This window comes from Carcharhinus amblyrhynchos, chromosome 10 (genome assembly GCF_965287045.1).
Source record: "Carcharhinus amblyrhynchos chromosome 10, sCarAmb.v2.hapA, whole genome shotgun sequence".
In the NCBI taxonomy this organism is placed as follows: domain Eukaryota; kingdom Metazoa; phylum Chordata; class Chondrichthyes; order Carcharhiniformes; family Carcharhinidae; genus Carcharhinus; species Carcharhinus amblyrhynchos.
This window is the reverse complement of record NC_137333.1, coordinates 105,089,035-105,210,930: the sequence shown is the minus strand read 5'-3', so window position 1 is coordinate 105,210,930 and position 121,896 is coordinate 105,089,035. Positions and strand designations below refer to the sequence as shown.

General features: G+C 50.6%; 1 protein-coding gene across 1 annotated transcript; it reads left to right on the top strand.

The window, feature by feature from the left end:
- Positions 1–16,455: 16,455 nt before the first annotated feature.
- stard10 (StAR related lipid transfer domain containing 10) lies at positions 16,456–77,729 on the top strand. Its single transcript, XM_080198002.1, has 6 exons — positions 16,456–16,929; positions 50,992–51,139; positions 62,765–62,868; positions 67,268–67,385; positions 71,377–71,429; positions 77,440–77,729. The coding sequence occupies exons 1-6, from the start codon at positions 16,771–16,773 to the stop codon at positions 77,665–77,667; spliced, it is 810 nt and encodes a 269-aa protein (XP_080054128.1). The 5' UTR covers positions 16,456–16,770; the 3' UTR covers positions 77,668–77,729.
- The last annotated feature ends 44,167 nt before the right edge of the window (positions 77,730–121,896 follow it).

Sequence of the window (121,896 nt, the reverse complement as noted above, 5' to 3'; positions counted from 1 at the left end):
AAGGATGTTGCCTGGATTGGGAGGCATGCCTTATGAAGATAGGTTGAGGGAGCTCAGTCTCTTCTCCCTGGACAGACGAAAGTTGAGAGGCAACCTGATAGAGGTTTATAAAATGTTGAGAGGTATAGATAGGGTGGATTCTCGGAGACTATTTCCCAGGGCTGAAATGGTCACTACGAGAGGACACAGGTTTAAGGTGCTGGGGAGTAGGTACAGAGGGGATGTCAGGGGTAAGTTTTTCACTCAGAGGGTGGTCAGTGAGTGGAATCAGCTGCCGTCGGTGGTGGTGGAGGTGAACTCGTTGGGGTCTTTTAAGAGACTTCTGGATGAGTACATGGGATTTAATGGGATTGAGGGTTATAGATAGGCCTGGTAGGTAGGGATATGATCAGCGCAACTTGTGGGCCGAAGGGCCTGCTTGTGCTGTAGTGTTCTATGTTCTATTCTCTATTACACCCTCAGCCAGAGGAGACTGGAAAATGACAGTCACTGTCCTGGACAGGTGTTCTCTTTCCTCCCTTATTAACCGAGGATGTTTGTCCGGCCCGCGTTTATCCACTTTGATGCTAAAGCTCTGAATGGAATTGGACTCCATTGAACCCTTCAAGAAGCAGTTGGACCTGCACCTTGAGGACTCATCTACAGGGTTTAGTGAAAAGCTGCCGTGTGATACTGAACGTGTGAAGGTTCAAGGCCAACTCTAGGCACATATTCTAGGCTGACACTCCTAGTGCAGTGCTGAGGGAGTGCCGCACTGTCAGAGGGTCAGTACTGAGGGAGCGCTGCACTGTCAGAGGGTCAGTGCAGAGGGAGTGCCTCACTGTCAGAGGGTCAGTGCTGAGGGAGTGCCTCACTGTCAGAGGGTCAGTGCAGAGGGAGTGCCGCACTGTCAGAGGGTCAGTGCTGAGGGAGTGCCGCACTGTCAGAGGGTCAGTGCTGAGGGAGTGCCTCACTGTCAGAGGGTCAGTGCTGAGGGAGTACCGCACTGTCAGAGGGTCAGTGCTGAGGGAGTACCGCACTGTCAGAGGGTCAGTGCTGAGGGAGCGCCGCACTGTCAGAGGGTCAGTGCAGAGGGAGTGCCGCACTGTCAGAGGGTCAGTGCTGAGGGAGTGCCTCACTGTCAGAGGGTCAGTGCAGAGGGAGTGCCGCACTGTCAGAGGGTCGGTGCTGAGGGAGTGCCTTACTGTCAGAGGGTCAGTGCAGAGGGAGTGCCGCACTGTCAGAGGGTCAGTGCTGAGGGAGTGCCTCACTGTCAGAGGGTCAGTGCTGAGGGCGGGCTGCACTGTCAGAGGGTCAGTGCCGAGGGAGCGCCGCACTGTCAGAGGGTCAGTGTTGAGGGAGCGCCGCACTGTCAGAGGGTCAGTGCAGAGGGAGTGCCGCACTGTCAGAGGGTCAGTGCTGAGGGAGCGCCGCACTGTCAGAGGGTCAGTGCTGAGGGAGTGCCGCACTGTCAGAGGGTCAGTGCTGAGGGAGTGCCGCACTGTTAGAGGGTTAGTACTGTGGGAGTGCTATACTGTCAGATAGTTGGAACTGAGGGATTTGATAGAATTTGATTTATTATTGTCACATGTATTGGGATATAGTGAAAAGTATTGTTTTTTGCGCAATAGGAACGTTGATGGGGACAGTGTAGAGGGAGCTTTACTCTGTATCTAACCCCGTGCTGTACCTGTCCTGGGAGTGTTTGATGGGGGGGACAGTGTAGAGGGAGCTTTACTCTGTATCTAACCCCGTGCTGTACCTGTCCTGGGAGTGTTTGATGGGGACAGTGTAGAGGGAGCTTTACTCTGTATCTAACCCCGTGCTGTACCTGTCCTGGGAGTGTTTGATGGGGGGACAGTGTAGAGGGAGCTTTACTCTGTATCTAACCCCATGCTGTACCTGTCCTGGGAGTGTTTGATGGGGGGACAGTGCAGAGGGAGTTTTACTCTGTATCAAACCCCGTGCTGTTCCATCCTGGGAGTGTTTGATGGGGGGACAGTGCAGAGGGAGTTTTATTCTCTATCTATTCCGTCCTGCACTGACATCCTTCACTTTGATGAACAGGAATATCCAGGGTGATGCTTACCTGAAGATGGTGCACACATTGGCAGCTCCTTTGCAATTGCTGAGTCACTGTTTTGAATATCCTGCTGGAACAGGACACTGTTTGAATAATAACTGCTTTGCTCGTCAGTCAAGAAAATGAGATGAAAAGCTCAGGCAAATGTTTCACCATTGTACCTGCGGCTTTATCAATCCTTCAGAATTTCCATATCTCTGCCGTTTGAACCCAGGCTCTGAACACTGCCTGAGGAATATCTTTCTCTCCTCCCTGTTCCTCGTGTGCCTGATCCGTCGCCCTGCTATTCCAGAATCGTTCACCTCTCATTCTGTCTGCGTTTTGCACGTGGAAGGTCACCTGTGGGCACCAGGGAGAAAGGGCAAATGTGCATTTATGTAGCACCTTTCACAACAGGGGCACCACAGTGGTTAGCACTGCTGTCTCACAGCGCTAGAGTTCGATTCCCGGCTTGGGTCACTGTCTGTGCGGAGTCTGCACGTTCTCCCCGTGTCTGCGTGGGTTTCCTCCGGGTGCTCTGGTTTCCTCCCACAGCCTGAAAGACGTGCTGGTTAGGGTGCATTGGCCATGCAAAATTCTCCCTCAGTGTAACCCGAACAGGCGCTGGAGTGGGGCAACTAGGGGATTTTCACAGTAACTTCACTGCAGTGTTAATGTCAGCCTACTGGTGACAGTAGTAAATAAACTTTAAAAACTTTGAAACAAATGTGCATTTATATAGCACTTTTCACAACCTCAGGACTTCCCAAAGCTGATGAGGTGCTTTTTGAAGTGCTGTCACTGTTAGAAGCACATCAGCCAGCGGGTGCACAGCAACATCCCACAGTTACTCCGTTTCCCGGTGATGTTCTCCAGGACTCCGAGAAGATCGCCCCCATCTTTTCTGTCCATCCACACGAGAGAGAGGGGAGGGCAGCTGGGGCTTCCGCTTAACGTCTCATCCAAAAACCAACAAAGGGCAGTGCAGTACCCCCCCACCCCCCCCCCCCCCCCCCCCTCCCAGCCCTGGAACCGGAACGTCAGCCTGGAGTCCTGGGAAGAGGCAGTGGCTGAGTGGGAATCCATGTCCTGGACACAGACTCAATGTTACTGTTATAATTCGATGAATGAACTCTGGGAGATGAAATACATGGACCTTCCCGTTGAGGTTCCTGAAGAGGATTAGGGAATGGGATTGTCGCTGCTGGTTCCAACCTGCCCCAAACTTGCTGAGGCTGATCGCTTTCGCCCAATTTCCACGACAAGCTCCCTCGGCACAAACCAGAACTAAAACCTTATATCAAACGTACAGCACTGGTCCAAGCCATTTGACTCAACTGGTCCATTCAGGTAATAATGCCCTGTACTACCCTCCCCCCACTTCACCTCCATAGAACCATAGAACCCTACAGTGCAGAAAGAGGCCCTTTGGCCCATCGAGTCTGCACCGAACACAATCCCACCCAGGCCCTACCCCCATATCCCTACATATTATACCCACTAAACCCCCTGAGCTATGCATCTCTGGACACCAAGGGGCAATTTCTTAGTGTGGCCAATCAACCCAACCCGCACATCTTTGGACCTCAAACCTTTAACTGCTCCTTCTATTCCTTCCTTCCTCACTGTCTATCCAGCTTCCCGTTCAAAGACTTGGCCAACCTGTGCCAGGCTGGGGAATAGACGGAATGGTTTCCTGTCTAAGACATATCCTTGGTGTCTCTTGGCAGGACATGTTCAGTAAGTCAGAGTTCCTGGAGTGTGCTATCTCCATCTACACCCACTCAGTACTCAACGAACCTCACCGCTGCTGGCTGATCATTGGACGGATGACATAAAGTCATGCAAGGCCATCGGGTCGCGATTGGCTGCCATCCGATCCTCTGATACAAGTTAACCTGTAAGCAAATCATTCATCGCCACGAGTTCCAGGGTGTTTTAGAAACTTCCCTCTACCAAAGTAAAGTTTTAACGTTTATTTATTGGGCAGAAGTAAGGCTTACATTAACGCTGCAATTAAGTTACTGTGAAATTCCCCTAGTCCGGCACCTGATCAGGTCAATGCACCCTAACCATCACGTCTTTTGGACTGTGGGAGGAAACCGGACCATCCAGAGGAAACCCACGCAGACACGGGGAGAACGTGCAAACGCCACACAGACCAAGCTGGGAATCGAACCCAGTGCTGTGAGGCAGCAGTGCTCATCACCGTGCCGCCCCTATCCTTTATTATCTTTCTGGATTGGAATATTGTGTTTTTCAAAGGCGTTTGGAAGAAATTGAAAAGCCCCTTCCTCTCCTCGCTCCCTACTTAAATAATCCCTTCATCCCAGGAATCATCCTAGGAAATCTTCCTGGATCTGCCCCCAGTGTAAGTGAATCTCTCAAATAATACGACCAAAACTGTATGGAGTGTTCTGGGCAGGGTCTCACTGACGTCCTACACATGGACGTGGAGCAAGGGTGGAATCTTTTTTTATTCATTCATGGGACGTGTGTGTAACTGGCTGGGGCAGCAATTATTGCCCATCCCTCGGAGGGCAGTTGAGAGAAAACCACATTGCTGTGGCTCTGGAGTCACATGTAGGCCAGACCAGGTAAGGACGGCAGATTTCCTTCCCTAAGAGACATTAGTGAACCAGTTGGGTTTTTTCCGACAATTAACAATGGTTTCCCGGTCATCAGTACATTCTTAATTCCAGATATTTTTATTGAATTCAAATTCCACCATCTGCCGTGGTGGGATTCGAACCCGGGTCCCCAGAACATTGGTTAAGTTTCTGGATTAATAGTCTAGTGATAATATCACTGGGCCATCGCCTCTCCTTGGTGCCTTATGAAGCCCCCACTTCCCCGACCCTCACAATTCTGCTTCCACCTTGTATCTCAAACACATCCCAAATAAATCCAGCGTGGAGTTCAGGATGGGGAGGATTGGGCATACAGATGGGCAGGGCAAGGGACAAGCAGACTGTGACGCACCCCATGTCCAAATAGCTCAGACGGTGAGCCCAGATACAACAAGTTGCATCATAGTGCCTGTGGTGTATGTCCAAAGCTGCATCTCACCTGAGTGATTACCAAACCCAGTTTGAGTCACGGAAGGAGCTGTGAGGACAGGTGACAGAAGCCTAATCAAAAGTAGGTTTTAAGGTGAGACAGGGGGGTGGTGAGGTTTAGGGAGGGAATTCCAGAGTTCAGGGCCCAGCAGGGCCGCCAATGATGGAGAGATTCAAATCGGGAATGCTCGAGAGACGGGAATTGGAGGAACGCTGAGATTGTGTTTAGCTGCGGGGCTGGAGGACATTCCAGAGAAATGGACAGATTTGAAAATGAGAATGGGAAATTTAAGATCCATGTGTTGCCCAGTGATTCAGCACAGTGGCACAGTGGTTAGCACTGCTGCCTCACAGTGCCAGGGACCCGGGTTCGATTCCTGGTGACACAGTGGTTAGCACTGCTGCCTCACAGTGCCAGGGACCCGGGTTCGATTCCCAGTGGCACAGTGGTTAGCACTGCTGCCACACAGCGCCAGGGACCCGGGTTCGATTCCCAGTGGCACAGTGGTTAGCACTGCTGCCTCACAGCGTCAGGGACCCGGGTTCGATTCCCAGTGGCACAGTGGTTAGCATTGCTGCCTCACAGCGTCAGGGATCTGGGTTCGATTCCCAGTGGCACAGTGGTTAGCACTGCTGCCTCACAGCGTCAGGGATCCGGGTTCGATTCCCAGTGGCACAGTGGTTAGCACTGCTGCCACACAGCGCCAGGGACCCGGGTTCGATTCCCAGTGGCACAGTGGTTAGCACTGCTGCCTCACAGCGCCAGGGACCCGGGTTCGATTCCCAGTTACACAGTGGTTAGCACTGCTGCCTCACAGCGCCAGGGACCCGAGTTCAATTCTTGGTGACACAGTGGGTTAGCACTGCTGCCTCACAGTGCCAGGGACCCGGGTTCCATTCCCGGTGACACAGTGGGTTAGCGCTGCTGCCTCACAGCGTCAGGGACCCAGGTTCGATTCCCGGGGGCACAGTGGTTAGCACTGCTGCCTCACAGTGCCAGGGACCCAGGTTCGATTCCCGGGGGCACAGTGGTTAGCACTGCTCCTCACAGTGCCTGCGATCTGGGTTCGATTCCCGGTGACACAGTGGTTAGCACTGCTGCCTCACAGCGCCAGGGACCCGGGTTCGATTCCTGGTGACACAGTGGTTAGCACTGCTGCCTCACAGCGCCAGGGACCCGGGTTCGATTCCTGGTGACACAGTGGTTAGCACTGCTGCCTCACAGCGCCTGGGGACGTGGGTTCAATTCCCGTCTTGGGTTACTGTCTGTGTGGAGTTTGCACATTCTCCCCGTGTCTGTGTGGGTTTCCTCCGGGTGCTCCGGTTCCCTCCCACAGTCAGAAAGATGGGCTGGTTAGGACGCATTGGTCGTGCTAAATTCTCCCTCGGTGTAACCCAAACAGGCACCAGAGTGTGGCGACTAGGGGATTTTCACAGAAACTTCATCACAGGCTTAACTCAAACCCTACTTGCGACACTAATCAATAAACTTAATCATAAACTTGAGGACTGTTCGACCACAGAGAGCATCACAGCGGGATTTGAACCTGTCCTGATTTGATGTGCACTTTCCAATGGGAGGGGTGGGGGGGGTTTGTGGTTAGGGAGCTGTTGTGAATTGGGGAACTTGTAGCATTTCCCACCTGTGCACCCTCCCTAGTTAAAGGGTCCCTGTTTTACCTGGGCCAGTGGATTGTAAGAGTATATCTTTATGGAAATGAGCTATGAAGGAAGCAGTGTGTTTTTTTTTGGTAATGTCCTTGGCAGCTGGTGGATTGCAGATGAGAGAACAGTCAGTGGGTCACTGGAGGATACGTGTACCAGCCCGTAACCTCTTCCTGCTGCCTGGGTGTGGCATCCTCTGCATCTCCCAGGTCCTAGTGCCTATCGCCGTGCTCACTCACGTTACTCAGCAGGGAACTCAGTTGTCGGGGGGGTGGGGGGGGGCAGAGATTTAAAACTGATTGACTGAAGGAGTTGGGTTGAGAAGCCTCCCCACCCAGAGGGTCGTAGAATCCCTACAGTGCAGAAGGAGGCCATTCAGCCCATCAAGCCTGCACCAACAACAATCCCACCCTGTGGCACCCCCCCCCCACCCACATATTTGTAAAAAGTCCTCAGGGACAGAAGTCCCTTCACCAAAATCCTTTATTTGCCAGTCAGACAGCAGCGTACAGACCGCAGCCTACACTCGGTGTCCCAGAGGAACTGACACGCCTGGTTAAATACAAAGCAAGAGCCTCCCTGATTGGCCCATAATCAGGATATTTATATTCTAACAGGCCCACCTCAACTGCCTGGTTAAAGTTGCTGCAGTATTTACCCTGCTAATTCCCCTGACACCAAGGGGAAATTTATCCTGGCCAATCAACCTAACCCGCACATCTTTGGACCGTGGGTGGAAACCCACGCAGAAATGGGGAGAACATGCAAACTCCACACAGACAGTGACCCAAGGCAGGAATCGAACCTGGCACCCTGGCGCTGTGAGGTAGCAGTGCTAACCCACTGTGACACTGTGGGAATCTGGAACTAGCTGCCTGAAAAGACAGTAGATCAGGAAACAGTCATCGCATTTAAATACATTTGCATATGTATTTATAGAGTCATAGAGGTTTACAGCATGGAAACAGGCCCTTCGGCCCAACTTGCCCACGCCGCCCATTTTTTACCATTAAGCCTCCAATTGTTCCAATTGTTCACGGTCGGTTTATGTCCCTCGAAACCAAATTTGAGGTGCTGTAACCTATGGGCTAGAACCGGCAAGTGAGATTAGACCGGATAGCTCTTTACAAGAACACTAAAAACAATAGGAATAGGAGCAGGAGAAGGCCATTCAGCCCATCCAGTCTGCTCTGTCATCCAGTACGAAATCTGTTTGACCGACCATCAACAATGATCCAATTGGATGACAAAAAGTCTATTGCTCTCTGATTGGCTACGGAAAGGCATGGCTCCATGAGGATACGTGCATCAAATGGCCAATGGCGTGAGTGTGAAGCTTGGACAATTCAAAGATGCAACAGAACAACATCAGCAACACCCTGTCGTGTGGGATTTATAGATTTATAGAATTTATAGAACAGTACAGCACAGCACAGGCCCTTCGGCCCTCAATGTTGTGCCGAGCTATGTCTGAACCCAAGATCAAGCTATCCCACTCCCTATCATTCTGGAGTGCTCCATGTGCCTATCCCAATAACCACTTGAAAGTTCCTAAAGTATCCGACTCCACTATCACAGCAGGCAGTGCATTCCACACCCCAACCACTCTCTGAGTAAAGAATCTACCACGGACATCCCTCCGATATCTCCCACCATAAACCTTATAGTTATGCCCCCAGTAACAGCTACATCCACCCGAGGAAATAGTCTCTACACGTCCACTCTATTTGTCCCCCTCGTCACCTTATAAACCTCTATTAAGTCGCCTCTCATAAGAACATAAGAAATAGGAGCAGGAGTAGGCCATCTAGCCCTTCGAGCCTGCCCCGCCATTCAATAAGATCATGGCTGATCTGAAATGGATCAGTTCCACTTTCCCGCTTTCTCCCCATAACCCTTAATTCCCCTGTCTATCAGAAACCTATCTACCCGTGACTTCAATATATTTAGCGAGGTAGCCTCCACCACTTCAACGGGCAGAGAATTCCAGAGATTCACCACCCTTTGAGTGAAGAAGTTCCTCCTCAACTCCGTTCTAAACTGCCCCCCCCTTATCTTGAGGCTGTGCCCTCTAGTCCTACTGTCCTTTCTAAGCGGGAAGAATCTCTCTACCTCTACCCTATCCATCCCTTTCATTATCTTATACGTCTCTATACGATGCCCCGTCATCCTTCTAAACTCCAACGAGTACAGACCCAGTCTATTCAATCCCTTCTCATAGTCCAACCCCCTCAACTCTGGTATCAGCCTAGTGAACCTCCTCTGCACTCCCTCCAAGGCCAAAATATCCTTGCGCAAGTGTGGAGGCCAAAACTGCACACAGTACTCCAGCTGCAGCCTCACCAGTGCCCTGTACAGTCGCAGCAAGACCTCCCTACTTTGATATTCTATCCCCCTTGCTCATCCTCCTTCGCTCAAAAGAGAAAAGCCCCAGCTCCCTCAACCTTTCCTCATAAGATCTCGTGGGAGAACAAAACATCACCTCTATTTGATCTTATCGGGGCGAATAAGATCATGAGAGGCATGGAGAGGGTGAATGCGCTCAGTTTTTTCCCCAGGGTTGGGGAATCGAGAACTAGAGAGCAGAGGTTTAAGCTCAGAGGGGAAAGAATTAATGGGAGCCCGAGGAGAAAGGAACTCAGAGGGTGGTCCGTCTGGAATGGGTTGCTGGAGGAAGTGGTTGAGGCAGGGACATGGACAACATTTAAAAGGCATTTGGGCAGATACAGGAATAGGAAAGGCTTAGAGGGATTTGGGCCAAATGCAGGTAAATGGGGTTAGCTTAGATGGGCATTTTGGTCAGCATGGGCCAGTTTGGGCTGAAGGGCCTGTCTCTGTGCCGTACCCACCACGACGCAGACACACCGAGTATCGAGACCGTGATAATCTCACATCAGCCGAGATGGGCCGTGCTTGTCACTGGGACGCCCGACACCAGACTCCCCAGACAGGGGCTCTCCTCAGAGTTACGGCAGTGAACCCATTCACTCGGGGGCTAAAGGAAACATTTCAAACACAATCACAAACTCTTCCATCAGAGTCTGCTCATCAACACACGGCAAGCAAACCTCCAATCGCAATCAAGGTGGCGATCTGTCGTAAAAATGGCGTCAAGATCTTCCAATCAACAAGAGCAGTCACTGAGAGAGAGAGAGGACATCTCCTCAGGCTGTGAGGCAGCAGTGCCACTGTCCTGACCCGGGTCCCTGGCGCTGTGAGGCAGCAGTGCCACTGTCCTGACCCGGGTCCCTGGCGCTGTGAGGCAGCAGTGCCACTGTCCTGACCCGGGTCCCTGGCGCTGTGAGGCAGCAGTGCCACTGTCCTGACCCGGGTCCCTGGCGCTGTGAGGCAGCAGTGCCACTGTCCTGACCCGGGTCCCTGGCGCTGTGAGGCAGCAGTGCCACTGTCCTGACCCGGGTCCCTGGCGCTGTGAGGCAGCAGTGCCACTGTCCTGACCCGGGTCCCTGGCGCTGTGAGGCCTCAGTACAAACCATCTCTTCTCTCCTTCTGGATTCTTTTGTCAACTGATCTTTTCCAGTGTCCCTCTGGCTCCTGACCCTCCACTTCACAGTAACTTCATCGCAGTGTGAATGAATCATACTTGTGACTAATAAATAAACTTTAACTTTACTTCCCCCTGACTGACTCTATCAACACCCCCCCATTAAATCTCCCCTTCCCTTCCTCTGCTGTAAGGAGATCAGTGATTAATAAAGGAGATCGATGGAATCTGGTTTGAGCCCAGACCACACAGCTGAGATAACTGATGCAATAAAATCATGTCAGAGACTCAGAGAGGAAGAGAAGGAGGCCATTCAACCCAACAAGTCCATGCTGTCTCACTGTAGACTAATCCAGTCAGTCCCATTCCCAGCTCTATCCCTGTAACTCTGCCTCTTTATTTCCCTCAAGATCCTATCCAATTTCCTTTTGAAATCATTCATCGTCTCCGCTTTCACCCCTCTTATGGGCAGTGAGTTCCAGCTCATTCCCACTTGCTGTGTAAAAACATTCTCCCTCATATTCCTCCCCGGTATCTCTCCCTCAAAACCCGAAACCTGCCTCCCCCTGAGCCCCTGGGAACGGTTTGTCTTTGTCTCCCTCACCCAATCCTGTCATTATCTTGTCCACCTCGATCAAATCTCCCCTCTCTCTCCATCGCTCCAAGGAGAATAACCCCAACCTCTCCAACCCCGAACCTTGTAACTAAAATCCCCTCTGTTCCTGGAACCATTCTGGTAAATCTCCCTCCACACCTCTCAAAAATCCTCACATCCTTCCTAAAGTGTCGTCACCTAGAACTGGATCAATATTCCCACTGGGGCCTAAGCAGAGCTTTGGAAAGGCTCAGCACAACATCCTGCTTTTCTACTCAATCTCTCTATTTATGCAGGATCCCAGATGCTTTGCATAACAATCCTTTCGCTATGTTCTGCCACTTTTATAGACAGAGTCACACACACCCCCAGCTCCCTCTGTCCCGGCACACTCTTTAGAACTGCGCCATTAAATCTATATTTCCTCTCCCTATCCTTCTGACAGAATGCATCGCTTCACATTTCTCTATATTAAATTCCATCTGTCACTTGCCTGCCCATTCTGCTAACCCATCTGCCTCTCCACTATCTGTCTGTCTCTCTGTCTGTTCATCCATCTATCCATCTATCCATCTATCTATCTATCTAGCTAGCTATCCGCTATTTTAAATGTTTTAGCTAATTCGCTTCAAAGGGCAGTACCACCCTGACTTGCTGAGAAACTCCATGGACACACACACCCGATTGGAGAAACATTAAACCAACCCTGCTCAGTTCAGTATCTGGAAACACCAGCTCCCTATCCACAAGCACAATCACTTTTCACCCACTCAAACTAAACCCCCCCGCTGCATTTACCCCCCCCCATGGGCTGAAGGAAATGGAGGCATCTTATACCAGCAAGGGGTGAGGGAGGGACACTCACAACTTGTTATCACCCAGGGCCCTGACACCAGCTTAATGTGAAATAATGTTTAGCATCTGAAAGATTGAACAGGCTACTTTTCTCTGGAAAGGGTGGGGGGGGGGGGAGGTGGTGAGGGGCGATAGAGGCCTCGATTATATCGAATGGTTTGATGGGTAGATGATGTCCATTTGCAGTGTATCCCAGGGACCAGACATTAGGCTCCTGCTGGTGTCACACTTCGTGTGGAGATGCCGGTGTTGGACTGGGGTAAACACAGCAAGAAATCTCACCACACCAGGTTAAAGTCCAACCAATTCATTTGATAGTAAACTCACAAGCTTTCAGGGTTTGCCCCTTCACCAGGTGAATTCACCTGGTGAAGGGGCAAACCCTGAAAGCTTGTGAGTGTCACAGTGTCACATTTCACACAGGGAGCCCAGGTCATTGTGTACATGTTACAGGTATGTGGTAGTCTGGAGCTGTGAATGTTGATGGAGGAGGTTCCAACATTCTTTCCTTCGCATAGCTGACCAGGGGCCTGTTGCACTCCTACTGCCAGTCATTAGTGTGTGTTGGAAGGATTCGCAGGCCGATAATAACCCTGTTTAGCTCACATGTGAAAGAACGTTCCTTGGCCGTGAAGTCCTGGGGGATGGAAGTCTTGAACCCAGAGCTTCTGGTTCAGCACAGGGACAAGATCCACAGCACCACAAAGCCATCCAATAAAAATCAGTCACCAATAAATCCAGTCGGGAATTCAGGAGCAATCGCTTTATACAGAGAATGGGAGAATGTGGGACTCGCTCACATGGGGAGTGGGGAGAATGTGGGACTCGCTCACATGGGGGGTGGGGAGAATGTGGGACTCGCTCACATGGGGGGTGGGGAGAATGTGGGACTCGCTCCCACGGGGAGTGGGGGAGAATGTGGGACTCGCTCCCACGGGGAGTGGGGAGAATGTGGGACTCGCTCCCACGGGGAGTGGGGAGAATGTGGGACTCGCTCCCACGGGGAGTGGGGAGAATGTGGGACTCACTCCCACGGGGAGTGGGGAGAATGTGGGACTCGCTCCCACGGGGAGTGGGGGAGAATGTGGGACTCGCTCCCATGGGGAGTGGGGGAGAATGTGGGACTTGCTCCCACGGGGAGTGGGGAGAATGTGGGACTCGCTCCCACGGGGAGTGGGGAGAATGTGGGACTCGCTCCCGCGGGGAGTGGGGGAGAATGTGGGACTCGCTCCCACGGGGAGTGGGGGAGAATGTGGGACTCACTCCCACGGGGAGTGGGGAGAATGTGGGACTCACTCCCACGGGGAGTGGGGGAGAATGTGGGACTCACTCCCACGGGGAGTGGGGGAGAATGTGGGACTCGCTCCCACGGGGAGTGGGGAGAATGTGGGACTCGCTCCCACGGGGAGTGGGGAGAATGTGGGACTCGCTCCCACGGGGAGTGGGGAGAATGTGGGACTCGCTCCCACAGGGAGTGATTGAGGTGAATAGTGTTAATGCATTTAAGGGAATTTGGATAAACAAATGCTGGAGAAAGGAATAGAATGATGTGGTGATGAGTTTTTGAGGAGGAAGGGGGTTGAGTGGGGCGTAAACATCAGCTTTGATCTGGTAAGCCAATGGGCGGTTTCTGTGTTGTAAATACTGTTTAGTTCTATGGTCAGAATTTTACTATTCCTCCCCAATGGATTCTGAGGCAGGGGAGGTGTGTGGGGTGGGGGTTTATGGGGGGGGTGCGGGTGTGATCATGTCACCCTGCAGACTGAGGGCACTCTCTCCTCATGGTCTGGAGATCCCTGGTTCTCCCACCTGGTCCCCAATCAATGCTCACCAGATGGTCTGCCAGGGGTTGGGCTGGAGTGCGTTCCCCGCCAACTCTCTGGGTGAGGGTTCGCCATCCTGAAACTTCAGGCCTGTGTCTCATTTTGTAGTGGGACCCCCCCACCCCCCCCACCCCCCCACTCCCTGCCTTCCTCGTCCTCCTAGAAACTGAGAGTAGCTCACAGCACAGACTGGGAAGGGTTAACAGCTGGAACCTTCTCTGTATGACTGAATCCCCTGCCATGTATTTACCCAGGGAGCATCAAGCGAGCTGAAGAACCTTCTGGAAGGAGCAGGACACTTTAATATCATTGCTGCCTCCTCATCACGGATAAGGCAGGGTTTCTGGAACAGAGATAGGTTTTGGACTATTGTGATAGAACAGTGGGTACAGTTCCCGTCACCACAGAGTTATTGCAACTATAAAGAGGATACAGAAGAGAGAAACTAGCCATGATTCAGGGCTTATGGTGAGAAGCAGTGATGTGAAAGTGGGCCAGTGATCCCTGGGAAAGGGATGTTGGAGAAGTGATACGAGGTGATATGGTTTCTGTTTTTAGGACGCCAAAGGACGAGATATTCTAGAGTGTAGCAAGCTTTGTCTAGAACAACGGAAACAGACGCTATGTCTTGTGCCCAGAGTGAGAGGCAAATTCAGAATCAGTCCATGGAAGCAGATCACAGAATCATAACAATGCAGAGGGAGGCCCTTTGATCCATCAAGTCTATCCCGGCTCTCTGACAGAGCATTCTACCCAATCCCACTCCCCTGCCTTATAAGAACTTAAGAAATAGGAGCAGGAGTCGGCCATCTAGCCCTTCGAGCCTGCCCCACCATTCAATAAGATCATGGCTGATCTGTCGTGGCTCAGTTCCACATTCCCGCCCTCTCCCCATAACCCTTAATCCCCTCTCTCATCAAAAACCCATCAACCCGCGACTTAAAAATATTTAGCGAGGCAGCCTCCACCACTTCAACGGGCAGAGAATTCCAGAGATTCACCACCCTTTGAGTGAAGAAGTTCCTCCTCAACTCTGTTCTAAACCGCCCCCCCTTTATCTTGAGGCTGTGTCCCCTAGTCCTACTGTCCTTTCTGAGCGGGAAGAGTCTCTCCACCTCTATCCTATCCATCCCATTCATCATCTTATACGTCTCAATGAGATCTCCCCTCATTCTTCTAAACTCTAACGAGTACAAGCCTAATCTATTCAGCCTCTCCTCATAGCTCAACCCTCTCAACTCCGGCATCAGCCTAGTAAACCTCCTCTGCACTCCCTCCAAGGCTAAAATATCCTTGCGTAAGTACAGCGCCCAAAACTGCACACAGTACTCCAGCTGCGGCCTCACCAATGCCCTATACAGCCGCAGCAAGACCTCCCTACTTTTATATTCAATCCCCCTCGCGATGAAGGCCAGCATCCCATTCGCCTTCCTGACCACCTGCTGCACCTGCAAGCTGGGTTTTTGCGACTCATGCCCAAGGACCCCGAGGTCCCTCTGCACCGTCGCCTGCTGCAGTTTTTCTCCACGTAAGTAATAATCCTTCCTACCATTATTCCTACCAAAGTGGACCACCTCGCACTTGCCAACATTAAATTCCATTTGCCATTTCCTGGCCCATTCGCCCAGCCTATCTAGATCCTTCTGTAGACTCTCCACACCCTCCGCACAATTTGCCTTTCCACCAATTTTGGTGTCATCAGCAAATTTCGACACCCTACACTCGGTTCCCTCCTCCAGATCATCTATATAAATGGTAAATAGCTGAGGCCCCAGCACCGACCCCTGGGGCACCCCACTAGTCACCAACCGCCAATCCGAATAGCACCCATTGACCCCCACTCTCTGCCTCCTATTTGACAACCAGTCCTCTATCCACGCTAACACCCTACCCCCAACTCCATGCCCCCTGACCTTCTGTAATAACCTCTTGTGAGGTACCTTGTCAAACGCCTTCTGAAAATCCAGAAAGACCACATCCACCGGCTCTCCTCTATCCACCGCCCTAGACACATCCTCATAGAACTCCAGTAAATTTGTCAGACACGACTTCCCTTTAATGAAACCGTGCTGCGTCCGCTCTATCAAGCAGTTCCCCTCAAGATGCCTCGCTATTTCCTCCATCTAGCCCTTCGAGCCTGCCCCGCCATTCAATAAGATCATGGCTGATCTGAAGTGGATCAGTTCCACTTTCCCGCTTCCTCCCCATAACCCTTAATTCCCCTGTCTGTCAGAAATCTATCTACCCGTGACTTAAATATATTTAGCGAGGCAGCCTCCACCACTTCAACGGGCAGAGAATTCCAGAGATTCACCACCCTTTGAGTGAAGAAGTTCCTCCTCAACTCCAATCCAAACTGCCCCCCCTCCTTATCTTGAGGCTGTGCCCTCTAGTCCTGCTGTCCTTTCTGAGCGGGAAGAACCTCTCTACCTCTTATCCCTCTTATCTTGCACATTCAAATACTGCAATCAAACCTGTCGCCCCACCCCCCCACTCTCTCAGGAAGCTCATTCCAGACTTATGGGGTGGCACAGTGGTCAGCACTGCTGCCTCACAGCGCCAGGGACCTGGGTTCAATTCCTGGCGCGGGTCACACTCTCTGTGTGAAACCTGCACATTCTCCCCATGTCTGTGCGGGTTTTCTCCGGTTTCCTCCCACAGTCCGAAAGACGTGCTGTTTAGGCGAATTGGCCGTGCTAAGTTCTCCCTCGGTGCACCCGAACAGGCGCCGGAGTGCAGCCATAGGGGATTTTCACAGTAACTTCACTGCAGTGTTAATGTCAGCCTACTAATTAATAAAGAGATGAGGTTACTGCCCTTGCCAGGGTGACTGGGGAAGCAGACTGGGGGTGGGTGGGGAGGGTTTAGCAATAGGGAAGGCGATGCTGGGAGGAGTCTGAGAGACACAGCCACATTCCCAGCTCCTCTGTGAGGCGCTCCGGGGACTGAGAGGTTAACTCTGAGAAAGCGATGCGTCCTTTTAAAAAGCTGGAAGAGAGAGAGAGAGAGAGGGGCACCGAAATCTCTAGCCATTCCAGCCAGCTCTGTGATCCAGGCTGGGGATAAGGGACAACCGGTGAGGAATTCCCCAGCTTGTGGCTGCTGCTGGAGGAGGAGGGCAGAGAGGGGAGAAGGAGCTGGGAAAGCCACTGGGGGAAGCCGCTGGGGGATCCAGTCTGGCAGCCACAGCAGCAGCAACTCCCCAGGTACAGCAGGGACCGAGGGGAGGAATGGCCAAGGATTCGGTGCAGATCCCGGACGATTTGGATTTCAGGTCATTTCGGGAGGAATGTCGCTCCGAGAGCGGCTGGACCATGAAATATAACAAGCCCGGAATCACCGTGTGGATTCAGATGATGGAGGAGGATAAAAGCTCCCATAAAATAAAGGTAAAAATAACATCCGTGTGGGTGATGCGGCGCTGCCTCTCCTCAATGTGGCAGCTAGTAGTATCCCTGACAGAGAGAGACACACACACACACACACACACACAGACCCAGAGAGAGAGTTAGTGAGAGACACACACACACACACACACACAACACACAGGGACAGTGAGGGACACACACAGAGACACTGAGAGACACACAGAGACACACACAGGGACAGTGAGAGACACACACAGAGACACACACAGGGACAGTGAGAGACACACACAGAGACACACACAGGGACAGTGAGAGACACACACAGAGACACACACAGGGACAGTGAGAGACACACACAGAGACACACACAGGGACAGTGAGAGACACAGACAGGGACACACACAGGGACAGTGAGAGACACACACACAGAGACACACACAGAAACACACACAGGGACAGTGAGAGACACAGACAGGGACACACACAGGGACAGTGAGAGACACACACACAGAGACACACACAGAAACACACACAGGGACAGTGAGAGACACAGACAGGGACACACACAGGGACAGTGAGAGACACACACACAGAGACACACACACACAGACAGTGAGTGTTGGTGTTATTGTGGCTGGGTAGTTTACACTGTGATGGGGGTTTAGTCACTGACACTCACTGCTCCCCACTGCCAGAAACCTGGGGAGATCAGCGGTGACTTTTACACTTACTGATCCGGGAGGAGGAACCTGTTTGCTGGGGACCTGTTCCCATTCCTCCCCTCATCTCTCCGCAGGCCCCCCACCCCCCGGCATCTCTATTCCCCCCCCCCCCCCGGCATCTCTACCCCCCTGCCGGCATCTCTATCCCCCCCCCCCCCCGCCGGCATCTCTACACCCCCCCCCCAGCATCTCTATTCCCCCCCGCAGCATCTCTATCCCCACCCCCTGCATCTCTATCCCCACCCCCTGCATCTCTATCCCCCCCCCGCATCTCTATCCTCCCCCCGCATCTCTATCCTCCCATTCACTCCATCTCTCCCCCCATCTCTATTCCCATTCCCCCATCTCTCCCAATCTCTATCCTCAATTTCCCCCATCTCTACCCCCCATTCCCCCATCTCTACCCCCCATTCCCCCATCTCTACCCCCCATTCCCCCAAATCTACCCTATTTCCCCCATCTCTACCCCCATTCCCCCGTCTCTGCCCCCATTTCCCTATCCCTGCCCCATTCCCCCATCTCTACCCCCATTCCCTCCAGCTCTACACCCATTCCCCCCATGTCTACCCCCCACATCTACCCCCCACTTTCCCCATCTCTACCCCCGTTCCCCATCTCTACCCCCCAGTTTCCCCATCTCCCCCCATCCCTACCCCCCACCTCCCTCTATCTCTACCCCCCATTTCCCCCCGTCTCTACCCTACCCCCCCATTCCCACCATCTTTACCCCCTACTCCTCCCCGGGACACCATCTCCTTCACCAACTCCCTCTCACTTTCAGCACCCACCCCATTCCATTTGGACACACGAACCCCCCGCCCCCCCGTTGCCATACATTGATGATACTTTTCTGGGGTTAACCCTTCCTTGGCAGTAACAGAAGTGAAGGCCATTCGGCCCCTCTCTTTAGCTTGTGTTGGCTCTTTTGAATTCAGAACCATCCAAGTGAAGACGCAGCTTTATCCTCCTCTGTCTCTGCCAATGCATCCTTGTCAGCACCAAGTTCCAATTGCTTTTTGAACGTTCCTGTTTAATCTGGCCCCCACCAGCTGTTCAGTCTATCTTTTCCAGATCTTAACTACCCTCCGTCGGAATATCTGTACCTTCATCGCCCATCCCCTCTGGTTCTTTTCCCAATTCTCTTCAACCTGTGTCTGTCTGGTTACCAACACTCCTGTCACTGCTTTCTCCTTATTTACTCCATCAAAACCATACAACGATTTTTGAATGCCTCACTTAAGCCTCCCCTAAACCTTGGGCATGTACTTGGGAACAGTGATGAGTAAGTCTAATGGTGAAAGAGAGAGACTGACTGCTCAGGAAGCAATAACGTAGGAGATTAGACAACAGCACTGAGACGTTGGCCATTATCAAGGAAGGTTAAAAGCTGGAGAACCATGATCAGGGATACTGTAAAACATTACACTGGAAGGAGGAAGCTCTCAGCTGTGAAAACCAGCTGATAAACCCCCTGCACTTTCTCCATGGCCTTGACTTCCCTCCAAATGCCTGGTTCCCAGAATTGATCAGCTCGGGTCTGAACCGGAGATTGATAAGGGTTTTGAGAAACTTCCTTGTTTCTCTCTGTTCAGTGGCTCTTTGCCACAGATCCTCGCCCGCTCTCTCAATCGCCTTTGCAGCTGTTCTGCCATCTTCAATCATTTGTGAAAATGCAAAGACACAGCTGTGTGGTTTTTTTTGCACTGTTTTGATCGCACTGTCCCGTCTGTGCGTCACCTCAAACCCACCAACATTCAACGGCAATCAGCCTGGCTCCATTATCCAGCCTGACTCGGTTCCCACACAGTCTATACTGCCCTGCTCACTAGGCTGACAAGTTTTGTCCATCCACAGACTTCAAAATTAACATGTTTGTGTGTGTGTGTGTTTGTGTCTGTGTGTCTCTGCTGATTGTGTGTGTATCTCTGTCACTGTGTGATGTTTGTGTGTCTCTGGTGATTGCGTGTGTGTGTATATGACATAAGAAAAAGAGCAGGAGTCAGTCATTCAGTTCCATGCGTGTCTCTCTGTCACCGTGTGTCTCTGTCACTGTGTGTCTCTGCTGATTGTGTGTGTCTCTGTCACTGTGTCTCTGCTGATTGTGTGTGTGTCTGTGTCACTGTGTCTCTGTCACTGTGTGTCTCTGCTGATTGTGTGTGTCTCTGTCACTGTGTCTCTGCTGATTGTGTGTGTGTCTCTGCTGATTGTGTGTGTGTGTGTCTCTGTCACTGTGTCTCTGTCACTGTGTCTCTGCTGATTGTGTGTGTGTCTCTGTCACTGTGTGTCTCTCTCACTGTGTCTCTGCTGATTGTGTGTGTGTCTCTGTCACTGTGTGTCTCTCTCACTGTGTCTCTGCTGATTGTGTGTGTGTCTCTGTCACTGTGTGTCTCTCTCACTGTGTCTCTGCTGATTGTGTGTGTGTCTCTGTCACTGTGTGTCTCTCTCACTGTGTCTCTGCTGATTGTGTGTGTGTGTGTGTGTGTGTGTGTGTGTCTCTATCACTGTGTGTCTCTCTCACTGTGTCTCTGCTGATTGTGTGTGTGTCTCTGTCACTGTGTGTCTCTGTCACTGTGTCTCTGCTGATTGTGTGTGTGTGTGTGTGTGTGTGTGTGTGTGTGTGTGTCTCTGTCACTGTGTGTCTCTCTCACTGTGTCTCTGCTGATTGTGTGTGTCTCTGTCACTGTGTCTCTCTCACTGTGTCTCTGCTGATTGTGTGTGTGTCTCTGTCACTGTGTGTCTCTGTCACTGTGTCTCTGTCACTGTGTCTCTGTCACTGTGTCTCTGCTGATTGTGTGTGTGTGTGTGTGTCTCTGTCACTGTGTGTCTCTGTCACTGTGTCTCTGCTGATTGTGTGTGTGTCTCTGTCACTGTGTGTCTCTGTCACTGTGTCTCTGCTGATTGTGTGTGTCTCTGTCACTGTGTCTCTCTCACTGTGTCTCTGCTGATTGTGTGTGTGTGTGTGTGTGTGTGTGTGTGTGTCTCTGTCACTGTGTGTCTCTCTCACTGTGTCTCTGCTGATTGTGTGTGTCTCTGTCACTGTGTGTCTCTCTCACTGTGTCTCTGCTGATTGTGTGTGTGTGTGTGTGTGTGTGTCTCTGTCACTGTGTGTCTCTCTCACTGTGTCTCTGCTGATTGTGTGTGTCTCTGTCACTGTGTCTCTCTCACTGTGTCTCTGCTGATTGTGTGTGTCTCTGTCACTGTGTCTCTGTCACTGTGTGTCTCTGTCACTGTGTGTCTCTGTCACTGTGTCTCTGCTGATTGTGTGTGTGTGTGTGTCTCTGTCACTGTGTGTCTCTCTCACTGTGTCTCTGCTGATTGTGTGTGTGTCTCTGTCACTGTGTGTCTCTGTCACTGTGTCTCTGCTGATTGTGTGTGTCTCTGTCACTGTGTCTCTGCTGATTGTGTGTGTGTGTGTGTGTGTGTGTGTGTGTGTGTCTCTGTCACTGTGTGTCTCTCTCACTGTGTCTCTGCTGATTGTGTGTGTCTCTGTCACTGTGTGTCTCTCTCACTGTGTCTCTGCTGATTGTGTGTGTGTGTGTGTGTGTGTGTGTGTGTCTCTGTCACTGTGTGTCTCTCTCACTGTGTCTCTGCTGATTGTGTGTGTGTCTCTGTCACTGTGTGTCTCTCTCACTGTGTCTCTGCTGATTGTGTGTGTGTGTGTGTGTGTGTGTGTGTGTGTCTCTGTCACTGTGTGTCTCTCTCACTGTGTCTCTGCTGATTGTGTGTGTGTCTCTGTCACTGTGTCTTTGTCACTGTGTCTCTGCTGATTGTGTGTGTGTGTCTCTGTCACTGTGTGTCTCTCTCACTGTGTCTCTGCTGATTGTGTGTGTGTGTGTGTGTGTGTGTGTGTCTCTGTCACTGTGTGTCTCTCTCACTGTGTCTCTGCTGATTGTGTGTGTGTCTCTGTCACTGTGTCTCTGTCACTGTGTCTCTGCTGATTGTGTGTGTGTGTCTCTGTCACTGTGTGTCTCTGTCACTGTGTCTCTGCTGATTGTGTGTGTGTGTGTGTGTGTGTGTGTCTCTGTCACTGTGTGTCTCTGTCACTGTGTCTCTGCTGATTGTGTGTGTGTGTGTGTGTGTGTGTGTCTCTGTCACTGTGTCTCTGTCACTGTGTCTCTGCTGATTGTGTGTGTGTGTCTCTGTCACTGTGTGTCTCTGCTGATTGTGTGTGTCTCTGTCACTGTGTCTCTGTGACTGTGTGTCTCTGCTGATTGTGTGTGTCTCTGTCACTGTGTCTCTGTCACTGTGTCTCTGCTGATTGTGTGTGTGTCTCTGTCACTGTGTGTCTCTGCTGATTGTGTGTGTCTCTGTCACTGTGTCTCTGTCACTGTGTGTCTCTGCTGATTGTGTGTGTCTCTGTCACTGTGTCTCTGTCACTGTGTGTCTCTGCTGATTGTGTGTGTCTCTGTCACTGTGTCTCTGTCACTGTGTGTCTCTGCTGATTGTGTGTGTCTCTGTCACTGTGTCTCTGTCACTGTGTCTCTGCTGATTGTGTGTGTGTGTGTCTCTGTCACTGTGTGTCTCTGCTGATTGTGTGTGTCTCTGTCACTGTGTCTCTGTCACTGTGTGTCTCTGCTGATTGTGTGTGTGTGTCTCTGTCACTGTGTCTCTGCTGATTGTGTGTGTCTCTGTCACTGTGTCTCTGTTACTGTGTCTCTGCTGATTGTGTGTGTGTGTCTCTGTCACTGTGTGTCTCTGTGTGTGTGTCTCTGTGTGTGTGTCTCTGTCACTGTGTGTCTCTGTCACTGTGTCTCTGCTGATTGTGTGTGTGTGTGTGTGTCTCTGTGTGTGTGTCTCTGTGTGTGTGTCTCTGTGTGTGTGTCTCTGTCACCGTGTCTCTGCTGATTGTGTGTGTCTCTGTCACTGTGTGTTGTTTGTGTGTCTCCGATGATTGTGTGTGTGTGTGTGTGTGCGTGCGTGTTACCAAGCCTGTTCCCCCTCCCCGCCCAACGCCCCCCCCCCCGCCCCCCCCACCGTGCTCACTGACCTACATTCAACAGTAACTCATTTCAAAATTCCCATCCTTGTTTTCAAATCCCACCCTGCTCTCGCCCTTCCCTATCTCTGTAATTACCTCCCACCCCACAATCCTCTGGGACCTCGACACCCCTCCGGCTCTGGCCTCTGGAGCATCCCTGATTTCTACTCAATTCCCAGATGCTGCCGAGGCTTTTCGCAGCCTGGGCCCCGAGCTCTGGAATTCCCTCCCGGAATATCTCTGCCTCTCTCCCCTCCTTTAACCTGCTGCTTAAAACCGCCGCCCTGACCATCACTTGGCTATCGGTGCTCACGCCTGGTGTGGCTCAGTTTTATTTAGTAATTTACAGCGTTGGGGTGCCTTAGAAATCGATTGGTTCTTGTTACCGCACATCATTCTTTCTGATCTGTCCTGTCTGCCTGTCTTCTCTCCCTCTGGCGGAGACTCGTTGCCAAGCACACTGTTCTGTTTACTATCTGGCTGAACCAGAAAGCTCCCTGTGTCAGCCCAAACAGCAGGTGCCAGACGGCTATCAGACCACAGGAGGCATCACATCCAAGCTTCGTCTTTCTTTAAAATAAGCAATTCACTCTTGGGATGTAGGCAAGTCAGAAATTTATTATCCTGAGAAGGTGAAGGTGGCAACTCCCTTTGAACCACTAGCGACAGGAATAATAAAACTGATTGGCCATTAAAAAGTAGGAGTGGATCAACACTCAAGGACTTGACACCTTCCCCAGGACAAAGCAGCCCCACTCGATTGGCACCCCATCCACAAGCATCCACTCCCTTCACCGCTGACACAGCCGTGTGTACCATCCATAAGGTGCACCCCCCCCAAGGCTCCTTGGACAGCACCTTCCAAACCCATGACCTCCACCCATCTAGAAGGACAAGGGCAGCAGGTATATGGAGACACCACCACCTGGACACTGCCCTCCGAGTCACTCACCTTCCTGACTTGGAAATATATCGGCCGTTCCTTCACTGTCGCTGGGTCAAAATCCTGGGACTCCCTCCCCTAACAGCACTGTGGGTGTACCTGCACCACATGGACTGCAGCGATTCAGGGAGGCAGCTCACCACCACCTTCTCAAGGGGCAATTAGGGATGGGTAATAAATGCTGGTCCAGTCAGCGATGCCCAGGTCCTGAATTTAATTTCTAAAAGTAATATCAGCTTCTGAATCTTGATTCTATTGACCCTGGAACATATTCCCCATCGATTCCCACTTGGAATACTGTGCACAGTTCTGGTCGCCTCACTACAAGAAGGATGTGGAAGCTATTGAGAGGGTGCAGAGGAGATTTACAAGGATGTTGCCTGGATTGGGAGGCATGCCTTATGAGGATAGGTTGAGGGAGCTGGGACTCTTCTCCCTGGAGAGACGAAGGATGAGAGGTGACCTGATAGAGGTTTATAAGATGTTGAGAGGTATAGATTGAATGGATTCTCGGAGGCTATTTCCCAGGGCTGAAATGGTCACTACGAGAGGACAGAGGTTTAATGTGCTGGAAAGCAAGTACAGAGGAGATGTTAGGGGTAAGTTTTTCACTCAGAGGGTGGTGAGTGAGTGGAATCGGCTGCCGTCGGTGGTGGTGGAGGCAAACTCGCTGGGGTCTTTTAAAAGACTTCTGGATGAGTATATGGGATCTAATGGCATTGGGAGTTACAGATAGTTCTATGTCTTGGTAGGTATGAATATGATCGGTGCAACTAGTGGGCCGAAGGGCCTGTTTGTGCTGTAGTGTTCTATGTTCTATGATTCCCCACATGTTGAAGCTCTGTTGATCTGTGTCTTAAATATATTCAACAACTGACCATCCACAGCCCCCCGGGGAGAGAATTCCAAATATTCACAACCCTCTGAGTGGAGAGGGTTCTCAGTCCCAGCTTTCCAGACCCCCAGCATCCACCCTGGAAGAATTTTATATAACTCTAAAAGTACTTAAAGGTTATCCGTGTCGGGGCGGGGACCGGAGCCCCCCCCGTGGCCGTGTCGGGGTGGGGACCGGAGCCCCCCATAGCTCCACACTGGGTAAAGATGGCAGGCTAGTGGCAGCCCAGCTCTCTTCCCACCCCCTCCCAAACTAGGGACCTCGGGGTCCTTGTGCATGAGTCGCAAAAACCCAGCCTGCAGGTGCAGCAGGTGGTCAGGAAGGCGAATGGGATGCTGGCCTTCATAGCGAGGGGGATTGAATATAAAAGTAGGGAGGTCTTGCTGCAGCTGTATAGGGCATTGGTGAGGCCGCAACTGGAGTACTGTGTGCAGTTTTGGGCGCCGCACCTGCGCAAGGATATTTTGGCCCTGGAGGGAGTGCAGAGGAGGTTTACTAGGCTGATACCGGAGTTGAGGGGGTTGAGCTATGAGGAGAGGCTGAATAAACTCGGCTTGTACTCGTTAGAGTTTAGAAGAATGAGGGGAGATCTCATTGAGACGTATAAGATGATGAATGGGATGGATAGGATAGAGGTGGAGAGACTCTTCCCGCTCAGAAAGGACAGTAGGACTAGGGGGCACAGCCTCAAGATAAAGGGGGGGCGGTTTAGAACGGAGTTGAGGAGGAACTTCTTCACTCAAAGGGTGGTGAATCTCTGGAATTCTCTGCCCGTTGAAGTGGTGGAGGCTGCCTCGCTAAATATTTTTAAGACGCGGGTTGATGGGTATTTGATAAGCAAGGGGATTAAGGGTTATGGGGAGAGGGCGGGAAGGTGGAACTGAGCCACGACAGATCAGCCATGATCTTATTGAATGGCGGGGCAGGCTCAAAGGGCTAGATGGCCTACTCCTGCTCCTATTTCTTATGACCTTATTATGACCTTAAACCCTCCCCATCACCACTTCATCCACTGACTGTCCCTCACATCTCGGGTCCTCGACTGAAGGTAAAACCTGCCAGCCCCCCTCCCCACGGCTCCTGGTTCTTTATGGATCTCACAATCCCCGCTCCTATAATCTCTCTCTTTGGCACCCCATCTCTCTCTCTGTCTCTCTCTCTCTCTTTACACATTATGATTTGCCCCAAGTTGAGGCCAAAACGTTGCCTGATTTCAAGAAGAAATTGGATAGAGCTCCTGGGGCCAAAGGGGTATCGAGTAATCAGGATATTGAGTTCGATGATCAGCCATGATTATAATGAATGGTAGAGTCGGCTCGATGGGCTGAATGGCCTACTCCTGCTCCTATAAATGTTGTCTGGGTAACTGGCCTGTGCTCAGGGTGTGTATATTGTTAAACACAATGCCCATATTGGGTATGTATACCCAGGGTGTGGGGCCGGTGCTGCTGATGAAGGGCTGGGTGTGGGGATGGGTTCATGTTCACTTTGGGCCAGGGAGAAAGACCTGTACTCTCTTACCTTTCCCTCTCTTGTTACACCACCCCCCCCGGGCTCTCTGTTTCTCTGTCTCTCTCTGTCTGTTTGTCTCTGTCCCTCTCCCTCCCTCTGTCCCTCTCCCCCTCCCTGCCTCCCCCTTTCTCTCCCTCTCTCTGTGTCTCCAGTTGATCTCGATTACGATGCACTCATTTTTCTCTCCCTTTTCTTCTTTCTCTGAGCTGTTATTAAATTTCTTCCTGATGTAATGATTCATTTGTTTACTGCAAAACAACAACATACGTTGATGAAGCAGAATCATAGAATTTTTTGGTTTGATTTATTATTTTCGCATGTATTAGCATACAGTGAAAAGTATTGTTTCTTGCGCGCTGTACAGACAAAACATACCATTCATAGAGAAGGAAACAAGTGCAGGATGTGGTGTTACAGTCACAGCGAGGGTGTAGAGAAAGATCAACTTAGTGCGAGGTAGGTCCATTCAAAAGTCTAACAGCAGCAGGGAAGAAGCTGTTCTTGAGTCGGTCGGTACGTGACCTCAGACTTTTGTATCTTTTTCCCGGTGGAAGAGAGAATGTCCGGGGTGCCTGGGGTCCTCGGTTACGCTGGCCGCTTTTCCCCGAGGCAGTGGGAAGTGTGGACAGGATTCTAGAATCTGCTAATGCTTTTCACAAGAGCATCATGAACAGAACCTGAAACTGAGCCACAAGGTGACATTTGGGACAGGGACTAAAATCTCGGTCGCAGAGGAGGCCAGGTTCAAGGAACCTTTTGGAGGAGGAGGGAGAGGCGGAGAGGTTCGGGGAGGGAACTCCAGGGCTTTTAAGAACCAAAATATTTTCAGCAATTTCCTGTACAAACAGCTGGAGGTGCGGCCACCAATGGCAGAACGGTTAAAATCGGGGATGCTGAAGGGGCCAGAATTGGAGGAGAGGAGATCTTTTGGGTTTTGGTGATTGGGGTATCTCTGACAGCGGCTCTCACGAGGACAGTTTATCTGGACATTAACACTGCAGGAAATTCTGCTGGAGATGGGAGAGGATTGGCCATTCTGCGTAACTTGGGCTATTCTGGATCTTTGCCGGGTTAGGAAAGTCTCAACGTGAGGGAGAAGTGAATCAATTTTGGGTGCAGTTCCACCCAGGTATCAGCTTGGCCTGGGAGGGATTGAATGAAACAGCATTGAAAAGCTGCTGAGGTTTGAGTTTGTCGCGGGTTCGTCCAAGTCTCGGTAATAGAACGTAGAAAAACTACAGCACAAACAGGCCCTTTGGCCCACAGGTTGCGCCGATCGTATCCATACCTACCTTAATCTTTCAGTTCAGTTCTCCGTGTTCCAGACTGGCCGAGTATCAGGTATTCATCGCCACAATCACAGGATCGTGGGCAGCTGTGGGTTACCTGCCCGCCCAGCATTACCCACCTGGATCTGCCTTTCACCTTGAAGCTTGACTGAGGTGGAAGCTTTGCCCCCCCCCAGCTGCTGCTGCTGCAGTTATACTTGTTAAATTCCAGCGCGAGTTGACCTAAGTTTAGTTGGTGTGAACGGGACCCGTGCAGCTTCAGTTAATCCAGGACCCACGGTGGCACAGTGGGTTAGCACCGCTGCCTCACAGCATCAGGGACCTGGGTTCGATTCCCGGCTTGGGTCACTGTCTGTCTGGAGTTCGCACATTCTCCCCGTGTCTGTGTGGGTTTCCTCCCCGTGCTCCGGTTTCCTCCCACACTCCAAACGGTGTATAGGTTAGGTGCGTTGGCCATTGCTAAATTCTCCCTCAATGTACCCGAACAGAGATCGGAGTGCGGCGACTAGGAGGTTCTCACAGTAACTTCATTGCAGTGTTAACGTAAGCCGACACGTAACTAATAAATAAACTTCCAGCATTCCTTTCCCCGGGCAGAGGAAAAAACTCAGTTGAAAGAATTGGAACCAAGAGCTGGCAATTGGGGAAGGATTAATTTCCCAGAGGCCCAGTCCTTGGAAAGATGTTTGAGGATGTTGCGGTGTTACGAGCGATCAGTTCGGCTAATCCCCAGGAGGTTTTACAAGTGGGTTTACGGTAATGAGTTTGTGCAGGAACTGGAAAACGTTTACAGCACAAAACAGGCCATTGGCTCAGTGAGTGGTTCAATCCTCAAGAGCTTCTTTCCGCCCCCCCCCCCCTCTCTCCATCACTGTACCCTTCCACTCCCTCCCCTTTAATGTGTTTATTCAGCTTCCCCGAAATGGCATCTGGATTATTCTCCTTAACCACTGCCTGTGGGAGCGAGTTCCATGTTCACAGCGCTCGCTGAACAGGAACAGGCCCTTCGGCCCTCCAAGCCTGTGCTAATCACGTTGTCCTATCTAAACCAACCACCTGTATCCCTCTAACCCCCCCATGTTCATGTGCCTACCCAGAGAAGTCCTAAACGTCACTAACGTTCCTGCCTCATTGGCAGTGCATTCCAGGCCCCCACCACCCTCTGTGTTTAAAAAAACTTTCCCCGCATATCTCCACTGAACCTTTCCCCCCCTTATCTTGAACTTGTACCCCCTGTGTAATTGTCATTTCTGCGCTGGGGAAAAGCTTCCAACTGTTCACCCTATCCATACCTCTCATCATTTTATAAACCTCTATATGAGGACACCCCTCAGTCTTTCCAGGGAAAACAATCCCAGTTTATTCAATCTCTCCGCATGGCTAATACCCTCCATGCCAGGCAACATCCTGGTCAACCTTTGCTGTACTCCCTCCAAAGCCTCCACGTCCTCCTGGTAGTGTGGTGACCAGAACTGGACACAGTATTCCAAATGTGACCTAACCAACATTTTATACAACTGTAACATCATTTGCCAACTTTTATACTCGATGCCCCATCTGATGAAGGCAAGCGTGCCCATACGCTTTCTTCACCACCTTTCCCACCTGTGCTGCCACTTTTAAGGATCTGCGGACCTGTACTCCTGGATCTCTGTGTGTCCATGCTCCTGATGGTTCTGCCATTTGTTTTATAGCTCGCACTTGTATTGGATCTCTCAAAATGCATCACCTCGCATTTGTCCAGATTAAATTCCATCCGCCATTTCTCCGCCCAGTTTTCTGAGTGAAGATGTTTCTCCTGCATTCCCCCTTGGATTTATTGGTGTCTTATTGATGGCCCTTTAGTCCTGGCCTTGTCTTCAAGAGGAAACATCTCCTCACGTGTTTACTCTGCCAATCTCCTGAACAACCTTGAAGAGACCCAGTAGAGTAATGGAATGGTACTGGGCTCCTCACCCAGAGAATGAGAGTTCAGGTCCCAACAAGACAGTTTGAGAATTTGAAATGAGTTTGAAGAATCTGGAAATGAGTTGGTCTCAGATTTTTGAATGACAGGGGAGTTGAAGGTGAAGGGGAACAGGCAGGAAAACGGAGATAAGGTTTTTTCTTTAATTAATGTCACAAGTAGGCTTACATTAACACGGCAATGAAGTTACTGTGAAAATCCTCTATTCGCCACACTCCCGGTGCCTGTTCGGGTATGCTGAGGGAGAATGCAGCACGGCCAATACACCTGACCAGCATGTCTTTCAAACTGTGGGAGGAAACTGGAGCACCTGGAGGAAACCCATGCAGACACGGGGAGAACATGCAGGCTCTGCACAGACAGTGACTCCAGTCAGGAATTGAACTCGGGTCTCTGGCGCTGTGAGGCAGCAGCGCTAACCGCTGTGCCACTGTCCTGCCTGATAAGGCCACAATCCAATCAGCCATCATTTTATTGAATGGTGGAGCAGGCTCGATGGGCTGAATGGCCTACCTCCGCTTGTAATTCTTCTGGTTTTGGTAGAAGTGACTATGTAGCTATCTGATTGGTCTTAAAAACCCAAATCATTGACTGATGCACTCTTGGGAATGAAACCTGTTGTGCATACTGGTCTGGGCCTATAAGTAACTCCCGTCCAATCTCAAAATGGTTGACTCTTAACTACACTCTGAAGCAGTCTAGTCAGTCACTCAATGCGCTGGGAAGAACAGCACTGTCCCTGGGTCAAAATCCAGGGACTCCCTCCCTAACAGCACTGTGGGTGTACCTACACCACATGGACTGCAGCGGCTCAAGAAGGCAGCTCACCGCCACCTTCTCAAGGGGCAATTGGGGAAAGACAATAAATTCTGGCCCAGCCAGCGACACCCGCATCCCATGAGTGAATGGAAAGGTAAAGGAGATGTTTCCAGGCATGGCTGAGAAGACAAGACGTGGAGGTAGGGGACAAATAGCAAAGCAGGCGAAGCAGAGAGGAGGGTTAGAGTGGTGATTGCTATTCACCAATTACAGAAAAAACTGGTCGATGCCACTAAATTGAAGGCTGCAGTTAATATTGTGACAAAATACAGCAAGACAAACTTGCAGAATGGGCCTGTCATTTGTAAATATGGTGGCACATTGATAATGTCACTGGAATAATAATGTCACAGAGCCGGACTAATGTTCCAGGGACATGGAGTCAGAGGCACACAGCACAAAGGCCCTTCAGTCCATTGAGTCTGCACTGACAGTAACTAGAGGTGCGCACAGCACAGTGGGTTAGCACTGCTGCCTCACAGCGCCAAGGACCCAGGTTCGATTCCCGGCCTTGGGTCACTGTCTGTGTGGCGTTTGCACGGTCTCCCCATGTCTGTGTGGGTTTCCTCCGGGTGCTCCAGTTGCCTCCCACAGTCCAAAAATGTGCGGCCATGCTAAATTGTCCCTTAGTGTTAGGGGGATTAATAGGGTAAATATATGGGGTTACAGGGATAGGGCCAGTATAGGATTGTTGTCAGTGCAGACTTGATGGGCTGAATGGTCTCCTTCTGCACTGTAGGTTTTCTATGATTCTAGTCTGAAAGATGTGCTGGTTAGGGTGCACTGGCCGTGCTAAATTCTCCATCAGTGTACCCAAACAGGCGCCGGAGTGTGGCTACTAGGGGATTTTCACAGTAACTTCATTGCAGTGTTAATGTAAGCCTACCTGTGACACTAATAAAAGAGATCTTTTAATCCCATTTCCCTGCATTTGTCACACATCCTTCAATGTTTATGATATTTCAAGTGCTCATCTAAAGCTTGCGCACGGGTTCAATCCCACCACTGCGATTGGTGGAAATGGTCTAGTAAGATGCTAAGTTCGAGGTACATTCAGGATGAGCAGCAGATGCTGGCTTTTCCAGCAGTGCTGCCTTGCCCCCTGGGAGAATCGTTCAAAATGAATTTCAGCGTAGTTTCAAGTGGGAAGAGTAAGGAGGTCACATACTCTTTGGAAAAACTGTTTCTGAATGAGGTAGAGGAGCACAGGATGGGGATGTACAGACACACAAATCATTGATCGTACAATCCCTACAGTGCAGAAGGAGGCCATTTGGCCCATCGAGTCTGCACCGACCACAATCTCACCCTATCCCCATAATCCCATGCATTTGCCCTAGCTAGTCGCCAGTTCCCTGACGCTAAGGGTAATTTAGCACGGCCAATCCACCTAACCCGTGCGTCTTTGGACTGTGGGATGAAACCGGAGCACCCGGAGGAAACCCACGCAGACACGGGGAGAATGTGCAAACCCCACGCAGACAGTGACCCAAACTGGAATCGAACCTGGGTCCCTGGCGCTGAGGCAGCAGTGCTAACCACTGTGCCACCGTGCCCTCCTCTGCAATTGAAGTTTCTAAAATATGTATTCTCTGGACGTGGGCATCGTTGGCTGGGTCAGCATTTGTTGCCCATCCCTAATTGCCCTGGAACTGAGTGTCTCGCTTGGCCATTTCACAGGGCAGTTAAGAGTCAACCACACTGCTGTGACTCTGGAGTCACAGTAGAACAGTACAGCACAATACAGGCCCTTCGGCCCTCTGTCCAAGCCCAAGATCAAGCTATCCTTATCATTCTGGAGTGCTCCAGGTGCCTATCCAATAACTGCTTGAAAGTTCCTAAAGTGTCCGACTCCACTATCACAGCAGGCAGTCTATTCCACACCCCAACCACTCTCCGAGTGAAGAATCTACCTCGGACATCCCTCCTATATCTCCCACCATGAACCTTATAGTTATGCCCCTGAGTAACAGCTACAACCACCCGAGGAAACAGTCTTTACACGTCCAGTCTATCAATCCCCCCCTCATCATCTTATAAACCTCTATTAACTCGCCTCTCATCCTCCTCTGCTCTAAAGAGAAAAGCCCCAACTCCCTCAACCTTTCCTCATTAGACCTACCCTCCAAACCAGGCAGCATCCTGGTAAATCTCCTCTGCACTCTCTCCAGTGCTTCCACATCCCTCTAACAGTGAGGTGACCAGAACTGAACACAATATCCCAAATGTGGTCTCACCAAGGCCCGGTATAGTTGCAGCATAACCCCACAGCTCTTAAACTCAAACCTCCTGTCACATGTAGGCCAGACTGGGTAAGTTTCCTAAAGAGCATTAGTGAACCAGATGGGTTTTAACAACAATCTGACCATCGCTGGACCTGCCATTTTATTCCAGGTTTATTTAGTTGATTGAATTTAAATTCCCCCAGCTGCTGTGGTGGGATTTGAACCTGTGTCCCCAGAGCATTAGCCTTGGGTCTCGGGATTACTGGACCAGTGATACCACCATATTGCTCCCATTCCCAGTGAGTTGCTGTTAAGATTACCCAGAGGGAAGGGACAGCGGGATAGTATTGAGGAGCAGAGACGTTCTCTTCACCTTCTCTCTGACCTGGGTTAGCCCCCCACTGTGCACAGCGCTGGTCTCCACGTTACAAAAGATGCTCCGTGCACACTCATAGAACATAGAACATTCCAACGCAGTACAGGCCCTTTGGCCCTTGATGTTGCGCCGACCAGTGGAACCAATCTAATGACCCTCTAACCTAAACTATTCCAATGTTATCCATATGCCTATCCACTGACCATTTGAATGCCCTTAAAGTTGGCGAGTCCACAACTGCTGCAGGCAGGGCATTCCACACCCTTACTACCCTCTGAGTAAAGAACCTACCTCTGACATCCGTCCTATAATTACCACCCCTCAATTTAAAGCTATGTCCCCTCGTGTTAGCCATCACCATCTGAGGAAAAAGGCTCTCACTGTCCACCCTATCCAATCCTCTGATCATCTTGTATGTCTCAATTAGGTCACCTCGTAACCTCCTTCTCTCTAATGAAAACAACCTCAATTCCCTCAGCCTTTCCTCATAAGACGTTCCCACCATACCAGGCAACACCCTGGTAAACCTCCTCTGCACCCTTTCCAATGCCTCCACATCCTCCTCCTAATGCTCAAACAGGTGCAGAGAGGATTTCCAGGGCAGGGGTCAGAGCTGAGAGATTACCTTTCAGGGAAGGTTGAAGAGACTGGGTCAGATTGCCAACTGTCCTCCAGCCAATCCTTGGGCAACACAGCCCCCTCCTTGTGATTGGGTGCCTTCCTCCACCAATCGGAAAGTGAAAAGACTCATTACCCAATTGGATGATGCTTGGCTGTCAGCCAATCAGCTGTTCTCCCCTCTACTTTCAATATTTTCATATCTTGTAAAGAGAAATGATCAAAGTGAATGACCACAAAACCCTATTTAAATATCCGACACAGTTGCACATGGCACTATCCTTACAGTTTGTTTATTAGTCACAAGTAGGCTGACATTCACACTGCAATGAAGTTACTGTGAGAATTCCACACTCCGGCGCCTGTTTGAGTGCACCGAGGGAGAATTTAGCAGGGCCAATCCAATTAACCAGCACGTCTTTCAGACTGTGGGAGGAGCACCCAGAGGAAACCCACGCAGACACGGGGAGAACATGCAGACATTGACCCAAGCCAGGAATCGAACCCAGGTCCCTGGCGCTGTGAGGCAGCAGTGCTAACCACTGTGCCATCACATTCCCTGTGATTGAACTTCAATTATTGGAGACACCAGGCTGATCCTGGAGTGCTGGTAACCCACTTTTCTCTTCAGTAAGGCTGAAGGGAACCTGAGCTATTTCCCCCCATCAAACTCTTCTGGAATTTTACACCTCAGGGAGATATTTCCATTTTGGGCAGGAACCTGAAGTGGGAGCTGTAAATGTGACAGTCACAAAGAATTCCAGTCGGGAATTCAGGAGAAACGTCTTTACCCAGAGAGCGGGGAGAATGTGGGACTCGCTCCCGCGGGGGGTGGGGAGAATGTGGGACTCGCTCCCACGGGGAGTGGGGGAGAATGTGGGACTCGCTCCCACGGGGGGTGGGGGAGAATGTGGGACTCACTCCCACGGGGAGTGGGGAGAATGTGGGACTCGCTCCCACGGGGGGTGGGGGAGAATGTGGGACTCGCTCCCACGGGGGGTGGGGGAGAATGTGGGACTCGCTCCCACGGGGGGTGGGGGAGAATGTGGGACTCGCTCCCACGGGGAGTGGGGAGAATGTGGGACTCGCTCCCACGGGGAGTGGGGAGAATGTGGGACTCGCTCCCACGGGGAGTGGGGAGAATGTGGGACTCGCTCCCACGGGGAGTGGGGAGAATGTGGGACCCATTTGGTTGCTGGGGGGGAGGCTGGACTCACTGAGGGATGAAGAATTGATGGAATGATGGGATGAAGGATTGAAGAAGGGATGGATTTGGTGATGGGGATGGGAGAAAGCTCGTGTGGAACAGCAACAGCGGTGAAAGCAAAACTGGCAGAATCCGAGGTGACCAGAGACTGCTTTTCCCATCGGGGGGGTGGGGGGGGGGGGGGGGGGGGGGGTGGGGTGGGGTGGGGGGTGGGGTGGGGGGTGGGGGGTGAGGTGACTGATGGTGATTTAATCTGAGGGTCACCACACCCCAGGTTAGGGGCAGGTTTGTGAAGGTGAGGCCGGTAGGGGAATTGAACTGGCGCTGTTGGTGTTGTTCTGCCGTCCAGCCCAGCAGACGGGCGATTGGTCCGTGTCTGTGCTGTAAACCCTTTGCTCCTGTTCCGCTGTCCTGGTGGGTGTCAGTGTTTATGTAGCAGGACGGACCGGCACAAACACACCGTCAGCAGCAATGGGCTGGAAATACTCAGCAGGTCAGGCAGCACCCCTGGAGGGAGAAACAGGAGGGTAATGTTTCAGATCGAAACGATCTCCCCTCAGGACTGACCCTCCAAAGTTCTGATGGAATGTGCTCGTGAGCTGAAACATTTGCCGGAACTCCCCCCATCCCGCCTGCCAGGGGAATCGGAGCGGGCGAGGGGCGGACAATGGGAAGGTCCGTTGACCTCGGGTGGGATTTTCGGGTCTCGGGTCGAGTGAGGCTGTAGCAAAAATTCACCAAAGATCCTTAGACAGCACCTTCCAAACCCACCACCACTTCCATCTAGAAGGACAAGGGCAGCAGACACATGGGGAACGCCACCACCTGGAGGTTCTCCTCCAAGCCACTCACCATCCTGACTTGGAAATATATCACCGTTCCTTCAGCCGCTGGGTCAAAATCCTGGAATTCTCTCCCTGACGGCATTGAGGGTCAACCCTCAGCACATGGATTGTAAGAGTTCGAGAAGACAGCTCATCACCACCTCCTCAAGGACAACCAGGGATGGGTAGTAAATGCTGGCCCAGCCAGCGACACCCATGTCCCATGAATGAATAAAAAAGAATCCCACCCGTTATCTCTGTTCCCCTCTCCACAGATGCTGCCTGAGCTGCAGAGTGTTTCCGGCACATTCTGTGTGCTTTATTATTGCAGTTACACATCACCGTGTGACACGTCCCTCACTGTGAGAAGCTGCTGTGTTGTAATATCACTCAGTTAAAGACTTCAGTTGTATCTTGCGTCACAGCTGTGTGCCTGCCTGCTTTCTGCTTCTTTCACATCCTGAGAATGGTGACTAGTGGGGTGCCCCAGGGGTCGGTGCTGGGGCCTCAGCTATTTACCATTTATATAGATGATCTGGAGGAGGGAACCGAGTGCAGGGTGTCGAAATTTGCTGATGACACCAAGATTGGGGGAACGGCAAATTGTGCGGAGGGTGTGGAGAGTCTGCAGAAGGATCTAGATAGGCTGGGCGAATGGGCCAGGAAATGGCAAATGGAATTTAATGTTGGCAAGTGTGAGGTGGTCCACTTTGGTAGGAATAATGGTAGGAAGGATTATTACTTACGTGGAGAAAAACTGCAGCAGGCGACGGTGCAGAGGGACCTCGGGGTCCTTGTGCATGAGTCGCAAAAACCCAGCTTGCAGGTGCAGCAGGTGGTCAGGAAGGCGAATGGGATGCTGGCCTTCATAGCGAGGGGGATTGAATATAAAAGTAGGGAGGTCTTGCTGCGGCTATATAGAGCATTGGTGAGGCTGCAGCTGGAGTACTGTGTGCAGTTTTGGTCGCCGTACTTACGCAAGGATATTTTGGCCTTGGAGGGAGTGCAGAGGAGGTTTACTAGGCTGATACCGGAGTTGAGGGGGTTGAGCTAAGAGGAGAGGCTGAATAAACTGGGCTTGTACTCGTTAGAGTTTAGAAGAATGAGGGGAGATCTCATTGAGACATATAAGATGATGAATGGGATGGATAGGATAGAGGTGGAGAGACTTTTCCTGCTCAGAAAGGACAGTAGGACTAGGGGGCACAGCCTCAAGATAAAGGGGGGGCGGTTTAGAACGGAGTTGAGGAGGAACTTATTCACTCAAAGGGTGGTGAATCTCTGGAATTCTCTGCCCGTTGAAGTGGTGGAGGCTGCCTCGCTAAATATTTTTAAGAAGCGGGTTGATGGGTTTTTGATAAGCGAGGGGATTAAGGGTTATGGGGAGAGGGCGGGAAAGTGGAACTGAGCCACGACAGATCAGCCATGATCTTATTGAATGGCGGGGCAGGCTCGAAGGGCTAGATGGCCAACTCCTGCTCCTATTTCTTATGTTCTTATGTTCTTATAATGAGAAAGTTGGTCGCAACCCATTGGATTCTCGGTTTCATAAATCATGGAATCCCTACAGTACAGAAGGAGGCCATTCAGCCCATTGAGCCTGCACTGACAACAATCCCACCCAGGCCCTATACCCGTAACCCCACATTTACCCCAATAACCCCCCACCCCACCCCCCCCCCAAAAACTTGGGTCAATTTAATATTGCTAAAGCTCTGGTGCGGTCCCAACTAAGTTTAGGTTTTAAGTTTATTTATCAGTGTCACATGGAGGCTGACATTAACACTGCAATGAAGTTACTGTGAAAATCCCCTAGTTGCCACAATCCGGCGCCTGCTCGGATACACTGAAGGAGAATTTAGCACAGCCAATGCTCCCTAACTAGCACATCTTTCGGACTGTGGGAGGAAACCAAAGCACTCGGAAGAAACCCACACAGACGCGGGGAGAACATACAAACTCCACACAGGCAGTGACCCGAGCCGGGAATCGAATCCGGGTCCCTGGCGCTGTGAGGCAGCAGTGCTAACCACTGTGACCTGGAGTACTGTGTCCAATTCTGGTCACCACACTTTAGGAAGGATCTAAGGATCATGAGGGGGTGCGGAGGAGATTTACCAGAATGGTTCCAGGGATTGGGGAATTTTAGTTACAAGGTTCGGGGTTGGAGAGGTTTGGGGTTGTTCTCCTTGGAGCGATGGAGAGTCAGGGGAGATTTGATTGAGGCGGACAAGATAATGACAGGATTGGGTAAGGTAGACAGAGACAAGTTGTTCCCATTGACCGATGGGTACAGGGGCTCAGGGGGAGACAGGTTTAATGTTTTGAGGGAGAGATACAGGGGAATGTGAGGGAGAGTGTTTGTACACAGCGAGCGGGAATGAGCTGGAACTCGCTGCCCATGAGGGGGGGAGGTGGAAGCAGAGACGATGAATGATTTCAAAAGGAAATTGGATGGACTCTTGAGGGAAATAACGCGGCAGAGTTACAGGAATAGAGAGGGGGGAATGGGACTGACCGGATTACTCAGCAGGGAGCTAGCTTGGTTTTAATGAGCCAGATAGTCTCTTTCTGGGCTGCGAATGGCTGTATGGAAGATGTAGTCAACAGTGTAGTGACATTGGTTGGGAGTGAGTGGGTGATAATCCAATGGTGTGCTGCCCTCTCACATACAATACTGCACACAGAGTTCAGAGGATCAAAGAATCCAACAATGCAGAAGGAGGCCATTCGGCCCATCAAGCCTGTACCAACCACAATCCCATCCAGGCCCTATCCCCCTAACCCCATGCTAGTAACCTTATATCCCCATAACCTTAGCTAGTCCCCTTGATACTAAGGGGCAATTTAACATGGCAAACACAATCCCATCCAGGCCCTATCCCCATAACCCATGCATTTATCCAAGCTATTAGCATGGCCAATCCACCTAACTCACACATCTTTCACACTGTGGGAGGAAACCGGAGCACCCGGAGGAAGCCCACGCAGACACGGGGAGAACGTACAGACTCCACGCAGACAGTGAGCCGAGGCCGGGATTGAACCCGGGTCCCTGGCGCTGTGAGGCAGCAGTGCTAATCACTGTGCTGCTGTGTTTCGGTCACTGTAACAGATCTCTTGTTGGAGGAGATTTGGGTGGTGGAAGTTTTGCCCCTTTTGCCTGTCCAAAGTCCATCCCTCAACCAATATCAGTCAACCAGTGCCTCCTCATGTTACAGCTTGTGGGATCTTCCTGTGCATAATGTGGAAGCTATGTTCTGCCTGTAGGCGGTTAGTTGCTGATTGATGTGTGAAGCACGTGAACTTTTATTAACCTCTCTTGCTGGATTACTCCTCCTGTCACCGTGCCAACCTTCTGAACATGGACTGGGTTTTGTTGCAGACATCCTGTTGGGTGTGTGATGGGTTGCTGCCGTTGCGCAGTCACTGGGCAAACAGTGCCACGTGTTTTAGCTTCCCCACTCCTCCCTGGAACAGCAGCTGTGAGGCAGCGGTTGACTTAAGGAAGATTTCATTCTGACTTTTAAATCAATGAATGATGGTGGCACAGTGGGTTAGCACTGTTACCTCACAGTGCCAGGGACCTGGGTTCAATTCCCGGCTTGGGTCACTGTCTGTGTGGACATTCTCCTCATGTCTGCGTGGGTTTCCTCTGCCTGCTCTGGTTTCCTCCCCACAGTCCGTAGATATGTGGGCTAGATGGATTAGCCGTGCTAAATTGCCCTTGGTTCAGGGAGACTAGCTAGGGTAAATAAGAACATAAGAAATAGGAGCAGGAGTCGGCCATCTAGCCCTTCGAGCCTGCCCCGCCATTCAATAAGATCATGGCTGATCTGTCGCTGCTCAGTTCCACTTTCCCGCTTTCTCCCCATAACCCTTAATCCCCTCTCTTATCAAAAACCCATCAACCCGCGTCTTAAAAATATTTAGCGAGGCAGCCTCCACCACTTCAACGGGCAGAGAATTCCAGAGATTCACCACCCTTTGAGTGAAGAAGTTCCTCCTCAACTCCGTTCTAAACCACCCCCCCTTTATCTTGAGGCTGTGCCCTCTAGTCCTACTGTCCTTTCTGAGCGGGAAGAGTCTCTCCACCTCTATCCTATCCATCCCATTCATCATCTTATACGTCTCAATGAGATCTCCCCTCATTCTTCTAAACTCTAACAAGTACAAGCCTAGTTTATTCAGCCTCTGCTCATAGCTCAACCCCCTCAACTCCGGCATCAGCCTAGTAAACCTCCTCTGCACTCCCTCCAAGGCCAAAATATCCTTGCGTAAGTACGGCGCCCAAAACTGCACACAGTACTCCAGCTGCGGCCTCACCAATGCCCTATACAGCCGCAGCAAGACCTCCCTACTTTTATATTCAATCCCCCTCGCTATGAAGGCCAGCATCCCATTTGCCTTCCTGACCACCTGCCGCACCTGCAAGCTGGGTTTTTGCGACTCATGCACAAGGACCCCAAGGTCCCTCTGCACCGTCGCCTGCTGCAGTTTTTCTCCACGTAAGTAATAATCCTTCCTACCATTCTTCCTACCAAAGTGGACCACCTCACACTTGCCAACATTAAATTCCATTTGCCATTTCCTGGCCCATTCGTCCAGCCTATCTAGATCCTTCTGTAGACTGTAAATGCATGGGCTATGGGGATATGGCCTGGATGGGATTGTGTTTGGTATAGACTCGATGGGCCGAATGGTTTGATTCTATGAATGTGAGCAGGAACTTTGAATTCACAAACATCTTTCGCAGCATAGAGAGTCCCAGAGTGCATTACAGCTAGCTGTGGTCACTGTCGCAATGCAGGACATGTAGCAATTTACACAGAGCAAGCTCACACAAGCAAGATAGCTCCAAGAAAATTAGTGTGGTAATAGTTGGAGATTTTAATTTTCCCAACATTGACTGGGACAGCCATGGTATTGGAGGGTTGGATGGAGAGAAATTTGTTGAGTGTATTCAGGAGGAATTTCTCATTCAGTATGTGGATGGCCCGACTAGAGAGGGGGCAAAACTTGACCTCCCCTTGGGAAATAAGGAAGGGCAGGTGACAGAAGTGTTCGTGAGGAATCAGTTTGGGACCAGTGACCATAATTCTATTAGTTTTAAGATAGGTGTGGAGAATGATAGGTCTGGGCCAAAAGTTAAAATTCTAAATTGGAGCAAGGCCAATTTTGATGGTTTCAGGCAGGAACTTTCAAATGTTAATTGGGGGAGTCTGTGGGAAGGCAAAGGGACTTCTGGTAAGTGGCACGCTTTCAAACGCATGTTAACCAGGGTTCAGGGTAAACACATTCCTCTTAGAGTGAAGGGCAAGGTTGGCAGAAGTCAAGAACCCTGGATAACTCAGGATATTGAGGCCCTGGTCAAGAAGAAGAAAGAGACACATGATGTGCTTAGCAGCTGGATCAAGTGAATCCCTTGAAGGGTACAGGGGGTGTAGGAGTAGTGTTATGAGAGAAATCAGGAGGGCAAAAAGGGGACGTGTGATTGTTTTGGCAGATAAGGCAAAGGAGAATCCAAAGAGCTTCTACAAATACATAAAGGGCACAAGAGTAACAAGGGAGAGAGTAGGGCCTCTTAAGGATCAACAAGGTCATCCGTGTGCGGATCCACAAGAGATTGGTGAGATCCTAAATGAATATTTCTCATCAGAATTTACTGTTGAGAAAAGCTTGGATGTTCGGGAACTTGGGGAAATAAATAATGATGTCTTGAGGAGTGTACATATTATGAAGAAGGTGGTGCTGGAAGTCTTAAAGCACATCAAGGTAGATAAATCCCCAGGACCTGATGAAGTTTATCCCAGGATGTTGTAGGAGGCTAGGGAGGAACTTGCGGATCCCCTAGCCGAGATATTTGAATCATCGATAGTCACGGGTGAGGTGCCTGAAGATTGGAGATTGACAAATGTTGTGCCTTTGTTTAAAAAGGGCTGCAGGGAAAAGCCTGGGAACTACAGGCCAGTGAGCCTCACATCTGTGGTAGGCAAATTGTTGGAAGGTATTTTGAGAGACAGAATCTACAGGCATTTAGAGAAGCAAGGACTTATTAGGGACAGTCAGCATGGCTTTGTGAGTGAAAAATCATGTCTCACAAATTTTATTGAGTATTTTGAAGGCGTAACCAAGAAGATAGATGAGGGCAGTGCAGTTGATGTTTACGTGGGCTTTAGCAAGGCCTTTCACAAGGTACCACATGGTAGGTTGTTGCGTAAGGTTAAATCCCACAGGATCCAGGGTGAGATATCTAATTGGATTCAAAATTGGCTTCTTGACAGAAGCCAGAGGTGGTTGTAGAGAGTTGTTTTTCAAACTGGAGGCCTGTGACCAGCAGTGTGCCTCAGGGATCAGTGCTGGGCCCATTGTTATTTGTCATTTATATTAATGATTTGGATGAGAATATAGCGAGCATGGTTAGTAAGTTTACAGATGACACCAAGATTGGTGGCATAGTGGACAGTGAATAAGGTTATCTCCAGCTGCAGTGAGATCTTGATCAATTGGGCCAGTGGGCTGACGAATAGCAGATGGAGTTTAATTTAGACAAATGCGAGGTGATGCATTTTGGTAGATTGAACCAAGGTAGGACTTATTCAGTTAATGGGAGGGCGTTGGGGAGAGTTACAGAACAAAGAGATCTCGGGGTCCATGTTCATAGCTCCTTGAAAGTGGAGTCACAGGTGGACAGAGTGTTGAAGAAGGTGTTCGGCAAGCTTGATTTCATTGGTCAGAACATTGAATACAGGAGTTGGAACGTCTTGTTGAAGTTGTATAAGACATTGGTAAGGCCACACTTGGAATACTGTGTGCAATTCTGGTCACCCTATTATAGAAAGGATATTATTAAACTAGAAAGATTGCAGAAAAGATTTACTAGGATGCTACTGGGACTTGATGGATTAAGTTATAAGGAGAGGTTGGATAGACTGGGACCTATTTCTCTGGAGTGTAGGAGGCTGAGGGGTGACCTTATAGAGGTCAATAGAATAATGAGGGGCATAGACAAGGTAGACAGTCAATATCTTTTCCCAAAGGTAGGGGAGTCTAAAACTAGAGGGCATAGGTTTAAGGTGAGAGGGGAGAGATACAAAAGGGTCCAGAGGGGCAATTTTTTTCGCACAGAAGGTGTCTGGAACAAGCTGCCAAAGGTAGTAGGCGGGTACAATTTTATATTTTAAAAAGCATTTAGATAGTTACATGGGTAAGATGGGTATAGAGGGATATGGGCCAAATGCGGGCAATTGGGATTGGCTTAGGGGTTTAAAAAAAGTACAGCATGAACAAGTTTGGCTGAAAAGCTTGTTTCCATGCTGTAAACCTCTGTGACTCTATGCAACAATCTGATAATCTCCAGTTAATACGTTTCAGTGCTGGTAACCAGAGGATAAGATTTGCTCAGAGACGAGAGAAACTCTTGCTGCAACATAGTGCAGTGAAGTGCTGAGGGAGTGTCGCACTGTCAGAGGGTCAGTGCTGAGGGAGCACCGCACTGTCAGAGGGTCAGTGCTGAGGGAGTGCCGCACTGTCAGAAGGTCAGTGCTGAGGGAGTGCCGCACTGTCAGAGGGTCAGTGCTGAGGGAGTGCTGCACTGTCAGAGGGTTGGTACTGAGGGAGTGCCGCACTGTCAGAGGGTCAGTGCTGAGGGAGTGCCGCACTGTCAGAGGGTCAGTGCTGAGGGAGCGCTGCACTGTCAGAGGGTCAGTACTGAGGGAGTGCTGCACTGTCAGAGGGTCAGTGCTGAGGGAGTGCCGCACTGTCAGAGGGTCAGTGCTGAGGGAGTGCCGCACTGTCAGAGGGTCAGTGCTGAGGGAGTGCCGCACTGTCAGAGGGTCAGTGCTGAGGGAGTGCCGCACTGTCAGAGGGTCAGTGCTGAGGGAGTGCCGCACTGTCAGAGGGTCAGTACTGAGGGAGTGCCGCACTGTCAGAGGGTCAGTGCTGAGGGAGCACCGCACTGTCAGAGGGTCAGTACTGAGGGAGCGCCGCACTGTCAGAGGGTCAGTGCTGAGGGAGCACCGCACTGTCAGAGGGTCAGTACTGAGGGAGCGCCGCACTGTCAGAGGGTCAGTGCTGAGGGAGTGCCGCACTGTCAGAGGGTCAGTACTGAGGGAGCGCCGCACTGTCAGAGGGTCAGTACTGAGGGAGCGCCGCACTGTCAGAGGGTCAGCTCGACACTCCCTCGGCACTGACCCTCTGACAGTGCGGCACTCCCTCAGCACTGACCCTCTGACGGTGCGGCACTCCCTCAGCACCGACCCTCTGACAGTGCGGCACTCCCTCAGCACTGACCCTCTGACAGTGCGGCAATGTATTTCCCACAATACGTTACCACTTGAACAAGAATATCATTGATGTGGAGATGCCGGTGATGGAATGGGATGGGTGCAGTCTCACAACTCCAGGTTAAAGTCTAACAGGTTTATTTGGAATCACGGACTTTCGGAGCGGTGCTCCTTCGTTAGGGTATTACTGGCTGTCCGGGGCTCAAGCATGGCCCAAAGTTTGGAATGGTGCTATAGAAATGCAGCTCTCTCTGTTTGATTCTGGGACACAGCCACATCAGATGGTGTTTAACTGAGTTCCAATCGATAACACTGGGCAATGTGCTGTGTCTCCAGCATAAAGCTCCTTATTATTCACAGCACTGGGTAAACATTGACTGGAGGTTCAGATATTTCTCGCTGGGTTAAAACAATGCTGGCAATGATTGGAGACAGTTACCAATCTGCAGTCAGCAGATCCAGAATCAACAGTTCCCCTCCTTGTGTCATGGTAACAGTGATAATTCCCCGCTACACAATGGCGCCGTGTGCAGGGAACAGCAGAATCCTGACCTTTACCTCAGGCCCCAGCCAACTTCTAATTCACTGAATGTTACTGAACTTCCGGTACAGACAAAGGCCATTTGGCCCCTCTGCTCCATGCTGGTGTTTCTGCTTTGCATGAAGTCCCTCCCACTCCCTCTTCATCTCACCCCATCACCACACCCTTCTAGATTTACCCAACCTCTCTGAAATGTATCTTTGTCACTCCCCATAGGAGTGAGTTCCACATTCTTATCACCCCTGACAGTGCGGCGCTCCCTCAGCACTGACCCTCTGACAGTGCGGCGCTCCCTCAGCACTGACCCTCTGACAGTGCGGCACTCCCTCAGCACTGACCCTCTGACAGTGCGGCACTCCCTCAGCACTGACCCTCTGACCGTGCGGCACTCCCTCAGCACTGACCCTCTGACAGTGCGGCGCTCCCTCAGCACTGACCCTCTGACAGTGCGGCACTCCCTCAGCACTGACCCTCTGACAGTGCGGCACTCCCTCAGCACTGACCCTCTGACAGTGCGGCACTCCCTCAGCACTGACCCTCTGACAGTGCGGCACTCCCTCAGCACCGACCCTCTGACAGTGCGGCACTCCCTCAGCACCGACCCTCTGACAGTGCGGCGCTCCCTCAGTACTGACCCTCTGACAGTGCGGCACTCCCTCAGTACTCCTGCAGATTTCTGCTCAGTTGCCTGAACCGTAACTCAAACCCCTGCGTTTGTGACTCAGCAGCAAGTGTGTTTCCCAGTGAACGGTGACAGTAACTTGTTGAACCCAACAACTAGCAATATTGTGATATCGGTCAAGCGTACAATTGCTCCAGTGTGGAAAGAGTGTTTGGCCCACCGAGTCTTCATTGAGACTCTGATAGAGCATCCCACCCAGGCCTGCCCCTCTGCCCCATCCCCGCTGCCCTGTGTATTACCATGGACAATCCACCTAACCTGCACCCCGTTGTTTTGTGGGAGAAAACAGGAGCACCTGGTGGAAACCCATGCAGACATGGGGAGAATGTGCAGACTCCGCACAGACAGTGACCCAAGCCAGGAAGTGAACCGGGACCCCTGGTGCTGTGAGGCGGCAGTGCTAACCACTGTGCCACCGTACTGCCCGGATAACACTAGTTAACTTCTCCACTGAAAGAAATCTCAGAACACCAGCTTAAAGGTCCAACAAGTTGAGCTGTAAGCTGGTGATGTGAGATTTCTTTCTGTTTTACCCCAGTCCAATGGCGGCATCTCCACATCATAACTTCTCCAGCCCCAGCCCACTGCCGCTTCCCTTCATTTATCAACTTTTTGCCTCCTTTTTGTGGAATGGTCTCAGCTGCCCTGTCTATATGTTCCTCATTGTGTCCCTCAATCCTACCTCCCCCCGTGCACCCTGGACATTCTCTCTTCCACCTTCTTCCATCAGGAATAAGATTCAAGAGTCTGAGGACACACACACCAACCGACTCAAGAATAGCTTCTTCCCTTGTCAGGCTCTTGGGTGGACCCACCTCACACTCAGTTGGTCTTTCTCCACAACAGAAGGACGTGGAAGCTTTGGAGAGAGCGCGAACAAGGCTCAGCAGGATGTGGCCTGGTCTCGAGAGTGTTGGCTATGAGAGAGGTTGAATAAACTAGGATTGTTTTCACTGGAAAACCCAAAGTTGAGGGGAGACCTGATAGGGGTCTACAAAATGATGAGTGTCATAGACAGGGTGGATTGTCAGAGACTTTTCCCCAGGGTGGAAGTATCAACTACAAAGGGGGGACAGGTTCAAGGTGAGAGGGGGAAAGTTTAAGGGGGATGCGCGGGGGGAGGTTTTTCACACAGAGAAGGGTGGGTGCCTGGAACGCGCTGCCAGAGGGGGTGGGGGAAGCAGGAATATTAGCAACATTTCAGAGGCACCTGGATGGGTACGTGAACAGGGAGGGAATAGTGGGCCGAAGGGCCTGTTCCTGTTCTGTACTTTTCTTTGTTCACCCTCGCTATGACTGTAACACTACATTCTGCACTCTTTTCCTTCTCTATGAATGGTATGCTTTATCTGTATACTTTTCTCTGTATCCTGATACATGTGACAATAAATTGAATCAAATCCCCGTGTGCCTCACTCTTTGTTTTGTCTTTTGACTCCATTTTATGCTAATCACTCCCACGATTGCGTTCTCTCCGTGGGATGAGAAACTTTCTCCCACTTGCCTTGTTCTCTTTACTTCTTCACTCATACACTGAATTCACTCAATGCCCCTCTCTCTCTCTCCCTGCCCCTCTGTCTCTGCCTCTCTCTCTCTCTGCCTCTTTATATTTCTCTGTGTGTGTCTCCCTGTCTCTGTCTCTCTCTTTGTATGTCTCCGTCTCCATCTCCCTCTCCCTCTCCCTCTCCCTCTCCCTCTCCCTCTGTCTCTCCCTCTGTCTCTCTATATCTTTCTGTCTCTGTCACTCTCTCTCTCTGTGTCTCTCTCTGTGTCTCTATGTCTGTCTGTCTCTCTCTCTGTCTCTATGTCTCTCTGCCAGTCTCTCTGTGCCTTTGTTTCTCTTTGTGTGTGTGTCTCTCTCTCTCTCTCTCTGTGTGTGTGTGTGTGTCTATGTCTCTCTCTCTCTCCCCGTCTCTCTCTCTCTCTCCGTCTCTCTCTCTCTCTCCGTCCCTCTCTCTCTCTCCGTCTCTCTCTCTCTCCTTCTCTCTCTCTCTCTCTCTGTCTCTCTGTCTCTGGCTCCCGTTTATTGATCTGTGTTTGCTGGGATTTGAACTCTTTTCCGGGGGGATGTTTCATTTTGAGGAGTTAGACTCTGTTACAGACCCTTTCTGTGAGATGTGTGAAGGGCGAGGAAGTCCCTGTGCCCCTGAATGCTGGGAGCTGTGTGAGGGTGATTAGCTGGGAGTTTTGTGGATTGGGAGGTTTGCCCCGTAATCGCAGGGGTTGTTCTTCCAGTTGAACTGGTTCCATCCTGGGGCCATCTGTCACAGTTTGAATAAGTGAGCTCTCTGACTCACCTTGAGCACTGGATCGGGATCTTTGCCAGGTTTCACTCAGTCGGATTCCAGCAGGGCTTAAGCTGCAGTTCAATAGGTTCCAACCCTGGTCCCAGGGCGCCTGAGATCCAACTCTCAAAATCCAGCTGGCAATGAACGGTGCTATCGAATATTAGCTTGCTCTTTCTCTGAACCCTAGCTGTAACACTATATCCTGCACTCTCTCCTTCTCGCCATGTGCTCTATGAATGGTATGCTTTGTCTGTATAGTGCACCAGAAACAATACTTTTCACTCCATGTTAATACATGTGACATTAATAAATCAAATCAATGCTGAGGGAGTGCCGCACTGTCAGAGGGTCAGTGCTGAGGGAGTGCCGCACTGTCAGAGGGTCAGTGCTGAGGGAGTGCCGCACTGTCAGAGGGTCAGTGCTGAGGGAGCGCCGCACTGTCAGAGGGTCAGTGCTGAGGGAGCGCCGCACTGTCAGAGGGTCAGTGCTGAGGGAGTGCCGCACTGTCAGAGGGTCAGTACTGAGGGAGTGCCGCACTGTCAGAGGGTCAGTGCTGAGGGAGTGCCGCACTGTCAGAGGGTCAGTGCTGAGGGAGTGCCGCACTGTCAGAGGGTCAGTACTGAGGGAGTGCCGCACTGTCAGAGGGTCAGTACTGAGGGAGTGCCGCACTGTCAGAGGGTCAGTACTGAGGGAGTGCCGCACTGTCAGAGGGTCAGTACTGAGGGAGTGCCGCACTGTCAGAGGGTCAGTGCTGAGGGAGTGCCGCACTGTCAGAGGGTCAGTGCTGAGGGAGCGCCGCACTGTCAGAGGGTCAGTGCTGAGGGAGTGCCGCACTGTCAGAGGGTCAGTGCTGAGGGAGTGCCGCACTGTCAGAGGGTCAGTACTGAGGGAGTGCCGCACTGTCAGAGGGTCAGTGCTGAGGGAGTGCCGCACTGTCAGAGGGTCAGTGCTGAGGGAGCGCCTCACTGTCAGAGGGTCAGTACTGAGGGAGTGCCGCACTGTCAGAGGGTCAGTGCTGAGGGAGTGCCGCACTGTCAGGGGGTCAGTGCTGAGGGAGTGCCGCACTGTCAGAGGGTCAGTGCTGAGGGAGCGCCGCACTGTCAGAGGGTCAGTGCTGAGGGAGTGCCGCACTGTCAGAGGGTCAGTGCTGAGGGAGTGCCGCACTGTCAAGGGGTCAGTGCTGAGGGAGTGCCGCACTGTCAGAGGGTCAGTGCTGAGGGAGTGCCGCACTGTCAGAGGGTCAGTGCTGAGGGAGTGACGCACTGTCAGAGGGTCGGTGCTGAGGGAGTGCCGCACTGTCAGAGGGTCAGTGCTGAGGGAGTGCCGCACTGTCAGAGGGTCAGTACTGAGGGAGTGCCGCACTGTCAGAGGGTCAGTGCTGAGGGAGTGCCGCACTGTCAGAGGGTCAGTGCTGAGGGAGTGCCGCACTGTCAGAGGGTCAGTGCTGAGGGAGTGCCGCACTGTCAGAGGGTCAGTACTGAGGGAGTGCCGCACTGTCAGAGGGTCAGTACTGAGGGAGTGCCGCACTGTCAGAGGGTCAGTACTGAGGGAGTGCCGCACTGTCAGAGGGTCAGTACTGAGGGAGTGCCGCACTGTCAGAGGGTCAGTACTGAGGGAGCGCCGCACTGTCAGAGGGTCAGTGCTGAGGGAGCGCCGCACTGTCAGAGGGTCGGTGCTGAGGGAGTGCCGCACTGTCAGAGGGTCAGTGCTGAGGGAGCGCCGCACTGTCAGAGGGTCAGTGCTGAGGGAGTGCCGCACTGTCAGAGGGTCAGTGCTGAGGGAGCGCCGCACTGTCAGAGGGTCAGTGCTGAGGGAGTGCCGCACTGTCAGAGGGTCAGTACTGAGGGAGTGCCGCACTGTCTTGACTTTTGGGCTGGTTGATAGCTGCGGGTGCGGAAACAGTAACAATTCCCACTCTCGGCCTCAGGCAGGAGGCTGGAGGGAGGGCGGCCCTTAATCAGGAGGCCCCTTGAGTCCGGGAATGCCCTCCCCCTTCTGAAGGAGGCCATTCAGCCCGTGATGTCTGTGCTGACTCTCCTGAGCGTGCAAGTCACTGAGTGTGATTCCCTGATTCTCTCTGTATCCCTGCTCATTCTGCTAACAACTGTGGAGGGAGAAGCTGAGTTAATGTGAATCCCCTGTTGGCCGTTTGCACCGTCCTCTGCTTTCGATATCCGATTTCCAGCACTCACACTGCTTCACTCTTGAAATGTCATTGTAATGTTCGATTTTAAAGTGTTGTTTTGGCAGGAAGTCAGTCTGGCTGCTGACAGTGACAGTCCCACAGGGGGGCAGCAGTGAGCAGCTCCGGACTCTCTCACACTGGGCCTGATTTTACCATCCTCATTCTCGGTGCTGGGCGGACTTCAAACTGGGACTGTTTCGGATCCGACATTTCGTCCCGTTCTCAGGCGCCTCCATACGCGCTCTGCCCGAAAAAGTAGCAGCGATTCCGGATGGCGCTGCACCAGCCTGTGGGCGGGGCTTAAGACGCCCAAAATCCTGCTGCTCCGATCGGAGCCTCCAATTGCGCACGCGCAGAAAAAATAGCAACAGGAAAACCCTCCCCTACAACCGCCCTCCCGGGCCGGATAATCCCTCCCCCCGCCCACCCCCACACACAACATAACTGACCCCCTTATCCCCCCCACCCCCTCACTACCCAGATTAACTGCAGCCCCCTGCCCCCCTCCCCTCATCGATTGCACACAGAGTGGCAACGGATCCCCCCCCCACCATCCCCCTGTGTGTGTGCACGCGCGCGTGTGTCTGTATCTGTTCTCACACACGCTCTCACATACTCGCACACGCTCACTCACACACTCACATACTTAGTCTCACACTCGTACACACAACACACACAAAGACAAACGCATTCACGCACACACTCATACGCACACTCACACACACACTCATACGCACACACACTCACGCACACACTCATACGCACACACTCACGCACACACTCACACACACACTCATACACACACTCACGCACACACTCATACGCACACACTCACGCACACACTCACACACACACTCATACACACACTCACACACACACTCATACGCGCACACACTCACGCACACACTCATACGCACACACTCACGCACACACTCACACACACACTCATACACACACTCACACACACACTCATACGCGCACACACTCACGCACACACTCATACGCACACACTCACGCACACACTCACACACACACTCATACACACACTCACACACACACTCATACGCGCACACACTCACGCACACACTCATACGCACACACTCACACACACACTCATACACACACATTCACGCACACACACTCATGCGCACTCACGCACACACTCGCGCACACACACTCGCGCACACACACTCGCGCACACACTCGCGCGCACACACTCGCGCGCACACACTCGCGCGCACACACTCGCGCACAAACTTACAGACACTGACACACACTCACACAGACACACACACACATACACACACTCTCTCTCAAGCATACATACACTGATTCTGCTTTTTCACCATCCCAGAGTCAAACACTTTATCATTTAGACTGTACTGTAGCAGGAGGAGGCCATTCGGCCCACTATTCCTCTGCTGGCTGTTTGAAAGAGCTATTCAATTAGCCTTGTTACTGGTTTCTAAAACCCTGTCAGGTTTTGTGGTTGGATGGGAAGTGGGGGGGTGGAGGGGGTGGCGGGGTGGGGGGGGGGGTGGTGGGGGTGGGGGGGGGGTGCGGGGGCGGGGGGGGGCGCGGGGGCGGTGGTGCGCTTCGCAATGAGATTCCGTATCGGGAATGAGATGGGGACTCTGCTTCTGCCTGTAGTTCCAGTCAGGGACACCGCCTCCAGCTGCCTATTTCTAGAACGTTCCTCAGACAGTTATTCCTTGTTCTCTATCGTAGTGCAGGATGGTGTGTAAGGACGTGAGCTCGGAGATCCTGTATGATGTTCTACACGACGCAGAGTACCGCAGGAAATGGGATGAGAACATGGTCGAGACGTTTGACATTGGCAAGCTGACAGTGAATGCTGATGTGGGATACTACGCCTGTAAGTAAAAACAACCCCCCCCACCCACCGCTCCCCCCCCACCCCGTCTGAAACCTTCGCAAAGAGGAGAGATTGGATAGGAACATAGAAACTAGCAACGGGAATAGGCCATCCAGCCCTTCGAGCCTGCTCCGCCATCCATTTTCATCATGGCTCATTGTCAAACTCAGCATGGGGTGTGGCACAGTGGGGTTAGCGCTGCTGCCTCCCAGCGCCAGGGTCCCGGGTTTGATTCCTGCCTCGGGTCACTGTCTGTGTGGAGACTGCACATTCTCCCCGTGTCTGCCTGGGTTTCCTCTGGGTGCTCCTGTTTCCTCCCACAGCCCAGAGACATGCGGGTTGGGTGGATTGGCCGTGCTAAATTGACCCTGGTGCCAGGAGGATTAGCAGGAATAGGGTCTGGGTGGGATTATTGTCAGCGCAGACTTGATGGGTCAAGTGGCCTCCTGCACTGTAGGGATTGTATGAATATTCTGATTCCCCCTTTCCCCCCTTTAGCCCCAAGAGCGATATCTAATTCCTTCTTGAAATCAGACAATGTTTTGGCCTCAACTACTTTCTGTGGGAATGAATCCCACGCATTCCCCACCCTCTGGGTGAAGAAATCTCTCCTCACCTCAGTTCTAAAAGGTTTACCCCTTATCCTCAAACTCTGCCCCCTGGTTCTGGTCTCCCTGGGGAATAGATTGGGGTTGTTTTCCTGAGGACAGAGGAGGTTAAGGGGGTGACGTGATTGAGGTGTGCAGAGTGATGAGGGGCTGGGACAGGGAGGATTAGTTTCCCCGAGCTGTGGACCAATTACCAGGGGCCAGAGACTGGAGGTGATTGGTAGAAGGATTGGAGGGGACATGAGGAAAATCTTTTTCACCCAGAGGGTGGTGGGTGTCTGGAATTCAGTGTCTAAGTTGGTCATTGAGGCCAAAACACTCAACTCATTTGGGTTTTAAGTCTATTTATTAGTGTGACGAGTAGGTTTACATTAACACTGCAGTGAAGTCACTGTGAAAACCCCTTAGTCGCCACACTCCAGCACCTGTTCGGGTACACTGAGGAAGAACTTAGCTCAGACAATGCTCCCTAACCAGCATGTCTTTTGGACTGTGGGAGGAAATTGGAGCACCCGGAGAAAACCCCTGCAGACACGGGGAGAATGTGCAGACTCTGACAGGCAGTGATCCAAGCCAGGAATTGAACCTGGGTCCCTGGCGCTGTGAGGCAGCAATGCTAACCTCTGTGTCACTGTGCTGGTGGTATCTAGATCCGAAACGCTGGAACCTGCAAGGTCGCAGGCCAGTTGCTGGAAAACAGAATTAAAATGAACAGCTGGTTTAAATTGGCCTGGGTGGACATGATGGGCTGAATGGCCTCTTTCTGTACTCTAATCTTTCTATGGTTTTTATGATAAACCCCATTCGCAGCACTGCTCATAAGAACTAGGAGCAGGAGTTGGCCATCTGGCCCCTCGAGCCTGCTCTGCCATTCAATAAGATCAGGGCTGATCCTTTTGTGGACTCAGCTCCACTTACCCTCCCACTCACCATAACCCTTAATTCCTTTACTGTTCAAAAACTTATCTATCCTTCCCTTAAAAACATTCAATGAGGGAGCCTCAACTGGGCAGAGAATTCCACAGATTCACAACCCTTTGTGTGAAGAAGTTCCTCCTCAACTCAGTCCTAAATCTGCTCCCCCTTATTTTGAGGCTATACCCCCTAGTTCTAGTTTCATCCGCCAGTGGAAACAACTTCCCTGCTTCTATCTTATCTATCCCCTTCATAATCTTATATGTTTCTATAAGATCTCCCCTCATTCTTCTGAATTCCAATGAGTATAGACCAGTCTACTCAACCTCTCCTCATAAACCAACCCTCTCAACTCCGGAATCAACCTAGTGAATCTCTCCGTACCTGGTACTGAACAAGGGGGTTCAATGTGGGAGATTCCTGGATGGGAGAGGGGAACTCTGGATTGTGGAAACGCTGGGCCTTCCTGCCCAGAACTCGATCCTGGTGGACATGGGGAGATGGTTGGGTTCAGGAATACAGTAAGAAGTCTCACAACACCAGGTTAAAGTCCAACAGGTTTATTTGATAGCACAAGCCACTAGCTTTTGGAGATCTGCTCCTTCGTCAGGTGAGTGGGAGTTCTGTTCACAAACAGAGCATATAAAGAGACAAACTCAATTTACAAAATAATGGTTGGAATGCGAGTCTTTACAGGTAATCAAGTCTTAAAGGTACAGACAATGTGAGTGGAGAGAGGGTTAAGCACAGGTTAAAGAGATGTGTATTGTCTCCAGGCAGGACAGTTAGTGAGATGCTGCAAGTTCAGGCAAGTCGGAGGGGTTACAGATAGTGTGACATGAACTCAAGATCCCGGTTGAGGCCGTCCTCATGTGTGTGGAACTTGGCTATCAGTCTGTGCTCAGCGACTCTGCGCTGTAATATGTCGTGAAGGCCGCCTTGGAGAATGCTTACCCGAAGATCAGAGACCGCTGAAGTATTCCCCAACAGGAAGAGAACTCTCTAACCTGGTGGTTGTCAAGTGGTGTTCATTCATCACAACACTATAGACTTCCTACAGAAACTCAGCACACATGGAGCAGTTGAACCAGGGACACTCTTCGTCACAATGGATATCTCGGCACTCTACACCAACATCCCCCATGACGATGGCATTGCTGCAACTGCCTCAGCGCTCAACGCGGACAACTGCCAATCTCCAGATGCAATTTTACAATTCATCCACTTCATCCTGGACCACAATGTCTTCACCTTCAACAACCAGTTCTTCATCCAGACACACAGAACAGCCATGGGGACCAAATTCACACCTCAATATGTCAACATCTTCATGCACAGGTTCGAACAAGATTTCTTCACCACACAGGATCTTCAACTGATGCTATACACTAGATACATCGATGACATTTTCTTCCTTTGGATTCATGGTGAACAATCACTGAAACAACTATATGCTGATATCAACAAGTTCCATCCCACCATCAGACCCACCAGGGACACGGATGCCATCATCTCACGTGAGAACACCATCCACCAGGTACACGGTACATACTCTTGCAACTCGGCCAACATTGTCTATCTGATACGCTGCAGGAAAGGATGTCCCGAGGTATGGTACATTGGGGAGACCATGCAGATGTTACAACAATGGATGAATGAACACTGCTCGACAATCACCAGGCAAGAGTGTTCTCTTCCTGTTGGTGAACATTTTAGCGGTCACGGGCATTTGGCCTCTGATCTTCGGGTAAGCGTTCTCCAAGGCGGCCTTCACAACACACAACAGCGCAGAGCCGCTGAGCAGAGACTGATAGCCAAGTTCCGCACACATGAGGATGGCCTCAACCGGGATCTTGGGTTCATGTCACACTATCTGTAACACCCACACGACTTACCTGGGTTTGCAAAATCTCACTAACTGTCCTGGCTGGAACAATACACATCTCTTTAACCTGTGTTTAACCCTCTCTCCACTCACATTGTCTCTACCTTTAAGACTTGATTACCTGTAAAGACTCGCATTCCAACCATTATTTTGTAAATTGAGTTTGTGTTTTTATATGCCCTGTTTGTGAACTGAAATCCCGATAACCTGATGAAGGAGCAGCGCTCTGAAAGCTAGTGGCTTTTGCTACCAAATAAACCTGTTGGATTTTAACCTGGTGTTGTGAGACTTCTTACTGTTCTTACCCCAGTCCAACACCGGCATCTCCACATCATGGGTTCAGGAATGCCATCATTCCCTGGAATTAAAATCCGTTCCTGCCTCCAAGCTCACCACCAGCAAAGGCTCAACATCCGAAGGATAAATGACGAGTATGGTCATGAAATAATTCTACTTGTTCATGGATGTGGAAATCGCTGATTAGGTCAGCAGTTATTACCCACCTCTAATTGCCCCTTGAGAAGGTGGTGGTGAGCTGCCTCCTTCAGCCACTGCAGTCCATGAGATGTAGGTACACCCACAGCGCTGTTAGGGAGGGAGTTCCAGGATTTTGACCCAGCGACAGTGAAGGAACGGCCGATATATTTCCAAGTCAGGATGTTGACTGACTTGGAGAGAACTTCCAGGTGGGTCTGTGCCCAGGTATCTGCTGCCCTTGTCCTTCTAGATGGAAGTGTTAGTGAGTTTGGAAGGTGCTGTTTAAGGAGCCTTGGTGAGTCGCTGCTGTGCATCTTGTAGGTGGTAAACACATAAGAACATAAGAAATAGGAGCAGGAGGAGGCCATCTAGCCCTTTGAGCCTGCCCCACCATTCAATAAGATCATGGCTGATCTGAAGTGGATCAGTTCCACATTCCCGCACTCTCCCCATAACTCTTAATTCCCCTGTCTATCAGAAACCTATCTACCCGTGACTTAAATATATTTAGCGAGGCAGCCTCCACCACTTCAACGGGCAGAGAATTCCAGAGATTCACCACCCTTTGAGTGAAGAAGTTCCTCCTCAACTCCGTTCTAAACCGCCTCCCCTTTATCTTGAGGCTGTGCCCCCCAGTCCTACGATCCTTTCTGAGCGGGTAGAGTCTCTCCACCTCTACCCTATCCGTTCCCTTCATTATCTTATATGTCTCTATAAGATCCCCCCTCATCCTTCTAAACTCCAACGAGTACAGACCCCGTCTATTCAGTCTCTCCTCGTAGTCCTGCTGTCCTTTGAGTGGGAAGAATCTCTCTACCTCTACCCTATCCATCCCTTCATTATCTTATACGTCTCTAAGATCCCCCCTCATCCTTTTAAACTCCGAGTACAGACCCAGTTTATTCAGCCTCTCCTCATAGCTCAACCCCCTCAACTCCGGTATCAGCCTAGTGAACCTCCTCTGCACTCCCTCCAAGGCCAAAATATCCTTGCGCAAGTGCGGCGACCAAAACTGCACACAGTACTCCAGCTGCGGCCTCACCAATGCCCTATACAGCTGCAGCAAGACCTCCCTGCTTTTATATTCTATCCCCCTCGCTATAAAGGCCAGCATCCCATTCGCCTTCCTGACCACCTGCTGCACCAGCAGACTGTGGCTGTGTGCAGGTGGTGGGGGGAGTGGGTGTTTGAGGTGTCGGTGTGGCGAGCTGTTTTGTGTATCAGAAACCCTGAATCCAGAGTTAAAATCCTATTGGGTCCAGTTTATAAAAAAGCTGAGAGAAGGATTGGGATGAAGTGAACATGAAACTTTCAGACTGTTGCAAAGAATGTGATTGGTTCATAAATGTCCTTTCAGGGAAACATTGCTCCCATTCCCGGTCTGTGCCTGGATATAACTTCAATAAGCTCTGACACTTCATAATCTTCCGGTATTATCCAGCTCGCAGTCCCACCCTCGTCTCAGAGCAGCTAGGAGCGAGCAGTAAACTCCACAAGTGCCTCTGACACCCACAGCCTAAAAACTAATTTCAAATACTGAATACATGACAGAGATAACCTGGTTAGTATTAGAGAGCGGGGGCACTGGCAGGGAGGGGGTGGGGAATTAGTATTGGAGAAGGGGTGGGGGGGCACCTGTGTGTGTATGGGGGGGGGGCGGTGAGGGTACAGGGGGAGTCATTATTAGAGAAAGGGGGAGTGGGTGGTCAGCTGGAGGACAATATTGGAGTGGAGACTTGGGAGGGGGGAGTGGGTAGTCTACCGTGGGGTTGTGTGGGAGGGGTCGGTATTGGGAACTGGGGGGAGTGGGTGGTCTTGGGGGGGGGTCAATATTGGAATGGAGACTGTGGGGGGGAGTGGGTAGTCTACCGTGGGGTTGTGTGGGAGGGGTCGGTATTGGGAACTGGGGGGAATGGGTGGTCTGGTGGGGGGGTCAGTATTGGAGACTGGGAGTTGGGAATGGGGCAGGTGGAAAGGCCAGTCGGGGTGTGTGGGGAATGTGGGGGGGGGTTGCGGATGTGGGGGGTTTTTCTGGTCACAGGAAGTGTCAGGCTGTGTGGGAGGATGGTGAATGCAGGTAGGGATGGACATTCCTGATGGAGAGGCTGTGGGAAGAGTGGAGGGATTGAATTGTTTATCTCTGTCGCCTCCTCTGAGACTGAGAGAAGGGGAGATGTTTGAAGCTGCCAGCAGCTGGGTGGACACGGATTCCTGTCCGGTGCCGGTGTTGTACGCGGACGATGAATTTCCGCTGGTGTTTTTGGTGATTTCACATCATGGATTCAGGCCCTTTATCCCGTCACTGCCTCCGCACCCTTTCAAAAACATTTCAAATTCTCTCCCTCCCTCCCTCCCTCCCCCCCCCCAAAGCCCTGCCAGCTTTCTCCCCTTTAGCTGAAGCAGCCCGTGTCCAAATGCAGCCAGATCTGGACAATACCCGGGCTTGGGCTGTGGTGAGTAACATTCACACCACACAAATATCAGGCAATGACCATCCCCAACAAGAGAGGATCTAACCCTCGCCCCTTAAAATCTGATGGCATCGCTGAATCCCCCACTACCAACATCCTGGGGGTCCCATTCACCAGAAACTCAACTGCACTCACCACGTTCACACAGTGGCTACAACAGCAGGTCAGAGGTTAGGAATCCTGCGGCTAGTAACTCACCTCTTGATTCACTAAAGCCTGCCCACCACAGAACATAGAACATAACCGCGTAGTACAGGCCCTTCGGACCTCAATGTTGCACCAACCTGTGAAACCAATCTAAAGCCCATCTAACCTACACTATCCCAATATCATCCATATGTTTATCCAATGACCATTTGAATGCCCTTAAAGTTGGCGAGTCCACTACTGCTGCAGGCAGGGCATTCCACACCCTTACTACTCTCTGAGTAAAGAACCTACCTCTGACATCCATCCAATATCTATCACCCCTCAATTTAAAGCTATGTCCCCTTGTGTTAGCCATCTCCATCCCAGGAAAAATGCTCTCGCTGTCCACCCTATCTAATCCTCTGATCATCTTATATGCATTTATTAAGTCACCTCTTAACCTTCTTCTCTCTAATGAAAATAACCTCAAGTCCCTCAGCCTTTCCTCATAAGACCTTCCCACCATACCAGGCAACATCCTGGTAAATCTCCTCTGCACCCTTTCCAATGCTTCCACATCCTTCCTATAATGCAATGACCAAAATTTTGTACAGCTGCAACATGACCTCATGGCTCCAAAACTCAATCCCTCTACCAATAAAAGCTAACACACCGTACGCCTTCTTAACAACCCTATCAGACTGGGTGCAACTTTCAGGGATCTATGCCCATGGACACGGAGACCTCTCTGCTCATCCACACTACCAAGTATCTTACCATTAGCTCAATGTTCCTGTTACTCCTTCCAAAGTGAATCACTTTACACTTTTCCGCATTAAACTCCATTTGCCACCTCTCAGCCCAGCTCTGCAGCTTATCTATGTCCCTCTGTAACCTGCAACATCCTTCCGCACTGTCCACAACGCCACTGACTTTACTGTCATCCGCAAATTTACTAATCCATCCTTCTACACCCTCATCCAGGTCACTTATAAAAATGACAAACAGCAGTGGCCCTAAAACAGATCCCTGAGGTACACCACTAGTAACTGAACTCCAGGGTGAACATTTCCCATCAACCACCACCCTCTGTCTTCTATCAGCTACCCAATTCCTGATCCAAACTGCTAAATCACCCTCAATCCCATGCCTCTGTATCTTCTGCAATAGCCTACCATGGGGAACCTTATCAAACGCTTTACTGAAATCCATATATACCACATCAACTGCTTTACCCTATCCATCTCTTTGGTCACCTTCTCAAAGAACTCAATAAGGTTTGTGAGGCACTACCTACTCTTCACAAAACCGTGTTGACTATCCCTAATCAAATTATTCCTTTCTAGATGATTATAAATCTTATCCCTTATAATCCTTTCCAAAACTTTGCTCATAACAGAAGTAAGGCTCACCGGTCTATAATTCCCAGGATGGTCTGTACTCCCCTTCCTGAACAAGGGGACAACATTTGCTATCCTCCAGTCTTCCGGCACTACTCCTGTAGACAATGACATCCTAAAGATCAAAGCCAGAGGCTCTGCAATCTCCTCCCTGGCCTCCCAGAGAATCCTAGGGTAAATCCCATCCGGCCCAGGGGACTTATCTATTTTCATACCTCCAGAATTGCTAACACCTCCTCCTTATGTACCTCAATCCCGTCTAGTCTAAAAGCCTGTATCTCAGTATTCTCCTCGATAACACTGACCTTTTCCTGTCTGAATACTGATGAAAAATATTCATTTAGCACCTCGTTTATCTCTTCTGACTCCACGCACAACTTCCCACTACTGTCCCTGATTGGCCCTAATCTTACCCTAGTCATTCTTTTATTCCTGACATACCTATAGAAAGCTTGAGGGTTTTCCTTGATCCTACCTGCCAAAGACTTCTCATGTCCCCTCCTGGCTCTTCTTAACTCTCCCTTTAGTTCCTTCCTGGCTAACTTGTAACTCTCCAGTGCCCTAACGGAACTTTCATGTCTCATCTTTACATAAGTCCCCTTCTTCCTCTTCACCAGAGATTCAACTTCCTTAGTAAACCACGGTTCCCTCGCTCGACCACTTCCTCCCTGCCTGACAGGTACATATTTCTCAAGGACTCGCAGTAGCTGTTCCTTGAACAAGCTCCACGTTTCAATTATGCCCATCCCCTGCAGTTTCCTTCTACACCCTCTGCATCCTAAATCTTGCCTAATTACCTTTCCCCCAGCTATAACTCTTGCCCTGTGGTATATACCTATCCCTTTCCATTGCTAATGTAAACGTAACCGAAATGTGGTCACTATCACCAAAGTGCTCACCTACCTCCAAGTCTAACACCTGGTCTGGTTCATTACCCAGTACCAAATCCAAAGTGGCTTTGCATTTTGTTGGCCTATTTACATACTGTGTCAGGAAACCTTCCTGCACACATTGGACAAAAACTGACCCCTCTAACGTACTCAAATTATAGCTTTTCCAATCAATATTTGTAAAGTTAAAGTCCCCTATAACAACTACCCTGTTACTTTCGCTCCTATCCAGAATCATCTTTGCAAACCTTTCCTCTACATCTCTGGAACTTTTTGGAGGCCTATAAAATACTCCCAGCAGGGTGACCTCCTTTCCTGTTTCTAATCTCAGCCCATACTACCTCAATAGACAGGTCCACATCAAACGTCCTTTCTGCCACCGCAATACTGTCCTTGACTAACAATGCTACGCCTCCCCCTCTTTTACCACCTTCCCTGCTCTAACTGAAACATCTAAACCCCAGAACCTGCAACAACCATTCCTGTCCCTGCTCTATCCATGTCTCCGAAATGGCCACAACATCGAAGTCCCAGGTACCCACACTGCAAGTTCACCCACCTTATTCTGGATGGTCCTGGCTTTGAAGTAGACACACTTCAAACCTCCTTCCTACCTGCCGGTACACTCCTGCGAACTTGAAACCTTACTCTTGACCTCACTACTCTCAACCTCCTGTACACTGGAGCTACAATTCAGGTTCCCATCCCCTTGCTGAATTAGTTTAAACCCTCCCGAAGAGCATTAGCAAATCTCCCCACCACGATATTGGTACCTCTCTGATTTAGGTGTTTATAGAGGTCCCACCTACCCCAGAATGACCCCCAATAATCCAGGTATCTGAATCCCTCCCTTCTGCACCGTCCCTGTAGCCATGTGTTCAACTGCTCTCTCTCCCTGTTCCTCTCCTCGCTAACACGTGGCACGGGTAACAAATCAGAGGTAATAACTCTGTTTGTTCTGGCTCTAAGTTTCCACCCTAACTCCCTGAATTTCTGCCTTCCATCCCCATCCCTTTTCCTGCCTATGTCGTTGGTGCCTTTATGGACCACGACATGGGGCTGGTCCCCTTCTCCCTTAAGGATCCTGAAAACACGATCCGAGACATCACGGACTCTGCCACCTGGGAGGCAACACACCAACCGTGAGTCTCCCTCATTCCCACAGAACCTCCTATCTGTCCCCCTAACTGTGGAGTCCCCAGTGACTAATGCTTTACCCCTCTCCCCCCTTCCCTTCTGAGTAACAGGGGCAGACTCTGTGCCAGAGACCCGTACCCCATGGCTTACCCCTTGTAAGTCCCGTTCCCCCCCCCCACCCCTCCCCCCCTCCAACCCCCCACCACAACAGTATCTAAAACAGTACACTTGTTATTCAGGAGAACAGCCATTGGGGATCACTGCACTGACTGCTCCCGTTACCCCTTCTAAAAGTCACCCAAGTATCCCCATTTCTAGGGGTAACTACCTCCCTGTAGCTTTTATCTATAACCGTCTCTGCCTCCCGAATGATCCTGAGTTCATCCAGTTCCAGCTCCAGTTCCCTAACACAGTCCTCAAGGAGCTGGAACTGGGGGCACTTCCTGCAGGTGTACTCCGCTGGGACACTAATGGTGTCCCTCACCTCAAACATCCCACAGGAGGAACATCGCACAGCCTGCCCTGCCATCCCTGCTAACTTCCCTCACTAAGAAGCGAAAGAGCTTACCTGCTCTCACACCAAGTCTTTTTTTCAGGTTAGAGGAGGGGGGAGGATAGGAGATGTTACACGTGCAGTGTCCCAGGTTTCCTCATCGTTCAAATTTACTGGGCAAAAACAAAAACATAAGAACATAAGAAATAGGAGCAGGAGTCGGCCATCTAGCCCTTCGAGCCTGCCCCGCCATTCAATAAGATCATGGCTGATCTGAAGTGGATCAGTTCCACATTCCCGCTTTCTCCCCATAACCCTTAATTCCCTTGTCTGTCAAAAACCTATCTACCCGTGACTTAAATATATTTAGCGAGGCAGCCTCCACCACTTCAACGGGCAGAGAATTCCAGAGATTCACCACCCTCCTCAACTCTGATCTAAACTGCACCCCCCCCCCCCTTATCTTGAGGCTGTGTCCTCTAGTCCTGCTAGGACTAGATAGGAGATGTTACACATGCAGTGTCCCAGGTTTCCTCATTGTTCAAATTTACTGGGCAAAAACAAAATCCTTCCTGGGTCACTCTACGACCTGCTACCCTCTACAAGGCACAAGTCAGGAGTGTGATGGAATACCCCCTGCTTGTCTGGATGGGGGCAGCTCCAACAACACTCAAGAAGCTCAATACCATCTAGGACAAAGCAGCCCCGCTGGATTGACACCCCATCCACAAACACCCACTCCCTCCACCACCAACACTCAGTAGCAGCCGTGTGTACAAGGTGCGCTGCAGGAACTCAGCATGGATCCTTAGGCAGCACCTCCCAAACCCACAGCCTCTACCATCTAGAAGGACAAGGGCAGCAGATACACGGGGAACACCCCCATCTGGAGGTTCCCCTCCAAGTCACTCATCATCTGGAGTTGGAAATATTTCGGCCGTTCCATCACTGGGTCAAAATCCTGGAACTCCCTCCCTAACAGCACTGTGGGTGTACCTACACAACATGGACTGCAACGGTTCAAGAAGGCAGCTCACCGCCACCTTCTCAAGGGTAATTACAGACGAGCAATAAATGCTGGCCAGCCAGCGATAGCCACATCCAGTGAAAGAATCAAAAATTGTTTCTCCACACTGTCTGTAAACATTTTACTTTCTCTTTGTGTATTTTTCCCTGTATTCCCATTGGCTTTGTGATTATTTTATTTCTTTCTCAATCAGGGAGATGCCCGAAGCCCTTAAAAAACCGGGATGTTGTCACTCTGAGGTCCTGGTTACCCATGGGGAACGATTACATCATCATGAACTACTCTGTCAAACACTCGGTGAGTTCACAATCCCAGGATCTTCACTCTGACCTGGGGGGGGGAGGCTGGTGGGGGTCTGGGGGGTTGAGTTTTGGGAGTACGATGTTTCCTATGCAGCTTGTGACACTTTGCGTTGTCACAAATCTTTCACAGCACCAGGGAACCAGATTCGATTCCCGGCTCGGGTCACTGTCTGTGTGGAGTTTGCACATTCTCCCCATGTCTGTGTGGGTTTGCTCCAGTTTCCTCCCGCAGTCCAAAAATATGCAGGTTAGGTGGATTGGCCATGCCAAATTGCCCCTTAGTGTCCTGGGATGTGTATGTTGGAGCCATTAGCGGGATAAATACATGGGGATATGGGGATAGGATATGGTTGGGATTGCGGTCGGTGCAGGCTCAGTGGGCCGAATGGCCTCTTTCTGCACTGTAGGGATTCTATGATTCTTCTATGATTGTTCTAAGAAAATGTAACAGCTAATCGAACAGTGCAACTTGTGCATTGAGAAGGATTTGGAGAGGGTGCAGAGGAGATTTACTGGAAGGTTCTGAGGGATGAGGGCAGTTGAGTTTTGGGGAGAAGCTGGGATTGTTCTCCTTAGAGAGGTTCAGGAGAGGATGAGAGAGGCTGTGCGAATTCTGAAGGGTTTCGATGGAGTAAATAAGGAGAAAGTGTTTCCCGTAGCAGGAAGGTGGGTAACCAGAGGGACACAGATTGAAGGCAATCCCTACAATAGAGGAGCAGGGAGTAGGGGAGGTGATGGCCTAGTGGTATTATCCCTAGACTATTAACCTGGCTAATGTTCTGGGGACCCGGGTTCGAATCCCGTCCACGGCAGATGGTGGAATTTGAATTCAATAAAAAAAAAATCTGGAATAAAACATCAACTGATGACCATGAAATAGACTGGGTCTGTACTCGTTGGAGTTTAGAAGGATGAGGGGGGATCTTATAGAGACTTACAAGATAATAAAGGGGATGGAAAGGGTAGAGGTAGAGAGATTCTTCCTGCTTAGAAAGGACAGCAGGACTAGAGGACACAGCCTCAAGATAAGTGGGAGGTGCAGTTTAGATCGGAGTTGAGGAGGAACTTCTTCACTCAAAGGGTGGTGAATCTCTGGAATTCTCTGCCCATCGAAGTGGTGGAGGCTGCCTCGCTAAATATATTTAAGTCACGGGTAGATAGATTTCTGATAGACAGGGGAATTAAGGATTACGGGGAGAAAGTGGGAAAGTGGAACTGATCCACTTCAGATCAGCCATGATCTTATTGAATGGCGGGGCAGGCTCAAAGGGCTAGATGGCCTACTCCTGCTCCTATTTCTTATGTTCTTAAACCATTGTCGATTGTTGTAAAAAACCCATCTGGTTCACTAATATCCCTTTATGGAAGGAAATCGTTGTGGGTGGAGATTAGGAACAGCAAAGGGAGGAAGACGCTGGTGGGTGTCGTCTATAGGCCACCGAATAATGATCTGGAGGTGGGGCGGGCTGTTAACGTGCAAATAAGTGCGGCGTGCAGGAATGGGACGGCCGTAGTTATGGGGGATTTCAATCTGCATATTGATTGGTCGACCCATGTTGGACGTGGGGGGCTCGAGGAAGAGTTCTTGGAATGCTGCCGGGATAGTTTCCTCGAACAGTGTGTGTTGGAGCCGACGAGGGAGCGAGCTATCTTGGATCTGGTGTTATGTAATGAAGCGGGTAGAATTAGGGACCTTGTGGTGAAGGATCCTCTTGGGGAGAGTGATCATTGTATGGTGGAGTTTCTGGTGCAGATGGAGGAGGAGAAAGTGGGTTCCCGGACACGCGTCCTTTGTTTAAATAGAGGGGAGTACGGTAAGATGAGAGAAGAATTGGCGAATGTGGACTGGGAGAGCGCGTTGGAGGGAGGGTCTGTTGAGGAGCAGTGGAGGATCTTTAAGGAGATCTTTCTTGGTGCTCAACGGAAATTTATTCCGATGGTCAAAAAAGATAGTAGGAGGAGAGGTAATAAGCCGTGGATAACGAAGGAGGTGAAGGAAAGTGTTAAACTAAAAGCGGAGGAATTTAAAGTAGCTAAGAGTAGTGGGCGAGAAGAGGATTGGGAGAGGTTTAAATGTCAACAAAGATTGACAAAGAAGTTGATAAAGAAGGGTAGGAGAAACTATGAAGCTGGGCTAGCGCTTAATATAAAAAAAGATAGCAAGAGTTTTTATAAATATATAAAAAGGAAGAGGCTGGCTAGGGTGAATGTTGGTCCTTTAGAGGATGAGAAAGGGGACCTAGTGGTAGGGGATGGGGATATGGCTAAGGTATTGAATAACTTTTTTGTTTCTGTCTTCACGGAGGAGGACGTGAATAATTTGCCGGGTGTTAGCGATGGAAAGGTGGTAGGACTGGAGAGTCTTAATGACATTACTGTTACTAGAGAGGCGGTGCTCGACAGACTGGAGGGGCTGATTATGGACAAGTCCCCAGGACCGGATGGAATGCATCCGAGGGTTCTGAAAGAAATGGCGGAGGTGATAGTGGATGCCTTGGTGGTTATTTTCCAAACGTCGCTGGATTCCGGGGAAGTGCCGGAAGATTGGAAAACGGCTAATGTTACGCCGTTGTTTAAGAAGGGTGCCAGGCAAAAGGCGGGGAATTATAGGCCGGTTAGTTTAACGTCCGTGGTAGGTAAAATGTTAGAATCCATCATTAAGGAGGAAATTGCGAGGCATCTTGAAGGGAATTGCTTGATAGATCGGACGCAGCATGGTTTCATTAAAGGGAAGTCGTGTCTGACAAATTTACTGGAGTTCTATGAGGATGTGTCTAGGGCGGTGGATAGAGGAGAGCCGGTGGATGTGGTCTTTCTGGATTTTCAGAAGGCGTTTGACAAAGTACCTCACAAGAGGTTATTGCAGAAGGTCGAGGGACATGGAGTTGGGGGTAGGGTGTTAGCGTGGATAGAGGATTGGTTGTCAAATAGGAGGCAGAGAGTGGGGGTCAACGGGTGCTATTCGGATTGGCGGATGGTGACTAGTGGGGTGCCCCAGGGGTCGGTGCTGGGGCCTCAGCTATTTACCATTTATATAGATGATCTAGAGGAGGGAACCGAGTGTAGAGTGTCGAAATTTGCTGATGACACCAAGATTGGGGGAACGGCAAATTGTGCGGAGGGTGTGGAGAGTCTGCAGAAGGATCTAGATAGGCTGGGCGAATGGGCCAGGAAATGGCAAATGGAATTTAATGTTGGCAAGTGTGAGGTGGTCCACTTTGGTAGGAAGAATGGTAGGAAGGACTATTACTTACGGGGCGAAAAACTGCAGCAGGCGACGGTGCAGAGGGACCTCGGGGTCCTTGTGCATGAGTCGCAAAAACCCAGCTTGCAGGTGCAACAGGTGGTCAGGAAGGCGAATGGGATGCTGGCCTTCATCGCGAGGGGGATTGAATATAAAAGTAGGGAGGTCTTGCTGCAGCTGTATAGGGCATTGGTGAGGCCGCAACTGGAGTACTGTGTGCATTTTTGGGCGCCGCACCTGCGCAAAGATATTTTGGCCTTGGAAGGAGTGCAGAGGAGGTTTACTAGGCTGATACCGGAGTTGAGGGGATTGAGCTATGAGGAGAGGCTGAATAAACTGGGCTTGCACTCGTTAGAGTTTAGAAGAATGAGAGGAGATCTCATTGAGACGTATAAGATGATGAATGGGATGGATAGGATAGAGGTGGAGAGACTCTTCCCGCTCAAAAAAGACAGTAGGACTAGGGGGCACAGCCTCAAGATAAAGGGGGGGGGGCGGTTTAGAACGGAGTTGAGGAGGAACTTCTTCACTCAAAGGGTGGTGAATCTCTGGAATTCTCTGCCCGTTGAAGTGGTGGAGGCTGCCTCACTAAATATATTTAAGAAGCAGGTTGATGGGTTCTTGATAAGAGAGGGGATTAAGGGTTATGGGGAGAGGGCGGGAAAGTGGAACTGAGCCACGACAGATCAGCCATGATCTTATTGAATGGCGGGGCAGGCTCGAAGGGCTAGATGGCCTACTCCTGCTCCTATTTCTTATGTTCTTATGTTCTTAAATCTGCCATCCTTACCTGGCCTGGCCTACATGCGGAGAGCCACAGTGACTCTCAACTGCCTTTGGGTAACTAGGGATGGGAAATAGTTGCTGGCCCAGCCAGTGACACTCGGGTCCCACAAATAAATAAAAAGAGAGATGAGGAATCTGAGGCGGCTGGCTAACTGTGATGTGGGATGTGAGGGTTCGGGGGAAGCAGATGGAAACACAACGGAACTGTAGGGCTGTGGGTAAAGAGGGGGAATGGAACTAATTTAGTAGCAGCCATGGCTCTGTCCAAGAACCAGCACAGTTACAAAGGGCCAAATGGCCTTATCCTGTGCTGTTAGATTCTGAGCGAGTGACACTGGTTTCTTTTCTTGCTCCTTCTCCTCAGAAATATCCTCCCAGGAAGGAGCGGGTTCGGGCTGTATCAATCCAGACGGGATACCTGGTCGAAACTAACGGCGAAAACAGGTGCACCCTCACGTATTTGGCACAGGTGGACCCGAAAGGTAAGCAAGGTCCCCAGGACCAGTCCTCCTTCCCTGGGGAATATTTACATCGCAAATACCGGAGATGAGGGAGTTGGACTGTGAAGAGAGGCTGAATAGACTGGGTCTGTACTCGTTGGAGTTTAGAAGGATGAGGGGGGATCTCATAGAGACGTATAAGATAATGAAGGGGATGGATAGGGTAGAGGTAGAGAGATTCTTCCCGATTAGAAAGGATAGCAGGGCTAGAGGGCACAGCCTCAAGATAAGGGGGGGGGGGGAGCAGTTTAGATCAGAGTTGAGGAGGAACTTCTTCACTCAAAGGGTGGTGAATCTCTGGAATTCTCTGCCCATCGAAGTGGTGGAGGCTACCTCGCTGAATATATTTAAGTCACGGGTAGATAGGTTTCTGATAGACAGGGGAATTAAGGGTTATGGGGAGAAAGCGGGAAAGTGGAACTGATCCACTTCAGATCAGCCACGATTTTATTGAATGGCGGGGCAGGCTCGAAGGGCTAGATGGCCTACTCCTGCTCCTATTTCTTATGTTCTTGTGTAACTTCATCCCCAGGAAATTCAGAAGAATGTTTCTCGAATAGAATTGGCCATCGAGCTACTCATTGGGTCAGGGGACCAAGGGCTCGGTCACAGAGCTGGGGGGTCTTTAAGCAGGGTCTTAGTGAAGGGGAGAGAGATAGAGAATGGGGAGGTTTAGGGAGAGAATCCCAGAGCTCAGGGCCCAGACAGCTGAAGGTACGGCCACCGAGAGCGCTGCAATTTAAATCGGGAATGCTCAAGAGGCTGGAATCGGAGGAGGGCAGAGATTTCAGGGGGCTGTGGGGCTGGAGGAGATTCCCTGAGATTGGGAAAATAAGGATGAGAACTTTAAAATCAAGACGGGGGGTCAGTGTGGGTCAGTGAGCACAGGGGGTGGGGGGGAATGGGGGGGCAGTGTGGGTCAGTGAGCACAGGGGGTGGGGGGGAATGGGGGGGCAGTGTGGGTCAGTGAGCACAGGGGGTGGGGGGGAATGGGGGGGCAGTGTGGGTCAGTGAGCACAGGGGGTGGGGGGGAATGGGGGGGCAGTGTGGGTCAGTGAGCACAGGGGGTGGGGGGGAATGGGGGGGCAGTGTGGGTCAGTGAGCACAGGGGGTGGGGGGGCAGTGTGGGTCAGTGAGCACAGGGGGTGGGGGGAATGGGGGGGCAGTGTGGGTCAGTGAGCACAGGGGGTGGGGGGAATGGGGGGGCAGTGTGGGTCAGTGAGCACAGGGGGTGGGGGGGCAGTGTGGGTCAGTGAGCACAGGGGGTGGGGGGAATGGGGGGGCAGTGTGGGTCAGTGAGCACAGGGGGTGGGGGGGGAATGGGGGGGCAGTGTGGGTCAGTGAGCACAGGGGGTGGGGGGGAGCGGGGGGGCAGTGTGGGTCAGTGAGCACAGGGGGTGGGGGGAGTGGGGGGGCAGTGTGGGTCAGTGAGCACAGGGGGTGGGGGGAGTGGGGGGGCAGTGTGGGTCAGTGAGCACAGGGGGTGGGGGGGAATGGGGGGGCAGTGTGGGTCAGTGAGCACAGGGGGTGGGGGGAATGGGGGGGCAGTGTGGGTCAGTGAGCACAGGGGGTGGGGGGGAATGGGGGGGCAGTGTGGGTCAGTGAGCACAGGGGGTGGGGGGGAATGGGGGGGCAGTGTGGGTCAGTGAGCACAGGGGGTGGGGGGAATGGGGGGGCAGTGTGGGTCAGTGAGCACAGGGGGTGGGGGGGAATGGGGGGGCAGTGTGGGTCAGTGAGCACAGGGGGTGGGGGGGAATGGGGGGGGGCAGTGTGGGTCAGTGAGCACAGGGGGTGGGGGGGAATGGGGGGGCAGTGTGGGTCAGTGAGCACAGGGGGTGGGGGGGGAGTGGGGGGGGCAGTGTGGGTCAGTGAGCACAGTGGGGTCAGGGGAATGGGGGGGCAGTGTGGGTCAGTGAGCACAGTGGGGTCAGGGGAATGGGGGGGCAGTGTGGGGCAGTGAGCACAGGGGGTGGGGGGGAGCGGGGGGCAGTGTGGGTCAGCGAGCACAGGGGGTGGGGGGAATGGGGGGGCAGTGTGGGTCAGTGAGCACAGGGGGTGTGGGGGGGGAGATTAAGGTTTGACCCGGTGGGGGAGTGGAAGGGAGGCAGCTGATTGGATCGTCTGGTTGTTGATAGCAGAGAGATCTGTGAGCCTGCCTCGTTGGCGAGGGTGGCAGGGGCATGGGAAGGTGGTTGAGGAAGGTGGTTTGCAGTAAAGAGGCTTGACTGGGCTGTGGGATATCAAAGAGTTCGGTGCTGACAACTCCTCCTGTTCCACTGGTAAACATAGAAACTCGAAGCAGGAAGAGGCCATTTGGCCCTTCCAGCCTGCCCCACCATTCATTTGGATCATGTCTGATCATCAAATTCAATATCCTGATCCCCCCATGGCCCCCCCCCCATATCCCTCCATCCCTTTAGCCCCAAGAGCGATATTTAATTTCTTCTTGAAATCAGACAATGTTTTGGCCTCAACTACTTTCTGTATAGTTAAGAAAGCCCCACCAATGCCTCTACTTTCTCAGAAGATTAAGGAAATTTGGAATGTCCGCTACGACTCTCACCAACTTTTACAGATGCCCCATAGAAAGCATTCTTTCTGGTTGTATCACAGCTTGGTCTGGGCTCCTGCTCTGCCCAAGACTGCAAGGAACTACAGAATGTCATGAACAAAGCCCAGTCCATCACTCAAACCAGCCTCCCATCCATTGACTCTGTCTACACTTCCCGCTGTCTCGGAAAAGCAGCCAGAATAATTAAGGACCCCCCACACCCCGGACATTCTCTCTTCCACCTTCTTCCTTCGGGAAAAAGATACAAAAGTCTGAGGTCACGTACCGACCGACTCAAGAACAGCTTCTTCCCTGCTGCTGTCAGACTTTTGAATGGACTTTCCTTGCATAAAGTTGATCTTTCTCTACACCCTTGCTGTGACTGTGACACTACCTTCTGTACTCTCTCCTTTTCTTCTCTATGAACAGTATGCTTTGTCTGTACAGTGTGCAAGAAACAATACTTTTCACTGTATGTTAATACATGTGACAATAATAAATCAAATCAAATCAAAACTCTGTCTAATGCGGCCTTGAATATATTCAGTGACCCGCAGTCCCCACTGCTCTCTGGGGGGAGAGAATTCCAAACACTAACCACCCTCTAAGAGAAGAAATTCCTCCCCATATCCATCTTAATGGGAGACCCCTCATTTTTTTAAACAGTGCCCCCTAATTCTAGATTCCCCTACGAGGGGGAAACATCCTCTCAGTATCCACCCTGTGAAGCCCCCTCAGAATCTTATATTTCAATAAGATCCCCTCTCATTCTTCTAAACTCCAACAAGTCTGCACTCAACCTGCTCAACCTTTTCTCAGAAGATAACCCCCTTCGCCCCAGGAATCAGCCTGGGGAACCTTCTCAGAGCTGTGTCCAATGCAGGTTATTGAGAGAGTGGATATTTGTGAATCATTGTTGCAGTGACAGAGTGATCGAGCAGTGGAATGAGCTTTCTCTCTCTTGAGAGAGTGACGCTGGAAGCATTTAGTGTTTATCGATTCAGAAAGAGATTTCCCTGGGGTGCTAACGGTTTGGGAGAGAGCGAATGGGCAGTTTCAGCTGCGGGTCCCTCAGGGGGATAGGGTGAGGGTGCTGATAGTCCATGTCTAGTTGCTCAGAGAGAGCGGTGCAGTATCATCTGTTGTCGCTATGAAAAAATTGAGTTCAGATAAAAACTTTCTAGGCTATTAGTGAATAACTCACCACAGAGTATAACATGCATGGAGAAACCATAGAATCCCTACAATGCAGGAGAAGGCCATTCAGCCCATTGAGCCTGCACCAGCAACAATCCCACCCTGGCTCTATCTCCGCAACCTCATGTATTTACCCTGCTAATCTCCTTGTTGTTTATGGGCTGTGCTGGAAAGGATCTTTGTTGGAATCCAGGTGAATAACTGTCCTTTTCCCCCTGTTTTCAGGTTCGTTACCAAAGTGGGTGGTGAACCAGTCATGGCAGCTCCTGGCTCCCAAGGTGAGGATGATGTTTAATGTCGGCAGAGGGGGAGCGGGGGTGTTGTCCGTCTGGTTAGGGCAGGTCCAGCTAAGGCTGGGAAAGAAACAGTCCCCATTGGCTGATGGTGCGGGGGCTCGGGGGGCTGGGGGGGGGGGCGGGAGTAGATTTAAGGTTTGGGGCGTTAGGTACGAGGGGGAATGTGACGGTGCCGTGTCTCTGTCGTGTGGCGGTTATCACATTCGCTTCAGACATAAAAGGTCCCCTGTTCGAAACTGGGATGAAAAATCCCCAAATGTTTGGGGCGACGCGGTGGTCCCAGGTTCGATTCCTGGCTTGGGTCACCGTCTGTGTGCAGTCTGCACAGTAAGTAATCTGACAACACCATTACTTAACTGCGCCTACCCCAGTCCAACACCAGCAACTCCACATCATGTGTGGCGTTTGCACATTCTCCCCGTGTCTGGGTGGGTTTTCCTCCGGGTGCTCCGGTTTCCTCCCACAGTCCGAGAGAGACGTGCTGGTTAGGGTGCGTTGGCCGTGCTAAATTCCCTCTCAGTGTGGCGACTCATGGATTTTCACAGTAACTTCATTGCAGTGTTAAGGTAAGCCTTACTCGTGGCTAATAAATAAACTTTAGAGTGTTTGTACACAGCGAGTGGGAATGAGCTGGAACTCGCTGCCCACGAGGGGGGGATGAATGATTTCAGAAGGAAATTGGATGGGATCTCGTGGAAAATAAAGCGGCAGAGTGACAGGGATAGAGCGGGGGGGTGTGGGGTGGGGAGGGGGGGGCGTGGGACGGACTGGATTACTGCGAATGGCCTCTGATCGATGAAGGACTCTGTGACCAAATGACTGGATATTTTGGATAAACTTGCACTGGAGGTGGTCCACTGAAACTTCACTCGATTAATAGATAAGGGGGTTGTCCTATGAAAGGCTGAGGGTGGGGGGAGAATGGGGCTGACTGGATTAATCTTCTGACAGGCAGCATGAACTTGATGGGCTGAATGGCCTCCTCTTGTGCCATAATGGTTTCCCTGGAGAGTGTAGGATCTGCCAGATCTGTGGGGACGGCTGGTCTGGACGGATGGATGGACATGCCAGGTGACCGATGACCATAATGTGACTCCAGCTGGAGTGCCACCTAGAGGACTGGCAGAGTAAGTACATGCACAGAACACTGAGTGGCCGCAGACGTGAGACCAATATTCCACTGAATCCCCACAGCGCAGGAAGAGGCTATTCGGCCCATCGAGTCTGCAACTAAATCTCTGAAAGAGCATCTCGCCTAGGCACCTCCCCTCCTCCCTATCCCCGTGTGTTTATCCTGGCTAACCCCCACTAACCTACACATCTCAGGCCACTAAGGGGCAATTTAGCATGGCCAGTCCACCTCACCTACACATCACTGGACTGTGGGAGGAAACCGGAGGACCCGGGGGAAACCCACGCAGACACGGGGAGAACGTGCAGACTCCACACAGACAGTGACCCAAGCTGGGAATCGAACCCGGGTCCATGGTGCTGTGAGACAGCAGTGCTAACCACTGTGCCACCATGGGTAATCTCTCTGCCAATCATATCCGCTGTAATTGAGTGGGATTGGTTTGGCAAACATATTTGTACAGTGTAACGACAAGCAGCATTTATATAGCACCTTTCACATCCCAGTGTTCTTCCCAGGGAAGTTATTAATGAATATTTGACTCTGAGCCACATGTGAAAGAGTGTAAATGAGCAGCAGGTCGGTGGAGTGGGTTCTAAGGAGCATCTTAGTGGGGGGGATGGAAAAGTTAAGAGTTTTAGGGAGAGAATTCCACAGCTGAGGGCCCAGGAGACACGGCTGCCAACGGTAGAGCGATAGAAACCAGGGATGAGAAAAAGGCCGGAATTGGAACGAAGGGTGGAATTTTCCCAAAATTTGCCGGAGTGCCGGAATCTAGCGCCGAAACCAGCATGTTTCTCTCCAGATGCATTGCCGAGGTTTCAGACCACATTTCTGGCACTCAGTTTGCGCTGTCACTCTGGCCAGGCTGGTGGAGCTGGTGAGGCTGGCACCATGGAGACTGGGACGCCAGCTTTGGGCATTCCAATCTGTACCTGAAATATACTTCACCCTGCCCCCCCCCCACATCGATGTGGAGGATCCCACCCCCCATGAGCATTGGTGTGGCCTCCCTACCACGGAACTATCGGGGCAATTCTCCATCTTCCCCCATGTTCTCATCCTGACCATGGCATTAATGCGGGCACCCACCCCCTTCACTTAGAGTCATAGAGGTTTACATCATGGAAACAGGCCCTTCGGCCCAACTTGTCCATGCTGTTCTTTTTCTTTAAAACCCCTAAGCTAGTCCCAATTGCCCGCATTTGGCCCATATCCCTCTATACCCATCTTACCCATGTAACTGTCTAAATGCTTTTTAAAAGACAAAATTGTACCCGCCTCTACTACTGCCTCTGGCAGCTCGTTCCAGACACTCACCACCCTCTGGGTGAAAAACATTGTCCCTCTGGATTCTTTTGTATCTCTCCCCTCTCACCTTAAACCTACGCCCCCTAGTTTTAGACTCCCCTACCTTTGGGAAAAGATATTGACTATCTAGCTGATCTGTGCCCCTCATTATTTTATAGACCTCTATAAGGTCACCCCTCAGCCTCCCACGCTCCAGAGAAAAAAATCCCAGTCTATCCACCTCTCCTTATAACTCAATCCATCAAGTCCCGGTAGCATCTTTTCTGCACACTTTCTAGTTTAATAATATCCTTTCTATAATCGGGCCGGCCCTCCCACCACACATAAGGTGTGGCGTTGGCACAGGGTTCATAGAACCCTACAGTGCAGAAAGAGGCCCTTCGGCCCATCAAGTCTGCACCAAACACAATCCCACCCAGGCCCTACCCCCATATCCCTCCACATTATACCCACTAATCCCACGACACTAAGGGGCAACTTCCTGGCATGGCCAATCAACCTAACCCGCTCATCTTTGGACTGTGGGAGGAAACTGGAGCGCCCGGAGGAAACCCACGCAGACACGAGGAGGTTGGCACTGCCGGGTTGTGCCAAGGAAGGTGGGTTCACGACGAGATCAAACTTGTTGAGCGTCAACCTGCAAGTCCTTCCCACACATGCCAGCGGCAGGTGGTGGACGCGGGAGAGACCCCCTGGGCAGCCAGGTGATGGTAACGTCGAAACATTGAAGGCAGGAGCAGGAGGAGGCCATTTGGCCCTTCGAGCCTGCTCCACCATTCATCACCATCATGGCTGATCATCCAACTCAGCAGCCTAATCCTGCTTCCCCCCCATAACCTTTGATCCCGTTCGCCCCCAAGTGCTGTGTCCTCTTGAACACATTCAGGAAAGATTGTGGGAGCCTCTACCGTCACTATCCACAGCTCCAATGGCAAAACCGCAAGGTGTGATGTGGAGATGCCGGCGTTGGACTGGGGTAAACACAGTAAGAAGTCTGACCACACCAGGTTAAACTCCAAACGATTTATCTGATAGTAAACTCACAAGCTTGCGAGGTTTCCCTCTTCGTCGGGTGAACTCTCCATTCACCTGAGGAAGAGGGGAGCCTGGAAAGCTAGTGGGTTTACTATCAAATAAATCGGTTGGACTTAAACCTGGCGTGGTCAAATCCACAAGGGGCAGTTAGGGATGGGCAATAAATGCTGGTCAAGCCAGCGACACCCACACCCCCGAACGTGTGCAAAAATGCACAAATATTTGGACTGGGCAACGATCTGTAAACACTGTCTGCGTTGTTTAAACAGCCTGTGTTATCTGTTCGTCCCTGTCTCTGACTCACTGGCTGACCCGCAGTTCTCAGTTAACTCTCTCTGGCTGGGATGGGGTGAGTGCCTTTCTTCACCACATCCTTTTCAGTGGGACAGAGGACACGTTCGCTTTGACAATCGCCTGCCCCGTCACATAAGAACATAAGAACATAAGAAATAGGAGCAGGAGTAGGCCATCTGGCCCTTCGAGCCCGAGGTCCCTCTGCACCGTCGCCTGCTGCAGTTTTTCGCCACGTAAGTAATAGTCCTTCCTACCATTCTTCCTACCAAAGTGGACCACCTCACACTTGCCAACATTAAATTCCATTTGCCATTTCCTGGCCCATTCGCCCAGCCTATCTAGATCCTTCTGCAGACTCTCCACACCCTCCGCACAATTTGCCGTTCCTCCAATCTTGGTGTCATCAGCAAATTTCGACACCCTACACTTGGTTCCCTCCTCCAGATCATCTATATAAATGGTAAATACGGGCTGCTCTGAATGGGGGTGGGGGGCCTCACTTCTGACGGCGTTTAATACGTCCTCACCGCTCCGCCAGTGTGGAAGTTAGAGGTGTTTGTTGGCAGGCAGTTAGAAATACTGGAACCATAGCAAAGTGGGCAGCAGGCTGGCACAGTGGGTTAGCGCTGCCGCCTCACAGCGCCAGGGACCCGGCTTCGATTACCGGTGTGGGTCGCTCTCTGTGTGGAGGCTGCACGTTCTCCCCGTGTCTGCGTGGGTTTCCTCCGGGTGATCCGGTTTCCTCCCAGAGTCCAGAGATGTGCTGGTTAGGGGCACTGGCCGTGCTAATTTCTCCCTCAGTGTAACCCGAACAGGAACTGGAGTGTGGCAACCAGGGGAATTTCACAGTAACTTCATTGCAGTGTTAAGTGTAAGCCCCACTGGTGACTAATAAATCAACTCTAAACATCTATAGGGGTCAGGAACAGGTTGAAGTTGGGCAGAAAGTCAGACTGGAATAGTGGGAATGAGTGAGAGAGGAATCTCTACTGGGTTTTAATGGCAAAATAGAGTCAGTGATAGGGGAGAGTGTACATGGGGGTGTGGGAGGGGGAATGGGGGGGTAGAGTCAGTGATAGGGGAGAGTGTACATGGGGGTGTGGGAGGGGGAATGGGGGGTAGAGTCAGTGATAGGAGAGAGTGTACATGGGGATGTGGGAGGGGGAATGGGGGGTAGAGTCAGTGATAGGAGAGAGTGTACATGGGGGTGTGGGAGGGGGAATGGGGGGGAGAGTCAGTGATAGGGGAGAGTGTGCATGGGGGTGTGGGAGGGGGAATGGGGGGGGGTAGAGTCAGTGATAGGGGAGAGTGTACATGGGGGTGTGGGAGGGGGAATGGGGGGTAGAGTCAGTGATAGGGGAGAGTGTACATGGGGGTGTGGGAGGGGGAATGGGGGGGGTAGAGTCAGTGATAGGGGAGAGTGTACATGGGGGTGTGGGAGGGGGAATGGGGGGAGAGTCAGTGATAGGGGAGAGAGTGTACATGGGGGTGTGGGAGGGGGAATGGGGGGAGAGTCAGTGATAGGGGAGAGTGTACATGGGGGTGTGGGAGGGGGAATGGGGGGAGAGTCAGTGATAGGGGAGAGTGTACATGGGGGTGTGGGAGGGGGAATGGGGGGGTAGAGTCAGTGATAGGGAGAGTGTACATGGGGGTGTGGGAGGGGGAAATGGGGGGGGTAGAGTCAGTGATAGGGGAGAGTGTACATGGGGGTGTGGGAGGGGGAATGGGGGGGTAGAGTCAGTGATAGGGGAAAGTGTACATGGGGGTGTGGGAGGGGGAATGGGGGGTAGAGTCAGTGATAGGGGAGAGTGTACATGGGGGTGTGGGAGGGGGAATGGGGGGGGGAGAGTCAGTGATAGGGGAGAGTGTACATGGGGGTGTGGGAGGGGGAATGGGGGGTAGAGTCAGTGATAGGGGAGAGTGTACATGGGGGTGTGGGAGGGGGAATGGGGGGAGAGTCAGTGATAGGGGAGGGTGTACATGGGGGTGTGGGAGGGGGAGTGGGGGGAGAGTCAGTGATAGGGGAGAGTGTACATGGGGGTGTGGGAGGGTGTTAATGATTGTGGATTATTTACTTGGAAGGAGTTTGTTTCTCTATCGCGGTCCCTGGGGCTCTGAGCTTCGTGTTAATGGGCACACTGAGCTATAAACCATCGCCATCTGTCTCCACTCTCTCTCCTTGTCGTAACCCCAGTGAAATGATCTCCTTTCTTTCACAAGGCGATGAAGAAGATGTACAAAGCTTGTCTTAAGTATCCCGAATGGAAACAGAAACACAATCCAGCCTACAAACCCTGGCTTCACCCGGAGCAGAGCACCCTGCTCAACATCCAGCTCTCCGAACTCTCCATACAACACGCTGACTCGCTGGAAAACATCGACGAGAGTGGAATCCTTGAGGCCAAGGATGAGAAAGGAGAAGCTAGTGATGAAGACAGTGTGAACTGAAGGGGCAAGGCCTCCCGTCCCGGCACAGGCCAAATTCCAAATAAATCACAGCTTTATTTCAATGAGATTGTCTATATCCCGTGGGCGGGAGGTGGGGAGGGTGGGGGAGGCAGGATTGTTGGGAGCAGGAGGGAAAGACAGGATCGATACGTCTAAACTCCCATCCTGGCTTTGCTATCCCACTGTGATCCGATTCTTTATGACTTTAGCACTGGGATTGGGAAGAGGCCATTCCCTCCAATCCCCTCCGAGACGCCGTAGTTCCCCAAAGGCTTTGTCCCTTCATCAGTGAGTTGGATTATGTAAATCTTTGCGTGGGGTTATGCAGAGATGGTGGGGGAAAGGGCACTTACTGAATCACCCCTTTGGAGAGTTGGTCCGGACACTGAATGGACGCAGAGAGGATGTTTCCACTAGTAGGAAAAAAGGCCGCAATCTCAGGCTAAAGAGACGACCCTTTAAAACAGAGATGAGGAGGAATTTCTTCAGCCAGAGAGTGGGGAATCTGTGGAACTGTTTGCCGCAGAAGGCTGTGGAGGCCGGGTCATTGAGTGTCTTTAAGACAGAGATAGATAGGTTCCTGATTAATAAGGGGATCAGGGGATATGGGGAAAAGGGCAGGAGAATGGGGATGAGAATAATATAAGAACATAAGAAATAGGAGCAGGAGTAGGCCATCTAGCCCTTCGAGCCTGCCCCGCCATTCAATAAGATCATGGCTGATCTGAAGTGGATCAGTTCCACTTTCCCGCTTTCTCCCCATAACCCTTAATTCCCCCTGTCTATCAGAAAGCTAAATATCAGCCATGATTGAATGGCAGAGCAGACTCGATGGGCCGAGTGGCCTAATTCTGCTCCTATGCCTCGTGGTCTAATGGTCTCCTTCTGCCCCATAACAATTCTGCGAATCTGAGTTTTGTTACATTTTCGATTGTCCCTCCAGCCTCAACTGCTGGGTAGGGGAGGTGGGGATGAGAGACACTTTAGGCTTTCCAGTCCCCCTCCGAGTGAAGATGTAATTCCTGACACCCCCGCCCCCGTCCCCCCCAGCTCCACCCAGCCCCTTCCCCCCTCCACCATCCCGCCTTCACTCTTGGCGTGTGGCACCACACCCTTCCCTACCGGAGGAAATAGTTTCTCTCTCTTGACCCCATCAAATTCCTTCACAATTTTAAATGCCTTAATCAGATCACCCCTCAACATTGTAAACTCAAGGGAATACAATCTTCGACTATAAGGCCAGTCCCCTTGTTTTAACTCTTTTAGCCGCGTATTTTATTTGATTTGATTTATTATTGTTACATGTATTAACATACAGTGAAAAGTATTGTTTCTTGCGCGCATACCGTTCATAGAGAAGGAAAGGAGACTGTGCAGAATGTAGTGTCACAGTCATAGCTAGGGGTGTAGAGAAAGATCAGCTCAATGTGAGGTAGGTCCATTCAAAAGTCTGACAGCAGCAGGGAAGAAGCTGTTCTTGAGTCGGTTGGTACGGGACCTCAGACTTTTGTTTCGTTTTCTCGGTGGAAGAGAGAATGTCCGGGATGTGGGGGGTCCTTAATTATGTTGGCTGCTTTGCTGAGGTGGCAGGAAGTGTAGAGAGAGTCAGTGGATGGGAGGCTGGTTTGTGTGATGGATTGGGCTACATTCACAACATTTTGTAGTTCCTTGCGGTCTTGGGCAGAGCAGGAGCCCAGACCGAGCTGTGATACAACCAGAAAGAATGCTTTCTATGGGGCATCTGTAAAAGTTGGTGAGAGTCGCAGCGGACATGCCAAATTTCCTTAGTGAGTCTCCTTCTCCGAGTTCCGGAGGTCCTGACCCAAACACCATTGCCCCCAGATGGGGTTTAACCAAGGCACCATTGAATTAAGCAGTTCGATCCTTAGTATTCTAGCCCTTTGTAATAAAGGCCCACGTTCCAGCCCATGTTTAGTTACCTGCCCACTAGCATTTGGACAGGAACTCAAAATCTCTTCACCCCTCCAGAGCTCCAGGCCTCTCATTGCCAAGAACATATTCCAAATGGCCTTTCTGTGACCTAAAGTAGATGACCTCACACTTCCCCATTCCCCTGACCCTCACTGCCACAGTTTTACCCACTCATAATCTACCCAAGTCATTTATGACTTCCTGCTTGTAGCTTATATTACTGCCACAGATAGGCAACACTTTATTCACTTCCTTGTAATACGGAACACAAATTTTGTTGATAACTTTCCAACTCGTACCCAGCAGGACAAACACAAGAATTCCAAATTTCAAAGGCGCACGAGGTGATATTTTTGTCTCATCAATTCTTTGGCTGCTTTTTTTTGTTATGAGAGCTTAGGAAATGGGAATTGGGGATTGGGGGAGAAAACAAGCCGTTTCTGCACAGGGGAAATAGATGAAAAAGTGGGATGTTCTCCAGGAATTTGACCAATTTGATTTGGCAACTCTAGATCCAATGTCGATGTTCAGACACCCATCAAGGCTGAGTAAACAGGGAAGAGATCTTCGATGGACTGGGCAGTTGCCTGGAATCCAGCGCACCTCAGGTGTGGACCTCAGTCCTGATGTTGGTGAACTTTGCATCCAGCTGATAGGAGCAGGAGGAGGCCATTCAGCCCCTCGAACATGACTGATCCTCCGACCTCCACTCCATCTTTTCCCACCATCCCTGCATTCCTTGATTTCCTTAGTGCTCATGCACAACAGAGGGTTATAGCTAAGCCTAGAAGGTAGGGATATGTTTGGTGGAACTTGTGGGTCAAAGAGCCTGTTTGTGCTGTAGTTTTTCTACGTTCTATGTTCTAACAATGGAGTATCTCTTTGCCACTGACGCTCAGTAGCGGCAGTGTGTACCATCTACACGATGCACTGCAGCAACTCACCAAAGATCCTTAGACAGCATCTTCCAAATCCACAATCACTTCCATCTAGAGGGATGAGGGCAAAAGGTACTTATGAGTACCACCCCCTGCAAGTTCCCCTCCAAGCCCCTCACCATCCTGATTTGGAAATATATTGGCCGTTCCTTCAAAATCCTGGAATTCCCTCCCTAACAGCATTGTGGGTCAACCGACAGCCTGCAGCGATTCAAGAAGGCAGCTCCCCATCACCTTCTCCAGGGGCAACTAGGGGTGGGCAACTAGGCTGGTCTAACCAGCGACACCCATGTCCCACAAACAAATGTTTAAACAAGCAGCGATGGAACGCCCACCACCCTTCACGGGAGGGAATTCCAAAGATTCTCCTCTGAGCGAAAAAATTTCCACCCATCTCCGTCCCAAACGATCAGTCTCTTATCCTGAGGCAGTGATCCTGGGTTTTAGATTGCCCGACCAGTGGAAACAGTCTCTCTGTGTACTTATCCCGTCAGGTCCTCTGGGAATTTGAGGCCAATTAAAAGGGTGCGACCACACGTTACGTTTAGAATTTGTGGAATTTTCTTCTTGCGGTTATGGGGGGAGGTGGGGCTGGAGAACGCAGCGAGTCTTTCAGCAGGACAGGAAAATCCCGGGACATTCCGCTGCCTATCTGACAACGTGTCGGGACCCGGTCCCCTGATTGGTGAGTCATATCAAATTGTCAGCTGATTCAACGCGGGAACTTTGACACTTCCTCTTGGATGGTGAATGATTATTGGAAAGGTTAGTCCGAGGAATGGGAGGGAGGGGAAGGTCAGTCTCGACACAGCCACCTATCATGACAGAGCTCTAGAGATTCACAAGACCATTAGAGATAGGAGCTGGAGCAGGCCATTCGGCCCCTCGATCCTTCCATTCTTTTTGGCAAATCAAGCAAACTAAATCCAATTAACCGAGGGACAGATTAACAGAGGGCGGTGCCCAAAAAGAAGGGGAGACCCCGAAACAAAAATCAAATCAGAAAGGGAACTTAAAACAACAAACCAAAATCTGACGAAGGGAGTTGAGTGGCACGGTAGCGCAGTGGGTTAGCACTGCTGCTTCACAGCTCCAGGGACCTGGGTTCGATTCTCGGCTCGGGTCACTGTCCGTGTGGAGTTTGCACATTCTCCTCGTGTCTGCGTGGGTTTCTTCCGGGTGCTCCGGTTTCCCCCATAGTCCAAAGATGTGCAGGTTAGGTTGATTGGCCATGCTAAGAAATTGCCCCTTAGTGTCTAGGTTAGAGGGATTAGTGGGTATAATATATAGGGATATGGGGATAGGGCCTGGGTGGGATTGTGTTCGGTGCAGACTCGATGGGCCGAAGGGCCTCTTTCTGCACTGTAGGGTTCTATGATCTATGATCTAATAATACAGCCCAACCCCTGCGGTGCCCAACAAGTACGGGAGGCATCGATGGTGCTCTTGCTCACTGCGTGCCCCCTCTCCAGGGACACCCATGTAGCCATGGGAGAGGGGCAGACAGTTTGGGCCGGATGCCCCCCTCGGTTGCCTCCTGCTCGGAGCTGTTAGTGGCTCATTTGGCCATTCAACGAGAGCTGATTGTGGCCTGGTCTCCACCTTGCTGTCCCCATCCACCCCCTCCCCATAGCCATTGACCACCTTGTCACTCTGTCTCCCTCAGTCTTGAATGAGCCAACCGCCACTGCTCGCTGGGATGGGGAATTCCAATCAATCTCTGAGTGCCCCTGATCCCCTGGTGGGGGGGTGGAATCCACCCGGTGAAGCCCCCCCCCCCCCCCCCTCAGAATCGTACCTTTGAACAAGATCACCTCTCATTCTTCTAAGAGCGATGTGTTTCAACGATTACCCCCTCCAGCTCCAAACCGCCTCCTCCTGAGACCAGGAGCTGCAGTGAGGTGGGTGGGTAAACTTCCCCGCGCCCGCTGGGTGAGCTGGTGTGCCAGTGTGGTTCCCCCTGAGCCGTTTTCCCCTTGGCAGATTGCCACTATCGGTAACTGGGGCCTCGCGCTTGCAGTGACTGGAACCTTCCCAGCGTTGCCTGGTGGATGGAACAGCCAGTGGGAATGAGGGAGCCTTTCAGCAGCGGGCGAGGGGGGAGGGGGGGGGTGAAGTGTCTCCCCCAACACACCCACCCACCCCCCCCAACCTTATACATCTTTGGACACTAAGGGGGAAATTTAGCATGGCCAATCCACCTAACCTGCCTGTCTTTCAGACCTGTGGGAGGGAGCCGGAGCACCCAGAGGAAACCCACGCAGACATGGGGAGGATGTGCAGACTCCGCACAGATAGTGACCCGGAGCTGGAATCGAACGCGGGTCCCTGGCGCTGTGAGGCAGCAGGTGCTAACCCACTGTGCCATCGTGCCACCCCTTTCTCTGCTTTACAAGCCTGTGGTAAGGAACCATCCACCTTTAGCTGTCTCCTCAGATCCCCTGGCTTCTCGCAGTGTTATCTGGATTCTGCTCCCTGTAGCTTTGTCTCTGTAGTTTGGAGCCATTTCCTCTGCTTCTCACTTTAACTTCACTCAACAGGATCTGTTCCAGGTTCCTTGACCTTTGACTGAACTGTCTTCTTGGGAGCTTTCTTCTCTTTCACCCCCTTTCTTCTTTCCCACCTTCCCTCTCTCTGTATCCAGTTTCTTCACCCTGGGCTATCCAGAGACAGAATTAAAACTGCCTGGGGCGGCACGGTAGCACAGTGGGTTAGCACCGCTGCTTCACAGCCCCAGGGTCCTGGGTTCGATTCCCGGCTCGGGTCACTGTCTGTGTGGAGTTTGCACATTCTCCTCGTGTCTGCGTGGGTTTCCTCTGGGTGCTCCGGTTTCCTCTCACAGTCCAAAGATGTGTGGGATTAGGTTGATTGGCCGTGCTAAGAAATTGCCCCTTAGTGACTAGGGATGTGTAGGTTAGCGGGATTAGAGGCTAAATGTGTAGGGATATGGGGGTAGGGCCTGGGTGGGATTGTGGTTGGTGCAGACTCGATGGGCCGAATGGCCTCTTTCTGCACTGTAGGGCTCTATGAACTATGTTTCTTGCTGGATCTCCATGGGACTCTCACTGGACACCTGTTGCTAGGCAACAGCAAAGTTCTTTCTTCCACCTTAAGCAACCAACCCTTCAAAAGTCGTAAAATTTCATTCCAAATCCATGTAAACACAGCCTCGGCCTGGCTGGATCCAGAAACTAAAATCCAGCCTTCACCTTGGGACACTGTCAGACGCTAAACCAGCCTCTTGGCAAACTCTGGGCAGATGGAGGTGTTGCCAACACCACAACCTGAGCAGTCAATGGGGAGGGGGGAGGAACTCGTCTCCGCCAATCACAGGAGCCCTTATTGGCAGGAGGCGCAACTAACAGCCATTCTGATTGGCTCCATACTCTCAGCAGCGCCAGAGTCAGCCATGGCCAAGACTGGAACTGCAGGCACTTGCCAAATACCAAATCAGACAGCCCTGGGACAGGTAGGTGTGTGGGGAGAGTCAGGTGAGTCCCGGGTGAGTGGAGGGGGTGGGAGTGTGGGCCGCATTGATGGGATGATGGGATGGGGTTGGAGTGGGATTGAGGACTGGCAGGGCAGCAAGTCTGTGGAGGGCGGAGGTGGCTGATGGGGAGAGGGGGCCTGAGGAGGCAATGCCACTCCCTCAACGCCTGAGGTACCGCCAGCAGGACCTGTTGGAGTCATCGTCCCAGGCTCCAAACCCAGGCTGCCTGGAAGTGGCAGCAAAGTTCCAATATTTAGCCACTTTGGGGCCTCAATTGGGGTGTGGGAGGCCTCGCCCACCCACATAAAACTGCAAACTGACCTGGGGTGGCCAGGAGGGAGGTTGGAAGAGGAATTTTATGGTCCTTCCTCCATCCTGGTGGGGGACCATATTGGGGAGCACGGTGGCACAGTGGTTAGCACTGCTGTCTCACAATGCCAGGGACCCGGGTTCAATTCTGGCCTTGGGTCACTGTCTGTGTGGAGTTGGCACATTCTCCCCATGTCTGCATGGGTTTCCTCCAGGTGCTCTGGTTTTCTCCCACAGTCTAAATGAAAAGCTGGTTAGGTGGATTGGCCACACTAAAATGCTCCTTAGCATCAGGGGGGCGAGCAGGGTAAATATTGGGGTGATGGGGATAGGGTCTGGGTGGGATTGTGGTCGGTGCAGACTCGATTGGCCACGTTCTGCACCGCGGGGGTTCTGTGATTCTTCTAAAAATTCTGCCTTTGGTGTCACACTGAATCCTGGGATGGGCTTCTAACCAGATTAGAGACACAATGTCAGGGCAAAGCTCCTAGGCGGTACTGGATCCCGGGTGAGTACAGCTCGACCCTCAACAGCTCAGTCACTAACATCGTCTCACTGCCCGCCCATTCCCGGAGGCACTGAGGCCAAGGGTAGACTGCTTAACATCTGGTCTGTACCACAATGGTGGGCCCTTTAGTGGTGAGGTGGTGGGACATTATTTCGGAGAAGTGGGGTGGGGGGGCGTCTGTATCAGCATTCGTCCCTCAGCCAGCACCAAAACATGTTGGCCATTCGTCTCATTGCTGCTTGCGGGATCTTGCTGTGCACGCTGTGCTGATATTGGTCACACGATCCACACTCAACGGCTGCCAAATCTGAGGGGGTCCCGTGGTGCGGTGGTGGTGGGGGGGGGGGGAGGGTTGGAAACGTGACACCGTATAAATGAAGCTCATTTTCCCTCACTCCACTTCCACCACACAGACGCGATTGAGGTTCTTGTCCGCTATCTGGACTCAATCTGTCAACACCCATTTCCTACAGGGGTTGCAGCTGCTGTTCTCCAGGTGATTTGACATTCTGCACGAGCAGGGCTGTCTTGCTGCGATTACACAGGGGCCCCGGTGAGGCCACGCCTGGAAGATTGCGTGCAGTCTTGGTCTCATTTTCTGAGGAAGGATCTCCTTGCTCTCGAGGACATGCAGAGGAGATTTACCAGGCTGATTCCAGAGACTGACGTATGAGGAGAGATTGACTGGGTCAGGATCGTTTTCGCCGGAGTTCAGACGAATAAGAGGGGATAATCTCATTGAAACTGATAAAATCCCAACAGGACCAGACAGGGGAGATGCAGGGAGGATGTTCCGGATGGTGGGGGGAGTCCAGAACCAGGGCTCACAGTCTGAGAATGCAAGTAAAACTTTTAGGATTGAGATTAGGAGGATTTTCTTCACCCAGAGAGTGGTGATGCGTTACCACGGAAAGCAGTAGAGGCCAAACACATTGTCTGTTTTCAAGGAGGAGTTGGGGGTGAAGGGGATCCAAGGATTTGGGTGGGAGAAGGGACCAGGCTGTTGCACTAGATGATTATAGAGTAATAAAGATTTACAGGATAGAAATAAGCCCCATGGCGCAACTTGTCCACGCTGCCCAGCTTTTGCCATTGAGTGAGTCCCAATTGGTCCATATCCCTCTATAGCCATTTTATTCATGTAACTGTCTAAAAGCTTTTTAAAAAAAACAAACTCAAACCCGCCTCAACTACTGCCTCGGCATGGTCATAATGAATGGTGGAGCAGTCTCGATGGGCTGAATGGCCTAATTCTGCCCCTACACCTTATGAACATATGAAGAAGGAGTTAGATATAGCTCGTGGGGGGGGGTGGGGGGGAGATGAGTTCGACCATCAGCCATGATCGTAATGAACGGCAGAGCAGACTCGAAGGGCAGAGTGGCCTGCTCCTGCTTTCTGTGCTTCGACCAATCCTGTTTGTTCTCCCTGAGTCTGGAAATGTGACCAAGGACTGAGGAAAGGGACAGGGGGAATCTCATCCTCGGCTGCCCGCTAATTCAAAAATCATTCTACCATCCAATCGAACACACCTCGCAATAACCTTCCGGAGACAGTTTCAGTGTAGAAGTGTTTTATTCTCCTGGCAGGCTCAGATGTTACCTGGCGCTAAAAGACAGCTCTCTGTGAGAAGGAATGAGACTGGGTGTTAACAACCAACCAGAAATTCAACATTTCCCTGTCTCTAAAGCTGATTATTTTACTGATTACAATGTTTAACAGTGCTCGCTTTTTGGAATCAGTGAAGAGGCACTATAGCTGCGAACAGATGGATTTCTACAGAACCCCGATATTCACCTCTCAATTCTCCCCTGTTGTAACGTCCTAATGACGTTCGGGGTTGTGGGTTTTTAACAAAAGGAAAATGATTTGGTTTGTACAGATAGATTCAGACAAACAGATTTGTTGCGGGAACTGTTGCCTGGATAGAATTGACAATGAAACTAAGGCAAGTTTTTGAATTCCAGCCGACATTTCCTCTCTATCAGGGTGATCCACCCTCTGTGGATAATCTGTTAATTTCATCATATTTCTGGACATTCTCTTCTCCACACTCTGAATTCCTTTCTTCCACATTGTAAATTCTTTGTGTAGAATGCAACTTGTTTTTCTCCTTGAAGGGACTGTGACGTTAGTGTACCTTTATGAAAGTTTTTTTAAAAATCATGATCTCTGCAGGTCTCACAGCTTTAGTGTTTTCTTAGCTCACAGCCTCAGCTTGACTTGCTACTTCAATAGTTTAAATGGGGGTTATGTTTACTCTGGGATTGGTTTAACGGCCCTGTATTGCTCGGAGGAAGGTATGGGTTCTGGTCCGGGTTTCCTTTCCTTCCCAGGCATTTCAAGCTTTCATTTTCTGTTTGGCTGCAGTTAGAGTGGAGTCTTAGAAGGGATGTCAAGCTGAAAGTAAATATTTCTCTCCCTGGCTTTGGAAATTCTGCTGCTTAGCTGAAAGCAAGGTCTTGTCTTTCTGAAGGGGGGAATCTGCTGTTGGTGGCCTGCCCAGAGTCTCTGGTGTTTTGGGAAGCTGTTCTGACTTCAAACTGTTCAAGAGAACTGCAGACTTCATCCAAAGGTCTCAAGCCCAGCATCACGTGAGCATTAGTCTGTGCTGTGTTAAACCTGCAAAAAGGGTCTTTTGTCTATAGGATTGGTTTGGTGGGAAGACATTAGATATATGTATTAAGGGTTATACATTATAGTGGTTGTTTTGCTTCTTGTTTGTAATTGATAAAAGTTCTTGCTAATTTTCTTACTATACATGTTAACTATATTCTTAAATAAACGTTGTTTGATAAAAGCTCCCTTGAATCATACCTGAGGTGAACCGTCTCATGCTTACCCAGGCCAAATTCAAGAGGCAAAACAAAAGATCCGGCGCACTTCATAAAACACTTTGGAGTTTCTAACCTGAACCATAACAGTACCCAGAATATTCTGCTCAGGGAAAGCTGGTCTAGCCTAACAAGCTTTTGCAATGTCACCAATGTTCCTCCACTGACCATCCTTGCTCCAGCATTCACTCACTGAAAGACCCATTTTGGCACATCTGTGACATGCTTGCTGTCATTTTGACTTTTTATGGGCAGTTCCCAACTTGTGGATCTATGGGTGGCACGGTAGCACAGTGGTTAGCACTGCCCCTTCACAGCTCCAGGGACCCGGGTTCGATTCCCGGCTCGGGTCACTGTCTGTGTGGAGTTTGCACATTCTCCTCGTGTCTGCATGGGTTTCCTCCAGGTGCTCCAGTTTCCTCCCACAGTCCAAAGATGTTAGGTTGATTGGCCATGCTAAAATTGCCCCTTAGTGCCCTGAGATGTGTAGGCTAGAGGGATGAGTGGGTAAATATGGAAGTAGGACCTGGGGTGGGATTGTGGTCGGTGCAGACTGGATGGGCTGAATGGCCTCTCTCTGTGCTGTAGGGTTTCTATGTTTTTTTCATTCCCGCATCAAGTTGTGAAGCCTTTCTGGCAGCCAGTTCCGTCGACATTGCGATCGCTGCTGCTGCCTTTAAAGTCAAGTCCTGTTCAGTGAGCAACCTTCTTTAGACAGCCTCATTTTGGCTGATCTCGAAGACCATCTTCCAACAACTCACCGAGCCCACAATGTTGTGCCAGCCTTTTAAGGTTGAGCGATAATTTTGCCTTCCACTTGATTCCTTGGCTGGAACCTGAACCATTCCACAATGGTCAGTGTCTTTGAGAGAGCAATGATCCTCGAGCATCTTTGTCAGCTCATCGTAAGTTTTGGTTGCTGGTTTTGCTGAATGAATCGAGTTCCAGAGCTAATCGTAGCTAATTGTAGGCGCAAGGATATTTTGGCCTTGGAGGGAGTGCAGAGGAGGTTTACTAGGCTGATACCGGAGTTGAGGGGGTTGAGCTATGAGGAGAGGCTGACTAAACTAGGTCTGTACTTGTTGGAGTTTAGAAGAATGAGGGGAGATCTCATTGAGACATATAAGATGATGAAAGGGATGGATAGGGTAGAGGTGGAGAGGCTCTTCCCGCTCAGAAAGGACAGTAGGACTAGGGGGCACAGCCTCAAGATAAGGGGGGGGGGACAGTTTAGATTGGAGTTGAGGAGGAACTTCTTCACTCAAAGGGTGGTGAATCTCTGGAATTCTCTGCCTGTTGAAGTGGTGGAGGTTGCCTCGCTAAATATATTTAAGACGCGGGTTGATAGGTTTTTGGTAGGCAAGGGGATTAAGGGTTATGGGGAGAGGGTGGGAATGTGGAACTGATCCACTTCAGATCAGCCATGATCTTATTGAATGGCAGGGCAGGCTTGAAGAGCTAGATGGCCTACTCCTGCTCCTATTTCTTATGTTCTTACGTTCTTATGTTTCACTTCCTATTGTACTGAGAAAAGCTGGCGCAAGCAATGTGTTTGCAATTTTATTTGCTTATACAAAGTACTAAAAATGCTCTACAGAGGAACTCATGTTTGATTTTTTTCCTCGAAAGGGCCTGCGGATCCTAAATGACCTGCCACTTCTCCTGCAGACTCCGACAATTTGAGACTGCCTGGAGTGTTATTTTTACTGCCTTCCCAGTACTCCCCGTTCTACCCTGTAGATTTGATGTACTCTTTTCTTTTCAGATGACCACAGCCGTACAGCAAACAGGTTCCTTTGTTCCAAATGTCTCAGACAATTTCCAGTGTCTCTCCCTTCTCTGCTCTGACACACTCCCTCTTTTTAAAACCACACAGAGAGCTTCCACCCTTCCTCAGCCGTGTAGTGAATCTCTCGCTCTGTTGCCGCTCCACACTGCAACTCGTGCGCAGACACTCAGTTTTCTGGGACTCCAACTGATTTGTTTCCCAGTAGGAAATTGATTTTTCTTTTTGACTGGGGGGGGGTTTCCTTCACTGGTGATTTGATCTTTAATCCCGTTGGTGATTTTCCCCAGCATTCCAAGTGTGAGGACCCACAGTGCTTTTTATTTCTCGGCTGAGGATCCTTTCCTCAACGCTCACCCGTGAAACAAAATCCCACCTCCTCACTAATCTCCTTATCGTAACGTCCGAACCGCGTTGCGGACTTTGAACAAAAAAGAGAGAGATTGTGAGGCGGCACGGTGGCACAGCGGTTAGCACTGCTGCCTCACAGCGCCGGGGACCCGGGTTCGATTCCCGGCTCGGGTCACCCTCTGTGTGGTTTTAAAAAGAGGGAGTGTGTCAGAGCAGAGAAGGGTGAGACACTTGGGCGGTATCTGAGATATTTGGAAAAAGGGAACGCTTTTCTGTTCGGCTGGGGTCATTTGAAAAAAGAGTACGTCACGTCAGCAGTGTACAGGGTAAAACAGGGAGAACTGGGAAGGCAGTAAAAGCAACAGTCTCAAGTGCACTATCTGTCACGTTCTCCCCGTGTCTGCGTGGGTTTCCTCCAGGTGCTCCGGTTTCCTCCCACAGTCTGAAAGACGTGCGGGTTAGGGTGCATTGACCTGAACAGGTGCCAGAGTGTGCCAACTGGGGGAATTTCACAGCAACTTCATTGCAGTGTTAATGTAAGCCTTCCTTGTGACTGATAAATAAACTTTAACTTTAGATTTGGTTTGCGTGCGTAGATTCAGACTAACAAATGTACTGCAGGAGTCGTTGCCAGTACAGAGTAGAGAATGAAACTTAGCCTATACAACACCCCAATGACGTCACCATCAAATCATGTGACTGGCTCTGAAAGCAATCATGCAACTACTTAAATATATACCAGCTATGACCATAGAATCCCTACAGTACAGAAGGAGGCCATTCAGCCCATTGAGTTTGCACCGACCACAGTCCCACCCATATTTACCCGAGCTAGCCCCTCGGACACTGAGGGGCTATTTATCATGGCCAATTCATCTAACCCGCATATCTTTGGACTGTTGGAGAAAACCAGGGCACCCAGCGGAAACCCATGCAGACATGGGGAGAACATGCAAACTCCACACAGACAGTGACCCAAGCCAGGAATTGAACCTGGGTCACTGGCACTGTGAGGCATCAGTTCTAACCACTGTGCCACCCATGAGCTGCAGAGAACCTGCCCATCTCTCTGGAATGTGATGGTACTGGGATCTATCTAGACTCACAGGGGCCAGTTTGAGGTGATTTCATGAGTTATTCCTATTTCCTATTTTGACTCCTATCCCTCTGGGGTGTGAGTTCATGCCCCGTAAAACTCTCACAATCCTGGATTGTTAATATATTTTGGATGACATTTTTTACTGTTCTTTCATGGATGTTGTCATCAGAGCCTAGACCAGCATTTATTGCCCATCCCTAATTGCCCCTTGAGAAGGTGGTGGTGACTGCCTTTATAAACCGCTGCAGTCCATGTGGTGTCGGTACACCCACAGTGCTGTTAGGGAGGGAATCTTTCTAACCTACACATCTTTGGAACTAAAGGGGCAATTTAACATGGCCAATCCATGTAACCTACACATCTTTGGACACTAAAGGGGCAATTTAGCATGGCCAATCCATGTAACTTACACATCTTTGGACACTAAGGGGCAATTTAGCATGGCCAATCCATGTAACCTACACATCTTTGGACACTAAAGGGGCAAATTAACATGGCCAATCCATGTAACCTACACATCTTTGGACACTAAAGGGGCAAATTAACATGGCCAATCCATGTAACCTACACATCTTTGGACACTAAAGGGGCAAATTAACATGGCCAATCCATGTAACCTACACATCTTTGGACACTAAAGGGGCAAATTAACATGGCCAATCCATGTAACCTACACATCTTTGGACACTAAAGGGGCAATTTAACATGGCCAATCCATGTAACCTACACATCTTTGGACACTAAAGGGGCAACTTAGCATGGCCAATCCACCTAACCTGCACATCTTTGGACTTTGGGAGGAAAGCGGAGCACCCGGAGGAAACCCATGCAGACATGGGGAGAACGTGCAGACTCCACACAGGAAGCGACCCCAGGCAGCAGTGCTAACCACTTGTGCTATCGTAAGCGTTTATGTGCCGTCACCATATTGCGATTTTAACACTCTCTGACACTGCAAATTCATGGCAGAAGGATATGGGATGAGGTTAGGTTTCCCGTGTGTAGGAGGTGGGAATCTTCCTGCAGTGAGTAACGGGAACGTGTCCTGTGCTGTTGTGGCTTGAGCCATAAGTCTCAATAACTGCTGACTGACATACCCAATGACTAAACTTTGAAAGGAACCTGACTGGGACACACAGACTGTCTAGACGCTGACGTGAAGGAGCCTACAGTGAGACGTGAGCACGAATTTGTCCGCATCAAGAGGTTAAAGAGTTTGGCTGTTGTAATCTTTTGCTGTGTTTCGAGCGTGCAGCAAATAAACTGGCCTGCGTGAGGAGAAAGCTTTCTTCGGTCTTTGAAAGGCTTTCTCCTCAGACGCTGACGTGTAATCATTACCAACACAGCCAGATAGTGTTTGACATCAGACATTCACACAGCTTGTCATTTGCATACAGTCTGTCTGCACATTCCAACAGACAGTGTAATGTCGGTACACTGTTCAGGGCAGTCACATGAGCTGTGATTCTTAAAGCCACTACCCATAAATAAACACCAGCAAACAAATCCCTGGGGTTCATTTCCAGCAGATTGAAGTGGAGAGCAGTTAGGTTAAACTTAGACTACACTGCAGAGAGTCCAGATCCTCATTTTCTTAAAAACAGATACAGAGGCACAGTGAAGAATGCACGCGAAAGATTTACAAAGATAATATCAGAATTTAACTGTACGGTTAGACAGGCCGAGGCACTTTTATCTCGAGTGAGGCTCACCACGCCACGGTGGCGCAGTGACAGAGTAGTTAGTGCTGCTGCCTCACAGTGCCAGGGATCCGGGTTCGATTCCTGGCTTGGGTCACTGACTGTGTGGAGCCTACACATTCTCCCCGTGTCTGTGTGGGTTTCCTCCAGGAGCTCCGGTTCCCCTCCCCCACAGTCTGTCGCACTACCAGAAGGACGTGGAGGCTTTGGAGAGAGAGTACAGAGCAGGTTTACCAGGATGTTACCTGGTATGATGGGTCTTAGCTATGAGGAGGGGTTGGGTAAACTGGGGTTGTTCTCCCTGGAAAGACGGAGAATGAGGGGAGACCTAATAGACGTGTATAAAATTATGAAGGGTACGGATAGGGTGAACAGTGGGAAGCTTTTTCCCAGGTCGGAGGTGACGATCACGAGGGGTCACAGGTTCAAGGTGAGGGGGGGGCAAGGTTTAACTCAGATGTCAGGGGGGACATATTTTACACAGAGGGTGGTGGGGGCCTGGAGTGAACTGCCAAGCAGGGTGGTGGAGGTGGACACACTGGGATTGTTTAAGACTTATCTGGATAGTCACATGAGCAGACTGGGAATGGAGGGATACAAATGAATGGTCTAGTTGGACCAATGAGCGGCACAGGCTTGGAGGGCCGAAGGGCCTGTTTCCTGTGCTGTACTGTACTTTGTTCTGAAGAATGTGCTGGTTAGGCACATTGCTGTGCTAAATTCTCCCTCAGAGCACCCCGAGGGGCAGTGACCAGGGGATTTTCACAGTAACTTCATTGCAGTGTTAATGTGGCACAAATAAATAAACGTTAGAGATTAAGGGTTTAACAGTGAGATTTTTCATTTGTGTGGGAACCCTGCCCATCACTATAAATAGCTGGAAGAAACATCTCTACTTTCTTTCTGACCAGACATGGCGATGTCATTGGGCCAGTAATCCAGAGACCCCATAGAACATAGAACATTACAGCGCAGAACAGGCCCTTCGGCCCACGATGTTGCACCGACCAGTTAAAAACCAATGACCCTCTAACCTAAACCAATCCCTTATCATCCATTAACCCCAGGTTAATGTTCTGGTGGACACAGGTTCAAATCCCACCATGGCAGCTGGTGGAATTTAAATTCAAATTACTCAATCTGGGATATAAATCTAGGCTGGAATCTCATCCCTGATCGCGCCCACGGGATTTTCCCATCCCACCACAGCGAACGGAGATTTGCCTGGCTGCCAAGGTCTCTGACTGAGTTTATAGCAGGAGTGTGGTGTGAACGGCAGGTAAGATCACGCTCCTAGTCTCAGTAACGGTGACCATGAAACCATTGTCGGAAAAACCCATCTGTTTCCTTTAGGGAAGGAAATCTGCCGTCCTTACCCGGTCTGGCCTACATGTGACTCCAGAGCCACAGCAATGTGGTTGACTCTTAACCCCCCTCTGAAATGGCCGAGTGAGACACTCATTCCAGGGGTAATTAATGTTTGGCAATAAACACTGACCCAGCCAGTGACCCCCATGTCCGCTGAAAGAATGGAACAAAAACGCTGTAATAAAAGTTATCTGATCATTACAGCTTGGCTCTTTGTGGGATCTTGTTACTGAGTTTCCTACACTGTGACTGCACTGGTGTCGCCAGCTGTGGGTAAAATGCATTCCCGGAGCTTTCATTACAGTGCAGAATGAGGCCATTCAGCCCATCGAGTCTGCAGTGACCCACAATCCCACCCAGGCCCTATCCCCGTAACCCCATGCATTTACCCTAGCTGATCCCCCTAACACTAAGGGGCAATTTATCATGGCCGACTCCACCCTAACCCGCACATCTTCGGAGTGTGGGAGGAAACCAGAGCACCCAGAGGAAACCCACGCAGACACGAGGAGAATGTGCGGACTCCACACAGACAGTGAGCCAAGCTGGGGATTGAACCTGGGTCCCTGGGGCAGTGAGGCAGCAGTGCTGCTGACTGCTGTACCTCCATGCCGCGTTCTCCAGCCATTCATCACTAACACAACAATCCTTCTGATGCACACCCTGCCAATGGGGAAGCAGAAACAATTAAAGTTTAAACTTTATTTATTATTGTCACAACTATTCTTACATTGCTGCCAGTGTTGGACTGGGGTGGGCACAGTAAGAAGTCTCACCACACCAGGTTAAAGTCCAACCGGTTTATTTGGAATCACGAGCTTTCGGAGCGCTGTCCCTTCATCAGGTGAGTGCTTAGGGGGAACCGGCTCAGGGCTCACCTGATGAAGGAGCAGCACTCTGAAAGCTCGTGATTCCAAATAAACCTGTTGGACTTTAACCTGATTAAAGTCTTTTTTTTTCAAAGTTTATTTATTAGTCACAAGTAAGGCTCACATTAACACTGCAATGAAATTACTGTGAAAATCCCCTAGTCGCCACAGCCTGGCACCTGCTCGGGTCGACGCACCCTAACCAACACGTCTTTCAGACTGTGGGAGGAAACCAGAGCATCCGGAGGAAGCCCACGCAGACACGGGGAGAATGTGCAGACCACACAGACAGGGACCCGAGGCTGGGAATCGAACCCAGGTCCCTGGCGCTGTGAAGCAGCAATGCTAACCCACCGTGCCACCGCCTTGTGATTTATACACTAACACTGCAATGAAGTTAGTGTGAAAATTCCATTTGCTTCCCCTCCACCCAAGTACATTTTCAACACTTTTATCCCTGGGGGATAGAAATGTTCAAAGAAATTGACATAAATTTTTTTGAAAAAAAGTCCCGATGAATCTTTTTTCTCCAGGGTCGCAGTGTCCTGGGGCTGAATCTTTAGTTACTGGAGTCTCTCTGTCAGTGCTGGGGAAGGGGGAGGTCAGACCTCAGGCACTGACAGTCCGCCTCACATTTCTGCCCCTTCTGGGCTGGTCAGCAGCCGGAAGGAGCCGAGAGCGAACGAAACTGTTTCTAATCCCCTCCCTGGTGTAGACTCGCGGTTACGTGTACGTGAACTCTTAAGACTTGCAACTCACTCACTCACTCAACACAGAAAGAAAGTCCTTCGGCTTCATTAGAAGTCGCCTCCAGCCTTATTTCACAGTCAAACCCTCCTCCTCCCCCCCCCCCCCCCACCTCTGCAAGCCACCCATTCCCCAGGGGAGTTAACAAGGAAACTCATTCAAGCCTTGGACGAGCTAACATGTGATCACCAAAGTTCGACAGAGAAGTTAGAAAAGTTTCCAGAGAGAGGGCTCTGGAAATCGGAGTGAGCAGAAGGAAGGAGAAGGCTTCGTTCCGTTTGGGAGAGAAAAGGTTTGTCTTATTTGAATATTTCAGACACTCTCTGACTCTATCCCCTGCCTGGCAGCGACAAGGATATTGCTTTGCTAGTTTATCTGGGGAATCCTCCAGTTAAGTGTGGACGGGGGAAGAGAGAAAAAAAAAAAGTGTGTGTTCTCATTTCTCTTTCTCATCCCGGGATTCGGGATGTGGACTGGGGGATTGGAACCTTTTGTCTCCCTGCTGCTCTGCTCAGTAAGAAGTCTCCCAACACCAGTGATTGCTAACAAGGTGGGGGGAGTCACTGGGTTCTGGGTGAGGATGAGGACTAGGATTTCTCTCAGTGTCTCCCCAGGGCGGTGGTGGTGTTTGTATTCTCCCTCTGATTTTTCACTCTGAAATCCGAAATCAGAACAGAAAATGCTGCAGGTTCTCAGCAGGTGTGGAGGGGAGGGGGGGGGAGGGAGACACTGACTGGCATTTTCCACCCTTCGCTCCTGCCTCTGCCGGCGAGGATGGAGAATCTGGCGCTCAGCCAAATCCCCACTCGCTGCAGCGGGGCTGGAAAATCTCGCCGGCGTAACGGCCGGAGGTAATATTCCGCCTCCAGCGTAACTTCAGAACTCTGAATAAGTGGGCTCGAAACGTTAACTCTGTCCGCAGGTGGCTGCCTGATCTGCTGAATGTCACCGAGATTCTGTAAAATAAAGATTGTTTCTGCTTCAGATAGTTGGAATTTGGCATAAAAGGTTTGTTGAGAAGGAGGCCGTTTCGCCTTTTGCACGTATGGTAGCTGGTAAAATATCCACACCGCCTAATCGCGCTCTCCAGATCTCGCTCTGTCACCCTGCATTAGGGTTAGAGTTTGTGTTTTTTAAAAATCTGATGAGCTTCCATCACCTTTTCATTCGATTTATTATTGTCGCCTGTATTGGGATACAGTTGAAAGTATTGTTTCTTGCGCGCTATACAGACAAAGCATACCATTCATAGAGAAGGAAATGAGACAGTGCAGAATGTAGTGTTACAGTCATAGCTAGGGTGTAGAGAAAGGTCCACTTAATGCAAGATAGGTCCATTCAAAAGTCTGAGAGCAGCAGGGAAGAAGCTGTTCTTGAGTCGGTCGGTACGTGACCTCGGACTTTTGTATCTTTTTCCTGATGGGAAAAGGTGGAAGAGAGAATGTCCGGGGTGCGTGTGGGATCCTTAATTATGTTTGCCCCGAGTCCTCCGTTGCTCTCTAGACAAACAGGACTATTCAACTTCCTGCTATTTCTTCTATCGGTTACAACAGGGTGGCACAGTGATTAGCACTGCTGCCTCCCAGCGCCAGGGACCCGGGTTCGATTCCCCATTTGGGTCACTGTCTGTGCGGAGTCTGCACGTTCTCCCCGTGTCTGCGTGGGTTTCCTCCGGGTGCTCCGGTTTCCTCCCACAGTCTGAAAGATGTGCTGGTTAGGGTGCATTGACCCAAACAGGATCAGGAGTGTGGGGACCAGGGGAATTTCACAGTAACTTCATTGCAGTGTTAATGTAAGCCTTACAAATGATTAATAAATAAACTTTACTTTATCGATACACGTGCAGAACCTCACCCAAACCCACCGACTCTGCAACATTGAGGTTATTTTTATTGCTTACTTGTTTTTATTGCTATGTTTATTGCTACGATATTGCTTTACGTTTCATTCTGCAATTCTTTCTGTCATCAAAACCTCAGCTTTCTTCTGAAATTGCGTTATCATTTTGCCAAACCTCAAACACCTGATATTTCCTCATCAGAAGCTTGAGAAAGGAAAAGATGAAAATGTGGCCCTCCCAAAGCCAAAGAGCCTACTTTAAATCCTGTGGTTCAGTAATAAAGGTAAAGTCACCTTGGTTCCAGGTGACCAGAGGCTGGTCTTTCCCTTTTGAGGTGGGGGGGGGGGGAGAGCTGGCTGGTGGTGATTTAACCCGAGGGTCACCACATCACAGGCAAGGGGCAAAGTGGGGAATTGAACCCGCGCCGTTGGTGTCGCTCTGCGTCACTAACCAGCCGTCCAGACAACTGAGCTAACCCACCACCCCCCCGCCCCAATCCCCCCCCCCCCCCCCCCCCAAATTATTGAGCTCTTTGCTAAACAAAAACAGGGTCTTTCCCATCCAATCTCTCTAAGCTCCTCACAATATTACAAACCTCAGTTAAATCTCCCCTGAGCCTCTGTTCCAAAGAAAACAAACCCTGCCTGTCCAATCTTCCCCCCAACTCAGCATTGCTGGCAACATATTGGTAAATTATCTCTGTACCCTCTCTCATGTGCTCACATCCTTCCTGTAATGTGGTGACCAGAACTGTATGCAGTACTGTAGCTGTGGTCTAACTGGTGATTTGTACAGTTCCGCTCTAACCTCCCTACTTAACACTTTGAGCTGGAGAAATGTGGGAAAATCCTTTGTACGTCTCCTCTGGCCATCCTTCAGGGATCTGTGAACTTCCACTCTATTCCTCAACACCTCTCTCTGTCTTCCTTTGGCTTGTTCGACGTCCCAAATCCATTACCCTTCCATTCCCTGCGTTAAATTTCTTCTGTCTTTTTTTTTGTTAACCCGTTTTTCGCAACCTCCCTGCAGCTTGCTTCCGCAACATCCATCACAGGGAAAATTTTCGTATCATTTGAGCGAGGGCTGGACCCTACTGGGGTCTGTTGTGTGAAATCTTGTCAAAAGTCTTGCTAAAACCTCTCTGCGTGACGTCAGTGTGTTTGTTTAAAACAAAACCTTTATTTAAATTTATACTTCACACAGGAACTAATAGCAGGAGGAGGCCATTTGGCCCTTCAAGTCTGTTCCATCATTCATTATGATCGTGACTGATCGTTGAATTCAATATCCTGGTTCCCCCCCTCCTCCCCTCATATCCCTCGATCCCTTTAGCCCCAAGAGTGATATCTAATTCCTTCTTGAAATCAGACAACGTTTTGGCCTCAGCTACTTTCTGTGGGAGTGAATTCCACACATTCCCCACCCTCTGGGTGAAGAAATTTCTCCTCACCTCAGTTCTAAAAGGTTTACCCCTTATCCTCACACTCTGAGTTCTGGACTTCCCCACCATCGGGAACATTCTTTCTGAATCTCCCCTGTCTAACCCTGTTAGAATTTTATCTGTGGGATGTTCTTCTGAACTCTAATTTATGATTCATCTTTCAAAATGACAATTTATATCATTTCTCTGAATTTTTAGAAGTGGTTTGTTTACAGGGCTAGGCTGGGTCACGCTATCAGTCCTGCTCCTTTGGAGCAGCAGTCGGCAGCCCCCCCAGCCCAGCGGAGTCTATCCACTGCTCAGTCTTTCACCTCATCCATTTCCCCTCTTCCTCCACCTTACACCAGGCTGTTAAGAGGGTGTTGGTGATCGTGGACCTGCGCTGGGATTAGGCCATGATTACGCTTGGCAAAGCACTGTCATTACATTCTGCAGTGTGGCCGACCCTCGCCACTCTGACCGTCCGTGTGTTGGGAAGATCCGCAGGCTGATGTCCGGTCTGTTTGACCGGGTTCTGAACGCACCTTTCTTGGCCGTCAAGCCCTGAAGTGCTAGGGACCTGGATTCGATTCCCAGCCTCGGGTCACTGCCTGTGCAGAGTTTGTACGTTCTCCCCGTGTCTGCGTGGGTTTCCTCTGGGTGCTCTGGTTTCCTCCCACACTCCAAAGATGTGCGGGTCAGGTGAGTTGGCCGTGCTAAATTGCCCATCCACAGACCATCCGAATAGACAGGAATGTCCCTACGCCAACTTGCTCTGCCAACTAGTGCCCCCACACCAACCCAATACATACTACCCAAATCTACACCATGACATCTTGCCCACCACTTCATAAAACATCCACAAAGAATAAAAAGTCACCCCGTCTCACCAATTCTGGGAGCCCCCTCAGATCTGGCTCAGAGACAGGGATACTAACCCGCTGCGTCACGAGACTTCTGTTACTCCGTAGCAGTTAAAAATTCTTCTACGTAGAAACTAGAAGCAGGAGAAGGCCATTTTCAAATCCTCTCGTTGGCTCAACACCAAGGCACGACACTCACCAGGTATCTCCAGCTCACCTTGTCACTGTCCTCAAATGTGTTGGGGCTGTAGGGGAGAGGAGGGAAATGAGGGAGTGGGGAGTGAGGGGAGAAGGTGGTGGAGGGCGAAAAGAAACTCAGCAAATTCCAGTCTCTCAAATCAACCTTCGACATGGCAGCCTTAAACTAATATCTCCTACAGGCATAGAGGTTTACAGCATGGAAACAGGCCCTTCGGCCCAACTTGTCTATGCCACCCTTTTTGTATGAACTCCTAAGCTAATCCCAATTGCCTGCGTTTGGCCCATATCCCTCTATACCCATCTTACCCATGTAACTATCTAAGTGCTTTGTAAAAGACAAAATTATACCTGCCTCTACCTCTGGCAACTTGTTCCAGACACTCACCACCCTCTGTGTGAAAAATTTGCCCGTCTGGACCCTTCTGTATCTCTCCCCTCTCACCTTAAACCTCTGCCCCTCTAGTTTTAGACTCCCCTACCTTAGGGAAAAGATATTGACTATCTAGCTGATCTGTGCTGCAAAAGCTGGTCCTATTAGTCATCAAAAGAGCTGAGGCCCTAGATTTGTTGGGGGGGGGGTTTTGGTGATGATGTAGCTAATGCTCTGGGGAACACGGGTTCAAATCCCAACACGGCCACTGGTGGAATTTAAGTTCAATTGATAAAATCTGGAATTTGGAACTAGTCTCAGTAATGGTGACCATGAAAATATCATCACTTGTCAAAAAAACCCATCTGGTTCACTAATGTCCTTTAGGGAAGGAAATCTGCCGTCCTTACCCGGTCTGGCCTACATGTTCTTCACTCAGAGAGTGAACCAGAATTCGCTACACCACAGAAAACAGTTGAACTTAAATTATCGTGGACAGGATTTTACAGCCCCGCTCGACCAAAGACTGGAAAATCCCAGCGGAGGTCAACGGACCTTCCCATGGTCCACCCCTCACCCACTCCGGTTCCTGTGGCGGGCAGGGCTGTAGAATTCCGGCACGTATGTTTTCAAGAAGGAATTAGATGTAACTCTTGAGGCAATGAATGGACAGGCTGAGCGAGTGTGCTGGATGCAGAATAATGCGGGGAAGTGTGAGGTTACCCACTGCGGCAGCAAAAAACAGGGAGGAAGATTTCGCCTGAAATGGTGATAAATTGGTAGAGAAAGGAATGTGCAGAGGGACCTGGGTGTCCTAGTGCACCGGTTATTGAGGGTAAGCATGCAGGTGCAGCAGGTGGTGAAGAAGGCAAATGGTCTGTTGGCCTTCATTGTGAGAGGTTTGGAGTACAGGAGCAGGGATGTGTTGTTACAATTACACAGGGGCCTTGGTGAGGCCACACCTAGAGTATTGTGAGCAGTTTTGGTCTCCTTTTCTGAGGAAGGATGTTCTTGTCCTATATGGAGGGCAGTGAAGGTTTACCAGGCTGATTCCTGGGATGGTGGGACTTGTCGTGTTACAATTGTAAGGATTTCCTGGAACACTGTGCGTAGGTTTGTCTCCGTGTCTAAGGAAAGACATATTTTCCCTAGAGATGATACAGCAAAGGTTTATGCCATTGACTTCCAGCACGGGGCGGCACGGTGGTTAGCACTGCTGCCTCACAGTGCCAGGGACCCAGGTTCGATTCCCAGCCTCGGGTCACTGTCTGTGCAGAGTTTGTACGTTCTCCCCATGTGTGCGTGGGTTTCCTCGGGGTGCTCCGGTTTCCTCCCACACTCCAATGACGTGCAGGTCAGGTGAGTTGGCCGTGCTAAATTGCCCGTCCACAAACCATCCGAATAAACAGGAATGTCCCTACGCCAACTTGCTGTGCCAACTAGTGCCCCCACACCAATCCAATGCATACTACCCAAATCTACACCATGACGTCTTGCCCACCACATCATAAAACATCCACAAAGAATAAAAAGTCACCCCGTCTCACCAACTGTGGGAGCCCCCTCACGCCACCCAGGCACACACGGGAGGGGAAAGCGCCCAGACAGGGGAGGACACCCTTCAACCAACAACCTACCCACCAATATCCCTATCAGGAAACCTCCCGACCTTTCATCCCACCGCCTGACCTCTTGCCCTCCCCGGCCAAGAAACCCCCCCCCCCCCAAGAAAACAACTCTCCAACACACGCTCTTCATTCCGGGGGTCGTTCTTGTGAACCTCCTCTGGACCCTTTCCAAGGCCAGCACACCCTTCCTTAGATACGGGGCCCAAAACTGCAGACAATACTCCAAATGGGGTAAAAGATGGCACCTCTTCCCACTCTGCTCTGCAATGGCAGCTTTTGAGTTGTTGTAGTCTGGAGGGTTCGGTGGAAGCAGATTCAACAGGAACTTTCAAAAGCGACTGACGGAATGGTCAAAGGAGAAATTTGCAGAGTGTCGGAGGGAAGGGCAGGGACACTGGGACGATTCGGATAGTTCCTTCATTTGACATCTCCCTCTTTCAACACCCACCTGCATTCATATAGCATCCTGACCCCACTAAAACCTCAGCGTTCTCAGACAACATTCTTCCTGCATGGGTATCACTCAGGTGTTTTCTTTTATCCAGCCGTGGGACCTGGGCGTTGCTGGCTGGACCAGCATTTATTGCCCATCCCTAGCTGCCTGAGGGCAGGTCAGAGTCAACCACATTGCTGTGGATTGAGACCAGACAGGCAGCACGGTAGCACAGTGGGTTAGCACAGAGGCTTCACAGCTCCAGGGTCCTGGGTTCGATTCCCGGCTCGGGTCAGTGTCTGTGTGGAGTTTGCACGTTCTCCTCGTGTCTGCGTGGGTTTCCTCCGCGCGCTCCGGTTTCCTCCCACAGTCCAAAGATGTGCGGGTTAGGTTGATTGGCCGTGCTAAGAAATTGCCCCTTAGTGTCTAGGGTAGCGGAGGTTAGAGGGATTAGCGGGTATAATATGTAGGGATATGGGGGGTAGGGCCTGGGTGGGATTGTGTTCGGTGCAGACTCGATGGGCCGAAGGGCCTCTTTCTGCACTGTAGGGCTCGATGGAATGCCTGTTCTATGGATAAGGACGGCAGATTTTCTTCCCTAAAGGGACATCAGTGAACCAGATGGGTTTTTCCGACGATGGTTTCATGGTCATCAGTAGACTCTTAATTCCAGATTTTTTAAATTGAATTCAAATTCCACCATCTGCCGTGTTGGGATTCGAACCCGGGTCCCCCAGAACATGAGCTGAATTCCTGAATTAATAGTCCGGCAATAATACCACTAGGCCAACACCTTCTCTCATACCCACTCCCCACACCTCCTCCTCCCACCCCTTCAAGACCATAAGACATAGGAGCAGAATTAGGCCACTCGGCCCATCGAGTCTGCTCTGCCTTTCATTCATGGCTGATATTTTTCTTATCCCCATTCTCCTGCCCTTTCCCCATTAACCCCTTACTCCCTTATTAATCAAGGACCTATCTATCTCTGTCTTAAAGACACTCAATGACCTGGCCTCCTCTGTGGCAAAGAGTTCCACAGATTCCCCACTCTCTGGATGAAGAAATTCCTCCTCATCTCTGTTTTAATGGATCGTCCCTTTAGCCTGAGGTTGTGCCCTCTCTGGTTCTAGTTTTTCCTACTAGTGGAGACATCCTCTCCGTGTCCACTCTATCCAGGGCCTCGCTGTAATCTGTAAGTTTCAATAAGATCCCCCCCCCCATCCTTCTAAACTCAAACAGACCCCGAGTCCTCGACCGTTCCTCTTCGTTCCAGGGACCGTTCTTGTGAACCTCCTCTGGACCCTTCTCCAAGGCCGGCACATCCTTCCTCAAGAGGGTTTGCCGAGTGGTTTGTTTTTTAACCCCTGCCCCCGCTTGCCGAGGATATGTAAAAGCAGAAACGCTCAGCAGGTCTCAGGCAATTGGTGGAGAGGGAAGCCAGATTGCTGCCTCCGGTCCAGTGTGTTTGCGAGCTGATGTGATGCCAGCTTGCTCACCCAGCCCTCTCCGCAGACACTGCCAGACCTGCTGAGTTTTCTTTTATTTTTTTTACAGCCCCCTTTCAGAATTCCAGCAGCTGGCTTTGGTTTTGCAGAGAAGATAGTTTCAGAAATTTCCTCATCGTTGTAGTGCAAATGGTACACATGTATTTTTGAAGAATTCTGCTCCCCGGGTGCGGTTGTCCAGGCCAAGGCAGATTTTATTGCTCATTCCTTGTTTTGAAAGAGCTCGCTTCCTTCTGCGTTGTTGTCTATGTTCTGATTAGATCAGAGTGAGGAGGCCTGGCTGCCGTTGCTGTAAGAATGCAGCTTCCTCATTTTGTTTCTTGCAGAGCAGCAACAAGCAGTTTTAGTTTTTTGGCTGAGCTCAGAAGTCCAGCGGCACCTCAACGCCGGCGTTCAGCTTCCGACTCAGGGATATCCCAGTCCACTCCGACTCCGTGCAAATTGGCCCCCTTGGGGATTTCCCCGTTCCGTTTGGCAGGAGAATCTGACGTCACCAACAATAAACGTGTGCATTTATATAACGCCTCCTTTTTTAAAAAAAAACATGCTGAAGTATCCCCGGATGCTTCCAGAAGAGCATCTGGCACACAGCCACTTTCTCTGTCATCAATCGTGGGAGATGGGTATCGCTGGCTGGGCCCAGCGTTTATTGCCCATCCTTGGTTGCCCCTAGAGAAGCTGGTGGGGAGCTGCCTTCTTGAGTCGCTGCAGTCCATGTCCTGTGGGTTGGCCCACAGGGAGAGAATTCCAGGATTTTGTCCCAGCGACAGCGAAGGAACGGCGATATATTTCCAAGTCAGGATGGTGAGTGGCTTGGAGGGGAGCTGGCCGGAGGCTGGAACTGGAGCATGGAGATCTCACAGAACCATAGAAACCCTACAGTGCAGAAAGAGGCCCTTCGGCCCATTGAGTCTGCACCAAACACAATCCCACCCAGGCCCTACCCCCATATCCCTACATATTATACTCACTAATCCCTCTAACCTACACATCCCTGGACACTAAGGGGCCAATTTCTTAGCATGGCCAATCAACCTAACCCGCACATCTTTGGACTGTGGGAGGAAACCGGAGCACCCGGAGGAAACCCATGCAGACACGAGGAGAATGTGCAAACTCCAGACAGACAGTGACCCGAGCCGGGAATCGAACCCAGGTCCCTGGAGCTGTGAAGCGGCAGTGCTAACCACTGTGCTACTGTGCCGTCTCCTGGGGTACTGTGCCTGCCCCAGTCCAACACCAGCATCTCCACATCATCACTAATGTCCTTTTAGGGAAGGAAATTTGCTGTCCTTGCTGGGTCTGGCCTGTACGTGACTCCAGAGCCACAGCAATGTGGCCGGCTGAACAAGGGGCAACGAGGGATGGGCAATAAATACTGGCCCAGCCGGCGACACCCACATCCCACAAAAGAAAACTCCTGATCGAATGAATTGAGGTCCCGGGGAAATAATCCTTGGCCATTCAGCGCTGGTGGTTGTTGAGGTTGGCGGGGGAGGGGTGAGGTGGTGGTGTGTGTGTGTATCACATGAAGGGATGTACTGGGCTCAGCAGAAACCACCAACCACCGTGTTGAGTTTGCGTATTTACTGACCTCTGTCTCTGGCTGGAGCTGAAATTAGGAAACAGAAGGATCCGTGATGGAGATTGGGTAACAGGACGTGAGCTTGCAACACTAGAGTGTGGGTGGGTGGGAGGGAGGGAGGGAGGGTGGACAGGAAGTTCAGACGAGAGGTGGCTGCTCAGTCCCTCAAGAGCCTTCCTCACAACTCAAACACATCCTGGCCGATCTGTGCTCACGCTCTGGGTGCAGCTCCAAGAAGCTTGGCACCGTCCAGGGCAAAGCAGCCCTCATGATGGGCACCCCATCTACAAACATTCACTCCCTCCACCATCAGTGCACAGTGTGTACCATCTACAAGATGCACTGCAGCAACTCACCAAAGATCCTTAGACAGCACCTTCCAAACCCGCGATCACTTCCATCTAGAAGGCCAAGGGCAGCAGATCCCTGGGGAACACCCCCACCTGCAAGTTCCCCTCCAAGCCACTCGCCATCCTGGCTTGGGAATATATCACCGTTCCTTCACTGTCGCTGGGACAAACTCCTTCCCTAATAGCGCAGTGGGTGCACCTACACCTCCTGCACTGCAGCGGGTTCAAGAAGGCAGCTCACCACCACCTTCCCAAGGGGCAATTAGGAATGGGCAATAAATGCTGGCCTCGAAACCTAGCAACAGGAGTGGACCATTCAGCCCTTCGAGCCTGCTCCAACGTTCAGTCTAATCACGGCTGAGCCTCGATCTTAATGCCATATTCTCCATTTCTCCCCTTGCTGCCGTTAAGTGTCACTGCAGCTTCCTGCGGTAGAGAATTCCACTGGTTCACGACCCTCTGAGTGAACCTTCACCTCAGTCTTAAGTGGTCCACCCTATATCCTGAAACTGTTCCTGGGTTCTAGATTCCCCCACCAAGGAAAACCCCCTCCCTGCTTCCAGTCCATCCCTGTTAGAACGTTATTTCGACCATGCCTAGCCGGTGTTGTCTGTAAACAAAAACTAAATCTCCTTCTGTGGTCTGATTTTCACAGTAACTTAATTGCAGTGTTAATGTAAGCCGACTTGTGACGAATAAATAAACTTTGATATTTGCTTGGTGGGTGAGTCTAGAACCGGGGGCCCAATTTCGAAATGAGGTTGAAGCCACTCAGGAACTAGATGATTTGATTTGATTTGATTTATTACTGTCACATGTACAAACTTGCAGTGAAAAGTATTGTTTCTTGTGCGCGATACAGACAAAGCATACCGTTCATAGAGCAGGAAAGGAGATAATGTGGAATGTAGTGTTACAGTCATAGCTAGGGTACAGAACATACGCTAGGACCATTCAAAAGTCTGAAGGCAGCAAGGAGTAAGTTGTCCTGTTGGTACGTGCTGCCTGGTCTGGAGGGTGTTAGCTACGAGGAGAGGTTGGACAAACTGGCTCGTTCTCATTGGAACGACGGAGGTTGTGGAGTGACCCTGTAGAGGTTTTACAAGATTATGAGAGGCATGGACAGAGCGGGCAGTCGGATGCTCTTTCCTTGGGTAGAGAGGTCGAGTACGAGGGGACGTAGGTTTAAGGTGTGCGGGGAAAAGTTTAGAGGAGATGTGCGAGGCAAGGTTTTTTTTATGTAGAGGTGATGAGTGTTCTGGAAGGTGCTGCCTGGGGAGGTGCTGGGAGCAGGTACGACAGCGGCATTTCAGGGGCAACTAGACATGAATAGGATGGGGATGGAAAGATGTGGACTCTGTATGTGCATAAGGTTGTAGTTTAGGCAGGCATCATGATGGGGGCAGGTTTGGAGGGGTGGAAGGGCCCTGTTCCTATGCTGTACCATTCTTTGTGTTTTCAGACTTATTTTTATCTTTTTCCTAACGGAGGAAATTGGAAGAGTGCGTGTCCAGGGTGCGTGGGGTTCTTGGCTTCTCCCAGGTAGCGGGAAGTATAGTCGGAGTCAATGGACAAGGAGAAATTTCTTTACACGGAGGGTAGTGGATTTTTGGAATTCTCTACCCCAGAGGAGAGGAGGAGCTCAGACGTGGAGCATGTCTGAAGCAGAGATTGATAGATCTCTGATTGACATAACGGGCGGCGCGGTAGCACAGTGGGTCAGCACTGCTGCTTCACAGCTCCAGGGACCTGGCTTCGATTCCCGGCTCGGGTCACTGTCTGTGTGGAGATTGCACATTCTCCCCGTGTCTGCATGGGTTTCCTCCAGATGCTCCGGTTTCCTCCCACAGTCCAAAGATGTGCGGGTTAGGTTGATTGGCCGTGCTAAAAAATTGCCCCTTAGTGTCCAGGGATGCGTAGGTTAGAGGGATTAGTGGGTAAAATATGTAGGGATATGGGGGGTAGGACTGGGTGGGATTGTGTTCGGTGCAGACTCGATGGGCCGAAGGGCCTCTTTCTGCACTGTAGAGTTCTATGATGACGGGGATTGTGAGGGTGAAAGGCTTTGAAGTGGGCAATCAGCCATAGTGGTATTAAATGGCTCAGGCTCGATGGGCTGAATGGCCTTCTCCTCTTCCTCTCTACAAAGAAATTACAGGCCCACTAAGCCTGCACCGACCATGCTGTCCAACTGAACTAAAACCCCCTACCCTTCCGGGGACCATATCCCTCTATTCCCAACCCTATTCATGGATTTATCCAGACGCCCCTTAAAACTCACTATTGCATCTGCAAAAAGGCACTATTCTACTGAGACACTTCGGGGTGTTTTACAATTTGAAAGGATTACAAGGTTGTATTTGCCGTCAGTGGTTCAGCCTCTTGGCCAGGGTACAATGATAGGCTTGTTGCTGATGTGGACACAGCAATTGTGGAATCTATTTGTGTGCAGATGGAGAGTGGGTGCTCCAGGAGTTACTGACGATAGGAATGTGTGAATCATGTTCACTGAGAACTATTGTCAGGAAATGAACATTGTCAAATTAGTGGGAAGTCTAAAATGCACAAAGCCAGCACGTAGATCTCCATATCAAAGAGCTGTTGTTTAATAAATGTTTACAGAGTAATTGCAGCTTACTGAAAAACATTCTTACTGAATGCATTCCAGAAACTGAACACAAAATCTAGATTTGTGATCTCGGTGCAGTGCTGAGGGAGTGCTGCACTGTCAGAGGGTCAGTGCCGAGGGAGCGCCGCACTGTCAGAGGGTCAGTGCTGAGGGAGTGCCGCACTGTCAGAGGGTCGGTGCCGAGGGAGCGCCGCACTGTCAGAGGGTCAGTGCCGAGGGAGTGCCGCACTGTCAGAGGGTCAGTGCCGCACTGTCAGAGGGTCAGTGCCGCACTGTCAGAGGGTCAGTGCCGCACTGTCAGGGGGTCAGTGCCGCACTGTCAGGGGGTCAGTGCCGCACTGTCAGGGGGTCAGTGCCGCACTGTCAGGGGGTCAGTGCCGCACTGTCAGGGGGTCAGTGCCGCACTGTCAGGGGGTCAGTGCCGCACTGTCAGGGGGTCAGTGCCGCACTGTCAGGGGGTCAGTGCCGCACTGTCAGGGGGTCAGTGCCGCACTGTCAGGGGGTCAGTGCCGCACTGTCAGGGGGTCAGTGCCGCACTGTCAGGGGGTCAGTGCCGAGGGAGCGCCGCACTGTCAGGGGGTCAGTGCCGAGGGAGCGCCGCACTGTCAGGGGGTCAGTGCCGAGGGAGCGCCGCAGGGTGATGTTGTCCTTTGGAGCTGTTAAAATAAGGGTTTAATCACCTTGTGGTGATTAATGATCCTGGGAAGATATTTCAGTGATTTGGAGAGGAACCTCTCTCTCTGTTGTGCTGCTATGTAATCCCCGGCTACATCATAAAACATTGATAATCACCTTGTTGTTACCACATAGACTGGGAATTCACAAACCAGCTGCTGAACCTTGTGAAAGTACAGTTCAAAGAGTATTAATCGGGCTGGGAAATATTTTGAGTGATTATATTCTTCCTGTTCAAATATTTTTTCAGATGAGACAATATTCAGAGCACACATAAGAACATAAGAAATAGGAGCAGGAGTAGGCCATCTAGTCCCTTGAGCCTGCCCCGCCATTCAATAAGATCATGGCTGATCTGTCGTGTCTCAGTTCCACATTCCCGCCCTCTCCCCATAACCCTTGATCCCCTTGCCTATCAAAAACCCATCAACCCGCGTCTTAAAAATATTTAGCGAGGCAGCCTCCACCACCTCAACGGGCAGAGAATTCCAGAGATTCACCACCCTTTGAGTGAAGAAGTTCCTCCTCAACTCTGTTCTAAACCGCCCCCCCTTATCTTGAGGCTGTGCCCCCTAGTCCTACTATCCTTTCTGAGCAGGAAGAGTCTCTCCACCTCTATCCTATCCATCCCATTCATCATCTTATACGTCTCAATGAGATCTCCCCTCATTCTTCTAAACTCTAACGAGTACAAGCCTAGTTTATTCAGCCTCTCCTCATAGCTCAACCCCCTCAACTCCGGTATCAGCCTAGTAAACCTCCTCTGCACTCCCTCCAAGGCCAAAATATCCTTGCGTAAGTGCGGTGACCAAAACTGCACACAGTACTCCAGCTGCGGCCTCACCAGTGCCCTGTACACACGCTCTGCCTGTGGCCGTGTGGAGCTGAGTATCCACACTGACTCTGAAATTCCATTCATTTGGGAATTATCTGGAGCTGCAGTGTGCTGGCCGGCAGAAAAATCTTTTCTTTGTGAGGAGCTGGAGGTGGCTTGTTCTGTGCCAGCGGCCTTGCGAGAGGCGGTAAACATGTGTACCCACTCGCTGTGAATCCACAAACACTGTTGCTGTTTCTCGGAGCTGCCGTGTACATTGTGCTTCTGTTAGACCGCACAAAACTCTCTGTTAATTCCCAGGCAAAGCTGTTACTTCAGGGTCACGCGTGAGTGTGTGAGTGAGTGCGTGCTGGGCAGAACTTGTGCTGCCGGGGATTAGAACCGACTCCTTGCAAAACTATGTGGGGAGGATGTGAAGTGGACCAATTACTCTGGGTTAAGAGGGCTGGGGTTTGGAGCGATTAAGGAGCAAGTTTGTGAGATCATTACAGTCTGAACTTTACACCCCAAAGTCTGCTTAGCCTGGTGTACACTTCACCCCGCCTGAAACAGGAAGAAACATATTCGGGATTAATTACCAGGTACCAAAAATTGTGTGTCTGGCTGTGTATATGCATATGTGTATGTGGTTTTTTTATCTGGATATGTGTCTGTGTTTCTATGTACGTATGTTTGTGTGTGTGTGTGTCTATGTTTTTGTGTATCTGTGTCTTTGTGTGTGTGTGTATCTATGTCTATGTTTTTGTGTGTGTCTATGTTTTTGTGTGTGTGTGTCTATGTTTTTGTGTGTGTGTGTCTATGTTTTTGTGTGTGTGTGTGTGTCTATGTTTTTGTGTGTGTGTGTGTGTGTCTATGTTTTTGTGTGTGTGTGTGTCTATGTTTTTGTGTGTGTGTGTGTGTCTATGTTTTTGTGTGTGTGTGTGTCTATGTTTTTGTGTGTGTGTGTGTCTATGTTTTTGTGTGTGTGTGTGTCTATGTTTTTGTGTGTGTGTCTATGTTTTTGTGTTTGTGTATCTGTGTCTGTCTATGGCTTTGTGTTTGTGTATCTGTGTCTGTCTATGGCTTTGTGTTTGTGTATCTGTGTCTGTCTATGGCTTTGTGTTTGTGTATCTGTGTCTGTCTATGGCTTTGTGTGTGTGTATGTGTGTCTATCTATGGCTTTGTGTGTGTGTATGTGTGTCTATGTTTTTGTGTAGCTGTGTCTGTGTATTTGTGTGTGTGCGTGTGGCTATGTGTTTGTGTGTGTGTGTCTACATTTTTGTGTAGCTGTGTCTTTCTGTGTGTGTGTGTGTGTGTGTGTGTGTGTGTGTGGTTATGTGTATGGGTGTGTGTGTGTGTGTATGGCCGTTCTGTCTGTACTTTGTGCCTTGAAAACATGTGCAAAAATTACGACTTTCCCAAACTTACAAACTGAAAATGCACCTTTGAACAGTGTTAACAAGTTTACTCTGCCTCGTCTCGAACAACAGAACCAGGTTTCAGAATTAACAGCCAGTGAACCTTCTGTGTTTACTGTTTCCCTCAGTAATCGGCACAAACCTCTCGCACTGAACAAACACACAGATTTTCCGTGAGGAGGGACACTGCTGGTCTGCGCATTTCCCGAGTTAAATTAACCCCATGTAGGCGGGGGGAGAGAGTGTGAATACAGACTGTACGCAGCCAGTGTCTGAATACAGCAAGTGTGACTTCATCTTTATCGCTTAAAAAGAGATTCCCACAGGGAGAAAAGCAAAGACTTGCATTTATGTGGCGCCTGTCACACCACCCTGGTGCCATTCCGTGCTTTCCAACCAAGGAGGCACCTTTTACAATGTAGTCACTCAGGCAAGTTCCATACTGGGTGTTCAAGTCACATAAAAATCCACCCAGTCACTGGGAAGTGCACATTTTGATAAGGACAGATCCAGCCGAATCCCAGATGTAAGGAAGGAATGTGCTGGTCTTGGAGGGGGTCCAGAGGAGCTTCACAAGAACGAGCCCTGGAATGAAGAGTTTATCATGTGAGGAATGTTTAGGGTGTCTGGGTCTGTACTTGATGGAGTTTAGAAGGATGAGGGGGAGAGCTAATTGAAACTTACAGAGGCCTACATAGAGTGGACGTGGAGAGAATGTTCCCGCTACAGGGAGAGGTTAGAACTCGAGGGCACAACCTCAGACTGAAAGGACGCTCCTTTGAAAGTGAGAGGAGGAGGAATTTCTTCATCCAGAGAGTGGGGAATCTGTGGAACTCTCTGCCACAGTGGGCTGTGGAGGCCGGGTCATTGAGTGTCTCTAAGACTGAGACAGATAGGTTCTTGATCAATAAGGAGATCAGGGGCTATGGGGAAAAGGCAGGAGAATGGGGATGAGAAAAATATCAGCCATGATAAGGGGGTTAGCTTCTGAGGAGAGATTAAACAGACTGGGCCTGTACTCGTTGGAGTTTAGAAGGATGAGGGGGGATCTTATAGAGATTTACAAGATAATGAAGGGGATGGATAGGGTAGAGGTAGAGAGATTCTTCCCGCTTAGAAAGAATAGCAGGACTAGAGGACACAGCCTCAAGATAAGGCGGGGGGGGCAGTTTTGATCAGAGTTGAGGAGGAACTTCTTCACTCAAAGGGTGGTGAATCTCTGGAATTCTCTGCCTGTTGAAGTGGTGGAGGCTGCCTCGCTAAATATATTTAAATCACGAGTAGATAGGTTTCTGATAGACAAGGGGATTAAGGGTTATGGGGAGAAAGCGGGAAAGCGGAACTGATCCACTTCAGATCAGCCATGATCTTATTGAATGGCAGGGCAGGCTCGAAGGGGCTAGATGGCCTACTCCTGCTCCTATTTCTTATGTTCTTATGATTGAATGGCGGGGCAGACTCAATGGGCCGAGTGGCCTAATTCTTATCCTATATCTTATGAAGATCCTTGCTCTTAAACTTGATGCCTCAATTAACAAAGGCCAGGATACCGTGTTCCTTTTTTACTACTTTATCCAGCTGTCCTGCTATCTAGGACCGGATGGAATGCATCCGAGGGTTCTGAAAGAAATGGCGGAGGTGATAGTGGATGCCGGTGGTTATTTTCCAGACGTCGCTGGATTCTGGGGAAGTGCCGGAAGATTGGAAAGCGGCTAATGTTACGCCGTTGTTTAAGAAGGGTGCCAGGCAAAAGGGGGGGAAATTATAGGCCGGTTAGTTTAACGTCTGTGGTAGGTAAAATGTTAGAATCCGTCATCAAGGAGGAAATAGCGAGGCATCTTGAAGGGAATTGCTTGATAGAGCAGACGCAGCACGGTTTCGTTAAGGGGAAGTCGTGTCTGACAAATTTATTGGAGTTCTATGAGGATGTGTCTAGGGCGGTGGATAGAGGAGAGCCGGTGGATGTGGTCGGTCTTGATTTTCAGAAGGCGTTTGACAAGGTACCTCACAAGAGGTTATTACAGAAGGTCGGGGGCATGGAGTTGGGGGTAGGGTGTTAGCGTGGATAGAGGATTGGTTGTCAAATAGGAGGCAGAGAGTGGGGGTCAACGGGTGCTATTCGGATTGGCGGTTGGTGACTAGTGGAGTGCCCCAGGGGTCGGTGCTGGGGCCTCAGCTTTTTACCATTTATATAGATGATCTGGAGGAGGGAACCGAGTGTAGGGTGTCGAAATTTGCTGATGACACCAAGATTGGGGGAAAGGCAAATTGTGCGGAGGGTGTGGAGAGTCTGCAGAAGGATCTAGATAGGCTGGGCGAATGGGCCAGGAAATGGCAAATGGAATTTAATGTTGGCAAGTGTGAGGTGGTCCACTTTGGTAGGAATAATGGTAGGAAGGACTATTACTTACGTGGCGAAAAACTGCAGCAGGCGACGGTGCAGAGGGACCTCGGGGTCCTTGTGCATGAGTCGCAAAAACCCAGCCTGCAGGTGCAGCAGGTGGTCAGGAAGGCGAATGGGATGCTGGCCTTCATAGCGAGGGGGATTGAATATAAAAGTAGGGAGGTCTTGCTGCAGCTGTATAGGGCATTGGTGAGGCCGCAGCTGGAGTACTGTGTGCAGTTTTGGGCGCCGCACCTGCGCAAAGATATTTTGGCCTTGGAGGGAGTGCAGAGGAGGTTTACTAGGCTGATACCGGAGTTGAGGGGGTTGAGCTATGAGGAGAGGCTGAATAAACTAGGCTTGTACTCGTTAGAGTTTAGAAGAATGAGGGGAGATCTCATTGAGACGTATAAGATGATGAATGGGATGGATAGGATAGAGGTGGAGAGACTCTTCCCGCTCAAAAAAGACAGTAGGACTAGGGGGCACAGCCTCAAGATAAAGGGGGGACGTTTTAGAACGGAGTTGAGGAGGAACTTCTTCACTCAAAGGGTGGTGAATCTCTGGAATTCTCTGCCCGTTGAAGTGGTGGAGGCTGCCTCGCTAAATATTTTTAAAAAGATGGGTTTTTGATAAGAGAGGGGATTAAGGGTTATGGGGAGAAAGCGGGAAAGTGGAACTGAGCCACGACAGATCAGCCATGATCTTATTGAATGGTGGGGCAGGCTCGAAGGGCTAGATGGCCTACTCCTGCTCCTATTTCTTATGTTCTTATGTTTAAGGGACTGGTGTAACATGCATACCCAGGTCCCTCAGATCCTCGAGCTTCCCAGATTCCTGCCGTTCATTACTATTCCTTTATCTTGGTTGCTCTGCCCAAGCGCATCACCTTACACTGATCTCGGTGGAATCCTATTTGCCACTGACCAGTCCATCTATATCCTGTCATCTTCGGGATATCCTTCTCGCTATTTATCGCCACACCACAAGTCCAGAGGGATCCCCTTGTTGCGAGTAGGGTGGCACAGTGGTTAGCACTGCTGCCTCACAGAGCCAGGGACCCAGGTTCGATTCCCAGCTTGGGTGACTGTGTGGAGTCTGCACGTTCTCCCCATGCCTGCGTGGGTTTCCTCCTAATAAGAGTTAGGGCACTGAGTCCGCTCCATCATTCTGCTTTTCTCCCACAGTCTGAGAAGTCTGCTTTTAGTGCATTGGCCGTGCTAAATTCTCCCTCAGTGTAACCCGAACAGGGGCCGGAGTGCGGCGACTAGGGGATTCTCACAGTAACTTCATTGCAGTGTTAATGTAAGTCTGTTTGTGACACTAATAAATAAACTTTTAACAAAAAATTAAGAGATGAACTTGAATGTTTGGGGAGGATTGAAGTATCTTTGTGAATCCCAGGATAGTTTAGTCACTCAATTGCTTCATCGATGAACTGCTCCAATCTCCTTCCAATCTTCATAGAATTATAGAAACCCTACAGCGCAGAAAGAGGCCATTCGGCCCATCGAGTCTGCACCGACCACAATCCCACCCAGGCCCTACCCCCATATTGCTACATATTTACCCACTAACCCACCCTTCACAGGACGCTAAGGGGCAATTTTAGCGTGGCCAATCAACCTAACCCGCACATCTTTGGACTGTGGGAGGGAACCGGAGCACCCGGAGGAAACCCACGCAGACACGGGGAGAATGTGCAAACTCCACACAGGCACTGACCCGAGCCGGGAATCGAACCCAGGACCCTGGAGCTGTGAAGCAGCGGGTGCTAACCCACTGCGCCACCACAGTAGGTAAAGTTTGGAAAAGCGCGTCAGGCCTTGTGGCCTGTGCTCACGTCCCAGGATTGGGGCTTGAACTCTGACCTCCTGACCCCCGGGATAGGTTGGGAGTGTGGGAAACATTCCTCAAACTGGGCCCCCTCCCCGTCAGATGAAAAGGGAAAGGATTGGAAGGCTGCTGAATGGAAAGGTTGGCGTGAATGGAGAAGCCGAGAGATAATGACTGGTTTCAAATAGCTTTACCCCATGGGCGTCAGTCTTGGCTGAATGTTCTCCCAGGTTAGGAATAACCTATGGCTTCCTGTTCTGCCTCGGGTCAGGTGACTGACCTGAATCCTTGGGGAATATTGATGGGGTGATGTGGAGATGCCGGCGTTGGACTGGGATGGGCACAGTGAGAAGTCTCACAACACCAGGCTAAAACCCAACAGGTTTATTTGTTAGCATGAGCTTTCGGAGCGCTGTTCCTTCGTCAGGTGAGGTGTTGGACTTTAACCTGGTGTTGTGAGACTTCTTACTGTAACGATGGGAGTCAGTGGGATCCGGGGAACATTGAGAGGCTCGGGCTAATTACTCCCAGGCCCATTTCTATCCTTTCACCCACTTCCCTCGAGAAATAATGGAAGGATTTGAGTCAAAGAATCAGAGAATCCCTACGGTGCAGAAGGAGGCCATTCAGCCCATCGAGTCTGCACCGACCACAGTCCCACTGAGGCCTGATTCCCGTCACCCCACATATTTACCCCACTCATCCCTCTAATCTATGCATCCTGGGACACAAAGGGGCAATTTAGCACGGCCAATCCATCTAATTGGCACATCCTTGTACTGTGGGGGGGGGAAATCGGAGCACCCGGAGGAAACCCAGGCAGACACGGGGAGAACATGCAAATTCCAACAGACAGTGACTGGAGCCGGGGATCGAACCCGGATCCTTGGCACTGTAAGGCAACACTGCTCACCACTGTGCCACTGTACCACCCCCATAGAGCCATCAACAGCACAACAGAGGTCATTTGACCTATCAAGTGCTTGCTAGCTCTCTGTAGGCCAATCCAGTCACTCTCATTCCCTTGCTCTATCTCCGTAACTCTGCCGGTTTATCCAATTTCCTTCAGAAATCATTTACCATCTCCGTCCCTTTCCTCTCTGTCCCTCTCTCTGGTTCCCCGCCCCCCGTCTCTCTCTGATTGGTTCCCCCCCTCTGATTTTCCACCCCCCCCATCTCTCTCTCTCTTTCAGTTCCCCCCCCCGTCTTTCTCTCTCTCTCTCTCCCCCCCTTGGTTCCACCCCCAGCGCCCCCCTCGTGTTGACCCCTTCTCCCTGTATCTCCCCCTCCTCCCCCTGAGCCGAGTGTTCCTGATGAAGGAGCAGCGCTCCGAAAGCTGGTGATTCCAAATGAACCTGTTGGACTTTAACCTGGTGCGTTGGGATTTCTCACTGTGTTCACCCCAGTCCAACACCGGCAGCTCCACCTGATAAAGGCAGTGCATGGTGATGCAGAATCGTACGATGGTAGTACAGGTTTGAAGGGCCGAGTGGCCTACTCCTGCTTCCGTTTCATGGACAATCGATGCCGGTCTCTGCTCCTTGTCTGTGCCATTTCCCCACAGCCCTCTGTTCCTTGATATGTCAAGTACTTATCCACCTCCACTTTGAATACTTCTAACCAACCACCCTTTGGGACAGACAATGCCAGAGATTCCCTGTCCTCTGTGAGAAGAAATTTCTACACGTTAGTTTTAAATGACCAGCCCTTTATCCTTTAGCGATGTCCTTTTATTTGAGACTCTCCCATGAGTGATAGCGTCTCACCATCTCCCCTGTTCAGTTTCTGACACAGTTCAAACTGAAGATGGATTAGTTTGGTGCTGACCAATTATTGTCACCTCGCAGTGATTTCTCCGAGTCATCTCCAGAAGTGTTCTTCCTGATTGCCTCGAGTTTCCCCCAAGTGCCCAACCATAACTTCCTGAATCATCGATTCTCACACCTTTCCCATGACAGATGTCCAGCTATAGTTTCCTGGTTACTGCCTCTGGGGGTGGCGCAGGGGTTAGCACCGCTGCCTCGCAGCGCCAGGGACCCGGGTTCGATTGGGTCACTGTCTGTGTGGAGTTTGCACGTTCTCCCCGTGTCTGTGTGGGTTTCCTCTGGGTGCTCTGGTTTCCTCCCACAGCCCAAATACATGCTGATTAGGTACATTGGCCGTGCTAAGTTGTCCTGTAGTAACCCAAGATATTTGGCTTAGATGGATTAGGTATGGTAAATGTGTGGGGTTTTGGGAATAGGGTAGAGGGGAGGGCCTGGGTATGCACTCTGTCAGACAGTGGGCGCAGACTCCTGCACTGTGGACATTCTATGAACTCCCTTCTCGAATAGAGAGGTTCTATTTACTCCTCCCCAGAATGGGGAACCTTCTTAAAATCTTCAAAAGTTAATACAACTTATCCATTAGCTCATCAGCCACCTTTTTTCAGTCCATCTGGACCCGGAGACTTGCCACAGCTCCACGAGTTCATTCAGTACCAGTTCCCCGGTGATCTGACCCGAATGTTCGATTCCTTTCTGGCCAAGGGGGAGGGAGGGGGGGGGAGGGGTGGGGGTGGGGGGTGGGGAGGGGCCCAGTGTCTGGAGAACGGCGAATGCGGTCCCGCTGTTTAAGAAGGGTTGTAGAGATAAACCAGGGAACTACAGACCACCGAGTCTCACATCAGTGGGAGGGAAACTATTGGAGAAACTTCCGAAAGAGAACATCCGTCTCCACTCGGAGAGGCAAAGCTTGATCAGGGAGAATCAGCATGGCTTCATTCAAATTTGATTGAATTTTTTGAGGAGGTGACCAGGTGTGTAGATGAGGGTGGTGCAGTCGATGTTGTTTATGTGGATTTCAGCAAAGCCTTTGGCAAGATTCCACATGGGAGACTTGTAAATAAGGTAAGTTGACATGGGATAATTTGATAAAGTGGATTCAGGATTGGCTCAGTTGTAGGAGACACAGAGGGTGATGAGAGAAGGCTGCTTTAGTGACTGGAAGCTGGTGTCCAGTGGCGTACCCCAGGGATCTGTGTTGGGGCCATTTATAGAAATAACGTAGATGACTATGTGGGGGAGTAGGATTAGTAAGTTTGTGGGTGACACAAAGATTGGCCGGGTGGTTAACAGTGACGTGGAGTGTCCTGGGCTACGAGAAGATATAGACAGAATGATCAAATGGCGGATGGAATTTAACCCTGAAAAGTGTGAGTAATTTGACAAGAAAGTTCTCAATGAATGGGAAGACATTAGGAAGTTCTGAGGAACAAAGGGACCTTGGCGTGTTTGCCCACATCTCTGAAGGTGAAGGGCAGGTTTGTAAGGTGGTGAAAAAGGCATAGGGGAGACTTGCCTTTATCAATCGGGGTATAGATTACAAAAACAGGGAGGGTCATGTTGGAGTTGTATTGAACTTTGGTGAGGACACAGCTGGAGTTCTGTGTGCAGTTCTGGTCACCACATTATCGGAAGGATGTGATTACACTGGGGGGGGGGTGGCGGGCAGAGGAGATCCACCTGGATGCTGCCTGGGATGGGACATTTAATTTATGAAGAGAGATCGGGGAGGCTTGGGTTGTTTTCTCTGGAGCAGAGAAGACTGAGGGGTGACCTGATAGAGATGTACAAGATTGAGGGGCATGGACAGGGAGCAGCTGTTCCCCTTGGTTGAAGGGTCAGTCATGAGGGGACACAGGTTTGAGGTGAAGGTCAGGAGGGTGTGAGGAAAAAGCCTTTTTTACCCCGAGGGTGGTGAGGGACTGGAATGCGCTGCCTGGGAGGATGATGGAGGCGGGATGCCTCACATCCTTTAAAAAGAACAGGGATGAGCACTTGGCCCATCAGAACATTCTGGGCAATGGGCCAAGTGCTGGCAGACGGGATTGGGTGGGAGTTCTAATGTGCAGACTCGATGGGCTGAAGGGCCTCTTCTGCGCTGTTTGATTCTCTGATTGTAAAAGTTCCTCTCTTAATTCCACCTCCCAATTTACAGCTGAGTGGAATGTTTTTTGCATCCTCTTCAGAGAAAACAGAAGCAAAATATTTAAACTGTCATTTCCTTATTACCTATTATTAACTCCCATTCTCACTCTCTCGAGGATCAGTGCTAACTTTACTCTTTTTTAATACATGTAAAAACATTTGGCTTTTTCTCATTTGTAAATGTCTTTCCCCTGTTTTACCTTCCAGTCATTCTCTGCCGTTCTTTATGTTCTGACCAATTGTCTGACCTGTTACTCACCTTTGTGCAGTTATATACTTTCTCCTTCAGTTTAATGCTTTCCTAAACTTCTTTACTTAACCATTGATGGTGGGTCCTTTCCTTAGATTTTTCTTTGCAGTAGGAACGTACTTATTTTGAGTATTTGGAAATATCCCCTTAAATATCTGCCTTTGCTCGCCTATTGATCTGCCCCCTCCTCCCCCCTTCCCCCACCCCCCTGCGCAGCCTCGTGTCTCAGTTCTCTTCAGCTAGCTCAGATTTCACGTCAACATAGCCGCCTTTATTTAAGTTTAAAATACTAGTCTCAGACCCACTCATCTCCCTTTCAAACTGGATGTAAAATTCAATCGCACTGTGCAGGCTGCTGACAAAGAGATCATTAATTAATCCTATCACGTTACACAATTTTTTTTACTCATTTATGGGACATGGGTGTCACCGGTTGGCCAGCGTTTGTTGCTCATTCCTAATTGCCCTCGGAGGGCAGTTGAGAGTCAACCACATTGCTGTGGCTCTGGAGTCTCGTGTAGGCCAGACCAGGTAAAGACGGCAGATTTCCTTCCCTAAAGGACCAGATGGGTTTTTCTGACAATGGTTCCATGGTCATCAGTAGATTCTTAACCCAAATTTTTTTTTTATTGAATTCAAATTCCACCATCTCCTGTGGCGGGATTCGAACCCAGGTTGCCAGAACGTGAAGGCTAAGTTCCTAAACGGTCTGGACAAGGTGAACGTGGGAATTCAAGGTGATTCCAGAAGCAGGGGGCATTATTTTCAGATGAGGGGTTGCCTTTTTAGCGATCATAATTCCACAAGATTTTGGGTGGTCTCAGATACAGAGAAGAGTGGCCCTTGGGGGAGGGTGTTTAATTGGGCCAATAACATCCAAATTAGACAGGAACTGGGGAATGTGGATTGGGAGCGTTTATTTGAGGGCAAATCCACATCTGGCACGTGGGAGTCTTCTAAAGGCCGGTTGATCGAAGTGCGGGACTGGCATTTCCCCGTAATAATGAAGGATAGGAATGGCAGGATTCGGGAACCGTGGATAACAAGGGAAATTGTAAGCCTAGTCAAAAGGGAAAAGGAAGCATTTGCTTGGTCCAGGCACCTAAAAACTGACAAAGCTCTTGAGGAGTACAGTGAAAGTAGGGAGGAACTTAAACGTGAAATCAGGAGGGCTAAAAGGCGCCATGAAATGTCTTTAACAAACAGGGTCAAGGAGAATCTCGAGGCCTTTCATGTATATATTAGGAGCTAGAGGGTAGTAAGAGTAAGAGTAGGCCCACTCAAGGACAATGGAGGGAAGTTATGTGTGGAACCACAGGAAGTGGGTGAAATCCTTAATGTGAACTTTGAATCCTTAATGAGAACAGGGAGAAGGACATGACGGATGTTGAGGTCAGGGATGGGTGTGTGAACGCTCTAGAGAACGTCAATATATCGAAGGGGGAAGTGTTGAGTATCCTAAATTGCATCAAGGCAGACAAGTCCCCAGGGCCGGATGGGATCTATCCCAGGTTACTGCGGGAGGCCAGGGGAGAAATAGTTGGGACCTTAACAGATATCTTCACATCCCCTTTGACCACACGCAAGGTTCCAGAGGACTGGAGAATAGCCAATGTTGTTCCCTTGTTTAAGAAAGGAAGCAGGGATAATCCTGGAAATTCTAGGCCGAAGAGCCTGACGTCAGTGATGGAGAAGCTTTTGGAGAAGATACTGAGGGAGGTTTGGAGGAAAATGGACTAGTTAGTGACAGGCAGCATGGTTTTGTACGGGGAAGATCATGTCTCGCCAACTTGATTTGAGTTTTGTGAAGAGGTGACAAAGATAATTGATGAGGGAAGGGCTCTGGATGTAGTTTATATGGACTTTAGTAAGGTTTTTGACAAGGTCACGCATTGGCAGACTGGTACAAAAACTAAGATCACATGGGATTGGGGGTGGGCTGGATGGATACAGAACTGGCTTGGTTATAGAAGACAGAGAGTATCGGTGGAAGGGTGTTTTTCAGAATGGAGATCTGTAGTTAGTGATGCTCCACAGGGATCAGTGCTGGGACCTCTGTTGTTTGTGGTATATATAAATGAGCTGGAGGAAAATGTGGGGGATCTGATTAGTAAGTTTGCGGATGAC

What these genes read in the sequence shown, in the direction of transcription:
- stard10 (XM_080198002.1), top strand. Translation starts at nt 16,771, where the DNA reads ATGGCCAAGGATTCGGTGCAGATCCCGGACGATTTGGATTTCAGGTCA. An exon ending in GGCACAGGTGGACCCGAAAG is followed by an intron (nt 67,386 to 71,376) that starts GTAAGCAAGGTC and finishes CCCTGTTTTCAG; the next exon opens with GTTCGTTACCAAAGTGGGTG. An exon ending in GGCAGCTCCTGGCTCCCAAG is followed by an intron (nt 71,430 to 77,439) that starts GTGAGGATGATG and finishes TTCTTTCACAAG; the next exon opens with GCGATGAAGAAGATGTACAA.